At 51.7% G+C, this 109,500-nt stretch overlaps 2 protein-coding genes and 1 pseudogene across 5 annotated transcripts; all 3 read right to left on the reverse strand.

The window, feature by feature from the left end:
- Positions 1–4,837: 4,837 nt before the first annotated feature.
- On the reverse strand, positions 4,838–7,716 carry LOC128570226 (protein Wiz-like; annotated as a pseudogene).
- A 728-nt stretch (positions 7,717–8,444) lies between these two features.
- MYO15A (myosin XVA) lies at positions 8,445–74,477 on the reverse strand. The gene is made up of 63 exons (XM_053569178.1): positions 70,860–74,477; positions 68,834–68,916; positions 68,171–68,234; positions 67,236–67,345; positions 66,949–67,023; positions 66,672–66,762; positions 57,609–57,712; positions 57,432–57,495; positions 56,483–56,596; positions 55,553–55,714; positions 52,403–52,516; positions 51,600–51,658; positions 51,389–51,512; positions 50,129–50,224; positions 49,564–49,695; positions 48,870–48,995; positions 48,056–48,133; positions 46,987–47,135; positions 46,829–46,874; positions 46,522–46,646; positions 45,646–45,763; positions 44,832–45,007; positions 44,309–44,393; positions 43,313–43,394; positions 43,107–43,237; positions 42,595–42,690; positions 41,502–41,737; positions 39,916–40,097; positions 39,531–39,603; positions 39,156–39,347; positions 38,611–38,771; positions 38,409–38,503; positions 37,655–37,775; positions 37,408–37,475; positions 37,260–37,337; positions 36,904–37,084; positions 36,663–36,798; positions 36,235–36,328; positions 36,014–36,086; positions 33,634–33,752; positions 33,354–33,413; positions 32,856–32,931; positions 32,401–32,516; positions 32,201–32,319; positions 31,311–31,452; positions 30,580–30,691; positions 30,422–30,496; positions 29,756–29,934; positions 28,783–28,898; positions 28,446–28,518; positions 28,124–28,196; positions 27,800–27,873; positions 27,511–27,593; positions 26,080–26,210; positions 24,833–24,927; positions 24,508–24,585; positions 23,884–23,980; positions 21,860–22,020; positions 18,490–18,623; positions 15,007–15,140; positions 14,515–14,648; positions 12,521–12,661; positions 8,445–8,997 (listed from the first exon to the last, which is right to left on the reverse strand). Exons 1-63 carry the CDS (start codon positions 74,433–74,435, stop codon positions 8,896–8,898), a joined length of 10,494 nt encoding a protein of 3,497 aa, XP_053425153.1. The 5' UTR covers positions 74,436–74,477; the 3' UTR covers positions 8,445–8,895.
- A 7,616-nt stretch (positions 74,478–82,093) lies between these two features.
- On the reverse strand, positions 82,094–102,474 carry DRG2 (developmentally regulated GTP binding protein 2). 4 transcript variants are annotated; one of them, XM_053569180.1, is made up of 14 exons: positions 102,378–102,474; positions 100,275–100,809; positions 97,463–97,616; positions 96,715–96,875; positions 92,068–92,157; positions 91,347–91,407; positions 90,674–90,764; positions 89,970–90,042; positions 89,761–89,851; positions 88,829–88,926; positions 88,362–88,438; positions 86,786–86,874; positions 86,007–86,065; positions 82,094–82,811 (listed from the first exon to the last, which is right to left on the reverse strand). In XM_053569180.1, exons 3-14 carry the CDS (start codon positions 97,587–97,589, stop codon positions 82,725–82,727), a joined length of 1,104 nt encoding a protein of 367 aa, XP_053425155.1. In that variant the 5' UTR covers positions 97,590–97,616; positions 100,275–100,809; positions 102,378–102,474; the 3' UTR covers positions 82,094–82,724. The 4 variants fall into 4 exon arrangements, with proteins under 4 accessions (XP_053425155.1, XP_053425154.1, XP_053425156.1 ...); XM_053569179.1 differs by lacking the exon at positions 102,378–102,474 and adding an exon at positions 83,121–83,174 and having other exon boundaries at positions 100,275–100,524; XM_053569181.1 differs by lacking the exons at positions 97,463–97,616; positions 102,378–102,474 and adding an exon at positions 83,121–83,174 and having other exon boundaries at positions 100,275–100,490.
- Between the last annotated feature and the right edge of the window lie 7,026 nt (positions 102,475–109,500).

Here is a 109,500-nt window from a genome sequence, read left to right on the forward strand (position 1 = left end):
ATTTCTTTATTTTGTTTATTTTTTGAGACAGAGTGGGCCCTCAGTGGAGTGCGGTAATGTCACAGCTCACGGCAATCTCAAACTCCTGGGTTCAAGCGATCCTGCTGCCTCAGGCCCCAGAGAAGCCGGAACGACAGGCGCCCGCCACAACGCCGGGCTGGTTTTTCTATTTTTCTGTGGCCGCAGTCAGGCTGCCTGGGTTTGGATCTTAACTGGGCCTCATATTGGCTCTGTACCCTTGGGCAAGTTTTTTAACTCCTGTGAGCCTCAGTTTCCTCATATATACAACTCTGATAACAATATCCACCTCATTTAGGTTTTGGGGGTTTTTGTTTTCTTTTTGGAGACAGTCTCACTTTATCACTCAGTAGAGTGCTATGGCGTCATAGCTCACAGCAATCTCAAACTTCTGGGCTTATGCAATTTTCTTGCCTCAGCCTCCTGACTTACTGGGATTACAGGCTCCCGCCACAACACCCGGCTATTTTTAGAGACGGGGTCTCGCTCTGGCTCAGGCTGGCCTGGAACCTACGAGCTCAGGTGATCCACCCATATCGTCCTCCCAAGTGCTGGGATTACAGGTGTGAGCCACCGCGCTGGACCTCATTGAGGTGTTCTGAGGATTAAATGGATTAGTATGTACAGGGTCTAACACATAGTAAAAGCTTTTAAACAACTGTGTGTCCACCCCAAACATTCATTTTCATCACATGTTGGACATAATGATGACTACTTAGGAAGCACTTTCCCTAAAGCCTCTGTCAATGCTTCTTGTTTGCAAAGAAGAAAGCAGAGGCCCAAAGAGGGCAAGCAGACTAATCAACAAACAGAGGTGGAATTTGAACACAAGATTCTCTAGCTCCACAATCTGGGTCTTCAACCACCAAGCAAGATTCCCTTAAGAGGTTTCTGGTTCCTGGGCAGGAGGAGGCTGGGGGAATATATGGACACTGGAATCTGGCCAAGCACAGCCCCCCTCTCCTACATGGAGGCAGCAGTGATCATTTTGGTTACTTTTCAGTGCTCCCAGAGACCTGGTGCATCTTGCCATACCTGTCTGGGACCCCAAGCCTTCACGAGTTGACTGTCTTTAGGCTTCCATGCCACCCGGACATTTCTCCTCTTTTGTTGTCATCTTACATTAAGCTGGGGACCCTGGGGTCCAGTCCCCCCTGCTCTGGGTTTTCCCCTATTTGCCTGAAGTTCCTGTATTTCCAAATCTTGGCCCACATTGGGTCCTAGAGCAGTGGTTCTCAACCTTCCTAATGCCACGACCCTTTAATACAGTTGCTCATGTTGTGGTGACCCCCACACATGAGGAGCCGTGTCTCGGTTCTTAAGACCATCGGAAATAATGTGTTTTCTGATGGTCTTAGGCGACCCCTGTGAAAGGGGAAAGGGTCGTTCAACCCCCAGAGGGGTTGCGACCCATAGGTTGAGAACCACCGCCCTAGAGGGTCTGACTCTCCTGGCACCCATGACTTCCCACTGTCTGCCTCATGGGAATTGTTACCATCTCTTGGGAGGCCTCAGCCTCTCTGACTGCCACAGAGTCAACAAAGCTAATGCCTTATGTCCTAGGGTCTTGTAACCCAAAAGTCCTGATATGTGGTTACCCAAGGATGTGTAACAAACCACCCCAAACCTTGGACCTCAATCACTTATTTAGCTCACAAATTTACAGTCTGTCCACAGTTCAGCCAAAAAGGCTCCTCTCAGCCTCACATGCATCAGGTGGGGCGTTTTTTTTTTTTTTTTCAGTTTTTTGGGCAGGGCTGGGCTTGAACCTGCCACCTCCTACCCCTTTGAGCCACAGGTGCCACCCCCTTTGTTTTCTTTTGAGAGAGGGTCTCACTGTGTTGCCCAGGCTAGAGTGCCCTGGCGGCATCCTAGCTCACAGCAACCTCAAATTGCTGGGCTCAGGGGATCCTCCAGCTTCAGCCTCCCAGCTGGGAGTACAGGTGCCCACCACAACCCTCAGCTGATTTTTTTGTTTATAGTAGAGAGAGGGTCTCACACTTCTAAGCTAAAGGGATCCTCCTGCTTCGGCCTTCCTGAATGCTAGGATTACAGGCATGACCCACTGCATCCAGCCTCGGCTGGAGTTTCTTAACCAAGAGGAGTCACTTCTTCACACAGCAGCCCACCTGTTTTCATTCTTTGCCATATCATCCCTCCCTGTGCCTCATAGTTTAGCTTGACTGGGGAGGAGCTTTCAGTGCAAATGTAATTAGTGAGCCTAACACCCCCCCCACCCCCCACACACACACCCTGTGTATAACTGCACAGCGCTTTCAGAAGTGAGTTAGTGGAGGGAAGGCCTCAGGGCTGCCTGGCATTAGAGACCAGCGCACCCTGTCATACTGAACGAGGCGCCAGGACTGCAGGCAGACCCCCAGGGGTCAGCCAGGTGAACACCTCAAGCACAGCCCTTGCCCCAGTGGTAACTTGATTGATAATAACATACTCTTTCTGGCACCTTCCTTCCTCTGCTTCTGGGGAAAAGCCTACCCAAGGCAGTGGTGAAAACTGGCATTTGTATCAGGGGCTCTTTCTTGATCTTCCCCATCCAGGATTGTCTGATTGACCCCTCACCACCTGCCAGCTGGACCTCCCAAGTTAACTAATTTCTTCCCACCCTGCCACCATTATGCCAGTCTGAGCCAGAGCTTCCTTGCTGACACTGCAGCAGCCTACCCTCACTCTCCGCTCAGTGGTCACGGTAGCTTTTCCAGGTACAATCTGTGCAGGTTGTTCCACCCCCATGGGAAAACTTTTCTGGGATGAAATCCTATCTAGATCCTTAATGTGACCTGGAAATCCCTACCCAGTCTGCCCTTGCTGGCCTCTTCAGTCTCAGGGTTATCTTCATCACATGGCTAACTCTCACTCACAGGTCTTGTTAGTAATTATTTGACTATGACTAACTCCCAGTACCTGATATTTTCCTGTTACTCAATAGGTATTTAATAACTATTGAATGGTTAAATGAGTAAATAAATCCTTCCTCTGATATCAAGGATTCTGCAGTTATGCCCCCATCTATCCAATAAATATACCACTCCTAAGCCAAGTGCCTCCACCCCACAAAGCTCCCCAAAGCATCATTACTTTCCATCAACTTTTTTTGAGACAGTCTTATTTGTCACCCTCAGTAGAGTACTGTGGCATCACAGCTCACAGCAACCTCAAACTTTTAAGCTCAAGCGATTCTCTTGTCTCCACCTCCCAAGTACCTGGAACTACAGGCGACTGCCACAACACCAGCTATTTTTAGAGACGAGGTCTCACTCTGGCTCAGGCTAGTCTCTAATTTGTGAGCTCAGGCAATCCACCTGCTTTGGCTTCCCAGTGTGCTAGGCTTACAGGCATGAGCCACCACGCCTGGCCCCATAACAGGTATTTTTTAAATGCCTACTTCTGCTTTAGGCATCATCTTAGGCTCCAGAGGATACAGCAGAGAACACAATTTTCTCTGTTTGCAATACTAATACCCCTCCCTTCCATCTATCCTTAGCAAACTCCTGCTTGTCCTTCAAAACTCAATGCTAACAGTGGCACCTGTAGCTCAAGCGGCTAAGGCACCGGCCATATACACCAGAACTGGTGGGTTTGAATCCAGCCTGAGCCTGCCAAACAACAATGACAACTACAACCAAAAAATACCCGGGCATTGTGGCGAGTGCCTGTAGCCCCAGCTACTTGGGAGGCTTAGGCAAGAGAATCACTTAAGCCCAGGAGTTTGAGGTTGCTGTGAGCTGTGACGCCATGGCACTCTACCCAGGGTGATAGCTTGAAGCTCTGTCTCAAAATCAAACAAACAAACTCAATGCTAACATACCAGTCTCTGGGTAGCCCCTTTCTGATTTCTTCCTCTTAACACTACACCACTTTCTTTTTTTTTTTTTTCTTCCAGAAGATAAATTTAATCTAATTTATATACTTCTAGGTACATCGATAACCAAAATGTGGCCACCTAATGGCTCAAATCAACTCCTGGTTTCTAGCTGCCCCAGGATTGCAAAATAAAAAGATCCACGTTCCTTATTCTTTACACAAAATGCGTTTTTTAAAAAAGTGAGAGGTCTAGGGACCTATACATAGAAAGCAACAGTGAAAATGGAGAGGGAGGCAGGTGTGCAGGAGGAGAGTCCCACCCTCCACCCCACCCTCCCAGGGCCCTGGAGCCCCTGTGACATGGCAGGAGGCAGCTGTCAGCTCTTAGCTCTAGGAGCAGCCAAAAAGGCTTTCCATGGCATTGTGGCCTCAGTGTGGTGGTGGTGGGGGCTGTAGGCTGTAGTGGGCCCCACAGAGGGAGCATAGCTTCCCCTAAGCAAGCACCGTGGCATGACATGCTCATTCAACTCTGGAACTGGAGGCCTAGAGCGGATCCCGGTCTCATGAGGTGTGTGTCAAATGTATATGCATGTAAGAGGATATTCATGGGGATGAGAGGGATCCAAAACGGGGTTTTGGGGTCTTCGCAAATGACCACAGGTGGCAGACATGCCCTGCCTGGCTGCTAAACTCAGGGGAGTACTATCCTCCCCTGTGATCAGATTGGCTGCCACCAGAGATGTGGCTGCTGCCCGTGCCAGACCAGATAGTCTAGGGCTAAAGGAAGACACCCTGTGGCTCCAAAGTCCTTGGGCTGGGGGAAGGGTGTCCCCACTGTAGTGTGCCCGGCAGTTTGAGGTTTTGGCTTGCTCCTTTGGAAACGGAAAAGAAAAAGGGAGAAAAGGGAAGAGGACACAGAGGAGGAGGAGGAAAAAGAGAAAGATGAGGAAAAGGAGGAGAGACAGAGGTGGCACAAGAGGGGGTCTGGAATGCTTTTGTGTTAGGGAGCCTCTGCCGCTGCTGTCTGTACTTGTGGGGCCTGGGACTCCTCGGGCTGGGGGTCTGCTTTGGAGAAAGTCATCTCCAGGATGTGCCCCTGTAAGTGCTGCACCTACTCTTCCTGGATGGAGAGGGGGCCCTGGAATTCCACTTCCCAGAACCCGCATTTGAGGGTATAGATGTTGCCAACAAACTGGACAAGTGATGTCTGGGGGGGCTGGGGCACTAGGGAGGGAACCGGCCGGACAAAGGGCGGGAGTTGCCATACCTACTTTAGCTTCTGCTGCAGGTCATTAGCCTCCTCGCTGCCCCCACCACCTCCATCTGGAGTGCGGGCTTGACATGCTCAAATTTGTTAATGTTCTGCCGCTGGTGCTCCTCAGCCTTCACTGTGCCTGGGGAACTGGCTGTTAGAGGCCGCTCACCACTGTCAGCTGCCCGGCCAGGGCTCCCCCACCCTTCCCCCGGCACTGCAGCCACAATGGTCAGGCCCCTGGGTGCCAGCCCCAGGGGTGGCCACTTGTAGCCATCACAGCTATGGTCAGCACTGCGAAACTTCTTGGTGAAGGGGCGGCCACCCTGGATGTAGCTGTGATAAGCGTCCACCTTCTGTGGGCGGTGCTTGATCCACTCACTCAGAGTCCCCATGGGTGAGTGGTTGACGCAACATTCAGTCACACCAAATTGTCACAGGCGTGCCCGTGCATGACTGGCCAGGGCCTTGCAGTTTTCAAAGTAAAGGCCACACAGCTCACAGCAGGCTTCAGTGGAGGAGTGGGAAGTCTTCTCCTGGAGGGTCTTTGCCTTGAAGGGCAATTCAGACTGGATGTAGGTCTTCGCCTTGACCTCTGCTGGGAGGAGGTGGTCCTCCTGCAGAGGCCACTTGGCTGCCACCGAGCCCAGGTAGCCAGTAGCTGAGGGCTTGGACCCAGTGATGGGTGTCAGGCTGAGCTCTCGGGGAACCTGGGCTGGCCCCACTCCTGATTTGCCTGGTCGGACAACCAGGGGCAACAGCAGCAGTAGGGACTGCATGGGCCCAGGGGCCACTGTTTGGGGGCCGTCCTCAGCCAAGGCAGGGGTTGGGTCTCCAGAAGGTGGCTCCTTCTTGATGAGGCGTGGCTTGGACTTCTTCTTGAGGATCTCCCGTAGCTTGTGGATGGGAGAGCCATTGACGGACCACTCTGTCACACTCATCTGTCGCAGGTGGGAGCGAGCGTGGCTTGACAGACCTTGCAGTTCTCGAAGAACTCACCACAGAACTCACAGCGGATGTCGTGCACCAGCTCTGCCTGGGACGACAGATTCAAGGGTGTCATGTCTTCCCACGGCGCTCCCCAGGGACCCTCAGATGGGTGTGGCTCCCCATGAAGGGCCCCCGGCAGCATCTCCCGTTTGATCTCTACCTGCATTTGTTCAGGTTTCAGCTTCTTGGGCAGGGAGGGTGAGGCCAAGCCTGGGAACATCTTCTGGGCCACGGGAGGAGAGGCAGTTGCCTGGTGGCGGTGGCAACTTCTTGGCCAGGGGAGAGATGTGAAGGTCCAAGGGACTGCGGGCTTCCAGTGAGCTGCCAGGACATCCGCTGCCTATCACCTTGGCAGGTCTTTTGGGCTGGGCCCTGGTGTACTGGGGGGTCCACCAGACCGAGATTGGGTCCGTCTCTTCAGGATCTCCCGTAGCATGTCGATGGGCGAGCCATTCACATACCACTCAGTCACACCTATCTGCCGCAGTTGGGAGCATGCAAGGCTTGATAAGCCCTTGCGATTCTCAAAGAACTCGCCGCAGAACTCACAGCGGATGTCTCGTGCTGGCTCTGGGCCTGACGAGAGGTTGAGAGGAGGCGGTTCCACATCAGAGGACCAGAAAATGCCGGTGGCCGAGAGGTCCTGCTTCCCCCAGGGGCTGGCCATACCTGAGGCCTTCAGCTTGGCCTTCTTGGCTGGTGGTGTGGGGGAGGGTGGGAGCGAGGAGAGGCCCACAGAGGCGGGAGGAGGCCACCCCGGCTGGGCCAGGGCTCCATGCCTGCGTGGGAGACGGATCTGCATGCTGTCCTTCCTGATGAGCCTGTGGAGCACGTCTATGGGTGATCCCTTGGCGTCCGGGTCACTGACGCCCAGGTGGCACAGGTGGGCATGGGCATGGCTGGACAGGCCCTTTCGGGTCTCAAACCAGGCACCACACAGCTGGCAGTCCAGCTCTCTGCCCCTGTCACTATCTAAAGTGAGGTTTAGGGGCCCCTCGTCCTCAGACCGAGGCCACTGTGCCTTTGGGGAGGCCGGCCGAGAGCTCAGGGACAGCTGGGGGCTCTTGTCCTCAGGATTCTTGGGAGCCTGCCAAGGCCAGCGGTGCCTTGTTGAGGAGTGGAGAGCTTGGTGGGTGGGCCAGGCCCTTGGCCAAGTAGCCAGGAGGTGACTTTATGGCTTTGTTGACAGCTGGGGCATCCAGGGGTTTGGCCAGGTTGAGCAGGCCAGGCCGGGGAACCCCAGCAACCACCTCCTTCGCTGAGGTGGATTTCCTAGCCAGGCCTGGGGGCAGCCCAAGGTGCGTGTCAGGTAGGCCCTTCTGCTTCACAAACTTGTAGAGGTAGTCGATGGGAGTGCCACTGCTCTCTGACTCTGCCACTCCTAGCTGTTGTAGGTGGGACGGAGCGTGGCTAGACAATCCCTTGCGGGTCTCAAAGCAGGCACTACAGACCTAGCAGGTCGTCAGGCTCTAGGCCTTGAGGTCAGGCAGCTCCTGTTTGCTGCCATGAAGAACCTCTGCAGCCACTTTGCTGCTTAGCCCACTAGCCACCTGCTCCAGGGCCCCAGGGACAGGTAGGGTCTTCTTAGGAAGTGAGGGGGAGCCCAAGTCCATGGCCACCATTGCATTTTTCTCAGAACCTAGGCCCGGAGCAGATGCGGGCCTAGGTCCGGGCCCCTGCTCCGGCTTGGCCTTGGGCCCATCCCGAGGCAACAGCAGTGGCATCAGCGATGCGACAGAGGTCATGGGGCCTGGGCTCAGGAGGCCAGGTGGGGGCACCCCAGTGAGGCGCGCGGCCTTCTTTTTTTTTAGACAGAGTCTCATTATGTCACCCTTGGTAGAGTGCCATGGCGTCACAGGTCACAGCAACCTCAAACTCTTGGGCTTAAGCAATTCTCTTGCCTCAGCCTCCCAAGTAGCTGGGACTACAGGTGCCCACCACAATGCCCAGCTATTTTTTGTTGCAGTTGCCATTGTTGGTTAGCTGTCCCAGGCAGGGTTCGAACCCGTCACCCTCAGTGTATGTGGCTGACACCCTCACCACTGTGCTATGGGTGCTGAGCCAGCACTACACCACTTTCAAACCTTGTATAGACCATCAAAGTGATGAGGGCCTGTGATTGGGGTTACCCACGTGTGACGTTGGGAGCCAGAAACCTGCAGGGAGAGATAATGACAAGTGTCTCCCAGAAGCTCTGCTCATAGGCAGTGCTTCAGGGGACACCTGGAACTCCTGCCTTCTCCCTCAGGTTTGCCAACTACTTAGCAACTCCATAGAGCAAATGGATGCCAGGCACAGTTTTTTTTTTTATCAAGCATTCTTTGTAATCTTATTTCAGAGTAAATCAGACATCATTTTAGGCACACCTTTTATTTGCACAGAAATAACCAAGGGCCATAAATCCAGGTTAAGAGGCAGCACAAGCAGGGGCAACTCAGAAGTACATGTGGGGGCTGGGATGTAGAGCTGGAGCGGATTTGAACATCAGACTCTGAGTAAGCCAAATGCAGAGTCCAGTTCATCTAGATCACTGGTGTGGGCCTTCCCTCCCGTAGGTAGGAGTTGGAGACAGGGTCTGTAGTGATACATGGGACAGCCTTGGAAAGTTCCTCTTGCTATCTGACCCAAGTCTGGCATGCTGCCATTCCATCTTAACTCTGGATCAGTCTGCTTGGTTTGCTTCTCTTGCCTCCTCTTGGTCTCCCCCGAGGTTCTTGCCCTTTACAGGGGTCACTGGCCCAGAGAGGTTCAGTGATTCCCCTGAGGCTACACAGTGAGTCTTCTGAAAGAAGGCAGCTGGAGGGTGGAGGGCTGGGTTAGAGCAGGGTGATCTCACTGGGGGGCAGTGTGAGCTGCTTCTCACGGGCACTGAGCAGGTTCTCCACATGCACGGCCACCACTCGGCACAGCTCTAGACCCTGTAGACGACAGTGAGCGTCCACACCCCACCCAACACTTCCTCAGCTCTCACCTTGGGATGGGACATGCAGAAAAGAGATTGGGAGAGAAGCAGCAGAGACCATCATCCATGTAGTGGCCCTGGTCCCCACCCCACCATGGCCTGGAGGAGTTTGAGGAGCTGGAAGGCAGGAGGACAGGCTACTGTGGACTGGAATGTGTAACAAGAAGAGACCATGTGCATTTGGAGACTTTGCTGAACGTAACTGGGCTGGTCCCTTCACCTCTGTGAGCCCCAGTCCCTCCTTTGCAGGATCTCAATTTACCAGAGCCTGCTTCATAGATTAAAAAATTAGTCCAATCTGGCTCAGTACCTGTGGCTCAAGTGGCTAAGGCGCCAGCCACATACACCTGAGCTGCCGGGTTCAAATTCAACCTGGGGCCGCCAAACAACAATGATGGCTGCAACCAAAAAGATAGCCACCTGTTGTGGCGGATGCCTGTAGTCCCAGCTACTTGTGAGGCAGAGGCAGGAGAATCACTTGAGCCCAGGAGTTTGAGGTTGCTGTGAACTATGATGCCACAGCACTCTACCCAGGGCAACAGCTTGAGGCTCTGTCTCAAAAAAATAATAAAATAAATAAAATAAATTAGTCCAATCAATAATTGCTAACAGTGTCCAATGTGTGTTGCCATGGTTACCAGCTGGCATCCACAGCCCAAAATGGGCAGTAACCCAATCTCAGGGCTCCCAATTTGGGGGAGGGGACAGGGAAGACATCAGGGAATTGCAGAAAAATGATTTGTGAGTGTGGTTACCAGACCATGGCCAATGTGGGAACCCCAGGGATTTCCTGCTCCCAGAGGATAAAAGGCAGCAGTGCTTACCGAGCCTTAACTGTGTGCCAGACCTTGTCCTGAGAGCTTTATGTGTTTTACCATTTTTTCTTTCTTTCTTTTTTTTTTTTTGGTTGAAACAGGGTCTCTCACTTTCACTAGGGCTAGAGTGCAGTGTTTCAGGCCTTGCTAGGATTATCGCCCCATTTGACAGGTGTGAAAATTGAGGCTCCATGAGAAACAGGCATGCCTCAGGATCTCACACAGCCCATCAGAGGTAGACACGATGGAGACCCAGGTCTCTTGGCTGCAACATTGCTGCACTCAGATATCACCTGGAAGCCCTCCCTCATTATCTCCAAGACAGCTCAGGTTAACCCTGATCATGGTGTATTGGAGAGATCCTTTCATATCTGAGAGTTGGGGCTCTATGAGGGCCAGGGCTGAGGCATCTCAGTTACTTCAGTATCTCTACAGCTGCTACACAGAGATGCTCAATGCTTATGCATTGAATGAATGAATGAGCAAATGCATTTCCCCCCACATGTCCAGCCAGAAGCAAAGGCAGCAGCAGCAGCAGCAGCATAAAGAGGTGCTGTAAGGAAGGGGAGAAGCCAAATTGGCCCTCATCAATCCATCCATCCATCTACCCACCCACCCATGTGTGCAATAAATATGTACTGAGTATCTACAGCAGCAGTTCTCGACCTGTGGGTCATGACCCACAGGAACTGTATTAAAGGGCCACAGCATTAGGAAGGTTGAGAACCACTGATCCACAGTGTGGCAGGTACTGAGCTGTGACACAGCCCTGCCCTCTTGGAACTGGTACTCTGGTGGCCAAGACAGATGGTATGTAAATACACAAATAACTAAATTATTTGCAAGCCATAATGAGGGATATCAAGGCAAAGATTTACTAGGGAGAGTAGACTTCAAGAAAGAGGTCATATTTGTGCTGCAACCCAAATAAAGGGAGAGAGCCCTGTGATGAATAAGGAAAGAGCATTCTAGATAGAGGAACAGTGAGTGCAAAGTCCTTGGGGCAGAGAGGAGGAGGGCAAGCTCAGCAGAAGGGAGCTAGAAGAGGCCAGGATAGCTAGAGCCAGGGAGCAGAGGGGCCAAATAGGGTGCCCAGGGGGAGAGGCCTAGACTCAGCAACATTAGATAATCTGGGGGAGGAGGCACCAGAAGACGAGCCAAAGAAGGACCAGCCCAGCCGCTCCTATCCCCTCCTGGGGATAGGAGGCTACAATAGCATCACCGTAGCAGGGGTGACTTCTGGGAAGCAGGGTAAGCCTGGAGTTAGGAGGCATGGATCAGGGTGGGACTGGGAACCTGTACCCAAGTCACAGGTTCTCCAAGAGGCCATCAGGACTTTGTTCTGGTCCTGTCCCTCAGAGGCAGGGCTGGAGTGGTGGAATACCCTCTTTCTCATTTTGGGAAATCAACCCTTCCCAAGGCAGGCCCTATGATGATAGGTAGTGCTGGACACAGACTTTGAGGGGGATGCAGTGACCTGGAAAGGGCAGAGGTGTGATCCTCAGCCCTGACTCTGCCCCTTCTCTAGATCCCAATCCTATTACTTTTATTTTTTTTTTGAGACAGAGCCTCAAGCTGTCGCCCTGGGTAGAGTGCCATGGCATCACAGCTCACAGCAACCTCAAACTCCTGGGCTCAAGCAATTCTCCTGCCTCTGCCTCCCAAGTAGCTGGGACCACAGGCGCCTGCCACAACGCCCGGCTATTTTTTGGTTGCAGCCATCGTTGTTTGGCGGGCCTGGGCTGGATTCGAACCCGCCAGCTCAGGTGTATGTGGCTGGCGCCTTAGCCGCTTGAGCCACAGGCGCCGCCCCCAATTCTATTTCTTCAGTGGGGTGAAAACTTTGGTCCTGCCCTGCCCCTGGGGGACTATAAGACATATGAGACTAGGGGTCAACCCTGTCTTTTAAGTAATAGCCATAGTTGGGCAGCGCCTGTGGCTCAGTCGGTAAGGCGCTGGCCCCATATACCGAGGGTGGCGGGTTCAAACCCGGCCCCGGCTGAACTACAACCAAAAAATAGCTGGGCGTTGTGGTGGAAGCCTGTAGTCCCAGCTACTCGGGAGGCTGAGGCAAGAGAATCGCTTAAGCCCAGGAGTTGGAGGTTGCTGTGAGCTGTGTGATGCCATGGCATTCTACCGAGGGCCATAAAGTGAGACTCTGTCTCTACAAAAAAAAAAAAAAAAGTAATAGCCATAGTTGCTGCAGGCAGGAAAGTGTACAGGGCAGGTGGGTCTCAGTTTCCCCACACTCTGTCTCAGGGCCCACAGTTCAACTTCCACGGGTGATCTTCCTCAAACCTCCTATGTCCCTTCCTCTCACTAACTTTCTATGGTTCCCTAGTGCCCTCAAAAAGAACGCCCCAAATTCTTAGCTGGACCTTCAAAGAGCTCCATGACCTCCCCTCCTCTAGTCCTGTCTCCCCAGAACCCCATCTAACTCCTCACTATTGCAAACAACCCAAGTCCATTCCCATGTTCCCATTACCAAGCTGTTTTCCTGGAAGACCACCATAATGACTTATAGTTCTGTGCTGGTTGGGACCAGCTCTGTCCTGTGCACTGGACTAGATGTTCCTTGAGGCACAGCAGGGATCTGGAGTGCCCGGGAGCCAGGCCCAGGGAGGCACCTAGCAGGTGGAATGGGGAGGGAGGGGCCAGGCCCACCTGTTCCAGCTGCAGCTGCATGGTACGCTGGGTTGCCATGTCCCCCAGTGTGATCTCCACATAGGGGTAGCTAGAGTTGGCTGTGGGCCGCTGGGTCCGCGTTGACTGGATTTCCTTCAGGGGGAACTTCACCATCAGCTCCTAGGAGTGGGGGGGAGAGGGACTAGATAGGCTTGTGGGTGGGTATGGTCTTACCCCCCGGCACTTCCCCTGCAGATCGGTCCTATGGATCAAGTACCTACTCCCACGATGACTTTCTGTGTAACCTTGAGTAATCACTTTACCTCTCTGAAGCTCAGTTTCCTTACCTGTGAAAATGATTCAACAAATACAACGTACCCACAGTGTGCCAGGCACAGACCGAAATGTGCGGGATACAGAGACCTGGCACCCTGACTTTCCCATCAGAGCTGCTTCTTATGCACCTCTTTGTCCAGCCCACCAAGCAAACTCAGAACACATGGAGGGGAGGTCAGTGATGGACAGTTAATGCTAGAGAAAGAAACCCTCGACTGATGACCAGTGGATAGACACCTGGCTCCCTCGCCCCTGAGAAAGAAGCTGAACCTTCCTCCCGCTGCTCACACCAGCAGCTTGCTTGGTAACATGCCCTTTATTGGCTCCATACCTTCCCTGTCTCACTTTTTCACTCCAGCATTTCCTAGGATCAACTCCAAGTCAACCACTTGCCCTGGAATCCTTGTCTCAGAGTCTACTTCTGGGAACGGCAAGTAAGAAACAGGGTAACAGGTCTTATTTATTGTGGGTTGAATTTGGTCTCTCTCCCTATCAAGTTCACCCATTGAAGCCCTAACGGAGTACCTAAGAATGTGACTGTATTTGGAGACTGGACCTTTAAAAAAGTGAATAAGGCTGGACATGGTGGCTCATGCCTGTAATACTAGCACTCTGGGAGGCTGAGATGGATGGATTGCCTGAGCTCACAGGTTCAAGACCAGCCTGAGATAGAGTGAGACCTCATCTCTAAAAATAGCTGTGTGTTGTGTCAGGCACCTATAGTCCCAGCTACTCAGGAGGCTGAGGCAAGAGAATAGCTTGAGCCGAGGAGTTTGAGGCTGCTGTGAGCTATGGGTTCACAGCACTCTACTGAGGGCAACAAAGTGAGACTCTGTGTCAAAAAAATAAAATAAATAAGTGATTAAGTTAAAATGAGGCTACTGGGGAGGAACCTAATCCCACATGACAAGTGTCCTCATAGAGGAAATCTGGACACACAAAGAGACAAAGGGATGTGTACACAGAGGAAGGGCGATGTGAGGACACAGTGAGGAGACAAGTGTCTATAATCAAGGAAGAGACCAGACCTGCCGACACCTTGACCTTGAACTTTCAGACTCCAGAACTGTGAGGAATGAACTTCTGTTGTTCAAACCACTCAGTCTGTGGTATTTCATTATGGCAGCCCATGCAGACTTATATGTCATTTAAGTGCTCAGTGTGTGTTTTATTTCATTTCATCTTTACAATAGCCCCAGGGTTTTGTTTTTTTTTTTCTTTTGAAGAAGAAAGGTGACTACCACAACGCCTGGCTATTTTTTTTTTGTAGAGACAGAGTCTCACTTTTATGGCCCTCGGTAGAGTGCCATGGCATCACACGCCCTCCGTATATGGGGCCGGCACCTTACCGACTGAGCCACAGGCGCCGCCCTGGCTATTTTGTTGTTGTTGTTGTTGTTGTTGTAGTTGTCATTGTTGTTTGGCAAGCCTGAGCTGGGTTCGAACCCACCAGCCCTGGTGTATGTGGCCAGGGCCCTAGCCACTGAGCTACAGGCACTGAGCCTAGGGGGCTGGTTTTAACTGTTATCCCTGTCTTCCATGTGAGGAAGGTGAGGCTCAAGTAGGGGAAGAGACCTGCCCGAGCTCTCAGTAAAAGAGGAGCTGGGCTTCCAAAGCTAGAGATCTTGGCCCTTCAGAGGGGTGGAAGATCAGTGGACACAGGGTGGTGATGGCAGTGCTAGGCTGAGGCCACTCACATGGGTCTCAGTGCTGAGGAAGTTGAGTCCGTTGTGGTTGACAGCAAGAATGCACGGGGCTGGCACAGTAATGTTGCTGCAGCTTTGGATGAAGAAGAAGGAGGAGCCAAACATAGGGAAGGCACTGAGCAGGCCTGGGTGGGGAGAGAAAGCAATCGTCGTACAGGCAGGGCTCACTGAAGACAGACATGGCCTGAACTGCAGAGCCAGCCTGCAGCCCACATCTTCCTTGGCCCATATCCACTACAGAAGCCCTTGGTCTGGATCTCCTCTTGCTTCTTCCTCCGTGCCTGCTCACAGCTCTTCCCCCTCTGCCCAGGGCCACCTGAGGCTAGGGGCTATATCTGCATGAACATTTTAAAAAGGCATTCTCTCCAGGCAGGGGCTCAGCTTGGCTGGCACTGAAAATGCCTTTGTGTAACAAAAAAGGTGCCTCTGTTCCCATCCTCCAAGACCCCATCTTCAGCAGTCTCCCCAACTCCCAGCTCTCACCTAGAAACTGGGCCCGGGCCTGGTGGGGGCTGAGTGCCTGTGTCTGCTGCCGGTGCCCACTGACCAGGTTGATCCAGGTTGAGCCAGCTGTCATGTGGTAGAGCTGGGCCGGGATGTACTCCTGGACCTCCCTCCTGCATGCAGAGTGGAAGGTGAGCACACAGGCTCTCACAGAACAGACACTCTGCACCTCCCGGAAGACCAAATGCTGGCAAGTGTAAATGAGTTGAAGATGCAAAGGCTCACACAGTGCCTTGGCCTGAAGCAGGCACTGTCACCCTGGGGCTAGTACTATTAGGTTCCTGCTGGCAGGGAAGGTAATGGAGGCTCTGGGGAGTTCATTGATTAACATTCAGGTCACACAGTGACTTAAGTGAGTTGGGAGTAAGGGCAGGGGGGCAAGGTAGGCTCATCCTTAGGTCCTTAGTCCTTATAGCTCCTGTCTCCATGGAGTAGCCCAAACCAGAAGCACATGGGTGAGGGAAGTGTCAGGGCAGTCAAAGCATCTGTCACAGGGCTGGTCAGAGCAGGCAGAGGAACGCTGGACCTCCAGGCTGAGGCACCCCCATCAGTGCCATGCCCCCCTCCTTTCTGATACATGCTGGCTACCTCAGGCAGCCCCTCTTTGGGGACATCAGGAAATATCTATAGTAGTCCCAGCCCAGACACCTTGGGCTGCAGATGGGGGGAACAGGGAAGTAGGGAGGGGTTGGGAGAAAATCCAGGGGAACTCCCTTTTCCTGAGAGATTCTACCAGGTAATAGCTCTTCTCCTTTTTTTTCTTCTTTTGGCCAGGTCCGGGTTTGAACCCACCACCTCTGGTATATGGGGCCGGCGCCCTACTCCTTTGAGCCATAGGCGCCGCTCTAATAGCTCTTCTTTGCACTGCTGGGGTAAGAGCCTGTCATCTCGACCCAGCCTTCCTACCAGTGGCAGGCCAAACTTCAGTGAGCCCTATAACCTTTCTGGGACCCAATTTTCTCATCTGTAAAAGGGGAAATAAAGTGGGGAAGAACAGCTGAGATAATGTGTATGCAGAGTGCTTTGCAAAAAGAACTCAGTGAGTGTTTCTATCCCCGACTGGGATTAAACCTTTGCGTACTTCCTGCTCTTTTCACTCTAAATGATGACATAGAAGAGCATCCCCTCTTGAGCCTTTGCTGTGCTGCACAGTGTGGGTATCATCTTACTGCTGTTTGTATCAGGGCTTCTCCACGTGTGCTCAAGGGTCTAGGACAGTGTTTTTCTTTCTTTTTTTTTTTTTAGAGACAGAGTCTTACTTTATTGCCCTCGGTAGAGTGCCATGGCGTCACAGCTCACAAGAACCTCCAACTACTGGGCTTACGAGATTCTCTTGCCTCAGCCTCCCGAGTAGCTGGGACTACAGGTGCCTGCCAGAACGCCCGGCTAGTTTTTGTTGCAGTTTGGCTGGAGCCGGGCTCAAATCCACCACCCTCAGTAAACGGGGCTGGCGCCCTACCTATTGAGACACAGGCATGGCCCAAGGACAGTGTTTTTCAACCTTTTTTATCTGACACTTGAAACTATAGTTAAACTTTTGCAGGCGGCACCTGTAGCTCAGTCCGCAGTGCGCCAGCCACACACACACCTAGGGTGGCGGGTTCAAACCCGGCCCGGGCCCGCTAAGCAACAAGAAGCTGCAACCAAAAAATAGCTGGGCGTTGTGGTGGGCGCCTGTAGTCCCAGCTACTTGGGAGGCTGAGGCAAGAGAATCGCTTAAGTCCAAGAGTTTGAGGTTGCTGTGAACTGTGATGCTACTGCACTCTACCAAGGGTGACATAGTGAGACTGTCACACACACACACACAAAAAAAAAGTTTTGTGGCACATTTAAATTATGTGAGCAAAAAAAGAGTAAAAAAACACTGTGCTTTAAACTTCTTTCAAAAATAATTAATGATCTTTAAAAATTTTCACTGCACACCTAAGATCCTCTCATGGCACACTGGCTGAAAAATCACTGGTCTAGGAGGTCAAAACCATTTTCATAACAATGCTAAGAAGTTATTTGCTGTTTTCTCTCTCATTCTCTTATAAGTGTACAGTGGAATTTTCCAGAGGCTACATGACAGTGAGATGGTCATAGCCTGAGTACAGAGGCAGATCCTCTGTGAAGATAGATAATAAAGGACTTTGCGAAATGTAAAACAGCGCCACTCTTCTCATTAAGCTTTTTTGAAAATAGTTATTTTTCGGCCAGGCATGGTGGCTCACACCTGTAATCCTAGCACTCTGGGAGGCTGAGGTAGGTAGATTGCCTGAGCTCACAGTTTTGAGAGCAGCCTGAGCCAAAATGAGACCTCATCTCTAAAAATAGCTGGGTGTTGGGAGGCACCTGTGGCTCAGTGAGTAGAGCGCCGGCCCCATATGCCAAGGGTGGCAGGTTCAAACCCAGCCCCGGCCAAACTGCAACAAAAAGAAAAAATAGCCGGGCGTTGTGGCGGGCGCCTATAGTCCCAGCTGCTCGGGAGGCTGAGGCAAGAGAATCGTGTAAGCCCAAGAGTTAGAGGTTGCTGTGAGCCATGTGACGCCACGGCACTCTACCCAAGGGTGGTACAGTGAGACTCTGTCTCTACAAAAAAAAAAAAAAAATAGCTGGGTGTTGTGGCAGGCACCTGTAGTCCCAGCTACTTTGGGAGGCTGAAGCAAGAGAACTGCTTAAGCCCAAGAGTTTGAGTTTGCTGTGAGCTATGAGGCCACCCCACTCTTTTGAGGATGACAAAAACGGTGTCAGCTTGAGGCTCTGTTTCAAAACAAAACAACCAAGGTGTTTTCTTCTTTCTCAAAAAAGAAAACAAGAATAGTTATTTTTTATAAAGTTATTTAGCTTGACATGTAATAGGCTTATTCTCATTTTTAAATGAATAGATATTTAAAAATTTTTCTTAGCTTTAATTTTGAATAGTTAAACATATTAATAGATATAGCCCACATAAACAAAGGTTCTTTGGGGTCCTATGTTCAAGACTGTAAAAAGACCAAACATTTGGGAATGACTGACTTATACTATGTCCTCATATCTTTGAGGACATCAGTTTAAAGTCGTCCAGAACCTACAATTTACTTTGACAACTTCCCTGTTGTTGGATATTGAGGTTGCTTCCAATCTTTTGCCATTATATAGGCAACACTACAGTAAACATTTTTGTTGCTAAATCTTTCTGCATAGCTGTATGTATTTCCTGGATAGCAGGGAATGCATAGCCCGAAAGCTTTTTTATCATTACATTTGCTCTGGGCTAAAAATATTAGCCAGAAGCAACTTGCCATGAAAGGGAGGTGGGGTCCCAGTTTCTACAGTTAGTTGGAGGACTTCAACCCCTAGGCCAGGATAGTCCCTTCCCAGAAAGCCTTACTGATACGAGAAAGGAGCCTGAGCATGGCTAGCTCTGTGGAAGGTGGGAGTGGACTGAGGGCTGGGTTGTCTGTCCATTCCAACTAAGGCAGGTGGGCAGATGCTCACACACTGGGCAGGTAGAAGTGGTCCTTGGCGCGGTGCTGCAGTGCAGCCAGCTTGGACACCTGCTGTAGCTGCTGCTCGCTGGGCCGGCTGGCCGGCACACTGCTGAAGAAGCCCTTCAGGTAGTCAGGCAGGACCTGTGAGGAATAGTTGGGTGAGGTCCTGCCCATGCATACTCAGCATTCACCTGCAGGGAGCCTGGAGTCATGCAATTCTACTGATTCCAAACTCATCCTCTTCTGGGGTAGGATGGCCTGTCACTTTCCTGGGCTTTGGGGAACAAGGACAGAATAGGAAGGTGAGTTGTGAGGGCTGTGGCCTTGAAGCCCATGACAGAATCCCCATAGTGACCTTGCTGGTAGAAACAGCATCAGTGCTGCAGCGTGCACAAGTGTCCATCAGGCCCCCATTTCTCAAAACCAAACGTGCCCCAGCATCAACTGGTGGACTTGCCAAAACAGACTATGGGCTGTGTCCCCAGAGACTCTGACCCAGTTGATCTGGGGTGGGACTGGAGAATTTGCATCAAGTTTTTGCTAGTCCCTAAGTCTCACACTGATTAGCACAGTACTAGGGCTAGGCCTGTGTCCACAAAAGGTAAGCGACCACATTCTGTGTGTGGAACTGTTGAAGCTTTTGACACCAGTCCCACAAGAACACACCCTTTTTGTCAAAGTACTTCCACAAGTATTGTGGTGAGGAAAAACCCAGAATTTGCAAACTCTATGATCTTAGTGGACTTGCAAGTCTCAAAGGGGGATAACACATGGACAAAAGTGACAGTATTAGCAAAGCCCTGCTCAGGCCTGTGAGCAAGGGTCAGGCCAACGTTCAGAGAAGAAATCAGAAGGAAGGAGGAACTCAGAGAGGAATTCATGGAAGAGTGCTGTTCGGGAGCAGCCTTACTGGGGAGGACTCAGATTAGCAGATGCAGGAACAGTCCAGACAGAGCGACAACATGGGCAAAGGCCCAGGAATGAGGTAGTGAGGATGAGGTATTGTTGTGACTGCTCTGAAGAGACCAGGTAGGGGAGTGGAGACATCAGGGTTAGAAATGCCCATGGGGGCCTAGGTGTCATGGCTCACACTTGTAATCCCAGCAATTTGAGAGGCTGAGGTAGGAGGATCACTTCGCTCTAGTCCAGGAGTTTGAGGCTGCAGTGAGCTGATTGCACCACTACACTCCAGCCTGGGTAACAGTGAAATTTTTTCTTAAATTAAGAAAAGTTGAGCTCGGAGCCTGTGGCTCAAGCGGCTAGGCATGGTTCGAATCCAGCCCGGACGGCCAAACAACAATGACAGCTGCAACCAAAAAAAAAAAAAAAAAAAATAGCTGGGTATTGTGGCAGGTGCCTGTGGTCCTAGCTACTTGGGAGGTGGAGGCAGGAGAATCGCATCAGCCCAGAAGTTGGAGGTTGCTGTGAGCTGTGATGCTACAGCACTCTACCTAGGGCGACAGCTTGAGGCTCTGTCTCAAAAAAAAAGAAAAGAGAAGTTGGCTCGGCACCTGTGGCTCAAGCAGCTAAGGCTCCAGCCACATATTCCAGAGCTGGCAGGTTCGAATCCAGCCTGGACCTGCCAAACAACAATGACAATTGCAACCAAAAAATAGCCAGGTGTTGTGGTGGGCGCCTATGGTCCCAGCTACTTGTGAGGCTGAGGCAAGAGAATCGCTTAAGCCCAGGAGTTTGAGGTTGCTGTGAGCTGGGATGCAACGGCACTCTACCCAGGGCAACAGCTTGAGGCTCTGTTTCAAAAAAAAAAAGAAAATTTTTTTTCTGGGCAGCACCTTGGCTCAGTGAGTAGGGCGCCAGCCCCAAATACCGAGGGTGGTGGATTCAAACCCGGCCCTGGCCAAACTGCAAAAAAATAGCCAGGCATTGTGGCAGGCACCTGTAGTCCCAGCTACTCAGGAGGCTGAGGGAAGAGAATCGCCTAAACCCAGGAGCTGGAGGTTGCTGTGAGCTGTGATGTCATGGCACTCTACCGAGGGCGATAAAATGAGACTCTGTCTCTAAAAAAATAAATCGCTTGGGTTTAGGCGATTTTCTTGCCTCAGCCTCCCAAGTAGCTGGGACTACAGGTGCCTACTACAATGCCCAGCTATTTTTTTTGTTGCAGTTTGGCCAGAGCTGGGTTTGAACCCACCACCATTGGTATATGGGGTCGGCGCCCTGCTCACTGAGCCACAGGTGCCGCCCAAAAATTTTTTTCTTAAATGTCAAGGTATAATGGCTCATGACATCCCAGCATTTTAGGTGCACTTTGGGAAGCCAAAGTGGGAGGATCACTTGAGGCTAGGAATTTGAGACCCCATCTCTAAAAAAAAAAAATTTTTTTTTAATTAGCTGGGCATGGCTCAGTGCCTGTAGCACAGTGGTTATGGTGGCAGCCACATACACTGAGGGTGGTAGGTTCCAACCCAGCCCAGGCCAGCTAAACAACTGCAACAAAAAAATAGCTGGGCATTGTGGCGGGTGCCTGTAGTCCCAACTACTTGGGAGGCTGAGGCAAAAGAATTACTTAAGCCCAAGAATTTGAGGTTGCTATGAGCTGAGATGCCACAGCACTCTACTGAGGGTGATACAGTGAGACTCTGTTCCAAAAACAAAAACAAAAAAATTAGCTGGGCATGGTGAGGTGTGCCTGTAGGCCTCAGAGGTCCTCAAACTTTTTAAACAGGGGGCCAGTTCACTGTCCCTCAGACCGTTAGAGGGCCGGACTATAGTTTAAAAAAAAAAACTATGAACAAATCCTATGCACACTGCACATATCTTATTTTGAAGTAAAAAAACAAAATAGGAACAAATACAATCACACCACCTCATGTGGCCCGCGGGCCGCAGTTTGAGGACCCCTGCACGTCTAACTACTTGAAAGGAGGCGGGCGGTGCCTGTGGCTCAGTCGGTAGGGCGCCAGACCCATATAACAAGGGTGGCGGGTTCAAACCCGGCCCCGGCCAAACTGCAACCAAAAAATAGCCGGGTGTTGTGGCGGGCGCCTGTAGTCCCAACTACTCGGGAGGCTGAGGCAAGAGAATCGCTTAAGCCCAGGAGTTGGAGGTTGCTGTGAGCTGGGTGAGGCCATAGCACTCTACCGAGGGCCATAAAGTGAGACTGTCTCTACAAAAAAAAAAAAAAAAGAAAGGAGGCAGGAGGATCCCTTGAATCAGGGATTCAAGTCTTCAGTAAGCTGTGATCACACCACTGCACTCCAGCCTGGGTGAGAGTGAAACCCTGTCTCTTAAAAAAATAAAAAATTAAAATTAAACAAATACCTACAGGGTTTAACTCACGAAGGCCTCAAAGGTCAAGGTTGTGAAGTCTGACCTCATGGGCCCTGGGACACACAGAAGGCACCATCTGTACTGACCTGGTTGTAGTGCATGGTAACGTATAGCTCATTCTCAAACTTGAGTGGCTGATCCCAGAGCACACGCCGAAACCAGAGCATGTAGCTACCATCCACCTGCTCCATCTCTGAGGCCACGTCAAGGATATAGGTGCGGCGGCTAAGTGGACACACATGCTGGCCTACAGAGAGGAGGGAGGCAAAGCTAGATAAGGCATGCATGTGCACCTGTACAGAGCATGTGTGCAGACCCTTACCTGCCACCCAGGTGGGGCATCACCCTGGCTAAGGCCACCTCTCTGATCTGGGACACAGCATCTTTGTTAAAGGACAGAATATTTAGGGAATAGGATGCCCTGTGTTTTACTGAAATATTGATGACCACACATGAGAATAATTCCAATTCAAAGCTACAAGTAATGTCCTATTTTCCCCCAGGGAGGGGTGGGATGCTGAAGAAGGTAGCCTGTCCCCCAAGATCTGGGAAAGCACCCTGGGTGCTCTGAAAAGGCCCAAACCATTTCCAGAGAAGGCAGGGTACAAGGAGAACCACAGGCCTCCATCTATGAGACTCAGTGGGTGCCTTTCTGCAAACCTCCTGCAGGAGAGATCTCTTGCTAGGCATCTGGTGCCGGTGGGGAGGACTGGGGTCTGAATCCAGAAGGAGGCTCAAGTTCTTCCCTCTTGCACTGACACTTCTGGCACCTGTCCCATACCCACAGTAAAATATTACCAAAGAGGGAGTTTTGGAGTGGTATGTAGACTCCTGAGCCCAGACTTCCTGGGTTCAAATCCCCACCATCTATGACTGTGTCACTTAACTTCTATGGTAGGCTGAATAATTGCACCTCCAAAGACAACCAGGTAAGCCCCAGAACTTGTGAATATGTTACTTTCATGGCAAAAGGCACTTTGCAGATATGATTAAGTTAAGGATTATCTAGGTGCACCTAGTGTAAGCACAAGGGTCCTTACGGGAGGGAGGCAAGAGATCAAAGTCAGAGAAGGGGATGTGAGGCTGGAAGCAGAGGTTGGAGGAGAGAGAGATTTGAAGATTCTGTTGCTGGTTTTGGAGAGGAAGGAAGGGGCCATGAGCTGAGGAATGGGGACAACATCTAGAAACTGGAAAAGGCAAGAAAACAGATTCTCCCTGAGGAGAAGGAACACAGCCCTGAAGACACTCTCACTTTAGGATTCTGACTTCCAGAATTGTAACGTAATAAAATTTGTATTGTCTAAAGCGACTAAAGTTTGTGGTAATTTGTTATAGCAGCCGTAGGAAACCAGCAGTCTTTCTGGGGCTCAGTTTCTCTGTTTTTAAGGGTGGATGGTAGTAGACTCCCTTCACAGGGTTGTGGTAATTATAAGGGTTTATGGAATTAAATGATTTGAACTTTGCCTTTGACGCAGTATCTGTTCAATAAATGTTAGTTATTAGGACTGTTTTGTTACTGCCATTCCTTCCCCCAACATCTTAGCTGGACTTGGGCAGACAGGGTTGAGGACCCCCAGTTGAGGGCCGAGGCAGAGGTGGGAAGAGCTGGCTAGAGGTAGCTGGAGCTCACCAGCTGGTGGCAGGAAGCAAGCCCATGATCTAGAATGGGCAGGCAGCAGATGGAAGGGCTTCGGGTCCCAGGAACCCTCCAGAGAATGGCCTAGCGAGACCTCGAAGGGGCTCCCATGGCAACTTTTAGGGCATGAACAGCAGGAGTACATGTGTATTAATGAAAATCTTCCCATGATATAAGGTCCTCGAGGGAAGGGCCCATATCCTCCCACTGAGCAGGGCCTGAGAGGCAACAGGAGGAATCAAGAGAGGTCCTGGTCCACCACGAGCTCCCAGTCTGGCAGGCAAGGCTTATATAAAACAAATCAAGAAAGATAGATGAAGGGCTGGGGGCATTCAATACACAGAGGTCCTTCCATGTGGCGGCTGGGGGCTTCCTGTGAAAGTGGCACCTGATCTGAGCTTTAAAGTCTAGCTGGAGGCCAAAGGCACCGAGGTGGGAATGAGCCCAGCGTGCTTGGTCCTCCTGGCCACTCACCTCGATTGGTGACAACGAAGATAACATACTCATCAAAGGCCTCGGGCCGACTCAGAGCCATCTCAGCACAGATCTCCTGCACCACATCCAGGGCCACCTGGGGAGGAGGGTGAGGCTGTGCCAGCTGGGCCTGACCTTTGTCCTCCCAGCCCCACCTAGACCTGGGAGGCCAAGTGCGAAGTTCCTCAGCTCTCTTCACAGGATGCACTGGGCAATCTCAGAATTGGCCTCATGCGGGCGGCGCCTGTGGCTCAGCGGGTAGGGCGCCGGTCCCATATGCCGGAGGTGGCGGGTTCAAACCCAGCCCCGGCCAAATTAAAAAAAAAAAAAAAAAAAAAAAAAAAAGAATTGGCCTCATGCAGGGAAGGAACATGGCTTTTGGAGCCTGAAACTTGGGTTCAAATTCTGCCTTTGTCCTTTACTTGCAGTATGACCCTCAGCTGGGGGCTTAACCTCTCTGAGGTTCATTGTGCTCTTCTGAGAACTAAGTCCTCCCTTGTGAGGCTGTGGGAGAACCTGGGAAGAGTCAGCACACTTGGGGGCTCACCCACCCACCCACCCACGACCTAGAGACTAGGGTGTCTCTGCCCACCCAGCATCTGCCTGGAGACACCCCTCACTTACACTGCATGTTTTGATTTTGAGATGGCGTTCAAGGCCTCCAGGAAGAAGAAAAAGCTGCCTCTTAGAACTGCGGCCCGCCTGGGAATGGGTAGGTAGAGAGGGACAAGAGGTTGAGTCCGGAATATGGGATAGCCCTTATCCCCTGCCACAGGAGGCCCCAAGCCAAGGGGTCCCAGGCATGCATGTGCAGGCCCACACATGCCGCTGGACCTCACAGGGCATGTGTGCATGCCCCTGAGCAGTGCATGTGTGTCCAATAGCAGGGTCTCTGGGCAAGGCTTGTGTCTTCCATTCATTCTGACCCTCCACCCTTACCCACACTCACCAACATGGCCCGAAGCTCCATGCTGCTAGGGAGCTCCAGGCGGCCCCCGAAGCGCAAGGTTTTCTGCAAGTTCTGCTCACAAGCCCTGGCAATCCCTGCAGAAGCAGGGAGTCAAGGCCTTGTCCAAGGGAGGCAGTGTGAGAAAGGGGCTCCTCTTGCCACCAGGCATGAGTCCACTATATTCTCTCCACAACCTGGGGGGCAGGCACTTACTACCCTATTTGATAGTTGAGGAAACTGAGTTTAGAGAAGGGCAGTGACTTGTCTAAGGTCAAAAGCTGAAGTTTAAGAGCTGGTTTTGAACTTACATCCCATGTTAATAAAGGCCTTTTGTCTAGCCTACAGCCCTCTTGGCTACCCATCCCCTTGATGTGTTGATTGGGGCGCTCACCCCCAATAGGCTCTGGCTATAGTGATACAGCTCTGCCCTCGCCAGGTGGGACTGCTTGTCAACTGCCCTCCCTCACACCCAGGCCTCCCAAAGCAGAAGATCCCAGCATCAGTGCTCATTTCTTTGGTTTAAGCAATGCCCTCACCCTACCCTGGGGAGGAAGGTCAAAAGTTCTAGGGTACATTCTGAGGCCTTCATGTACCTGGAAGCCCTTCCCTAAGGAGCTGGATCTATTAATCTCTGGATCTGGGAATGTCTGTTAACTGAATTAAAGCAAATGCTTTTAGAGGCAGGGAATGTGGGGTCCTCCATCTCTGGGGCTGCCATAGGGATTACAGTGGGCTCTAGGTTCTTTCTTAGGGGGCCCCAGAAGTTGCTATGGAGATAAAGCTTCAGAGGCCTCTTCCTCCACACTATAAGGGGGAAAGGGCGAGACTCTGCCACTGGCATAGGGCCCACTCCTGCCCAGATCTACTTGAGACCCTTGCTGAGCCCCAATAGCCAGAGAAGCAGACCTCATTCCACTGCAGGTTCTGACCCTCCTCCTCCTCTCTGTCACGTGCCACATATGCCCACCTCTGGTCTCTGTTCCCGCTACTCAGTCTACCTGGAAATCCTTCCCCCTCAGGATAATACCTCCTCTAGGAAGCTTTCCCTGACCACCCCAACATCAGGTCAGACAACCTATTGTGCTAGCCTGTGGGACCTCCACAAATGTGTAGGGAGTAAATTAATACTAGTAAACATTGCCCAGCATCTGTGACCAGAATCTCTGGGTTTCCCCTCTTGCCTGCTACCAACCCAGTCCCCATGCTACAGGTGTGTAGTCCTAGGTCCCCATTCACTGTGCCCTTACCATGGAAGGGAAGGCCTGGGGTCCGGCTCACATGCTGGAGAAAGCGAGTGAGGTGTGGGTGGAGGACCTCAGAGCAGCTGTGGTAGGCAGTCACAATGTACAGCAGCCTCCAGCCTCGCTGGCAGCTGTCCCTGCAAGGATGTACATGGGGGCCACATCACAGGTGACCACAGCACCAGTGAGTGTGCCAGGAGTCTCCTGGGATTGGGCTGGAGGTTCCTAGCTTCCAGGCAGCTCTGTCCCAGCAGATGCTCCTGCTTGCCCAATGAGAGCAGGGCAGGTGAGCCCCAAAGCTATGAAAAAGTTCTATTCTGACTAGAAAGCAAGATGGGAGCTAGGGAAGGAAAGGGATGAAGCCCTGGACATTTTCCCCAGGTAGGGAATCTGCCTTGGAGGCTTCAGACAAAGGGGAACCTGCTGGGCCTGTGCAGAGAGTGTCATAGGTAAGGCCTGGCACTGGCAGGAGCAGGACATGCTGGGTGGCTCTAAATCCCAGGTAAATGGAGAACAATGAGGAGGTAGAGCAGGTGAGGACAGGAGGGTCAGCCCCATGGTAATCAGAACATCACAGACATCAGGCACCTACTATGTACTAGCCCTATAGGAGCGAAATACAGTAGGTAATTCATCTTTGCACTGCAGTGGGTCCCTGGGGACAGCATTTGAGCTTCCATTGGGAAACCACCCACCCCTCTCTGGATCCCTGTAGTTTGGAAGACATGAGAATCAGGTCTGGCCAATTAGAACACTGTAGCCCCCAACCAATAGTGATTGGCTTAGGGATGGGCATATGATTCAGGACTGGCCAATTAGAGTTCAGCCTTCTTCCGGTTATGGTGATTAATTTGGAGACAAACACATTGGTCTAACCAATCAGCACACATTGTTCTAACCAGTCAGCACTATGCATTCTCTATTCACTGTGGTTGGTTCAGAGTTGAGCATGTGACCAACTCAGGCCAATAAGCCTGGATTTGGGAATTTCCATGGCAGATATAGAAGAATCTTGCTTTCCCTAGGATTGCTGAGCTGCCCAGAGCTGCCACCTTTCCAGTCTGTGAGGAGGCTGCTTGAGAATGATACCAACACATAGGAAAGCAAACCGGGAGATGGAGAAGGTCTGCTTCTTCATGACACCCGGATCTAGCCATAAACTCACTGACTTCTCAGTTATATGAACCAGTAAGTTCTCTCTGGCTAAACCACTTGCAACCAAGAATCTGGACTTACATATTATCACTGCCATTTTACAGATGAGGAAACAAGCTCAAAGAACAGAAATGGTATGTCCCAGACCATGCAATTCCAAAAACATAGGCTCTGTCTATTGAGTGAGGAAGGAGCTGAAAGGAAGAGAATCCAGGAGGGAACTGGCCTCTCCTGGGGCATGGACACAGTAGGGGAGTGAGGGGTAAGGCCCAGTTCACTCACTGCTTAGAGCTGGTGTTGTCTGTGATCTGCTTCACAATTTGGCAGTAACACTCATCCCGCATAACCTCGTGGTCCTCACACAGCTGAGGGAGGACAGGCAGATCACATGCTAGACATGCCAGTGGCCATGGCACATAGCAGGTGAAGAACAGGGTGGGCACTTGGAGGCCTGCTGTCCCTTCCCCAGTGCTCTCCCCACAAATGGATGCATTCAACTTTGGTTGACAGAGGGGGAGAACAGAGTCCTGGAGCAGAAAAGGGAGCATCTGGGAAAGTCAGCTGGACTGACCTTCAGGAGGGTGCAAAGCACGTCCAGTTCACTTTGGCCTTTCTGTGGGGCATCCCCCATGAACCTCATCACAGCTGCAGGAAAGACCCATCCCACTTAGGCCCACCAACCCCCCAGCTGCCCGCCCAACCCAGAGGGCCCCAGGGCTGAGCCCCTCCCTGGAAACCTTGTCCATAGGCAGTGGGGGAGTTTCTATTCTCCTAATGGTGTCCTACATCTCAGTTCAAGGGAGGGGAAGAATCTGAGGACCAGAGAGGAGTAGGGACAAGCAGGGTCACACAGTGCCTAGGACCCTAGCTGCAGTCCCCCTCCACACACACACACCTAGGAACATGTCTGTGGCCATCTTGTTGAGGCCGCAGTCGCTGAGCTCGATGAGGGATTCCTGGAGCGGGATCTGTGAGGAGGGGAGCTGTGTCATGATGCAGGAGGGGCATGTTGGAAAAGAAGCAGGCCACTTATGTTTCAAGGGCATATGATGACGGGGGAACACTGGGGACAGATGATGCCCCTGAGAGGAATCCAGGCCCCTCAGGGTGCTGAGAGCTAGAGAGTCTCACTGAAGACAAGCCTGATGGCCCCAGGGGCCTGAAAGGGGACCCTTGCATCACCATTTTACCCAGGTAAACTGAAGCCCACTGGACACCTTAGTGAAACAAAGCATGTCCTCCAAGGTTCTGGATTCTCGACCCTCTTTGGATTTCAGCCTGAGGCCATCCCTGCAATAGGAGGTAGGAGCTACTGACCTATCTTGCCACTGAACCTTTGGCTACATCCTTTTCCTACATAGGAATATTCTTAACCCACCATTCCTGTCATTCTAACAGAAAGGACGGCCCACAGGGTCCAAGACTGAAGATGTGCCTTCTACCTGAGTGGGCTCTTATCCTCCCACTAGAATGGGGCCTCCCAGCCCAAACAGGTGGCAAGAAGGCCAGAAGAACCCTTCCAGTGTGGGGAACAGGAATGGGGCCCCCACTCACTGGGGTCTCCTCTGAGGGTCTCGGAAATACTTCTGGGCAAACTCCAGCATTGTGTATGGTGGGAATGCTGGAGCATCCTCCCCATGGTCAGCAGAGCAGGCTCTGACTGAGGGACCCTACAGGAGATGCCACAGCTCTAATCAAAGCCAACTCAGCCACAACCCCTCCCAGACTTGGCCCAGACTCTTTCAGGCTACCCACTGGGCCACCAAGCCACCTGGCCCTACCTCCTCATCCTTCAGCTTGCCCACAGCCTCCTTAGCTGTCTGGCTCCACCCCCTGACCCACATATCACACCCACCAGGTCAGTCCCTACCCTTGTTGGCTTCCCCAACTACCTTGTCACAGCCATTGTCCCTTGCCCCTCCTTTTTTTTTTTTTTTTTTGAGTCAGAGTCTCACTATGTCGCCCTCAGTAGAGTGCTGTGGCAGTAACCTCAAACACTTGGGCTTAAGTGATTCTCTTGCCTCAGCCTCCCAAGTAGCTGGGACTACAGGCGCCTACCACAACACCTGGCTATTTTTTTGTTGCAGTTGTCATTGTTGTTTAGCAGGCCTGGGCTAGGTTAGAAACTGCCAGCCCCAGTGTACATGGCCAGCGCCCTAACCACTGAGCTACCAGTGCTGAGCCACCTTGCGCCTCCTTTAGTTTGACCTGGCCGTCAAACTAACCTCCCCATCCATATCCACTCCACAAGTCCACCCTGGCCCAAACAGCCAGCCCCTGCTCCATGCCCGGCTGACTTTGCCTACTGGCAGCCCAGCTGGTCAGGCTCCATTGCCTTGGTCACCAGCTGACCCTCACCCTTACCTAGCCCATTTGGCCACATTTCCAGCCATTTCTGTGCACATTCCGTGGGTCATACTTGTGGCTCACTCCACCTGGTTCATCCTAGTCCAGGACTGGCCATACCCCTGGCCAGGTTTGCTCCCATCCCTGCCCCTCCTGCCTTCACTCCCCAAGCAGGTCTCACCTCTCTTCTGCGGCCCACCTCCCGTGCAGCAGCTGTAGAGGCCACAGCAGCAGCTACAGCAGCAGCCTGGCCAGGGCCTGGCTCAGCTGGCAGCTGGAGGAAGTCTGGGGCAGCAGCGGGCTGCACCAGCTCAGAAGGGAAGTGGCCCACACGCCCATGGATGGTCCCAAACCTCCAGCCTAGGGGGCAGGAGGTAAAGGGTCTGTAAAGGATCAGAAGCAAACAGGAGGGTCTTGTCTTGGAACTGAGAGGGCCCCCTTAGGGATACTCAGGTACCTCCTTAACCTCTCCCTGGAGCTCTGTGAGGGATGAGGAAACAGAGGCTCAGGGAAGAAAAGGGTCTCTCAGGGCCACAGGACCACATGGGAAGTGAAGCAGAAAGGCACAGCAGCATTTGCAGATGCTGAGGCATGTGGGGTCACAGAAAGATCTTGGTCACAAGCACGGAGACACCAAAGTCCACAGAGACCCCTCCACCACACATGCAGGCAGAGCAGAGGGTTGGGCTGGACAGCCAGCAGGCTGGACAGGCCGGCAGGGGCCTGAGAAGACCTGGCCAGCGCAGACCCCTTTCATGCTCTAAGAAATCTTTGCCATGCATCTGCAGTGTGAGTGCATAAAACTCAGATAAACCTGCTCGTGGTTCCCAGGGTTGGAGGTACCCACCGAAGTCAGGACCTCCAGGCCGCAGCTCCTCCAGGCACACGACCTTCTTGCGGACCACACAGCCAGCACTGTAGCCTGCAGACCAGGCCTGTCTCAGCATCCAGCAGGGACGGCCCCACTCCCACCCCCACCTCCAACACCACCCCTGCAGTGCTGACCCACTCGAGGGGGCTCCAGGGGCTGCAGGTGGATGATGTCCCCCTTGTGGAAGGCCAGCAGCGCCGGGTCCTCAGGCAGGAAGTTTCTCACAGCAACCACATAGTCTGAGTCCTGGGCCAGCCAGGGGTAAGGTGAGGGGCTGCACCTCCTCCTCAAGGCCTGGGGCCACCCCCGCTCGTCACATCCTCCCTGACTCCTCAGGGAAGCAGAGGGAAGGGCATTCTAGGGAGGAGGGACTGGAGACATGAGTCTGATGGATACAGACATTAGGGCACACCTGTGCTTTGCCCACTTAATCCCTCACCAGACTTTCCCATGAAAGCTCTCCCTGGGCCAGGTGCTGGGTCTGGGGCACACAGGTGACCTGCTCTAGGCCTACAACTGGCCCAGTGAGTGGGGGGCAGTGAAGGACACAGACCAAGATGCAGTGGGTGGGGCATGCAGCCAGAGAGCAGGGGCTGGGAGCAGGTACCATGCCACCTCACTGGGGGCACTAGGAAAGGTTCCTGTAGTAGGCAAAAGAAGGAAGGGACATTCTGGGTGGAAGGCACAGCCTGCGCATAGGCCTGAAGGCACACACATGTCTATGGACAGTCACTGCCATATGCACAGACACATTTCCCAAGCAGACGAGCTGGTTTGCATCTGGGGCAGGAGAGCCCTGTTCTTGGACCCTTGGCCCAAGAGAGAGCCAGGGAGGGAGTAGGGGACATCTGTGGGAGGTCCTGACCTTCTTCAGCTCCAGGATGAAGTCATCCACCAGGGTCTTGACCTGGTAAGCTCGGGCTGAGAAAAGGATAACCTTCTCACTGGCCAAGTTGAACTCCAGCATGTTCTGGGAGGGCATGGTCACAAACAGAATATCTGCAAAGCTGGAGGATGGGCAGGTGGCATTAGGTCAGGGCCGAGGCCAAAGGGATGCTCTTCCTCCACCTATTGTGCCACTTCTGTTTCTGCCCTGCCCTGTTTCCAAAGCCCCACCTCCCCCCATTATACCAGCTCTTAAGACCCAAGGAACTGCCTAATTACCCTCTCCAGCAGTGGTTTCAGTTCATTTCCAACCACCCTCTGGACTGGGACTCTAGCCTTTTCCTATCATTTACCCCCTGTCCAATCTCCCAGATTCTGCCCACACAAATTTCTCTTTTTCACCCATTGGTCAAATTCTCTCTACCTTTCAAAGAAAGAAGCTTTCACCCAGCCAGTGAGCAAGGCTCTTCCTGTCCTCATGTTATAAAGGACAAAAGGGACTTCAAGCAGGGGAGGGAGTCTGAGCACTCAGTAAAACAGCCAGAGAGCCATTTCCCTTCTCAGCTGCATCAGGGCGTGGTCATCTGCAGCACAGCCCCTGTGCATGGTGAGCTCTGCGAGGGCAGGGCTGTCATATATATGGTCCAAGAGGAGGACAGGGTAAAAAGGTCCCTAATTCAACCTCTTCCTGGCTGTGTGACCTGAGACAAGCAACTTCTCTGAGCCTCAGTTTCCCCAGCTCTAAAATGGGCTTGCTTAAAGGGTGTAGCTCAGAGCCTGACACATCACAGGTACTGGGTACATTGCTGTGGAAAGCCTAAGGGAATGCTGATACTCATCTTTCCTCTGGTCCCCCCACCTGCCAGCCACCTGTATGCACGCAGGACCCGCAGCTGCCCATAGGCCTGCTGGTCATCCTTGACCAACCGCAGGAGCTTGATGCCTGTGTGGGCTACAGCTAGGAGCTGCACACCAGTGCCCACACTACCCTGGGGGGATAAAAGTTTGTGAGGATCTTTTTACCTCATCACTGAGTCCCTTGGGCAAATGGGGGCTGTGGGGGCTCGCACCGTGGCAGGGAAGAGGCGGGAAAAATAGACCTCCCAGCTGTCTCGTGCAGTGCTGACCACTGCCCGCTTCACGCTCTCAGTTACCAGAGGTCGCTCTGTGTCCAGCTGGTTCTGGGCTAAAGGAGGCCAGGCCTGGTCAGGACCCTCTCTCCCTTCCCAACAGCCCACATCTTAGGGAGCTCATGGAGGGAGGCTGACACCAAGCAGGAAGGCATCTGGCCAGTGTCTATACTGGGAAACTGAACTCCAGAGACAGACAAGATGGCCAGGCCACAAAGTGGTATGTCAGGCATTGCCACCCCCAAACACCCAGTCCAGCCAGAACAGAGCAAGGAGGGGCCACGTCTGGGAACCAATAGGCTGAGCTCACTGGCCTCAGTCTCTGTCTGGGAAAAGTGCTGCTGGTGGTTCTGGCTGGCTGCCCCATGGATGTCCCTCCCCACCCACTGCAATACCAAACAGGGCCTTCATCCTGAGCCTCTCCTCCTCAGAGATGCGCAGGCAGGCCTCGGAGAGTGTGTCATGCAGGATCTGTGGGAATCAGCCATGAGCTGGGCAGCCCAGGGGACTGCCCCAGCCAGTAGCCCAGGCTGGGCTGCTGCTCCAGGACAAGTGGGGAAGTGGAAGGTCCCATTTTACAGCAGCGGGTCATCTGTGTAAATCAGGACTCTCTCCTTCCTCCTCAACTCCACAATTTAGGCAGCCCTGCCCAGGCCTATTTCTGATGTGACCTCTGGGCCCCGTCTAGCTCAAACTGTGACTCTGACTGGGTGGGACTGTGGGCTTCCTGACCCTGTCCATGAGAGTGGGCAATTCAGTAAGACAGTTTCCCACCCTCACGCCAGTCAAGGACCCTAAATCCCAAAATTCAGAAGCATAATTTGCAGATAGATAGTCTAGGTGGCCACATTGCCCTGCTGAGGACCTGGAGGCAAAAAGGGAAGAGGCCTCACCTGCCGGAACAGGAGGTCTAGCTGCACAGGGTGGCTGTAGCTGTCCTTGGGATAAAATACCTGTTGGGGTGGGGTTTTGGTGGGTACCCTTGGACCAAGCCTCAGCTTGCTTCACACCTGGCCACACCACTCAGATACAGCCCTGCTCCATTCATTCAGGGCCTCCAGAGTCTGCCTCTAGCTCCAGCCCTGCCCTGACTCTGTTCTACTGGGCCTGGCCCCAACTCCTGGATCCCGCTCTGCTCGCATTCAGTCCCTCCCCTGGCTCCATGCCTTGTACCTCTTTTCGCAGGAAGATCCGCCAAGGGGCATCCTGGTAGCCATAGAAGTTGGGGTTGTCAAGGTGGTGTAGCCGCGTCTGTACAGGTTTCTCTGGGGGCTCCAGCGACCTTGAAGGTGCTGGAGAGCATTGCGGGGGTGGGGAGGGGGCTTTCAACACAAAACAGAGGAAGCAGGGCATGTGGAAGAGACATACCTGCTCACACAGGTCACACCTGTACCATCCAGCCCTTCATTCAACGTTCATAGAGAGCCCCTATTGTATGCAAGGCCTTTGCTAAGGGCTGAGGATGTCCCAGTGAACAAGACAAATGTGGGTGGAACAGACCATTTAGAATCTCAGTGCCAGAGTTGAAGAGGTGGGAAATCAGGATGATTTAGAAGGGAGTCTGGGGGGCTGATCCTTCATTCCTGGTGATGTAGGCAGACCTCTCTGAGAAGGTAACACTTGAGCTAAGACTTGAAGGATAAGAAGAGACTAGACATGCAAAGATCTTTGGAAAGAGCATTCTAGGCAGATGCAACAGCAAGTGCAAAGGCCCTGAGGCAGGAGTGGGCTTTGTGTGCTCTCGGAAGAGAGAGGAACAAAGTGCCAAGGGGACTGTGGGAGATGAGACTAGGGAGGTGGATAGACCATATAGGTATCACAGACCACAGTGAGGAGTCTGGAGTTCACTGTAGGCCCATCAGAGGTTTCTGTCAGGGGTACATATAAGATGATCTATATCTTTTAAGATCACTGTGGCTGCCAAGAGACAGTGGGTATAAGTTAGGGCTCCAGAACCAAGAGGCCTGGTTTTATACCTCTGAGCTGGCACTTTTTAAAAATTAAATAATTTTTATTATTTTCCTGTATTTTTTTACTTTTATTTGTTTTTTTTTTTTTTTTTGTAGAGACAGAGTCTCACTTTATGGCCCCTGGTAGAGTGCCGTGGCCTCACACAGCTCACAGCAACCTCCAACTCCTGGGCTTAAGCAATTCTCTTGACTCACCCTCCCGAGTAGCTGGGACTACAGGCGCCCACCACAACGCCCGGCTATTTTTTTGGTTGCAGTTTGGCCGGGGCCGGGTTTGAACCCGCCACCCTCAGTATATGGGGCCGGCGCCTTACTGACTGAGCCACAGGTGCCGCCTCATGAACTAAAGTTTTTAAATTTTGATGAGGTCCATTTGATCAACTTTTCCTTTTATGCATCATGCTTTTTTTTTTTTGTAGAGACAAGAGTCTCACTTTATGGCCCTCGGTAGAGTGCCATGGCATCACACAGCTCACAGCAACCTCCAACTCCTGGGCTTAAGTGATTTGGTTTTTAATTTGCTATTTATTTACTTACATACATACAGAAATCATAGCTCACTTTTATCTCAAATTCCTGAGCTTAAGAGATCTTTGTACCTCAGACTCTTGAGTATCTGGACCTATAGGTATGCACCACCATACCCAGACAATTTTTTAATTTTTTGTAGAGATGTGGTCTCTCAAATTCCTCGGATCAAGTGATCCTGCCAAACTGCCAAGATTATAGGCCTGAGCCACCACACCTGGTCCTGGTCTAATCCTTTTATTTATTTATTTTTTTTTTTGTAGAGAGTCTCACTGTACCGCCCTCGGGTAGAGTGCCGTGGCATCACACGGCTCACAGCAATCTCTTCTTGGGCGTAGGCGATTCTCTTGCCTCAGCCTCCCAAGCAGCTGGGACTACAGGCGCCTGCCACAACGCCCGGCTATTTTTTTGTTGCAGTTTGGCCGGGGCTGGGTTTGAACCCGGCACCTTCGGCATATGGGGCCGGCGCCCTACTCACTGAGCCACAGGCGCCACCCGTAATCCTTTTTACTTTTATTTTTATTTTTGTAGAGACAGAGTCTCACTTTACCGCCTTTGGTAGAGTGCCATGAGTCACAGGACTCACAGCACCCTCTAGCTCTTGGGCTTCCACGATTCTCCTGCCTCAGCCTCCCAAGCAGCTGGGACTACAGGCACCTACCACAACACCCGGCTATTTTTTGGTTGCAGTTCAGCCGGGGCTGGGTTTGAACCTGCCACCCTCGGCATATGGGGCCGGCACCCTACTCACTGAGCCACAGGCGCCACCCATAATCCCTATGAGCTATATGACCTTGGGTAAGCCACTTAACCTCTATGTGCCTCCACTTTCCCACCTGTAACATGTAGGAACAAATAATACTATCTTGAACAGTTTTAATATGATAAAGAGGGTGGGTGGGCATGGCCTGGGATCTATTATTTAAGTGTTGGTCTTATAATTACACTTAATTACATGTACACATGGGCTCAGGGGCACTGAAACACACTGAGCCTTACCCATCTCACAGCCTCACTCACACATGGGCCAACCTACCCACTTGCCTCCTTCTCACCTGAAATGGGCTCTGTGGATAGCCTGGCTGCACTGGTCACTGGCTTCACCAGGGCCACAGCCTCTCTGGACACCTGTCCCACCCCAAAGAGAGTATTCAACGGGCAGCAGCAGGCCCTGGGGCAGGGCCATGGCATGCAGAGCTAGCTGGCTTCTGAGACTCCCCAGAGGCTCTTTCTGTCTCATTTCCCCCCTGAGCCTAGCCCTACCCCCTGCCCTCACCTTCGTGCCAGGCACTGCTGCCAGGTGAGCCATCTGTGTCTTCAGGATCATCAGGGCCTCCTCGTGGGGGTCTGGCCGCTTCAGGAACATCTTCCTGGGAGCCATTGGCATACCATGGTGGGGAGGCCACTGAGTCCCCCTTTTACCCTCCCACATTCCCACAGTAAGGAATTTCTTCCTTCATCTCCCATCACTATAAATGAGCATCTGGAGAGGAGCAGAGGCTGGCCTGAGTCTCACAGCCCAGCCCAGACAGCAGCAGTCTGGGCCTCCCTTCGCCCTAGTGCTCATCTGGATACCCCAGCATAAACACCACCACTCCTGCACAGAGGAGGGCATGGTGTATTTCAGCCTAGTGGGCAAGTGCACTGACGGTAGACACTTTGCCAGCTGTCAGGCTGGAGGGCTGGGATGAGGGCTGCACTGACCTGCGAGCCTCGGGCCGGCCTCCCCAGGACAACGGCTGCTGGTACTGCCTGACAATGTTCTTGATCTGCTGCGTGGGCTGTGGGAAGTGCTCTGAGTTGAGTGTCGAGTACCGGACCAGCTCTGGGGATGGTGAAGCTGTGGGTGAGGAGGGGCAGTTGGGGGTGGTTTGAGGCCACAGGGGACACAACCACAGCCCCAGTCCTGTCTGGGAAGCACCCTAGGCTGGGTTAGGACACTTACTGGTTTCTGCAGAAGCCCAGTCCTGAACTAGAACAGGAGCAGCCACAGGCTTGGTGGAGGGCGTGGGGGTCTTGGCCAACGGAGCTGGTGTAAAGGGCTTCGCGCTAGCACGCAGGAGCACAGGCTTGGCTGGGGGACCCATACCTACAGACTTCGGCAGTGCCTCTGGTGTTAGGGGCTTCTGCAGAAAGCAGGGCATGGGGTGGGCTGCCTGGGACATATCAGCCTGCTTTCAAGGACCTCTTCTCTGTCCAAGAGGGGCTCAGAGAGATACAAGGACACCCTGGAGCAGCATAGTTCTCCTTTTCACAGCTCATCTCTAGGCAACCTCCTCACCCAGGGTAGGCCAGGCTTACCTCTGTGGGCAAGGATCTCAGGGCAGGACTCAGGGGCTGCTGCTGGAGTGCCATGGCCTGCAGGGTCATTTGCCGGGCCTGCGGAGAGGTGATGGTAGTGAACAGGCAGGTCCCTTTCCTGAGCCCCACCAGTCCCTCCCTCACTTACCAGTAGCACGGCTTGTTTGTGGATGAAAGCTTGCTGCAGGGCCAACGTGGAGGCATCCAGGCCTGGGACTGAGGGGGTGGGAGAGAGCACAGGATATGGAGGAAAGTGGAATTCTCTACCATGCCCACCTGACCTCTCACCCCTACTATGCCTATGGCCACCTTCATTCTAGTACATGAAGGTGTCTGAGGACCTGAGTGGTCCTAGCTCTGCCCAACCCTGCAACTACCCTAGGGGAGGCACTGACTTGGCTTTGGCTTTGGCTCTGGGGGTCTCCTGGAAGTGTCTTCAGTACTGCTACTGCCTCTTCTGCCAGGTTGGCCTCCCCCCTTCATGCGGTAGGCAATGGCTGTTGGCGTCTCCAGGTCCTAGGAGCAGGTGGCTCGAGTGACTGCCTCAATGCCACATTCCCAAGGTTCTATGGCAACAGGCATCTGACACCAGCCACTTTTCCCATCCCCAGGGGGCCTCCCACTGGGCAAGTATCTGCTCTGTGCCCAGCCTTTACCATGTTCATCCAACCAGTCCCTACACAAGCAGAGTAGCTCCTAACCCATCCCCCTTCCACAGAGGAGTGAACCGAGGCTCCAAGAGGGGCTGTGCCCAGCTTAGAGCTGCACATCCTGCCAGGGGCCACAGAAGGTGCTGGAGAGGTTCCAGAGTAAGCAGGGGCACCTGAGGGGGTCTCATGAGATCTGGGACCAGAGACCGCAAGGAGTACAGTCAGTCACTCCCACCCAGATGGAAAGATCTCAGTGGCCCTGGGGGACTGGCACCCATCAGAGGTTATGACAGGGCCCTGCATGTCTAGCTGTGGGTCACTAGGAGCCACTCTCTCTGTAAGGAGACATCCACCCTTTTCCCAGCCCTCAGAAGAGATCCAGATCGGACACGCTGCCTGGCCCTGGTTGTGAGAGGCTCTATGTCATCATGTGCGTGTGTGTGATTAGGGCGGACATGCCCCATGCCTGCTGTCTGCAAATGCCCCACCCCATCCCTACCGCATCCCCGTAGGATAGCACAGGGCTGAAGAGGCTGTCCAGGTAGCAGTCCAGCCCCTTATGGGGCACGGCAGGCTGGTCAAGGCTATCAGAGTCTGGTAGGAGGTACAAAAATATCAAGTTCTTTTCTTCTGCTGATCTCTACCCCCCAATGACCCCCAAGGCTCTCTCCCCACCAGAGACAATGGCATTGCTAACTGACCTTGGTGAGTTGCTGTCCCTCTCTGGGCCTCAGTCTCCCCATCTGTACCATCATCATTGTGGCTGTAGTACCCATCAGAGTCAGGTATTTTGGGCATGTGCCCCTGGGGCTGGGGCCTAGTGGGCATGTCTTCATCCGAGTCCCAGTCATTCCCAAACACCCTGTGAGGAAGGGGAACAAGGAGCAGCTGACCCCCAGAGAGATCCACAGCCTTCTCAGAACTCCCCAAATTCTCCTCTGCACCTTGGAACCAAACAACTTTCTTCCTTTTTTTTATAGACTTTATTTTTTTTTTGCAGTTTTTGGCCAGGGCCAGGTTCGAACCTGCCACCTCTGGTACACGGGGCTGGCGCCCCACTCCTTAAGCCACAGGCGCCGCCCAACTTTCTTCCTTTTATAAGGCAGGATCTTCATGTGAGCTCCACCTCCTTAAAAGCCCTGAAGCTCAAGTTCAGAACTCAGCCTCTCCTGGCTGCTGGCAGGTGGGGGGGCACCCTCTGCCTGGGGGAGGTCATCATGTGAGGGGCACCCATACAGCTACCTACATTCTGGGGCCTCCCCTGCCAGTCACAGGCCCCTCTGCGCCCACGATGAAGTAGGACTTCTGTCGAGGAAAGTCTCTGAGCAGCTCCAGGTCCGACACCAGGTCCAGCACATAGTCATGGCCAGCAAGCTCTGCCCACTGGACACCATTCTTCATGGCCACTGTCCAGCCCCGCCAGCCATCTGCCAGCCCCCTAGTGACAGCACACAGGGGTGGAAATAAGGACAGAACCATTAGGCACTGCCTAGGCAGACCCTGGGATATAAGCTAGACCAGGATGGACCCTATGGGGCCTTGGGGGATTTTGCCTCCTGCCCGCCCTCCCTCCTTCCCAGGTATACCAGAGTGTGCTGGGCAGGGCATCCTAGGAGCCAACCTGTGCCTCAGAATGTCTCCAGCCACCTCTTCCCCTGTGCTCCAGGAGTGCACTGGGCAGGAGAACTGGTCACCTGGGGCACAGCAGTCCTGGGCTCAGTCTGGAGCATCTGCAGTCCAGCCTGGCTGTACTTCCCCTTCTCACATTTCCTGACTCTTGTCCTGCACCCATGTATCTGCATCATCACTGCCCTGGCTCCCACCCCCAGTCCAGGTCCAGCCCCCACATTGACTTCATGCAGAGCCACATCCAAGCAGGTCCTTCCCCAGCTCCAGAACCTCCTGTAGCTTCTGCCAAACCCAGGGCTTACTGGGCCGTGCTGACTCCAGCTGCCCCTCAGTGAGGTGGGAGGGACGACAACATGAGGATAGGGGAGGCAGCTTACCACTGAAGCAGCCCACGTCCAGCACCATGCTCGCCTTCTCATGGGTTGCTATCCACTCGAGCTGGGTCAGGGGGAAGGTGCGGGCAGCCCCCAGTCCCTGCTGTTGGGCCCGGCCCATGGCCTGCATGAGACGATGCTGACACACAGCCTGGAAGCCATTCTTACCATAATCAGACACAAACCTGGTGGGTTGGAGTCAGACTAGGATCAAGAGGGATCTGTTGCTGCAGAGGACAGGCAATTCTGAGACAAGTCTGAGAAAGGCCCAGCCTAGTCCAGAGATCTAAGGGGAAGCTGAAAAGGCCCCAGGCTAGTGCAGAAGGGTCCCCAGGTTATAGTCCAGAGCTGTGGGACAATGCTGAAGGGGTCCAGTCTAGCTCAGAGTTGTCAGGCTAACCAAAAAAAGATCTCTGGCTAGCCCAGGATTCCACAGCTAAACTGAAGTGTCCCAGCCTAGCCCAGAAGTATCTCAGGCCAGTACTGAGGTCCAAAGACAGGCCAAAGAGGCTCCAGCTTGTGGGAACAAAATGTCATTGACAAGGTTGAGTCTGCAGCTGGGTGTGGGCAATAAGCTGGATTTTGAAGGACTCTACCCTCACTGGGTGGTTATCTATCTCTCTGAGCCTCTCCACATTCTCATCTAGGGAAAGATGGCTGTGAGGGTTCAACTTGATTCAGACCCAACAAGCCTGAGCCCTGCTGTGAACAGGTGTTTCTCATACCTCCCTGTCCCCACCCCACTGCTGGGCCTAGCAGCAGCAGTGGTGCAAACCTACTGTGGCTACAGGAGGGAACCTAGGGCCATGCTGCTACAGTGGCCATGGGCTCACAAGACTAGCCCCACCTACTGCACGCTGGCCCCAGGGAGGCTCTGTATGCTTTGTGGCTCACAGCCCCTCTGTTATGTGGGTCCTGGTACCATGCTCAATTTGTTGGGGAGAAATAGGTTCCAGAGAAGGGCAGTGACTTGCCCCAGGCTACACAACAGACAAGTATCAGAGCTGGGATTCACACCCAAGGCCTGATGGGGCTCTTTCCCTTATAAATCATCCTCCCTACCCAGTAGGGTGACATCACTGTGATAATTATGGCCACATTACTTACTGTGAGTCCACGAGTTCTAAGCACTTCAACAAGTATTTACACATTTCAACCTACCCTATGAAGTCGATATTATTATCCCTATTTTATAGGTGAGGAAACTGAGGCCAAGAGCGGTTAAGTAACTTGCTCAAGGTCACATAGCTCATATGTGGCTGAGCTGGGATTTGAACCCAAACTGCTTAAGTCTGGTGTCCATGCTCCTCACCATCTCACTACACTCCCATGCAGCGAGAGATCAATGCTTTTTTCCAAATCCCCCACACCTTAGTCTTGCCCCCCTCTAAATTCAGGAAGTCCTTCATCTAGTCTGACCTGACTCCAACCCTCGGCAGTGGACCTGCCCTTCTTTTTTGCTCTGAGCCCTGGCCAGCCTTGGGCTTGAGCTTTGGGCACAAACTTCACTCCTGGCCTAGCCTTTAAGATCCCTCTCCACTGCCTGTGCCACCATCCCTCATGCCCCAGCCCTGCCCAGTCTCACTCACTTGAGTAGGTACTTGCTGAAGCGTGAGGAAGGTGCAAAGCCACTGAGGCAGGCGGCCAGCAGCAGCCAGCCCCGCTCAGCATTGTGGGCGTTGTGATTATGCCACACCTGGTTGGCCAGCTGGGCCAGGATCTCGTCCCGCAGTTCTGGCACTGCCAGTCCCTTTTGCACAATGTAGTTCCCAAAGACATTCTCTCGGGCACCATGCAGGTGGGGATCACCCATGAAACGCAGGATCTGCACCACAGACAGACTCTCCTGGGCTTCTCAGAAAGTTCTACCAGTTCTACCCTACATGTATCCCTCTAACATCCTTCCATGTGTCCCCTTGCCCGTATGAAAGCCTCTTATATATACAACATAACTGCCTTATTCTATGCCAAATAACCAGGCAGTTTGCTCCAACTATGGGAGAAGTCAAGACCCAAAATACATGCTGACTTTCTCTCCTTCTCATAAACCTTCTGTGGCCCCCATACAACCCCAGCTTGCTCTGCTGGCATCCAGCTGGTGCCTCACTTCCTGCTCTATCTAGGCCCCAGACGATTCACATCCCTCCCATAGAAGAGAGGCTCCTTGCCTCCCTAAGTCCCTTGGGATGAAACCTGCACTCTGTGTCTGCAATCAAGGCCCTGCTGACCACTCTCACCTTTGCTTTCTCAACTGTCTGTTCTAACCACCCAATTTCTTCTCCACCCTGCCTGCCTGGCAAATTCTCCTCCAACACAAAGGCACCCTTCTTCAGGAAGCCCTCTTTGACATTGCCTAGGGCTGAATTATGACCTTCTAGACCCCTTAGCCTTGGTGCTTCCCTCTGCCTTATTTGAAAGTTGCTGAAGAGAGAACCTAGGTCTCTTCTGGGTATCCCTTGGAGATTCCAGAAAGGCCCCCAGGCAGCCTTTCTGCCAGAAAGATGGCTGGGAGAAGAAAAGCCACCTGTCCCCAGACTGGAAGCCAGGTTCCCCCACTGCCATGGAAGTATCTTCTCCAAGGGAGAGGGTGGGGCTCCTGGGGTAGGCTTGGGGAGCCCCGGGAGAGCAGTGCTGGGGCCTCATGGCTATGAATTTGAAGGGGGGCTGGGGCAGACCCCATACCAGCTTAAAGATGCTCATGGCTTCTGCATGGTGCTCAGCTGGCAGCTGCGTGAGAGGCGCCCTCAGGGGCACTGTCAGCATCCCAAAGGCAGGTTCCTGGGGGCATGGGACAGGCACATGAGGAAACAGAGCCAAGACTGACAGGCACATCTAGATCCACTGTCCTGTCCCAGGTGGGCCTGTCCCCATTATATATGGATGGGGACATTGAGGTTAGTGAAGGGCCATAGTGGCCCTTAGTGAGTCAGTATTAGGAAAAGAATGAGTAGGAAATTAAGAGCAAGACTCCACCCGATGCTTGATTTCTGAAATGTTTCCAGACCAGTTGGTAGACAGTCCTGGAGTGCCTCCACTGCTATGTGGGTCCCTGGGAGTTATCCAGAGTCCCCATGACCCAGCAGCTGAAAGGCTCATACCCGACTCACAGGGCACAGCCAGGAGCTATGACAATGTCAGTTCTAACAAGTGAGGGCCCACTGGCCAGGATGCCTTGGGCCTGTGCCAGCCCTTACCTTGAAGTGACATCGGACAAACTTGGCCATGGGGAAGTTGTTGATGTCCAGGGGCAGTGTGACATGGTGCTCAGCCTGGAACCGGGGAGTCCGCACAGGGGCCACCCTGGGTGCCCAGTTCAGCCTGAGGCCTGCGCAGAGAGGTGGGCATGTGGAGTCTGCTCCATTGTCTGTCCGTGTCCAACCCCTGCCCCATGCTGACCTACCTGCCACTGCTTGCAAGAGCCCAGCCAGCTCAGCTGGCATTTCCAGATGCCCCACAGCTACCACCTCTCGCTTGCTCAGCTCCTGCAGGAACAGTGTATGGGGCAGAGACAGGCTTGCCACACTACTTGCTGGATTCCCTTCCTGACCCTGCTGCCACCTGGATCCCCTACACACCCCCAACTCTGGCTCCTGTAGTCATGCCTCCTCCATCTGGCCCCTCTGCTGACCCCTCAGCCACAGGAAGGCAAATGGTCAAGGTGGGCAGAAAAATGGCAGGCCCCAGATCCAGGTAGGTCAGGCCAGGTGGTACTGGTGACCGCACAAGAAGCAAGGGAGGCAGCCTGCCTGTCATCTGAAGATGACACTACAGATGGGAAGGGAGAGGTAGAGGTGTGGCCAGAGAATAGGGGATAGGAGAGAGAGCAAGAGAGAGGCAGAAATGAAAGGTGGAGGAAAGAAAACTTTGGGGAACAAGAGTGGTGCGGGAGAGTATCTGGGATGTGGCTGAGCACTGTGTGATGGGAAACACTCCTCTGTAGCTCCAGGAAACTTCAGGAAAGGCTACATAGTTCTTCAGTGCTCTGGGAATTGCATTTGTCTTTCTGGTGGTTTGTTCACATGACAGCAGGCCAAGACTAATGTGAAGGTAAGAACAAAACCGTATCCAGTGATGTTCGAGTCACCAAATTCTAATCATACCTAGTTCCTGAAGACCTCGCTATGAACCCAGCACTAGGCTGAATCCTTCCAATGCAATGTGTCACTTAACTTTCTCCACAATCCTAAGATGAAGAAATTGAGGCTAGAGAGTTCCTAATGTGACACAGCTAGTTGAATGGCAGAGGGTGGATTGGAACCTAAGAGCAATGAGGCCCCAAATCTCTTCTTGAGTGCTAAGTGCCTCCTCCCCTGCCCGCTGCTGCTCCTAGAGCATGATTCCTACATGAGTCCTGAGCCCTGCTGGGGACAGGTGTTCCTTGTAGTAGGACTTGTACCTTGAAGTAGCGTCGGCGGCTCACATACGTGTGTACCAGGGACCGGAACTTTACCAGACTTCTCCTCATCTGCTGATAGCGCTGCCTGGGGGTGGTGGTGGTTAGGGACTGGGGCCATGGGGTGACAGGGTGGCTAAGTGGTCAGGAATTCCTCTGCCAGCCTGGCCTAGGAGCCAGTTCCCATACTTCACTCAGTATGGGAAACTGAAGCTCAGAGAGGGGCAGTAGCTTGGTCATGGTAACATAGCCAATTAAGTCACAGAGCCTGGATTAAACCTGCCTGGACTATGTATTTCCTATCAGGTTATAGTCTCAGGGTCCATAAGATACAGGATGGGGCTCCTCAGCCAGATAGATTCCCACCCAGTAGTCACAAGGACCTGGGGGTGGGTGGCAAGGACATCCAAAAGCACCCTCAGCTTGCATGCTTTCAGGGACAAGAAGCCCATGACCTGAGGTCAGGCGTGGCCTGTCCCAAGCCTGCTGTGGGTCTCCAGGGAGGCCTACCTTCCCCAGGCCATACCTGGCAAGGTAGCCCCGGGCCCGGCTCTGCAGCAGAATGATCTTGTGGCGCAGAGAGCGGAAACGCCTTTGGATGAAGAAGCCTCGGAGGCAGCGCTGCAGTGTGAGAGCTGCTAGATTCAGGACGTGCTCTCGCATACTCTCCAGCAGCTGGTGGAGGTGTTCCTTAAGGAACAGCTGAGGACAGGACGCAAGCACTGAGGCAGGTAAGAGCCAGGAGACTGGACTAGAGGCCCCTCCCCTCTGGAAGCCCATGGAGACAGAATAGACAGGGCAGCTTCCAGGGGCGGGGCTGGAAGGATAGGCCAGGTTTGGAGAGGTGGACAAAAGGGTGGTGGTGAATTAGGGAGTGGGAAGTGCCTGAGCAAAGGTCAGGAGGTGAGATTAGCGTTCCATGTACTAAGCTCATCTGGACTGCTTCTGGGATAGTAGTCTTTAGCTTGGACATTTCCTTTTCTTTTTTTTGAGACAGAGTCTCACTTTCTCACCCTTGCTAGAGTGCTATGGCGTCATAGCTCACAGCAACCTCAAACTCTTGGGTCAAGTGATTCTCTTGCCTCAACCTCCCAAGTAGCTGAGACTACAGGCTCCTGCCACAATGCCCAGCTATTTTTAGAGATGGGGTCTCACTCTTGCTCAGGCTGGTCTTGAACTCGTGAGCTCAGGCAATCCACCTGTCTCTGCCTCCCAGAGTACTAGGATTACATGTGTGAGCCGCCACGCTGGCCTAGCTTGGACATTTCTGACTCAATAGGTTGCAGTTCTACAGCTCCTGAACTTGGGGTCTCCAAGGACTGGCTATGGGTGGGACTCACCTTGCTGACCCCAAGACGGTACATATTTGGCGTGACTGTGCACAGGCGACTCAGCACTGACACACACATGTCCCCATTAGCTGGCAGGTCATGCTTGAGGGCCACTAGACAGCGGTACCTATGGAGGCCCAAACTCAGTCTGGTGCTTTAAGATCTTCCCCAGGTACCTGCTAGACCATGGGGTCACCCTCCCACCCAGGGTCCTGGGTCTAGGAGGCTTAGTCCCAGTGGTGGCTCCATTCATATTGTCTTTAATGACTAAAAGGCATTCTATCCTCAAGACTATTTCTTTCTTTTTTTTTTTTTTTTTGTAGAGACAGAGTCTCACTTTATGGCCCTCGGTAGAGTGCCATGGCATCACACAGCTCACAGCAACCTCCAACCCCTGGGCTCAAGCGATTCTCTTGCCTCAGCCTCCCAAGCAGCTGGGACTACAGGCGCCCGCCACAACACCCAGCTATTTTTTGGTTGCAGTTCAGCTGGGGCCGGGTTTGAACCCGCCACCCTCGGTATATGGGGCCGGCGCCTTACCAACTGAGCCACAGGCACCGCCCTCCTCAAGACTATTTCTAGATGTCTGAAAATTGTTGTGAGAGATGATTTTAGTAGAACAAGATACTTTCCTGTCATCTGCTAGAAATCTGTCATAATAACTATTAAAATCACTCTTTGAAGTCAACTCATATAATCAAACTATATGATTTGTTAAGGCAAAACAATAAATATATCTACATGCTAATGTGATGGTCTTAAGTGGTTTACAGCCTGAGCAACTGTGCATGGCAAGCCCTGTGTTGCCTGGGTTATGTGTTCTTGGGGCTGCAGGGGTGGGGGGAAGAGGTATGTGAAGCCCAGGAGCTACCCTGACTGAGATACCTGTCAATGAATGCCTGGAAGGGCAGTCGCACGGGGAAGCCCTCCTTGCGGATCCGCACAGTCTCCAGCACCCCTGAATATCGTAACTGTGCCATCACCACATCTGGCTCAAAGAGACCTGGCTCCTGTGGGGATGCCCAGAGAGGGAGTCTGCATATTGGCCTGTCTCTGTGCAAAGGAAGCTATCAATGGTGAATAGCTGCTATGGTAGGCTGGGAAGATGGAGGAACAGGGAAGCCAAATCCCTTGCCCAAGGTTACACAGGGAGGAGTATTTGGCTGTCCCAGAGGTTTCAGCTCCTGTTTACCTTCTTGTGGTTGGGCTTCAGGCAACGCACGAACAAGGGGTTACACCTGGCAGTGACAGGAGGAGGGTAGTGTGAGGCCTCAGAAGAGGAAGGTGCTCACCTGCTGAGGGTCATAGGTGGGTTAAAGGTGAGGTTGGGTGAGCCGCCCCCACCCCCACCTCTCCATCTTTTCCACCAGATCCAGGAGCGACTGCTGGAACTTGGCGGCCACTGTGTGTGCCTTGTGGAGCCGGGTAACAGAGCTGCTCTTGCCCAGGCGCTGAGGGGCAGCCTGAGGGGCACAGCTGGAGAAGAGGTGTGCCACCACCTGGGCAGAGGTTTGCAGCAGGCCAGGTCAGGGCAGGGAAAACGGAGACAGAGACATAGGGGGCCAACAGACAGAAAGGAGAAGGGGAAGAGAGAGAACAAAAGGAGTCAAGTCTCTGGACTGGAAGGATCTGAAAACTAATTGGAATCACCCCCTCCACACCACCCCCTCCACACCACCCCCTGCCGCCCATTCTCTCTGCAAGCCTCAGTCCTGGCTTGTACATATCTCAAAACAGGGGGCTTAGCACCTTCCAAGGGAAGCCCATACTATAATTAGGCTTTTGTTTCCTTTAGTATGACAAATACACAGGTACCGACTGTGACATGTGCTTGGCCCAAGTGGTCTGTTATACACATGGTCATGAACTCTGACAATGACCTCATGAGGAGGGTACTGAGTTCAGATTAGGAAGCAGAGGGCCAGATAGGGGAGGTGATGTGACCAGGCTCTGTCATAGGGCCATCTGCTGGCCCATAGTGGGGCTGGGATTTGGGACCTTCCCCAAGGCCCCCCCACCATGGCAGGGCGGAGGTGGGGCAAGGAGGGCTCAGGTCTGGTAGAAGGGAACTCAGCTGGGTTGGGAAAACTGTCTGACAGGACACCAGTGAGGAGCCAGGGAATAGGGTGGGGCTAGGATTGGGGGAAAGTATCCAGGAAGGCTGGGTGGTACAGAGTTAGGGTTGGGAGCAGGGCCTGGGTCTGGCTACCTGGGCTGAGAGGAGTCAGAGGGCAGCCAGGGCTAGGGTATCTTTCCCATTTCCTGGACTGGTGGGAGAGAAGCCAGGTTTGGGCACAACCAAGGTAAGCAGGAACGTGGCTGGCCAAGACTAAAGGGAGCTGGGAGAAGGTAACTCCAAGGCCAAGTGGTGGGTAGGTTGCTGTGGGCAGGGCCAGACCCAGAGGCGAGGCTTGCTCACCCGCGTCCGGCTGCGCACGAACAGGTCCAGCACATCCTGGCGCACTTGGTCATGGTTCTTGTCCAGGAATTTGTGCACCTGAAAAGGAGGAACAGCTGGCATGTCCACAGCGCACCCCAGTGCACATCAGCTTGCTTGCTCCCGCCCCTCCCTCAGTTCTTCAGGGGGGTGGCGGTTAGAGTCTCATCCCCGGGGAATCCTGACACTGACACTCCAGCCCTCTGCCTATCCTAGGAGGGACTGGACCGTACCCCTGCTATAACTCCCTCTTGAGCTCCTCTTCCTGGGGGAGGAGGGCAATAGCCACGTCTTCATGTGACCAGTCTGGGTCTTGGCCCCACCTTCTGTGGAGGACATTGAGAAAAATGCCCCATGTGGGGACAGAGGCTTGCAATCCTAGCCTGAGACACCTCCAGGGCAGGAATGTGCGTTAGATAATAGTGATGAGGGTGACCACAGTGATACCACTTTTGATAATAGCTACTCTTGGTGGCTCCTGTGGCTCAAGGAGTAGGGCACCAGCCCCATATACCAGAGGTGGCGGGTTCAAACCCAGCCCCGACCAAAAACTAAAAAAAAAAAAAAAAAAAGATAATAGCTACTCTTATCACACTCACCCTGTGAGATGGACACTACTGCTATCCCCATTTTCCAGATGAGAAAACTGAGGCTCAGAGAGGTTAAGAGATTTGCCCAAGGTCACATAGCTGGAGAGCAGCAGAGCCAGACTGGAACCAAGTGTGAATATCTGGTTGTGCCCTCCAGCAGCTGGGGGAACTGTGGTTCTGGCAGCCATGCACCTCTCAGGGCTCACCTGGTAGGTGACCTTGCCTGCATAGTGCTTGATGGTGAACTCAGGCAGCGGCATCTTGGGTTTGGAGTAGAGTGGGTTGGCGCCGTGGTGGTAATGGCACTTCTGCAGGAATGTGTGGTCTGTGGCCTGGGGCCAAACAAGAGTCAGCAGGTGGGTAGGGGGCCTGGATACTCTGTTCCTGGCCTGGTGGCAAACTCTTCAGCCCTGACTGCTCCTCATTGGGCACTGGAGAGGAACAATTTACAGCTTCCCATAGCTGCCTTAGCCTTGAGAGGGAGAGAATCTCAGCCAGGAGCCAGAGGCCTACATGGACTCCAGCAGACAGGTATGGCTGATTCCATTCCCAGCCACCTCCCTCCCAGCCCAGCTGCCTTTGTGTGCCCTAGTCCCACTGCCGCCCCCGACCCTGTGTTTTGTAATCAGGATTTGAGGCTCAATCCCAAGGTTACCTTCTCCAAGAAGCCTCATGAGACTTCCCAGGCTGGTGTAGCCCCTCCTTTGGACGCCCACATCACCCTATCCATCCTCAATCACCCCAGGTTGTGAATGGCAGTTTAAATGTCCCAAATCCTCACACCCCCACCCTCTTGCCCCCAAAGCCAGAGCAGAGAGGAATGAAGGACTCAAGTTGGGAGGAGGGCACAGGCTCAGAAGTCTCAGTGACCTGACTAGGCTCATAAGTGCCTGTGCTCACCTGAGGAAAGCAGCACTGGTCATCAAGGATACGTAGGATGCCATAGGGCTTTAGTGAGATGAGGTTGATACAAGGCTGATTGTCTGCAAATGTGATCTCCCGCCAGTTGATCTGTTCACGGATATACTCCTCCTGCAGGCAGCAGGGGCTCAGCCTCCCACCCTGCCCCTAGCCCATTCACCCTGCCTCCCAGGGTGAATCCATCTGAAGGAGTCTGGCCAGGGGTACCTCTGCTTGCATACCTCCTAGAACAGGGAGCTCATCCCCTAACAGGGCAACATGATACATCTCAGGGCCTTCCTGCTCCTTCTGTGTGGGGCAGCACAGAGGAAGGCAAGAAGGACCTCTCTCCCAAGAGGACTTCTCTCTGGGCTCAGTATCCTGGCACTTTTCCCTCCAGAACACAGGCCTGTGTGTATGCTGGTCCTTTGCTTAGAATGCCTCTCCCTCCACTGTCTACTGACAACACCTTTAAAGTTAACCAGCACATTCTTGTCTGTCTTCAAGGGTGCCAAATGGCCAGTCAGGACAGGGATGGGACTGTTAATGGGGCCTGCACACACACCTGTTCCTCCTGGAAGACGATCTTGTTGAAAAGGTACTGAAGGTTCTCATTTGCGTAGTTGATACATAGCTGCTCAAAGCTGTTGAAGCTCAGATCCTGCCAGGGGGATGGCAAGGCTGGGCTGATCCCAACTGGGCCAGCAGCCCATCTGTCCCTAACTTGGGCCTCCTCTCCATGGCTGCAGCTTCAAAAGCTGGAGCCCAACCATAAACCTCCTACTTCAGAGCCCTCCTGCATACAGGACAGAGCCTGACAGCTTTTGTCCTGAAGCACAGGCAGTGGCAGAGGGCTCAGGCTCCTACCTATGTTCAAATCCTGGCTTTGCTGCTTTCTACCTAGGTGATCTTAAACAACTGCCCTGTGTCTCAGTTTCCCCATCTGTAAAGTAAAGGTACTGACAGAACCTGCCTCACATAGCACTCTGGGAGGCTGAGGCAGGTGGATTGCATGAGCTCAGGCTGAGCAAAATAGAAAAACTAGCCAGGCATAGTGCAGGTGTCTGTAGTCCCAGCTACCTAGGAGGCCGAGGCAAGAGGATTGCTCAAGCCCAGGAGTTTGAGGTTGCTGTGAGCTATGACACCATAGGGCACTCTACCCAGGGCAACAAAGTGAGACTCCGTCTCAAAAAAAAAGAAAAAAAAAAAAAAGAACCTCTTCCTTAGTTATCACAATGAAGTGAGTTAATAAAGTGCTTAGAATAGCACATGATACATAATGGCTGCCATGTGAGTGCTTGCGCCCAATCTCTCACCATTTCATTGTGCACTCACACAGCAGTCCCCCACAGATGAAGTCCCCTCCCTGCCATACCTCTCAGCCTTTGCATATGCTGTTCTTTCCACCCAGGATGGCTGTACTGTTCTTAGGAATGTCTCTTCCTGCTCCAGGAAGACTTCCCTGACCCCTGCCCTCCAGGATGAGGCTGCTTCTCTAACAGCTCTGATCATACGGGCTTGTCCAAGTCTGCACCCAGCCCTAGCCCCACCTGCAATCTCCTCAAGGGCAAGGCCCTAGTTTGGCTTTTTGAGGACCTGGCATTGCCCAGCGCTAGGCCTGGTCCTTGGGAGCCTTAGGGGGTACCTGTGGGTGAGTGAAGGAAATGGAAGGAGCCAGGGAGGTGGTGGTAAGGGAGAGATCTCTGAAGGGAGGATGGCACATGCTATAGGGAGACAGATGGACAGAAGGACAGCTGGCCACACCTGAGGGAGGTGAAGTCTCATTTTACATTCTCCCACCCCTTGCCCAGCCATGCAGCCCCACCTCGAAGCCATAGATATCCAGGATGGCGATGGAGAGCGTGTCCTGCTGTGGGGACACTAGTGAGTTGACCCTGGCAATAAGCCATCCAAATAGCAGTGCATACAAGACCTTGGCGATGGCGTCCCTGGAGCAGAGGTGATGCAAGGGTGAGTGGAAGACAATGGTAGGTGTGGAGATTTGGGGCTCCAGGCAGGGAGAGGCACGGCCTCACCTGGCATCCACGGCACTCTCCACGGTCAGGGGTGTGAAGATCTTCTCTCGCATTGTCTCCTGGGGAGGGACATGGCCCTAGAGTGACAGCAGGCTGGCCACTGCCTCCAGAAAGCCCCCAGAGAAATGGTGGTGGTGGGGGCAGGGGAATAGGGAAGGGAGACTGGAGATAGATGCTGGCTGTGGTTGGGGGCTGCTGGTCAAACAGGGTGACAGAGTCATAAGCAGAAACAACAATGCAATGAGATCAGCCCTGGGAAGCAAGGACAGGCTTTCTGCCGCTTTCTACCTAGGTGATCTTAAACAATTGCCCTGTGTCTCAGTTTCCCCATCTGTAAAGTAAAGGTACTGACAGAACCTGCCTCACATAGCACTCTGGGAGGCTGAGGCAGGTGGATTGCACGAGCTCAGGCTGAGCAAAATAGAAAAACTAGCCAGGCATAGTGCAGGTGTCTGTAGTCCCAGCTACTCAGGAGGCTGGGGGCTGTGACAGCCCAGAGTAGGCAGTGACCTAGTCAAGATCAGGGAAAGTTTCTTGGAGGAAGGGATACCTGCATTGGGTCTTGAAAGATGAGTAGGTGTGAAAAGGGGAAGAGGGAACAGCCTATGCAGAGCTTGGAGATAGGGATCCTATCAAATGCCTTTGACGTCTGAGGTTACTCCCCTTTGAGCCTGACCCAGACAATGGACAGGGACAGAGAAAGGAGGGGGAGGGGAGGGGACCACAAAGGATGGGGCACAAGACAGCTCTGTCCAGGCCCTTGTTGGAAGCTTGGTTAGACTGCTGGGTGTAGGCAGACTCACGGTCACTTTGAAAGTGATGGCCTTCTGCAGGCCCTCAGGGGAAATCTGAAGCAGCTCTGCCACAGCCTGGATCTCCCGGGCACTCACCACCGAGGCCACCTCCTGTGTGTCCGTCTATGCAAAATACAAACAGGAGTATGTTCAAAACTAGATAAGCTGGGTTTATAGTTCATAAAAAAATAGAAACAAGCTAGAATAGCCAGGAAAATTCTGAAAAAAGGATAGTGAAGGAGGTCTTATGGGATAATGAAAACATATTCTAAAGTTACAGTAATTAAAACAGTGTAGTCATAAACACACAGTGCATAAATAGAGTAACATAGCAAAACAGAAAGTCTGGAATTTGGCCAGGTGTAGTAGCTCACACCTGTAATCCTAGCACACTGGGAAGCCCAGGTCAGCAGATCTTTTGAGCTCAGGCATTCAAGACCAGCCTGAGGGCTTGGTGCCTGTATCTCAAGCAGCTGGGGTGCCAGCTACATACAGAAATGGTGGTTTTGAATCCAGCCTGGGCCTGCCAAACAGCAATGACAACTACAACCAAAAAATAGCCAGGCTACTTGGGAGTCTGAGGCAAGATTATTGCTTAATCCCAAGAGTTTGAGGTTGCTGTGAGCTGTGACACCACAGCACTCTACCAACAGTGACAAAGTAAGACTCCGTCTCAAAAAAAAAAAGTCTGGAATTAGAAATAAATGAATATAGGAGTTTGATACATGAGAAAGAGGTCTGTTTAAAATTCAAGCATTAGGACAATTGAGTAACTATCTGGAAAAAAAGAACTGAATTTCTCCTTTGAACATTAGCAGTGTAAATGAATTAAAGATTGATTTTTTTAGGCAGGTGTACTGGCTCACACCTGTACTCTGGGAAGCTGAGGTCAGAGAATCACTTGAGCTCAGGAGTTCAAGACCAGCCTGAGCAAGATCAAGACTCTCTATTTTCTAAAAATAGAAAAACTAGCTGGGTGTTATGGTGGGCTGAGGCCGAAGGATTGCTCGAACCCAGGAGTTTTAGTTTGCTGTGAGCTAGGCTGATGCCATGGCACTCTAGCCTGGGCAACAGAGTAAGACTCTCTCTCCCTCCCACAAAAAAAAAAAAAAAAAAATTTTATTTAAAAAATAAAAAAATATAAATTTTTTTGAGACAGAGTCTCAAACTGTCACCCTGGGTAGAGTGCTGTGGCGTCACAGCTCACACCAACCTCAAACTCTTGGGATTAAGCAATTCTCTTGCCTCAGCCTCTCAAGATATTTAATTAATTAATTAATTTATTTATTTTAGAGACAAGTTCTTGCTCTGTGGCCCATGATGGTGTGCAGTGCCGTAATCATAGCTCACAACAGCCTCAAAATCCTGGGCTTAAGTGATCCTCCCACCCCAGCCTCTTGAGTAACTGGATGCAGCACCACACCCAGCTAATTTTATTTTCATTATTATAGATGTGGGGTCTTGTGTTGCTCAGGCTGGTCTTGAACTCCTGATCTTCCTGCTCCAGTCACCCAAGTTGCTGGGATTGAAAGATTTAAATGTTTAAAAACATCCCACAAACCCACAAGAGATATTGAAAAAAACTACAGAAGAAGGCTATTATCATTTTAGAGAGATATATTTCTCTAAAAATGACAAAAAAGTTAAAAACGTATATAAGAAAAGATGAATAAACGAACTGCCTAAAAATAATTTTAAAACAATCTGCATGACAGTCAGGCGCCGTGGCTCATGCCTGTAATCCTAGCACTCTAGAAGGCCGAGGTGGGTGAATTGCCTGAGCTCACAGGTTCAAGACAAGCCTGAGCAAGTGTGAGACCCCATCTCTAAAAAAAATAGGCGGGCGTTGCGGTGGGAGCTGTAGTACCAGCTATTTGGAAGGCTGAAACAAGAGAATTGCTTGAGCCCAAGAGTTTAAGGTAGCTGTGAGCTATGATGCCATGGCACTCTACCGAGAGTGACAAAGTGATACTCCGTCTCAAAACAAAACAAAACAAAAACAATCTGAGGCAGCACCTGTAGCTCAGGCTGGCAGGTTCAAACCCAGCCCCGGCCAGCTAAAATCAACGACAACTGCAACAAAAAAAATAGCCAAGTGTTGTGGCAGGAACATGTTGCCTCAGCTACTTGGGAGTCTGAGGCAAGAGAATTGCTTAAGCCCAAGAGTTTGAGGTTGCTGTGAGCTGTGACATCACTGCACTCTACCCAGGGCGACATAGTGAGACTCTGTCTAAAAAACCCCCAAAAACAAAAAAACCAATCTGCATGAGAAAAAAAATCCCCAAAACTTGCAAACAAAGTTAAAACATAAATGACAAACTGGAAAATATATTTGCAATTCATATGAGAAGCAAAGGGCTGATATCCTTAACACATATAAGGATAGGCTCGCTGCTTATAGCTCAAGCGGCTAAGGCACCAGCCACATACACAGAGCTGGTGGGTTCGAATCCAGCCAGGGCCCCCCAAACAACAATGACGGCTATAACCAAAAAACAGTCAGGAGTTGTGGCAGGTGCCTGTCATCCCAGCTACTTGGGAGGCTGAGGCAAGAGAATTGCTTAAACCTAAGAGTTGGAGGTTGCTGTGAGCTGTGATGTCACAGCACTCTACCCAGGGTGACAGCTTGAGTCTCTGTCTCAAAAAACAAAACAAAAACATATATAAGGATATACATGTCTGTGGCTCACACCTATATCCCAGCACTGTGCTAGGCTGAGGTAGAAGGATTGCTTAAGCCCAGGAATTTGAGACAAACCTGGATGACACATCAAGACCCCATCTCTATAAAATATAAAAATAAAAATATTAATTGGGTATGGTGGCATGCACGTGTAGTCGCACCTACAACTAAGGTGGGAGGAAGCTCACTGGAGCCCAGGAATTTGAGACTGCAATGAGCTATGATCACACCACTGCATTCTACCCTAGGTGACAGACTGAGACCCTATCTCCAAAAACTTTTTTTATTAAAAAAATTAAAAAGCTCTCAAGTATTAATAACAAAAATATAAAAAACCTCAAGGAAAGAAGAAAGAACAAATGATAACATGCATTCTGTAACCAGAAGGGGAACTAGAGAAGGCTCTTATGCCTCTGAAAAGATGACCTCTCCTAAGGGTCCTGGGGGTCCCATGGCAGTCTGTGGTGTTCCCTCACCTCATACTTCTCAAAGTAGACATTGCCCAGGTGCAGGATGGATGCCAGGATGCGAAAGATGCTGTCCTGGTCCTCGCTGCTGAAGCCCAGCACCTCCATGGCGGCCAGGAGCCGGTGGAAGTCATCTACATCACTCTTCCCTGTGATCTCACAGTTTCCACCCTGGGTGAGGGAAAGGGCTAGGGCTCAGGGACCCTGGGTGAGGGTCCTGGGTTGGGAGCCTTCCAGGTCTCTACTCTACCTTGACTGGCAGTATGGCCCTCTTGAGTTTCACTCTGATAGCCCAGAGGCTGAGTGGGGCTGAGGACAGGTTTCGTGGATTCTATGTGAAGGTGTGTGTGGCCAGGGTGGACACCCATTAAACTTTCTGACAACCAGTAGTAACAATAACAAAAAGTGGCCAGTGTTCATTGAGCACATACTGCACGCTATACCCTGTGCTATGTTCTTTTTTGCAAGTATTTCCTTATCTAAGTCTCACTACATCCATGCATGGTGGTACTATGTTGTCCGCCTTTTCCAGATAAGGAAACAGGCACAAAGAGGGCACTTCTGGTAGCTCTAGGCTGGTTGGTTCTGTTCCAGGCTCTAGAGAAATAAAGAGTCAAGTAGGTCGGGTGGTGCCTGTGGCTCAAGGAGTAGGGTGCCAGTCCCATATGCCGGAGGTGGTGGGTTCAAACCCAGCCCCGGCCAAAAACCAAAAAAAAAAAAAAAAAAAGAGTCAAGTAGGTCTTCTCTCTCCCTGCTTTGGACCCTGAAGATCCTGTCCCCCCTCACTGTAATGAGACACCTTAAATCCAAATTTACCCTCTCTAAACCCCTATAACCTTTGCTGGCCATAAGGATACCACAATCAGCTCCCCAAACCCCACAAGGGTGATGGGGTGGGAGGACCAGGCCTGGGGGCCCTCGATACCTTCCAGCACTCACCTGGTTCAGGTAGTAGTATGTCTCTGCCTCCTGCAGGCTGAAGGCCTGTTGGAGTTGGGCAGGTAGCCCGGCCAGTAACTCGTAGAAGATGTGGTAATTCCTCTCATTTTTGGCCTGAAGAGTAGGGGGTGGGTATAGAGAAGGGAGCTGTTCACCTAGGTGACCCCAGATACACATGGATGCCCAGGCAATTATACACAGGGCCTGTAGATGAGACACAGCACCCTGGGATGGGCAAGCCTCCCAGCCTGGTGCCAGCTGAGGGTAAAGGCAGGAGTGAGGAAGCCCTGGTGTGATGGAGGGTGAAGAGGGCTCTGGTGGGGTTTCATTTTGTTTGGAGAAATAAGAGAGGTGTCTGTCTTCCCTTGTGTGCACTGGCCACACCCACCCACAAGCACGCACGCATAGGGATAGTCCAGACATGCATGCATGCGCCCTTCAGATGGCTGAGCACTTCCCGAGAGTGCCAGACTCTGTCCTAGAGCCTTGGGACACAGCTGAGAACAAAACAGACAGAAGCCCCTGATCTCACGTATCAGGCAGTGAAAAGTGCTTCAGAGAGAAATAAAGCAGTGGAGGGATGGGTGTTCTGCTGGGGTAGAAAGGGGCTGCCACTTTTAGGTGGCATAGCTTCCCTAAGCAGATGACTCTGCCAGGAAGACTTGGAGGAGGTGAGGGGTTTGGCTAAACAGGCATCTGGGAGATAAGTGCTCCTGAGAGAAGGAACGATAGATGCAAAGGCCCTGAGCAGGAGTGTGCATGGTGCATTTTGGGATAGGAGGCATCAACATGGCTATGGGGAGGGGAAGGGGCCAGGTCTCATATTGCACACATGCACCTGTTTGTTAACTCAGTATCTATCCAACCCCATCAGGCACCAGGCTATGAATGTCTGTACCACCCCAACCTTAGCCCAACATGCAGGCCTGACGGGGCAGGACAGGCCCACCTGAAACACAATCCTGGATTTCTCTAGCAGATACTGGGAGGTTATGGCACCAGAGATCACGCCCCTGGGTGGAAGACACAATCAGTTCACAGGTGGAGGTGTTGGCCCTAAGGAGCTGTAGTGGGGCATGGAAGACGCAGTGAGGCCTTTGGAAGGCCCATCCCCTGTCCCACTCACCCTTCCAGAAAGATCTCCATGAACTTCCCGAAGCGGCTGGAGTTGTCATTCCTGACGGTTTTGGCATTGCCGAAGGACTCCAACAGAGGTGTTGCCTCCAGGATCTGTTTCCCAGATGGGGATGTGGGAATTGAGGGGCTGTATAGGAGGCATGGCTGGGGGCACCCAGACTCAGGCTTCCTTAAGGAACCCGCTTTGTGAGGGGTGACTGGAGGTGGGTTCCATATAGAATCCTGGGGTCTCCCCTGTGCCCTCTAAAGTCCTCCGCCCCATGCTGCCCAACTCCTACACAGCAAACCCTGTGCTTCTCCCCTCCCAGTGCTCTGGTCCCCACAGTCCCTGCCCTCACATGACAGCCTCCGACCACAAGCCTACAGCTACACCCTGGTCAGAGCAGGCTTTTGGATGCCTCTTCCTGCCCATCTTTGCACCCATAAGAGCATGCATGCATATGCACATACGTGTGCATGAGAAAACACACATGCACAACAAGTACCTTTATCTTCAGGAGCACCAGGAGGGAGGAGGAGAGAGGAACAAGAAAAGAAGTGGGTCACCAGAATAACTGCCTCTTCCCCCAGGACACCAGGAACCTCAGACCATGGACGGACTGGACCCCTTTGAACCCCCAAAGCACAAACCCATGAGCCTCAGTGACTCCAGGTTTCTGGGCTTGGAGACTGGCCCCCAGGGTGTGGGAGTGTACTGGCTCTGCCTGCCAAGAGGCTCCTCTTCCCACCCGCATAGCCACTACTAGCCACTGGTCTCCCTGACCTTCTTGGTGCTACCCTCACCCTCCTTGGTGCTACCCTCACCTGCCTTGGTGTTGCAATGCAGCCACCAATGGGTCCTTTGAAAACCTGTATTAGTTCACTTTCCCACCTCACTTGGGCCCAGTCCTGGCCAGTCTCATCCCCTCCTCTTCTCCCGACCTTCTGCTGCCAGGCCCTCCTTGCTAGTCCCTCTACCCCCAGGCACACTCCCACCTCTGGGGATTTGCACCTGCCAGTCTGCTTGGAAGTTGCTACTCTCAGGCCCCTGTGTGGCTCCTCATCACTAACAGAGAGGCCTCCCCAGAGACTCTTCCCCTACAGCCCTCAACACTGTTGGTACACTCTCCCATTTCCTTGTCTCTTCCTTTTTTTTTTTTCTTTTTCTTCTTCTTTTTTAGAGACAGGGTCTTGCTCAGGCTGGAGCACAGTGGCATGATTATAGCTCATCATAACCTCCAGTGGCCTCAGGTGATCCTCCTGCCTTGGCCTCCTGAAGTGCTGAGTCTTCCTTGTCTGTTTTCTTGAGTATCATCTGACTCCCCCATAAAAAGTTAACCCCTATGGGCAGAAATCTGGTGTTTCTACACCCCTGAGTCCCCCACATCTACACAGAATGTGGTGCATAGTAGGCCTTAAAAAATCATCTAGTAAACAGATGAAAAGGGGAATAGCATTTCATGAACACTGTTGCTTAGGGGTGACCATAGCTGGTCACAGCTCCCACCTATACAGCACCTACTATATGCCAGACACATCACTCTGATTATAAATAACATCGTTGAAAATCCTATGAGGTAGGTATTAACATCACCCCTGTTCTACAAATTAGGAAACTGAGACAGAGAGGTGGGGGCTCTCTTTAGAGCCCATGAGTGTGGATAACAAGCAGCACTGTGACCAGCATGTACCTACTGTACATATGGCATTTTCTTCAGTGAAGGGAGGCCCAGTCAACAAAGAAATGATACCTATAATCTTTTCTTTTTTTTTTTTGCAGTTTTTGGCTGGGGCTGGGTTTGAACCCTCCAGCATATGGGGCTGGCGCCCTACCCCTTTGAGCCACAGGTGCCGCCATTTTTTTTTTTTGAGACAGAATCTCAAGCTGTCGCCCTGGGTAGAGTGCCATGGTGTCATAGCTCACAGCAACCTCAAACTCGGGCTCAAGTGATCCTCTTGCCTCAGTTTTTCTATTTTTAGTAGAGACAGGGTCTAGCTTTTGTTCAGGCTGGTCTCAAACTCATGAGCTCAAGCAATCCACCTGTCTCCGCCTCCCAGAGTGCTGGCATTACAGGCGTAAGCCACCATGATTACCCTTTTATTTATTTACTTATTTTGAAACAGAGTCTCACTTGATTACCCTCAGTAGAGTGCAGTGGAGTCATAGCTCACAGCAACCTCAAACTATTGGGCTCAAGTGATTCTCTGGTCTCAGCCTCCCGAGTAGCTGGGACTACAGGTGCCCTCCACAATGCCAGGCTACTTTTTATTTTTTAATTAAATTAAATTAAATTTATTTTTTTTTTTTTGAAGACAGAGCTGTTGCCCTGGGTAGAGTGCCATAGCATCATAGCTTGCAGCAACCTCCAACTCCTGGGTTTAAGCGATTATTTTGCCTCAGCCTTCCAAGTATCTGGGCTACAGGTGCCTGGCTATTTTTTGGTTGTAGTTGTCATTGTTGTTTGGCAGGCCTGGACTGGATTCAAACCCACCAATTCTGGTGTATGTGGCTGGCGCCTTAACCAGTGGTGCCTTAGCCAATTGCGCTACAGGAGCCAAGCCCTGGCTACTTTTAGAGATGGGGTCTCACTCTGCTCAGGCTGGTCTTGAACTCCTGAGCTCAAGTAATCCACCTGCCTCAGCCTCCCAGAGTGCTGGGATTACAGGCATGAGCCACCGTGCCTGGCCAATACCTGTAATCTTGCAGCACCAGTTCCCCCAATCCTTCACACCCACCGTCCCATTTAGTCCAGAAAATACTGTGCTCATTGTATAAGGGAGAAGACTGAGGCCCAGAGAGAGACCAGGGCTGGCACATGGTTGCTCACTGGGTCAGGTCTGCCTGGACTTTCCCCTGTACTCCCCCTTAGTCTGGGACCCCCATAACGGCAGTTGGGGGTGGGCTGGCTGCTTCTCTGTTCCTGGTGCCAGCAAAGGGCAAGAAAGGCATGAACATCTGAGGGGCAAAGCCTGTAGCCCAGGCCTCAACCAGTTAGAGCACAACATTCCCTCACTACATCATTGGTTCCAGTAAGGACACATGACCAAAACCTGTCCAATGAAAGGGAGCCCTGACACTTGTTCTGAAATGCTGTGAGGGTTAAAAGTATTCCTATGGCACCATCGCTGACTAATGGGAGGCAGCTTGAAGATAATGCCCATACGGAGGCAGGGGGAAGTGGAGCCAAGACAAGTGACATAAAGACTCCAGAGCCGGATGGAATTGGAAGACATTATTCTTAGTAAAGCATCACAAGAATGGAGAAGAATGAATCCTATGTACTCAATTTTGATATGAGGACAATTAATGACAATTAAGGTTACGGGGGGGGAGGAAAAGCAGAAAGAGGGATGGAGGGAGGGGGGTGGGGCCTTGGTGTGTGTCACACTTTATGGGGGCAAGACATGATTGCAAGAGGGACTTTGCCTAACGACTGCAATCAGTGTAACCTGGCTTATTGTACCCTCAATGAATCCCCAACAATTAAAAAAAAAAAAAAAAAAAAAGAGTCCAGAGCCAGCCACTCCTAAAACTGACCCTAGATCTGGACTGTCTGATTACATGAACAGGGCAGAGCTGTGGCTAGGAAAGGAGTCCCTGGGCATCACAGCTGACAGGCATGTCCTGACATCCACTGTGTGCCTGGCACAGAAACTTGCAGACCCTCCCCTCTCTCTCCTCTTCCCTTCTACTTTCTGGACTATAGTTACGTTTTGCCATTCGTATGAGTGTGCAGGTGGTTATATATTGATTTCATAGTAGTATTGAGTACACTGGATACTTTTTTTCCACTCTTGAGATACTTTACTAAGAAGAATATGTTCCAGCTCCATCCAGGTAAACAAAAAAGATGTGAAATCTCCATCTTTTTCATGGCTGCATAGTATTCCATGGTATACATATACCACAATTTGTTAATCCATTCACGGGTGATGGGCACTTGGGCTGTTTCCAAGTCTTGGCTATTATGAATTGGGCTGCAATAAACATTCTGTTGCAAATGTCTTTGTTGTAAAATAATTTTTGATCATCTGGGTATATACCTAGTAGAGGATCAAACAGTAGGTCTACTTTTAGTTCCTTGAGTGTTCTCCAAACTTCTTTCCAAAAAGGTCATATTAATTTGCATTCCCACCAGCAGTATAGAAGCGCTCCCTTCTCTCCACATCCATGCCAACATCTGTAGTTTTGGGATTTTGTGATGTGGGCTAATCTTTTTTTTTTTTTCTTTTTTTTTTTATTGTTGGGGATTCATTGAGGGTACAATAAGCCAGTTGATGTGGGCTAATCTTACTGGAGTTAGATGATATCTCAAAGTGGTTTTGATTTGCATTTCTCTGATGATTAAGGATGATGAACGTTTTTTCATGTGTTTGCAGGCCGTGCACTTGTCTTCATCAGAGAAGTTTCTGTTCAAGTCTCTTGCCCACATAGAAATGGGGTTATTTATTCTTTTTTTATTGATTAATTTGAGTTCTCTGTAGATTCTAGTTACCAGACCTTTGTCAGAAGCATAACCTGCAAAAATCTCCTCCCATTCTAAAGGCTGTCTGTTTGCTTTATTTACTGTGTGCTCTTGGCTGTGCAAAAGCTTTTTTAGTTTGATCAGATCCCAGTAATGTATTTTTGGTGTTGATTCAATTGCCCGGGGGGTCCTCCTCATAAAATATTCTCCCAGGCCAATTTCTTCAAGTGTTTTCCCTGCACTCTCTTCTAGTATTTTTATAGTTTCATGTCTTAAGTTTAAATCTTTTATCCCATGAGAATCAATTTTTGTTAATGGTGAAAGGTGGGGGTCCAGTTTCAGTTTTCTACAGGTTGCTAGCCAGTTCACCCAGCACCATTTGTTAAATAGGGAGTCTTTCCCCCGTTGAATATTTTTGAAAGGCTTGTTGAAGATCAAATGATGATAAGTAGCTGGGTTCATCTCTCGGTTCTCTATTCTGTTTCATAAATCTACCTCTTTGTCTTTGTGCCAGTACCACACTGTTTGGATCACTATAGATTTATAGTATAGCTTGAAGTCTGGTAATGTATTACCAGACTTATTTCTGAGTAATGTATTTGCTATTTGAGGTTTTTTCTTATTCCATATAAAACGAAGTACTATTTTTTCAAGTTCTTTAAAGTATGACAATGGTGCTTTAATAGGGATTGCATTAAATCTGTAGATTGCTTTGGGTAGTATGGACATTTTAACAATGTTGGTTCTTCCCAGCCATGAGCATGGTATGTTTTGTTAACATCTTCAGCTATTTCTTTTCTCAGAGTTTCATAGTTCTCTTTATAGAGATCTTTCATGTCCTTTGTTAGGTAAATTCCAAGATATTTCATCTTCTTTGGCACTACTGTAAAAGGAATAGAGTCCTTGACTATATTTTCAGCTTGACTATTGTTAGCATATGTAAAAGCTACTGACTTGTAAGTACTGATTTTGTATCCTGAGACGCTGCTGTATTCCTTGATCACTTTTAAGAGTTTTGAAGTTGAGTCCCTAGGATTTTCCAGGTATAGGATCATATCATCAGTGAAGAGTGAGAGTTTGATCTCCCCTGACCCTATTTGGATACTCTTGATCGCCTTCTCTTGCCTGATTGCAATGGCTAAGACTTCCATTACTATGTTGAATAGCAGTGGAGACAGTGGGCATCCTTGCCTTGTTCCTGATTTGAGTGGGAATGTTTTCAATTTTACACCATTCAACATGATATTGGTTGTGGGTTTGCTGTAGATGGCCTCTATCAGTTTAAGAAATGTCCCTTCTATGCCTATGTTTTTATACAGGCAAATGGAAACCAGAAAAAAGCAGGGGTTGCAATTTTAGTAGCAGATACAATTGGCTTTAAACCAACAAAGATAAAGAAAGATAAGGAAGGTCACTACATATTTGTCAAGGGAAACACCCAACATGAAGAGATTTCGATAATTAACATTTATGCACCCTATCAGAATGCTCAATTCATAAAGCAGACCCTAATGGATATGAACAACTTGATATCTTCCTGCACTGTAATAGTTGGAGATAACACCCCTTTGACAGTTTTGGATAGATCCTCCAAGAAGAAACTAAACAAAGAAATATTAGACTTAAACCTGACCCTAGAACAAATGGACTTTACAGACCTCTACAGAACATTTCACCCTAATAAAACTGAATATACATTATTCTCATCAGCCCACGGGTCATCCTTCAAAATAGACCAATAATATCCTAGGACACAAGTCTAACCTCAGCAAATTTAAAAGTGTAGAAATTATTCCTTGTATCTTCTCAGACCACCATGGAATAAAAGTTGAACTGAACAGCAACAGGAATCTTCTTACTCAAACAAAGTCATGGAAGCTAAATAATCTTAGGCTGAATGATAGCTGGGTCATGGACAAGATTAAGAAGGAAATCACCAAATTTTTGGAACAAAATGGTAAAGAAGACACAAATTATCAAAACCTGTGGGATACTGCAAAGGAAGTCCTAAGAGGGAAATTTATAGCACTGGAAGCCTTCGTCAAGAAAACAGAAAGAGAGGAAGCCAACAACTTAATGGATTACCTCAAGCAAATGGAAAAGGAAGAACATTGCAACCCCCAACCCAGCAGAAGAAAAGAAATAACCAAAATTAGGGCAGAGTTAAATGAAATTGAAACAAAAGAATCATTCAGAAGATCAACGAAATGAAAAGTTGGTTTTTTGAAAAGATTAACAAAATTGATAAACCTTTGGCCAATCTAACCAGAAATAGAAAAGTAAAATCTCTAATATCATCTATCAGAAATGATAAAAGAGAAGTAACAACAGATACTCCAGAAATTCAAAAAATCCTCAATGATTACTACAAAAATCTCTATTCCCAAAAATATGAAAATCTGAAGGAAATGGACCAATACCTGGGAAGCACGACACCTTCCTAGACTCCACCCAGAAAGAATTAGAAATCTTGAATAGACCTATATCAACCACTGAAATAGCATCAACAATACAAAATGTCCCCAAAAAGAGAAGTCCTGGTCCAGATGGCTTCACATCCAACGTCTATCAAACCTTTCAAGAGAACTACCCTGTTTCCCCGAAAATAAGTGTCTTATTTTAAGGTGTGCTCCCAAAGATGCGCTAGGTCTTATTTTCAGGGGACATCTTATCTTTCCTATGAGTAGGTCTTATTTTCAGAGGATGTCTTATTTTCGGGGAAACAGGGTAGTACCTACCTATATTATACAACGTTTTTCAAAGCATAGAAAAAGATGGAATACTTCCAAACACATTTTATGAAGCAAATATCACCCTGACACCCAAACCAGGAAAGGATCCAACAAAGAAAGAAAATTATAGACCAATATCATTAATGAATATCAACGCAAAAATATTCAATAAGATCTTAGCAAACAGAATTCAACAACACATCAAAAAAATTATATACCATGATCAAGTTGGTTTTATTCCAGGGTTACAGGGTTGGTTTAACATACAAAAATCTATAAATATAATACATCACATCAATAAAATAAAAAACAAAGACTATGCATTCTCTCAATTAACACAAAAAAAGCCTTTGATAATATCCAGCATCCTTTCATGATCAGAACACACACTGCCTATCTAGTCAGCACTTCAAGAAATCTTACCTGAAAGGTTTTGAAAACTGTGGCTGGAGCAAAGGGGTCATCTGGTTGGCCACCAGGGAAGCCAGGCTGGGATGGGAATGACTGGCTAGGCAAGGCAGGCATCAAGGAGGCTGGACCAGGCTGGACACCTCCTGACTATAAAGCCTGGGCTGATCCACTTCCCACTGAGGGCTGAGTAACCCTTCTGATGCCCTCAGGATCACCCTGCCATTGATGGGGATATGCAACTCTTTGTGGGCTTAGAGTCTGGGAGTCTTTGGTTTTGAGCCTGAGTTATTGGGCCAGCCCTTGCCTTCTGAGCTCCAAACTCACAGTACATCTGCCGTTTCCCTGCCATCTCTGAGTGGACATTGAGCAGATGCCTCTTCTGAACAAACCTGCCCTTCCACAGCCCAGCCACCTCCAAACTGCCTGTGGCTCAGGCTGAATGCCTAGATTGCCCTTGTGCTGTCCACTATCACACCTCAGCCAGGTCCTTCTGTAAGTTGCCGGCTGGCTTTGCCCTGCACCCAGCTCTCCCTTGCCTGAACTCCATGCTGCCACTTTGTCATCCTCTGAATGTCCCACACCTGCTCACTCTGCAGGGCCCTTGCATGTGTTTCTCCCCTCTATCCCAGCTGCCCTGAAAGACCTCTCCCTCACCTTCTCAGCACAGCTTCTCCTACCACTGTGCTTATAATGACAGGCCTCAACACTCCCCACCCTCCTCCTGACAGTCTCCTCCACAATGGACCACCCTTCCACATGCACGTAATCTGCTTTTGTGCACACAGTGTATATGCACACACATATTTTTCTCTCTGCTGCCACACTAGAGTGCGACCCCACAGGGTGTGAATGTGTGCCTGCCCGGGCTGCTGATGCTTCCTCCCCAGGGCCCATCCTGGGCCTACATACAGTAGGTTCTCAGCAAACTTTTATCCAGGGAATGGTTGAGGTCCTAATATTCTCAGGTTCAGAGGACTTAGCACTGATCTTGTCATCTAACCCCCAATTCTGCACAGGCCCTGGTTCAGTGTCCACCGACCCTCTACCCCTGGCATCTATTGCCTCTCCCACCCCAAACCCACACTCAGGCCTGTCCTGTCTCTTCACTGTCAGGGGCTTCACAGACTCTGGGTATGAGAATATGGTGGGCCAGGGGCTGTAACCAGGAACATGAGCCAGGCGGAAGCAATGGGATGACTCCCCTTGTCTATGTGGCTTCTATTCTGACTTGGCCTGAGCTGGAACCTGGAGCTGCCACAGAAACAGACAGGCAGGAACACACCCTCCCCAGGCAGAAGGGATGGCAGACAGAGCAGCCGAGGGCAAGCTCCCCTCTGGAACTTAGGCTCTCCATACTCCAAGTGGGGCAAAGTGCCTCCTGGGCACACGGGGTGTGCCCATCAAGTGGCAGTCAGCTGATGCCTCTGTAGATAGACAGAACATGCAATGGACAGACACGCTCACCTGCTGCACGGCCTCCCGCTTCTGGTTCATAGCAGCCAGGTAGCACAGAATCAGTTTTGTTGCCTCAGTTTTGCCGGAGCCGCTCTCCCCACTGACCAGGCAAAGGGGCAGAGTGAGCATCAATCTTTTACTGCCTCTTAATGCGAGGTTGGGGGTATCATGAAGCAAGAAGATGTGCGCGGCAGGCTAGTCCAAGGCTCCATAGTAGGTCTGGCTGGATGCAGACCTGCTGCCTGAGGTCCCCCCTTCTTCCCCTATATAACATAGGCTGGCTCACCTTATGATTATGCACTGGTTCTGTTTGGCATCAAGCATTTTGGTGAAGGCAAGATTTGCAATTGCAAAGAGGTGCCTGGGGAAGCAGGGCGCTAGGTGTCACTGGAGCTGGCCCCTGCCCCCATGCTCCCAAAGCTCCCAGGGGTTGGGTGGGGAGCATCTATGTCTAGCCATGCAGCCAGTCCCATCCACCTTTCACCCCCTCAGGGAAGTGCTCCTGCACACATCCTGGTCTGAGCCACAGTGGACACCAGGGCAGCATCCCACCCCAGTCCCAGAGACACTCACGGGGGGTTCTCTCCCAGGGCTCGCCCGCTGTACTGCTGGACCTGCTGCAGCCCATAGATTCCAAACATGCGGTATGGGTTCACTGACACCAGAATGCTGCCAATGTATGTCTGTTGGCAGACAGTGGCCTCAGCGCCATGGCTCCTCTGGTTCCTTCTGTGTCCCTCCTTCCCCTGCTCTAAGAGCCTGTATGCCCATTTCCTGCTCTGGGAGCCTAGATGCCTGTTTCCATCAAGATAGACCGGCTGCCTGACCTCAGCATTCCCACGAGGAGACCCTAACAGCTGGATGGCTGGATGAGTCAGGTGCTCTGACAGTGGACTTCAGGCACTGACCAGGCAGAGGCTAGGAGCAGCTTGCAACGAGCAACACCCCACAGCTGCGGTCCTCAGAGCAGCAGTGTGGGCTCCTGCCTACCTCATTTATTCACAGTGAGACTCAGGCTCCAGGGCCTTCTGCCTCCCTCCTGCCTAGAGCGGGGAGGAAGTTGAGGATCCTGAGGTGGCCAGAGCCCTTCTGGGTGTTCTGGCCTTCCACACTGTGGCTCTGGACCTCTGGCCCCTGTTCCGTCATTCTGCAACCCTGGGCTCTTTCCACCCCTCTGGCTGTCCCCATCCTAGGATCCACATCTACAGATTCTAGGACTCTAGAAGCTTTATCCAGTGAGTCCTGGTTAAGAGGACGTCACACATTTTTGGATTCCCTATCTCTAGGTCTCTGTCTCTGGCATCCACCATTCTAAGACTGTATTTTAAGACTTCAGATTTTAGAGTCCCAGGCCCTAGTATTCTATGTTGAAATGACAGAAACACCAGAGTTCACACCAGAGGCCAAGGTCTCAAGCCTAGCAGGAGAAATCTGTGCTTCCCACCCGGTCCCAAGAGTCAGCTGCCTTCCTGACCTGGACCCAAGGCAGGACCAGCCCCAGGCCTTACGTAGATGAGATTCTGTTCAAATCTGGTTTTGAGGTTAGACAGCACAGTGGTCTCCTGGAGGTCTCTGGAAGGGCATGGAGAGGGCTGTCAGTGCCCCCAGAGCTGGCATGGGTCCCTTCCCCACTCAGTGTAATGCCTTTGTCAGACAAGACGGAGTTCAAGTCTCGTTTCTGACACCAACCATCTGTGAGTCCTTGGGCAAGTTACTTCACCTCTCTGTGCCTCAGTTTCTTCATTTGTCCAGTGGGTATGACAATCATTGTGCCTACTTCACTGGGGGTTGGGGATGGCAGACTTGTAGGCTGAGTCACCATGACCAAATAATGATGCTGACCACCATAGCCCCACATTTAGGGCACCTGCAATGTGCCAGCACCATCACAACAGCCACCTTGCCCCCAACCTGATGGATGAGAAACTGAGGCAGAGAGGTTAAATGATTTGCCCCAGGGGTAGTGCTGGGATTTGAACCCACGTCTGTGTGACTTACAGAGAACATATTTGGTCTTTGTGACACCCATGACACCAACTTTGCAAACAGGGAAAATGAGGCTCTGCAAGTATTTCTGGGTGGTGAGGGGCACATGGTAGGAGGACGTGGTCTGGCTGGGAGTATAGCACCCCACAGTGAGTCTTGCTGACCCCACGGCCCTACCCACTCACTCCAGCTGTGTCATGTCCTCCACACCATCCTCCATGCACTGCTCACGGAACCGCACAGCCGGCAGGTTGCGGATGGAGTGCATCTGTGAAAGAGAAGGCAGAGTCTGCAGGCTGGAGAGCACCTCATGGCAGCCCTTGGCTTGGACACACCAGCCGGGTCCAAGGCCGGTGTCACTGGCTGGGTCAAGGCCAGGCTGGGTGGGTCCTACAGGCCTCCTTGCCACAGAACACTGCTGCCCATGGAAGCTAAGGGTGACCCTCACACACATGAACAGTATTCCCTAGAGCTCCCAGAAGACCCTACACATTGGCTCATGTGATAACTTGATGGACACTTGTGTCCTGGTACATGACACATCCATGAAGACAGATGGAGTGTATCAGCACCATACCCCAACACCTATCTCAGGGCAAATGTGTGTGTGTACACTTGCATATGGCCCCCCCCACAATGGCTGTGCAGCTCATACAACTGCCATGCACACTATGGGCTTTCGGGAGGCCTGTGGATATGCACACAGGCCTGTTAGGCCTGGCTGGAACACACAATCTCCACATATAGTTGCTATGTGCATGTGGGCAGATAGCAGGTGCCCTCCCTACACTGAGTGTCTTGAGACTGGAAATCCTAGTACTATCTTTGGGCTGCAGGGTCTCTGCTACATGCACACATACATGTGCACATCTGCACAGGGAAGACAAATTGTCCTGACACCCAGGGATGCCACGTCTGCTCAGACCTTGGTGAGCATGCACACTTGCTTTCTTCCTTTGGCTATGGTACACCCTCACAAACACCTTTAGGCACACAGATGTGCATGGGACCTGCATGACGCACATGTACATCTTCAGCCTTTCCCACCCTAGCTGCACCCCTCCATGAGCAGGCAAGGAAAGGGGACACCAGGAGCGAGCCCTGTGTGCCCACTGCTGAGCTGCTAAGTAGGGCACAGAGAGTATCACCCTTTCGGCCCTGGCCTCTGGCCCACCCATCTGCCCATGTGCTTCATTGGCAGCACACCCTGAATAATTCAGCCACTCACGTATTCCAGGGTGAGGAGGGCCCAGGCATCTTTACCCCTCACTGCTGGGCACCCCACGTCACGTTCCAGCAATGCTGCAGCCCACACAGCTCGGGGCACCCGCCGCCGAGGCCAGGGCCCCCCCAGCAGCCAGGCTGCCCCAGTCGCCATTGCTGGGGCCTGCTGGCTGCCTGCTCTGATGGGTACTGTCTGCAGAGGCTGAGAAGCACTCTGTGCCTTGCTTGCCCCGCCCACCCTGGCTGTCCCCAGGGAGGCTCCGGTGACCACCCCAGGATCAGGCTCGCATTCCGCCATGAGTATGGCAGCCAGGCGTGGGCCAGGTACCCCTCAGAAGGGCTGCCGGCCCTGTACCTCACAGGTGGCCCAGGCATACTGCTGGCCCAGCCCCTCATACACTTGTGTGACCTCTGGGCCTGTTTCTCCACTCTGTAATGAGGAGGCTGGAGCGTTGGGTCCTGAGGCCCCCACCCTTATCTACTCCAGAACCTCTCAGTCCAGAGGACTGCAAAGGGTGGCAACAGCCCTGAAAAGAGAGATGAGACCCCAATTTGGGAGAGGGTCAATAAGAGGCTGGAGGAACACCACAGATCTGGATGTGGGGGTAGGACAAGGTAGACAGAGAAACCCTAAAATTTTTCACTTGGCTTGGCCAAAATTTCTGAGGGGCATGTGGGGGCCAGATCCACCATCCAGATTGGACCAGGGTAGGGGTGCCCAAAGCCCAGGCTGGCACTGACAAAGATACCTTCCCCCACAGAACCCTATGTCTCTGTCCTGGGCCTGCCAGTGCTGGGCATCCCTATGTTCAACCTTCCAGAGGCTCTGAGAGGTCAAGGCCATTCTCCCCAACTTACAGATATGGAGACTTAAGGCCCAAGCAGGCAGTAAGCAGCTCGTTCACAGTTCTCCTCAGGCCATCTCTCCTGTCCTGCCTGTTCCTAAGCCAAACCCCCCAAGCTTCTCTCTGACCTGTGCCCCCGTACCTTGTTCTGCCAGCTTTTGGGGCCAATCTCTTCCCAGGGGCCCTTGAGGGACAAGCAGGAAGCTCTGGGACCCAGGCGGCAGGACTGAGAGTGGGTATGTACTCTTGGCCATGGTCGGTGGGCATTCACCAACAGCCAGAGGCAGGAACAGCGTAGACTCCAAGCTTGTGGCTCAGAATTAGGCTCAGGCTCCTGGGTTGGAGGGGCAGTGGGGTGCAGGGTGGAAGGCCCAACTTGCTGGAAGGAGCTCAGCTTCTGCACCAGAGGCATGACCACAGCAAAACGCCCAGGGCCTGCTTGGTGCTGCTCACCCTCCTTGGGCAGGGGCCCTAGGGCACCTGTGGGCGCCAAGGGGGCTGGGGCTCTGGGCAGTGTCCCCCAGCGGCGCCATGGCGGCCAGGTGGCTCTTGTCTGGTCACATGCTGCAAGTGGGTATGAGAGGCTGAGTCTTAAAGCCTTCTGCTCTGGAAGGACATCCTTGGAGGGTGTCTGGATAGGAGACTCTGGCTCTGCTGGTAACTGAGGGTCCCTGAGGATGGTCTCTTTTTCAGGCTTCTCAGGGCTAGGGCCAGTTGATTTGATGAGCTGTCCAGGTCCAGGGTCATGGTGTCTGCCCAAGAAGACACTGTTGTAGCCTACAGGTGAATCTTCAGGCTGAGGAGGTGGCACAGGGCCCACATACTGGAGGAAGGGGTTTTCGGGCACAGGGGATGGCCTGGAAAAGCCTCGGCGGCTGCCCACAGCCCCTAGCCAGGGAGAGGGTGGGCGCTGCGTGGGAGGTGCATCCACGTCCCAGCTGGTGGTCAGCTGGGGCACTGTCCAGGGCGTTTCCGAGTCCTCAGGTTCTCTCGGGCTTTCCCGGGGCTCCACGTGGGGAGCCGCAGCCCTCCAGGACCCGGTGCCGGGCTGGTGAAAGGGCGGGCGCACCCGTGGCTTCACGGCCCGGGTGGGCGGCTCGCTAAGGCGCCGCCAAGTGTGTGGGAGGTGCGAGGGCAGGTTGAGGGAGCGGCGCCGTAGGCTGTGACCTAGCAGAGGGGGTGGTGAGGAAGGCCGGGTAGAGCCTGGTCGGCCCAGGCGCCCAGAGGCTCGGTGGGGACCCGGGGGCTCCCGCAGTGAACGGGGGCGACAGGGCGGGGGCGGGAAGGGCGGCTGGAAGGGGCGGCCGCGGATGGACATCCGAGGGGACGGGGGCCCCAGGGGAGAGCGGTAGCCGGGGCCTGGCAGGCTCCTAAGCGAGGGCTGCGGAGAGGGCCGGGGAGACCAGGCCCTTCTCTGCGATGCCTGCGGGGAAGCCCAAGGGAAGCCGAGGCCGGTCCCTGGAGGACGAGAGACCCTGAAGGAAGGCCGGGGTCTGGGGAAGGCCAGGAGGTTGGGGGGCACCTCCGGGATCACAGAAGGGGGCTCCACGAAGGCCCACCAGCTCGCCTGGGGTACAGGGGGCACGTGAGCTGGGGCGGCCCAGGGCGGTGGGTGGCGGCGGAGAGAGCCATAGGGCGAGGTGGGCCGGGGCAGGCCTGAGAGGACCGGAGAGAAGGGCGGGGCGGGCGGAGGGCCGGAGCTGGGTGCCCGCGGGGGCGGGGGAGGGGGCGCGGGCGCGGGCGCGGGCGGGGAGACCAGCGCGCTCCAGTGGGCGAGAGCTCGAGCGCGGGCCCCTGGCGAGGGCGTGCGCGGGCGCGGGGATGGGCGGTGAGAGTTGTTATTGTTGAGAGCCCGCGCCTGGGCCCTCCTCAGCACGATGGGCGTGTTGGGCCGGTCGGGGTCCATGCCAGCTAGCTTGTAGCCGAAGCGTTTGTATGCCGCCTCCCTGACCACGGGGCCGCCCCTGCGGGCCTTCTGGCTGCCCCTGAGCCGGGGGATGGGCTGCTTTTCTGACAGCGTCTTTTTGAGGAACCGCGCCAGAGAGGTGGCCGGACGAGGCTGGGGGCGTCCAAACTCCGGGCGGAAGCCTAGGCCCCGGTGGGCACCGAAGGCAGACAGGGCGCGCTGGAGGTTGCGCTGGCGCGGCGTAAGGAAGCCCCAGAAAGGGTGGCCATAGGGCCCTGGGGGCATATCCTCCTCTTCCTCCTCCTCATCTGCATCCCCCAAGGGTAGTGGAATGTCCAGCGATGGTGGAAGGGGCACCTCCAACTTCTCTTTCCCAAATAGCTTCACCTGGGGCCGTGGGAAGAGGCGGAACTTGCGGATGAGGGACAGCTTGGACCTGGCAGGCTTGTCCATGCCTTGCTGCTCAAAGAAGGCGGAGCTGGGCAGGCGGAAGGACGTACTCTGCCGCTCCCCACCGGCCTCCTCTGGCTCCTCCAGCTCCTCCAGCTCCACGATATCATCCATGGGGTGGGCATATGGGTTGTGGAGTGATGGGATGGGTGGCGGCACCCAGGGGTACCCAAAGGCCGACTCCTCCGGGTAGAGATAGGGTAAATCGGGAGGGTAGATGGCCTCATCCCCACTGCCATAAATGCCTTCGGCATAGGGGGCAGGGTAGGGATCGAAGTACGGTACATCGTAGGGCATGTCGTATGGGAGGTCATAGGATCGGTACGGTGTGCCATAGGGCGCATAGGGGTCCAGGGGGTAGCTGTAGGGGTACGCCTCGCCCTCATAGCGGTCGTAGTAGCTGTAAGGAGAAGAGTACCCTGAGGGGGGCGCGTATGGCGGCTCATAGTCATCGTAGCCGTAGGTGTACCCCGGGTAGAAGGAGCCCTCGTAGTAGTCAGGGTGGTAGTACTTGTAGGGGTCCTCTGGCGGGTACACATAGTAGTGGCCCCCGTGGGGCGGCCAGGCTGAACTGTAGGGGCCATAGTCTGCTAGGTATGGCTCCTGCTCCTCGTAGTGGTAGAGTGACTGCTGGTCGTAGTAGTCGTCGCCCTCTCGGTGGTAGTCGTAGTACTCGCCCAGGTCTTGGAAGCCCTCAAGCCCATATAGTGACTTACGGGAGCCGGAGTGCCGGAATGGGGCCTCGTCCTCAAAGGGCAGGAAGCCCACGGGATCTCCCGAGGAGTAGATGCTGCGGCTGCGGGGGAACCTCCGCAAAGGGCCTTCATGCCGCAGGATCTGGGCACCAGAAGGGAAGGGCAGCTTGCGGGAGCCAGAGCGCTGGAGCCAGGCGTCCAGCGTGGCCTGCTCACTGCCTGACTCCTCAGCCTTTTTGAGGAGGAACTTCTTGGTAAGCCAGTTGATAGCCGTGGACGCCTTGCTAAGTGACTGGGCACGTGGCCGCAGGCGCCCGTAGCCTCGACGGCCTGGGAAGCGGATCACCATGAAAGATGGCTTCTTGCCTTTCATGGCCCGCTTTTTCTTGCCCACACGCATCTGAGTCATGAGCTTTGATGTGGACTTGAGGACAGTGCAGGCCTTCTTTTTGCGTTTGGTCTTCTGGGGGCCAGTATGGAGGCCCCAGAAAAAAGCTGATGCACTCCGGAACTGGCCCTTTTTGGAGATCTTAGGTGTCCGGTCACGAAAGCCCATGAATAGCCGAGATGTTCCCTTCAGGCTCCGCTTGGGTTTCTCTGGCTCCAGGGCCTTCTTCCCCTTCTTCCCTTTCTTGGCTTTCTTCTCCTCATCTTCCTCCTTCGCCATGGTGGCCACCTGTTTCCCACCAGCCTAAGGCCAGGATCACAGGTTTGGGGACTAGGAGACTGAGGACCTGCTTGATCTCCTGCGTGCAGCTGGACACACAGTCTCCTTGGGCTCAGAACAGCAGCAACTGGCCAGAGTGGTGTGACGAGGGCTGGGCCAGGATTCTGGGAGGGTGGATCCATAATTCATTTCCTCTAGAGCCGCCTTGGGTTTCACTCTGAGCAGTGGTGGAAAGTGGGTGGGTGTTGTGTACTGGGATGGAGGAAGCCTGTGAGGCCTGTGCTGAGGAAGACATCTTGGCCTTAGAGTCACTGTGATGACAACTGTGCTGATCCTGGTCAGGACCTCCTGTGCCTCAGCTGGCACAACCCCTGAAGGGAGCCCTTGGGCCACTGTGACTTGACAGAGGAAGGCACTGAGCCCTAGAGATGGGACACTGTCTGCCCTAAACCACCCAGCACAACTTGTACTGGGCCAGAAGTGGAAATTGGTCTTTTGAACCCAGGGTGGGATGGCTGAAGCCCACCATGTCACCTTGGAGGAAAACCCTGGACCCTCCAGATCCTGAGCTAGAGAGGAGGGAATGGGGAGGGCAGGTGCCCAGGGCTGAGGTCAGTGTAATGGGATCTGGCCAGCTCTTGGGAGGTGAATAATACATGGGAAGAGCCAGGCTGCTGGCTCAGAAGGCAGGACAAGATGGGGGTGTCTCAGCAGAACTTCAGCAGGGCCTTGTGAGGCTTTACTGGAGAGTAGGCCTGGCTCTGATCCCTAGCTCTGCCATGGACTGGCCTGTGTGGTCTCAGTAATGTCTCTGCTCTCCCTGGGCCTCGGTTTTCTCATCTGTAGAATGGGAGTGACAGGCTGTGCTCTGTCTCCTTCATGAGGGGGAAGCAAAACCGGATGGAGCTGCTGGATGGTAGAGAGGCTGGAAATGCCTGCTGGTGGCTCCTGTCTGCAGTCCCTGCCTCCCCTACCTCTCCTCCTTGTTTTTGCCCTGGCTGAGTTGGCTGTGGCTGTGTGGCCCCTGCCCTCCCAGGTGCACCAGATTGCTTCAGGTTGGGCACTTGACCCAAGGCCATGTGCCCACTGTCTGGTTAACTAGTCTGCCTCACTTTTGGGAATCTTCACTAAGGGAGGTAGAGGGCAGGGGAGAACTTGGGGTGGGGGTGGTAGCCCTGGGCCCAAAGCCTCGAAACTGGCTGTCCTCCCTGTCTTCTTCTGTCTTCTCCCTCTGGCCAAGGCTCAGTACATGCAAGGGCCAGGGTGTCTTCAGACAGATCAATAATTCACATCAGGCTCCCCACTCCCTACGCTGCAGTTTAGGCTTTGGGTCCCAGAGCTAATTCTATGCTTGTTGAAGGTTTAACATAGGAGACAAAAGAGCAGCAAGGTTCTGCCCTGATTCTGCTACTTGACAACTCTGTACCCTCAGGTGAGGGGCTTCATAGCCTCAGCTTGTTCAGCTGTGGAATGGGGACAGAGAGAGGCTTCCTAGGCCAGTGGTGAGGAGCCAGGAGGGGAATGCGCAGCAGGCTAGGTCTCCTTCTCCATTCGCCTCTCCTCTGTTCATATCCTCTGCTCCTCCACTTTCCTTCTCCCCAAGATTTGCTGAGAACTAGTCAGTGCCCAGCCACTGAGAAGGGCTGTTCCAGGGAGCTGGTGGATCCTGCTTCAGGCTGTCAGTGGAAATAGGAGCAATTAGGTGGCCCCTGGGCCTACCTAGCACGGGGTGAGCAGGAAATGGGCCTCTTGCAGTGCAGGATTTTGAGGGAACAGCCATTCTCCCTGTCACCTCCTAGGCTGTGCACTCTCCCTCCTCTTTCTTGGGCTGTGCCTGCTGCCCACTTGAGGGAGCCCTGAGGTGGCAACACTTGTCCCACCTCCTGGATCCCAGAGTGAGGCCCTGCCAGGTGGGTGGCACAGTGATCTCACAGAATTCTGAGGACAGGTTTATGAGGTAGGAACTGCTGTTGTTTCCATTCTCCGGAGAAGGAAAGTTAGGTAAAGGAACTTGCTAGAGGTCACCTGGATTGGGAAAGCAGAAGCCAGATCTGGCTAGGTCCAGATCTACCTTTCTCACTAACCTTTCTGCTTGCTGAGCTCCTGGTGTTTGGTCCATCACCCAAGAGGGGAGCAGCTTAGGATGCTGGGCAGAGGTGGGGTTTAACTGTGCAGATCCCAAAGCCTGTTCCTGCTGGGAGCTTGGCAGGTGGAGTGACCCAGCCAGGCCCCTGAGGTGGTTGTCCCTCATGTGCTGCATCCCTGCTTGGGGACCCCACCTGGAATCCTAAGTCAGCCTGGCCCCTGACCCCATCCCTGCAGGTCCTCTAGCCATCATTTACCCATTCAGAAGTCTCCGTGAGACATACTGTGGGCCAGGGGTTGTCTAAGCCGCTATAACTGAAACAGACAAAAATCCTGCCCCAGGGAGTTGGCATACGGAAGGGGCTGTGGTTAGTCAATAAGCAAGGAAAGTGAGCAACATAGATGATGGTCAGATGGTGATAAGTGCTGTGGATGGAAAGAAAGCCAGGAAGGAGGTCCAGGTGCAGTGGCTCACACCTGTAATCCCAGCACTCTGGGAGGCTGAGGTGGGTGGCTTGCTTGAGGAGTTCAAGATGAGCCTGAGCAAGAGTGAGACCGTATCATCGCTACTTAAATTAGAAAAGCTAGCTGGGCATGGCGGGCATCTGTAGTCCCAGCTACTCAGGAAGCCCAGGAATTTCAGGTTGCTGTGAGCTAGGTTGTCACTGCACTCTACGCTGTGGCAAGAATAAAAAAAAAAGAAAGCCAAGATGGACAGCAAGAAGTGGGAGCATGTGACACAGAACAGTCAGGGAAGGCACCGCTGGGCAGGGGTCATGGGGCCAAAACCTGCAGGAAGTGAGAGAGGGAGGACTGTGGGTAGTGCCTGGTACTGAGGGGTGGACTAGTGGCCAGAAGGCAGTTGGGGCTCCGCTGGGTGGTGAGCTCAGACGTTGAGGGCACACATGTGGGGCCTTATGGATTATGGTGGGTACTTGGCCTTGATAGCTACCAAGGCTGTGAGAGTTTTGGAAGAGAAGTGATGGAATTTGACCTCAAGTCTTCATGGGAGCCTTTGGGCTGTGGGAGGTCTGCCTGCAGGGATGAGGGCAAAGGCAGGGAGACCATTGCGGAGGCTTCCTTGGGGGTCCAGGCTGCGCACAGCAGAGGTAGGGAAGAGTAGTAGGAAGCTGAGGATATGTGGCAGGTAGAGCTGACAGGATTTGTGGAGGTGGCTGTTAGCAGTGGCTCCCAGATTTCCTTATGGAATAGCAGGGAGGATAGAGAGGCTGTCATTGGCTGAGGTGAGGAAGTCTATGAGCAGAGGAGGCTGAGGAGGTAGGACCCAGAAGCCAGCTCTAGATGTGTGAGTGTCAGATGTCCACTGGGTACTTCCAGGGAGCTGTCAGGGGGCCATTGTAGAGATCAGGGCTGGTGACATCAGCTGGGGAATTATTGGCATCTAGATGGCATTGAAGCCACAGTTCTAGAGGATGACATCAGGGAATGGGTACAGAGGAAAGAGAGGCCAAGGAACAAGCTCCAGGGCTGCACTGCTCTGGGGTCAAGGAGGTGGTGAGTGACCACCATAAAACCAGTGGAGGAGGTGGCGGAGAGCCAGGAGGGGGTGGGGCCCTGAGGCTGTGGAGGAAGGCAGAGGATTTGGGAAGGGTGGGCACCTGGGCCAGTGAGTTGAAGATAGGGAGCTGCCCACTTGAGGCAGCACCTTAGAGGTCCAGGGTAATCACAATGAGGGTGGTCCCAGGGAAGTAATGGGGGTGAGGGAGGTTACACATGAAGGGAGAGGTTTTGAGAAGAACAAGACTGTGGTAGTTACAGGGTTGGTCTACCTGTGGGCACACTGAAGCCACTGCAGTGTGCACTTTAGCAGGTAAATTGTATATGGTATGGATTATATCTTGATTTTTGAAAATGAGGGATTTTGAAATTTACCACTGGGAATCTACCCTATCCATTCTTTGTGCATGTAGGGGTTGTGGTACACGCAGAGCCACACATTGCTGCCGTGGATCACAATATGTTCCAGGACAGAGCACCACATGGCTGCAGCAGAAAAGGTGAGCAATCTCTGTGTACCATTCGGGAGTGCTTGCTCAGGTCTGCTAGTACAGGAAGCAGGATGCAGGACAGCCTGTTGTCTACAATGTGTACCGAGGCCTGCCTTTCTTTAGGAAATGTGTGTGTGTGTGTATGTGTGTGTGTGTAGGGGTAAGAATATAAGTTTGTATTTGATTTTATTTACATATAAAGATGTGACAATTAAGTTCACAAACTCATCCTAGAAAAAGTGCTACATACCTCATCGCTGACTATCACTACAATTACCTTCAAGGTACTCCCCTTAGGGGGCTATGCACCAACCCCAGCACCTAGTCCACCCTTCAAAGAAATTTTGGAACTCTTTTTCTGGTATGGCTATCACAGCTGTTAATCATATGGCATGCAAAAATACGCAAGAACAATAAGGAGCACCACTCAGCAAGACACTGCCACATGTTGACACAAACACAGCTGTGAGACATTGATACACTGAGGTTATGAAACTTTACCCAGTTGTTTGTACAGTGCTTGCCACATACACAGTGGCAAGTTTGCTAATTTGTCAGGCATCATTCCAGAAAAAGGGGAGAAGTGGGACAGGGCTTGCCCTTCAGGCACAAGGACCTCTTTCAGAGCCACACCCCTGCCTGCCCCAAGTTGGAGGTCTTTGCATGGAGTTTGTCCAGGAGAAAGGATGAGAAGGTGACCCTGAGAAGAGATCTGAAGGATGAGAGGAGGCCAATCATGGAAGAGGGAACAGTGTCCAAAGAAGATGGAAGAGCATGTGCAAAGGCTAAGTGGTAGGAAGAGCTTAAAGGAAAGTCCTATATCTGGAGCATGTGATGAGGGGCACATGGAATGAGAAATGCCTGGGATGGCAGGCAGTAACCAGCCTCAGGAGGTGGTAGAGGCTGGGATGGGACTTCAGCCACCATCCTTAACATAGTGGGGAGCCACAGCAAGGTTAAAGTAGTGCTGTGAACGGATTTGCATTTTGAAAATAATGAAAACTAACCCACACTGCCAGTGTTATTATGTGCCAGACTTGGTGCTGAACAATTTTCTGGAATATCAAATTGCGTCTCACATATGCAAGACAGAAACTTCTTGACATTTTATAGATTAAGGGCCCATCTTAGAAAGGTTAGATTGCTCAGCCGAGAGCCCACAGCTAGAAAGTGACATGGCCTATGTTCAAAACCACTAGGCCACACAGAACTCAACTCTCACCACAACACTCTGTAGTGGGCACAGTTATTCTCCCCATTTCACAGATGAGGAAACAGCCCAGACAGGTTATGCCAGTTGCCTGAGATCACACAGCCTCGGGCCACTGTGTGGAGAGGGATGGGGAGGAGGCAGCAGGAGGGACTGGACTGTGAGGAAGCACAGTGGCCACATTCAGGATGAGGTGATGAGACTGGCCTAGTGAGGGATGGGGCTGGGGTGAGGGTAGAATCAGGTGGAATTGGGGTTGGCCTGGTGCGCTGGATGTTAAGGGGAGTCGCCTCCAAAGTGAGGCAGGGCATGTGGGAATGACACGTTTGGCCTAGCACATGGCAGCTTTGGGCAGCTGTGGGACAGTCAAGGAGGCAATCTGGACCCAGGACTAGAGCTCAGCGGGACAGCATCCAGCAGGTTGACTGGGATGGGGTGAGCTGTCAGGAAGAGAGACAGAGTGGGAAGAAGAAAGACCTATTCTGGCTTTCTTGCCAAAGGGAAGTTTAGAAGTAAGGAACTTTGGGAGAGGAAGGGGCATGGAGAATGGATGGATGCATATGATGTGGGACACATGATGAAAGTTTGTTCCCTCAGCTCCTCTGCACACCTGAGTCTTCTAAAGCTGCAGGCTGGGCCATCCCTGGGACGTCACAGAGATACCAGGTTCAGCTTGGGACTGAGCAGCCCTGCTGTCTAGGGACAGGCCGGAGTAAAGGTGCAGGCCCTCTTGTGATCACCAGGCAGGGTGAGTTATGGGAGAAGGGTGGTTGACAGGATTGGGACCCAAGCCTGGGGTTTACCCCAGTGGGGTGGGTCAGGGACCTTTGGAGTTCTTAGGAGGCCTCCCTAGCCCCAAGGCACTGTGAGTTGCCAAGCCAATGACCTGGGCACGCACAGCTGCACAGTTCCTCTCCTCACACACAGGTAGGCAGTACGATCATAGTGACCACCAATCTAGAAAGCTCAGGACGCAGCAGAGACACAGACTGCCTGATTCAAGGATATAGGCCTAGCCTGTAAACAAGCCTGCCCTGGTAAGGTGCGTGTATGACCCAGGGGCTGAGCTTCTGACCCAAGCCTTCACTATCTGAGGACCCCAAGACCCCAGACACACCTCCCACCCTTTCCTAGCCAACTTGGGGGGCAGAATAGACCTGGATCCAATCTAAAGTGTGGACTTGGCCAGACACTCTGGAACTTAGAGCCTGCCCTACCTTTCCCCAGGCCCGTAGGTTGGGGAATAAGAACAGCTATGTTGCAGGCAGAAACCCTCACTTAGGACCTCATGGGCAGCTGGGGAAGGGCTGAGGTAATCCACCAAACACAAATCTGTCTTGATGCCCTCATCACTAGGAGGATACTGCGTGGGCATCATCATGCTATCTCATAGGTGGAGAGAATGAGGCTCAGAGAGGAGCCTCACAGTGAGATAGGCGAAGATCCCAGCTCTGCTGCCACTCCTGCAACATTGGGGAGGGCAGTGGCAGACCCCAAGGTCCTAGGACTAGGGTCTCCTTACCTGGGTCCCTTGGCCTGCTCCCCGCCTGCATACCGCCTAATGGGGGTCCTGTGGCTGGCCCCAGGAGCACGGCTGGCTCAGCAGAGCAGATCAGTGTTGTGGAGAATGGAGGCCCAGCCCACCACGCTGACCACCTGGGGCTCCATGTATATTTAATGATGTCTATTATTCCTGTTTTGTCTTGGGAAAGGAGTGAGCAGCTGACAGGGAAGCCAGGCACATTCTGAGAGCTGGGCAGTTGACTTGTTCCACACTCCAGCCTGGTCTGAGGCTTCCCAGGGGAGTTTTCTGCCCCTCCTGGCAACCTCACAGTACTTGCTGCTTCTACCTCCAAAAGTGTACCTCTTCCAGGAAGCCTTCCTTGCCATTTGAGGTCTTAAATTACAGCTCTGCACACACAAGCTGTGTAGCTTGCACCAAGTCTCATCCCATGGAGAGCAGGCTGTTGGAGGGTGGCCAGGATAGCCCTCTGCATACAGTGGGCACTCAGCAAGCACTTGCTGACTCCTTCACTCCTGGCCTGAGGACACAAGAAATGCAGCCAGCTACCGAGCTCTCACAGGGCAGCCTCCCTGCCACCCCCAGGGGCTCTCACAAGGGCCTCCTGGGAATGCTGCCCATCCTGGCAGCCAGACCCCTCCAGATGGCTGTCTGGGCCTGTAGTCCTGCCTAACTTCCTGGGAAGAGCCCATTCCAGCTTGGGTGAGAACCCCTGTATTCCCCTTGCTACCCCAGGCTAGTTACTTAGACCGCCAGGCTCATCACATGTGCCCCCTAACCTGGCAACAAAGTTCAGTATGTTTATAAAATGTCCCTCAGCCTGAATAGGAACCATTTTTAATCCTTTATTTCAGAAAGAAGAGCTGGGAGCTTAGAGAGAAAATAACAGACACTCAGAAATCCCCACCCTAGGTGTTTAGAGCCCCAAGTCCTGGGGTTTTGTCCTGGGCCAAGTCTGCCCTGGGAGGAAGGGTAGGGGGAGGCACTTTAAGACACCACTCAGGCTGTGGAGGGTGTGAGCTGATTCCCACTGTGGGACAGTCCTTTGCATGTGGGAGGTGATGCTGGCAGGAGCCGAGGGAGCAGGCACCCTGGCAGTATCCACGCATCCAGGGACCCGGGCAGTGCCCAACCCAGCACTGAGCGTGTCCGTGTTTGGCCCCAATTGGGAGGCGGCTAGGTAACCTGCCCCCTCAGTGTCCAAAGGGGTTGGGGGTCTACAGGCAGGCCAGGACTCCAAACTCAGAGCCCCCAGTAGAGGGATTAGCTTTGGAAATCCCCCCCACTTCACCCCTCTGCCCCCAACACATTTCATTGGCTACTGAAGAAACTCTGGGAACAGCAGAGACTTCCTGGGGTGTATGGATTTGCATTTTTCCTGTTTGGGCATTTGTGTATCCCAGTGGGTCTGACTACCCAGGGAGATGAGGCTGATGGGTAGGAGGTCTGGTGGAAGCCATTAGTTATTTCTTCACGATCTGGATGACATCTTCATGCTCCATGGTGTGGGTCAGGCCCACCCGCTGTGGGCTGTACTTGGTGCTGGTGCCCTGGGCAAGGAATGGGGAGAGAGGGGTCATGTCAGCCTGGACTGGCCAAGGCCAAGGGGGATGTCACTGCAGGAAGACGGATTTGTGAACATCAGGGGCCCCAGATAGGAGGACATTCCCAGTGGAGACCATCCTTGACTCAGAGGTGGGGTAGGCTCATGTCCAGCCAGGGTCAGCATCCACACTCCATGGAACAGGAAAGGCACAGACACACCAGTCCCCACAGAGACACTGTGCAGAGTGTGAATGCCTTGTTGTATGTGTTGTGTTGGTTCCAACCCCCTGCCCACCTCCTACCCAGAGACTCACCCACACTAGGGCGTACTTGAACTGGCTGGCGAGAGACCGGTGGATGCGGTGGCACTGGGAGACACGGGAGTGTCAGACAGGAAGATGAGGCTTCACCCAACCCCATCCTTTGCTTGGCCACGCCCCCAAAGCTCAGGGGATGTGCCAAGAAGCAACAGTTCCCATTGCAGGTGCTTAAACAATCCAGGCCTTGAGTCAAGAAATGATACATGTTTGATTCTCATGTCATGGCCTAGTCCTAGCTGCGAGTGGTTCCCATTCCTACACCTGCCCAAGAGCTTGCAGCCATGGTCTGGAATGTTCCCACAGCCATCAAAGAAAAGTTGAAGACTAGGCTGTTAGCAGCCCTCCACCTGTCTCACCTGGACAGATGTTCCTTCAAAATGGGATAGAATGACAGCTTGGAGTCAACACTGTTTGGTCATTGTCTCAGCCCTCCTGGCCCCAGCTGTGGCACATCACTCCCACCCCTATCCTCACCCCCTTGGCAGCCTATAGCTGTCAGCACTCCTGGGCAGCGAGGGAGATCAGAGACATCCCCGTGCTCTCAGGAACCCAGAAGTAGACCCTGATGGGGTGAGCCAGCTATTGCCCCAAGAATGTGTACCCCTCATTGCCATGGCAGTGGGGCAGGCAGGGAGATGACTATCATGCTTCAAGAACATTTCCCCGATACATAAGGGGAATTTTGTTGTCCTCTGGCCTATAAATGGGTTTTATGTTTTACTTGGGTTGCTCATTCCTAAAAAATAAAAATTAAACCCACTGGCAGAGTTTAAAATGCATGGGCGGCACCTGTGGCTCAAAGGGTTAGGGCACCAGCCCCATATGCTGGAGGTGGCGGGTTCAAGCCCCGCCCCAGCCAAAAACTGCAAAAAAAAAATAAATAAATAAAATGCAGGGTCATATAGTCACTGGATTATTTTGAGACCCTGAGAACTCTAGGAGCACCAGGTGCCTCCCAACAGTCCTGGGGGTCAATAACTCCAGACGAGGGAACTGAGGCATGGGATGGGGGAGCCAGGTCTGGCTGGCTTACTGTCTACCTGCTTCACCTACTGCGAGTCTCCGTTGTTGGCATCCAGGTTGTAATATACTCCCTGGGCAGGGCAGGCCTTTTAACTACAGCTTGTAGTACCTGGAACAACTGAGTGTCCCAGTGATAGGCACTTAGGGAGAGTGAGCTTAGAGGTGACAATGAAATGAGCAGAGCTCTGAGGGACACCTTCACCTCTCCTCACTCTCAGGCCTATTGCCTGTTGCCTCTGCCCTGTATCCCTCCTTTGCTCCTGCTTCTGGGGTTTTGCATCTATATCCCTGCTGCCCACAGCACCCTGCTCCTGGGGTCTCCCGCTCTTCTTCTCAGGCATGGCTGAAGCCCCACAGCCTCTCAGCAAGCAGCTGAGGGCCTCAGGAGGGCCGAAACTGGCCCAGGAGGCATGAGTAGGCACCTGTTGGGAGATACACCACCTCGGTTCTGAAACGGGCCTGGCAACAGAGCCTCCAACATGGGGCTCCCTGTGAGTGACTAAAGGAATTTGGGTAAGCTCAAGTCTCCCTGGCTCCTGCCTGGTTTGCTAATTTTTTTTTTTGCAATTTTTGGCCGAGGCTGGGTTTGAACCCACCACCTCGGCATATGGGGCCAGCGCCCTACTCCTTTGAGCCACAGGCGCCACCCTGGTGTGCTAACTTTTAAGCCCAGACTCTAAGGAAGATGTGATGGTCTGGGCTCATTTATATCAGCATGTTAAGGTCAGTACACAGAGGCCCCAGGCTGGGCTTGCTGAATGAGTGCATGAGACCAGATTGCAGGCCCACCCACCACTGTCCTTCTAAGGGGCTGCAGGGATGGCTGGATGTCACAGCATCCCTTGCCTTCATGATACAGATCCTGAGAAAAACTGAGCTCAAGGAAAATAACACCTAAGAAAAAAGTCCAGGCAGATGGCTGTGTGACCTAAAATACTGCCCTAGGCTCTGGGCCATCACCTGCTCCTGCAGGATCATGTCTGGGTGACAGAGTTATAGATGGGGAAACTTACCTTCCTACTTCCCAAGCCTAGAGCCTGTGGGCCTATGCACACCTGCTCCCCTGCCTGGGGTACTTCCTATCCCAACTCTTCACTGCCAGATCCCCCCTTGTTCTACAAGCCAACTTGGGTCAGTTCCAAGCTGTCTTACTCCACCTACCTCTGTGTAGACCTGGACCCACACCATACCCCACCCATATGTGTGACTTTGAGTTTGGGTGCCTGGCATCTGCTGACCCCAAAGGACCCAGTTCTGGTGGAAAATGGAGCTATTTTGTTCAGTGTTGCTGCTCGATAAACCTGTGTTGAGGGCAGGAAACACCTGAAGTCATCCTGGGTTAGGGGCAGGATGTGAGGGCAGACCAGACTTGAGTTGAGTGGGGACCATGGGAGGTGGCAACTCTGAACCCTAGCCAGTTCTGTCATGGGGGAGGGGGAGAGGGCCTGGGGGCCTCTCCCAGACTCCCAGCTCCAGCCCCATTGGGAGAAGAGCAATTCAGAAAGGTACCAGGGCAGATGCTCACTTTGACCTGAACACTAAGATACAGTGGCCTGAGGAGCCTGCAGCCCTGGAAGCAGGGTGCCAGGACCAGTGCTTATGCTATCTACCCAATGCCAGGCAGCATGCTAAGTGCCTTCTATATTGGACCTCACTCAGTGTGGCTTAGCATTCCAGGGAGGTAAGCAGCACCACCCCATCCACAGGAGAGGGATAGAAGTTCCACACACAGCCAGCCCCCGGCTGCCTAACTCCAGAGTCAGCTTCAGGTCCCTGGCTGGAAGTGCCCCAGGCAGAACGGAGCCCCCAGAGCCTGCAGAGCTCCCACTCCTTGTCTGCTAGGCCCAGTCAACTCACCACGTGCTCCACAGAGGCTCCTTTCCGGAGGATGATGGCATCCGTGAAGTCCGGCCTCTCTGTAGGGGAGACGGGGTCAGCGTGTCAGCTGCACGTCATGGCCCTGCTGCTCTGTGACTCCTTCCCAGGGGAAGAGCTGGCTGCAAAAGCCCTGTTGGTCTCCCAAGCCTGGGTCTAACCACCCCCATGCTATGTAGCACACCTCAGGATAGATCCCTGTGCTGTCTTCTATGACCTTGAACTTAACACAGAGAATCAAAGTCCAGAATTCACACTGCCTGCCACCTATCCGCCATGGCAGCCCTCACAAAGCAGCTGGAACATCTGAATGGGCTAGGGAGCAAATGGCTGCTGGCGTCTGGTCGGGGGAAGCTACAGCTCTCTCCTTGCTGATAAGGTCATGGTTGATACAAACTGCCTAAATTCAGCTGCTGGGTCCCTGGGATGAGAGTGTATATGCTATGGGGTGGGGACACAGGATTTAGCTGCCTAAAGCTCCTGCCCATGAGGGTGACGTCAGGAAGGGTAGTGACTGCTATAGTCAGGGAGGACTCCAGCAGCCTTAGACCCTGCCCTTCCAGACCCCCCAGGGACCAATAGACCCCAAATTTGGCATCCTCTGCCCTATGGGCTCAGGCTGGCTGGAGAGCAGTGCCTACTCTGAGCTAGGAAAGCGCTGAATGGTTGAGACAAGCCAGGCCGGGTTGGCGCCATAGCCCCTGGTGTGGGTGAGGCTCAGCTTGTTTCTTGGGCCACAAGCCACCCAACTCATGACTTACGTCCTCTCTTCTTGGTGTAGATGCAGGTCAAGGCCAAGTATTCCCAAAGCATCTCCAGCAGGTAGTCCAGGTTTAGCTTCATGCCACAGCTGCAGGGAGGAAGGCAGTTGGTCAGGCAGGGGCCCCAGTAGGCTTGGAGCTCAGCTGGTAATGACAACCTCCATTGTCCAACACAGGCACCAAGGCCAGGGTGGCTCCTCTGGTGCCCGTGGGGAAATAGCCTGTTATTCTGATGGGCTGCTTGATGTCAGCTGCCTCTGGTCAGCAAACATGGCCCCACCCAACAGAGCTCAGCATCTCTCCTGGGGACCAGCTCAGCTATGCTCTGAGAGGCCCAAGGCACCTGTGATTTACTTGAAACTGCTGTGGGGAGACTGGCCAGAGGCCATGATGGATCATGGTCAGAGGCTGGGAACTCTGATATCCAAAGGTCACCGCTCCTGAAGAGAGAGGGCCTGCCAAGGAGCCCAGGGCAGCAGCAGGTAGTAATAGACCCAGACCCAGGGTGCACCCTGGCTGGACTTTGTGCTGCAGTGTGACCCCGAGTGGGACCTTTGTGGAGCTGTTGTAAGAAGCAGGTAAAGGTGTGGCATGTAGCCTTTATAAATATGCTCATACTTACTGAGGACGGGTATGTCCTCAGGCAGCCCCTGAAGGGCCTAGATCCAACAGCAGAAGAGAAGCTGAGATTGTCCCATAGAGGGACCCTGCACTTAGCAGTGGTTGCAAGACCCACAAAATATCTGTGCTTGGCCAGGATCCTTGCCCACCCCCCATCCTATAAGCCTCTCTGTGAAGCTGCAGAGTGCCTGGCTGGGGCCAGGAAGCCAGCCAAGTGTGGCATATGCATGGTTCATCCCAGAAGAACCCCTGTCAGGTGGCGGTGGGTGGACTGTGCCCACCAGAGAACTCAAGTTCCCTTTTCCCTCTGAGTTGTGGTCAGACAGAAGCCATCCCTTCCAGAGCACCAGGAGAGGTAGGTTCACATCTGGGGCTTCACTACTAAGCCTCTTAACCATTCAAGCCGGGTGATGAAATCTGTTTTCTTTCCTTTTCTTTTTTTTTGTAGAGACAGAGTTTCACTTTATCGCCCAAGGTAGAGTGCCATGGCGTCACAGCTCACAGCAACCGCCAACTCCTGGGCTTAGGTGATTCCCTTGTCTCAACCTCCTAAGTAGCTGGGACTACAGGTGCCCACCACAACACCCAGCTATTTTTTTGTTGCAGTTTGGCCGGGGCTGGGTTTGAACCTGCTACCATTGGTATATGGGGCCGGCGCCCTGCCCACTGAGCCATAGGTGCTGCCCCTTTCTCTGTTTTAACTAGAGCCCACCAGACACCATCCCACCTTGACCATGCCAACCCAGGGTTAGATGGGCCAATGCCACCAGCTGCTATAAGGAGGAGACCCTTCGTCTTGTGAACAAAGTACTCTGCCCCGGGAAGGAGACCCTGGCCCCGTGCTGGCCGTGTGCTGATGGAGGCTTTACCCAACTTCTCCTGTGGCCAAGGTGGTTGGGAGGCCTAACCTTTGGTTCAGAGCCCAGAAGTGGGACAGCAGAGAAGCTGTCCTTACCTGATGACCACACTGTTAGGTTTTCGGGCCAGGCGGTCTACTTCTTCCATGGAGATCTGGTCGATTTTGTTATAAACCTGAGATTGAAAAGGTGGAGGTGGATAGTGGGGAAAGAAGGGGCAAAGTGGTCCAGGGAAGAGTCCTCAATGGGCCTACCTGCCCACAGTCCCTCCTTGGCTCACCAAGGCATGTGGAGCCCAGCCTTCTTCCCCTTGCTGCCTTAGGGCAGTCAGTCCCCCAGAGGGAGAGGCTGGGGTAGAAGCCTGGTCTCCAGCTCTCCATGTCTGCAAGACTCAAGCAGCTACCAATGCAGGGGGGAGGAACAGGAGAATCTCAGGCTCTTTCTGCACCTCTCAGAAGCCTGCCTGATGTGGGGTGCAGAGGCCCTCAGCTGTCTGCATCCTGGGAGCTCCAGGGCCAGGACTCCAAATCCCCCAGAGTCCTCCTCAGGCGCTGGTGCCACTTACATACAGGCAGGGCATGTACACCCGGTTGCCCACGATCACATCGATGAATTCATCCGGGGAACAGTCTTCTCGGAAGAGCACTTCTGCATTGAAGATCTCTGGGTGGATTCTAGTTAAGGGGGAACCTGTGTGCTAGCAGCCCTTGTGCCCACTCAGTGGAGGGACCCAAAGAGCTGAGCAAGAAATATGTTGGCTGACCACCAAGATCGTGCTTGTGAGGTTTTACAAGATCGTAAAGCTTGGGGAGCCCTCTCATTTTCCAATCCCCAAAGGAACCACAATACATAAAGGTTTCAATCAACAAACTGCTTAAATATTCACTGTCAGGCAAGGAACAAAATGTACCTGCTAATGTACCTCAGTGGAACCCAGATTTCAGTGCCAGGAGCATGGCTTTAAAGCTGGTCTAACCCAGCCTCTCCCAGCATAAGCCTCCCCTCTGGGGAGCCCTCTTGCCTCTGCTTGCACACCTGTAGCAATGTGGGGCTCACCACCTGGCTAGGCAGCCTGCCCTACCACGGGGTAGGTCTGACTCTGAGAGTTTGCCCAGCCAGCCACCAATGACACTAGAGCCTCCCACTTGCCCTGGGCTTCTCCAGGGCAGGACCTCCTTGTCCTGAGATGCTACTCAGGACATCCTCTCTTCCTGCTGTCACCTGACCACCACAGTGCCTAGTACTCAGTGAGGAGCCAGGAAGCCAGTGCTAAGCTGGTGGCTGCAGCCCCAGCAGTAGCACCGCAAGCATGCAGGCAGGAGACAGCAGCTGTCTCATGTCTATGGGGCTGGATCTTTCCTGGAGGTTGCTCAGAGGGTTGGGGGAGGGGTGTCTCTAGGTGTGATCTGCTGTCACTCCGGGTCATGAAGCCTCCTGACTTAGTTAGCCACTCTGCCAGCCATGGTTGCCCCCCACCTCTCTTTGGAGGAAGGATACTATATTCATGCAGGATGAGCTGCACCAGCTTTTCCGAACACTGGGTCAGTGTGACCGTTGAGTTAAAGGAGATGCCACCACCTTTCTTAGGCTGAAGGAGAGAAGGAAAGGGAGAGTGTGGACCAAGGGACAGCAGCAAAGATCCTACAGCCTCAGGCAAGTGCAGTCCCAAACCAGCTGCACCCTAGGTCACAGTCCAGAAGCCTCACCTTGAAGTAGATGTTGGGCTTGTGCTTGTTGAGGCGGATGCCCACGGACTCCAGCTCTTTCTCCAGAAGGGATCTAGGGAGAGCACCCATGAGCCCTCATAGGCTGGCCACAGAGGCCACTTCTATGTGACACAGGAAGCCCCTGCCTACCCACATAGAGACCCCAGCAACCCAGGGAACATTTCTTCCCAACACCCCAGAGCTGCAGAGGAGCTTCCAAACTCCTGTCACCATTGATGGGAGACTGTTCTGATTTGTAGTCAGTGTGCCCAGGCAAATGGCACGAGCCTGTGAGATAACCACATGAGGATGCTCCTCTGGTCCCAAGGAGCCCTCACTGGCCTGCTCCTGCAGAGGCAGGCCTGGTGTGCCTCCCGCCGGTGGGTGTGGGATGGACAATGTTTCTGCTGCTTAGGGCTGCTGGAAGGTTCTGGGCAGTGACAGGGCACATAGGCCTCTGTAGGCAGGAGGTGGAGTCAGAGCCAGGCCATATTCCTTGGTCCTCAGCTCCAAGACACCTGTGCTGGCTGGACACAGGCTCAAACAGAGGCCATCCTAGACTGGGTCTCACTGGACTTAGTCTGTGGACAGTCCTGCTACTACTCCCATGTATAAGAGGGGCAAGCACCCCACAGATCACTCACCATGAACTAAGAGACACACTGGCCCTCCCCAGATATATGAACTTGCCCCACCCCACAGACCTCTGCACCTCTCCCTTGGTGGCATCCAGCATCATGATGACAACATCAGCTGTGCGTGCCACAGCAATCACCTGCCGGCCACGGCCTTTCCCTGGACAGGTGGAAGGAATGCAGTTATACCTTGGCAAGGCACAGTGACATAGGCAGTACCTGTGTGTCCCCTACCTGGCCTGGGGCACCCTGGACTCTTATCCTTTACAGACCCAACATGCCTCTGCCATGCGCCATCAGTCTCCCCCAACCTGACGTCCTTGTCAAGTCTCTTCAATCCATACGCTGTTTTACTTATCAAGACTTATTTTAGAAAGAACTTCAACGTCACTTCCACAGTGGAGTAATAGGATAGTAATGGCTGTCTTGCCCTCCCTGTACTGTGTGGCAGACCCCAGGTTATGTGTGTAAACATTTCCTCACTCAACCCTGAAATCTATGCTGTAAATTCAGTATTATCATGCCCATTCTACAGATGAGGAAACTGAGGCTTGGCTTAGAGATAGTCAATCATTTGACCAGGACCACAAAGCTTGTGTGGCGCCAGCATTTAAACTTGAGCCTGTCCCTTCTAGAAAACAGGTAACAGAAACAAGGATTCATGGTGATCTCCTCAACAGCCACACACAATACAGTAACAGAGTCCCTCCCTGTTCCCTACCCTCCTGTCCTTGTTTCCCACCTTGGGCTGCACCTTCAATGATTCCAGGAAGGTCCAGGAGCTGGATATTGGCGCCTTTATACTAGGATGCAGAAGAGATACATGATAAAGGAGTAGGAGTCAGTGCTGGGAAGGGCCTACCTGAACCTTGGCCCTGCTCATGTGCTCAGGGGCTGAGGGAAACCTAGGTGCCAATCCATAGCCAAATCTGAGCCCACAGCCACCTGAGCCTGGTAAAGACAACAGCCTATGAGCTAAGCAGCTACCTGGCGAGGGCTTTTGAGATTTCCCAGTCCCACAACACTCATCACTGAGGGTGACAGCTCTTCACAAATAAATTGCTTCCCTGTGGGAGACTCAAGACCACAGTATTCACATTGCCCAAGGAAAACACAGCCCAAGCCTCTGAAGCTTCATAGGAGACAGAAGGATCCAGCCAACCAATGATTAGTGACCAGAACTGGGGTGGGGGCAGAGAGTGGAACACAAAGGGGCACCAGGCTGAGTTGCCATATGCAGGGCCTGACCTCCTGATTCCAGGCCCTGCCTGGCATCTCTGGGATCCCAGCAGCCAAGAGCCTCAGAAGTGACAGTGCTGGAAGGCAGAGCTGCTTGGCTCAAAGCCTACCCTCCTGCAGGGACGTTCAGCCCCCCCACGTTCAGCCTCCCACCCCCCCAACACACCTAAGAGCAAACACAAGCACACACCCTTTCTCCTTCTGTACCCAGCACACTCACTTACTTCAATGACCCCAGGAATACACGTCAGAGTGGTGAACTCATAGGATGCAGCTTCACTGGCTGTAGAGGTCATCAGACTCAAGAAGGTGGACTAGGAGAAAAAGGAGGTCATTGCACTGAGGAGTCTCATCCAGCCTTCCAGGAGAATCCCATGGAAATGGGTGCCCGCAGGGTACAGGCACCCTGGATGCGTGTGAGAACTGCCTCCTCTGGGAGAGTTGCCGCTGGCCCTGCCCAGGATGGGTCAGGCACCAGAGGGCTTCTCCTGCCTCAGCCTCCTAAGTAGATGGGATGACAGGCATGCACCACCATGCCCAGCTAATTAAAAAAATGTTTTTGTAGAGACAGAGTTTTGGTGAGTTGCCCAGACTGCTCTCAAACTCCTGACTTCAAATGGTCTTCCTGCCTTGGCCTCTCAAAGCACTGGGATTACAGTCATGAGCCACCATGCTCAACTTAATTTCTCACATAAATCATGAGCCTTTCCCTAGCACTCCAGAGCCTCCTGGCCCCAGAGAACTTGAAGCAGGCAGCAGCCCCAGAGCATTAGTGCAACCAGTACCCAGATGTGCTCCTCACCCAAAAAGGGTGAGAGGTGTCAGGAGACAAGTGACCTTCTGCTCTGAGCAGAGACATCCCAGCAGCTTGTAGGAGAGAAGTGTTGTGGGCAATCAGGGGGGATGTGAGAACCTGGATGTGACCACTAAGGCCACCGTTCACTGTGGGTGGGATTCAGAGACCTGGTTTTGGATCCCACCTCTGCTGGGGGAACCTGGCACTGGGCAAGAAACTCTATCCTCTAAGCTTCAGGGTCCTCACATGCAAAATGGGCAACAGCCCAATCCCTACCTTGCAGGACTATGCCAGGAATTAAAAAGATAAGACCCAGTGTGCCCTTCACTGGGAATATGGTCACATCTCAGCAATGACTGCTATGGTCAAGAGGGTCTGCCAAGCAGCGGCAGAACCATGAGGGAAGAAGCCCAGCCCTGCACCTCCCACCCCATCCTAATCAGCAGGACCCCAGGAAGCAGACACGTGAGACTCTGAGATGCAACAGGGCCAGTGCTACCTAGACCTTTCTTCCTTGCTGCTGACAGGCAGGCTGGGGCATATCTCCCTCACACACCCTCAGATCTGAGCTCAGAATGGAGCATGTGACAGAAACACACAGAGTCCTCAATCCAGAAACCCTCAGCCTTGGGGACCTCCTGCAAACTTGAGGATCAATGAAAACCTGGTGGTTTGATGCTGAGACACCAAACAAGCAATCAACCTTGGGGACACCCTGTGATCCGGTCTGGCCTCCTAGATAAGAAACCTGGGCCATCCCATGGTGGGAAAGCCCATATTCCCAACAGGAAAGGTGAAATCTGCCACGGGGCTCAGACCCCAAGGGGCATGAACTTGGTTAACTACAGAGGTTTCTATCAATTAATTTCTCTCTCTCATTCTCCGATACACATACTAATTACATAGGCATAGGGTAAAACCAAGAAAACACAACACCTCCCCACTAGCAACAGGCAGTCAAGAAATGGTAGCTGTTACCAACTTCCTTTATGCCTGACCCAGAGTAATGGGCTCATGACACATCCTTTTAACTGAACTGACTTAACTGACTTAGAAGCTGCTCCTCAGTATCTGACCCAAGTGGCCTGGCCATTGCTCACTTGGCCTACATTCCAACAGCTTCTCCACTGGCCTCCTTGCTTCCAACTTGCCCTGCTTTAGCTTCTGTTAAAAAGTCAGCACCCTTGGCTCGGCACCTGTACTCAGTGGTTAGGGCACGAGCCACATACACCAGAGCTGGCAGGTTCGAATCCAGCTCAGGCCTGCCAAACAACAATGACAACTAGAACCAAAAAATAGCCAGGCATTGTGGCGGGTGCCCATAGTCACAGCTGCTTGGGAGGCTGAGGCAAGAGAATCATTTGAGTCCAAGAGTTTGAGGTTGCTGTGAGCTATGACACCATGGCACTCTACCAAGGGCAACATAGTGAAACTCTGTCTCAAATAAAATAAAAAATAAAAAAGTCAGCACCCAAATCATGGTTTCTAATGCCATTCTCTAATAAAAGGAACCAGGGCTCTTTGGAGAAATGGCTGATTCTAGGCCAAGTCAGGAAACACAAGAAGAGCTTTAAGTATCTTGCAGAGTCAGAAAGCGAGGAAGCGTTGTAATAACACAATAATGGGATATGTCCAAGAAGCCAACTGAAACAGCTCCAGAGCTAAAACAATCTGAGCAAGAAAAGAACATGGGGCTCGGTGCCCGTAGCACAGTGGTTACGGTGCCAGCCACATATACCAAGGAAGCCAGGTTTGAACCCGGCCCAGACCAGCTGAACGACAATGACAACTGCAACAACAACAAAAAAATAGCTGGGCATTGTGGCAGGCGCCTGTAGTCCCAGCTACCTGGGAGGCTGAGGCAAGAGAATTTCTTAAGCCCAAAGAGTTTGAGGTTGCTGTGAGCTGTGATGCCACAATACTGTCTGGAGGGTGCCATAGTGAGACTGTCTCAAAAAAGAAAAAAGAAAAGGACATGGTATGGTATCAGACTCCAAAGTATAAATACCCACCAGTATGTATTGATATCAATAAATAACTGAATAAAGCAAGTGAATGGGAGAAAAAGACAACTCTCTCATGCAGAATTCCCGACAATTTAAGTAGACACACCCACCTCAAACATGTGGAGGTATGACTCCACACCATTGAGTGTGGGCTGCCCATAGTGACTTCCCTCCCAAGAGGACAGCATGCTAAGGGCAGGAAACCTGATGCCACCTCCTTAGCCAGGAGGTCAAGGGCAACAGCAATTCTGGTAAGTCATGTTCATAGCATATACCTTTACTATGTGATAAAAACTTTGCCTCTGTGGTTTTCCTCTCTAAATCATAACCCCACTCTAACCATAAGAAAAACATCTGACAAACTCCAATTGAGGGACTTTACACAAAATACCTGATCAGTACTTTTCAAAACTGTCAAGGTCATCAGATGAAGGCATGTCTAAGAACAGTCTAGAAGAGCCTAAGGAGACATAACAACTGAATGTGACATGGGGTCCCAGGGCAGAAAAAGGAGAGTAGGGAAAAACTATCTGAATAAAGTATGAGCTGGAGTTTAATAACAACAGATCACTGGGCAGTGAGGGGAGGCCTATAATTCCAATACTTTGGGAAGCCAAGGTGGGAGGATCGCTTGAGGCCAGGAGTTGAAGACCAGCCTGACAACATAGCAAGATGCTATCTCTACAAAAAAATTTAAAAATTAGCCAGGCCCCTGATGGTGCATTCCTGTAGTCCCAGCTACATGGGAGGCTGAGGTAGGAAGATCACTTGAGCCCAGGAATTTGAGGTTATAGTGAGCTATGATGATGCCACTGCACTCCAGCCTGGGCCACAGAGTGAGACCTTGTCTCAAAAAGAAGAAAAACAAAAAATAAAACGGGGCATGGGTATATGGGAACTCTGCACTATCTTTGCAATTTTTCTGTAAATTTAAGACTACTCTAGGCTCAGCGCCTGTAGCTCAAGCAGCTAAGGCACCAGCCACACACCTGAGCTGGCGGGGTTCGAATCCAGCCCGGCCCGCCAAACAACAATGACGGCTGCAACCATAAAATAGCCGGGCATTGTGGCAGGCGCCTATTGTCCCAGCTACTTGGGAGGCTGAGGCAGGAGAATCGCTTGAACCCAGGAGTTGGAGGTTGTTGTGAGCTGTGATGCCACAGCACTCTACCTAGGGCGACAGCTTGAGGCTCTGTCTCAAAAAAAAAAAAAAAAATGACTACTCTAAAATAAGTTTATTTTTTAAAAATCAATCAGATTATGTCTCTTTTCTGCTCAAAACCCTACAATGACGCTCATCTTACTTTCCACACACAGAAGGTAAATGAATATGGATTTTACATTACACTGAGCAGCTTTTCAGAAGAAACCTTCCAGAAAACTGCAGCAGCCTCCACTTCAATTTTTACTCCAAGCCAAAGTCCTTCAAGCGGCCCACAGAGCACTGCCCCCTACTGCTCTCCCTGCTCACTCAGACCAGCTCCCCTGGTGCCCTGGACACACGAAGACAGAGCCCACTGCTCCTCTGTCTGGAATGTTTTCACACAAGACTCTGCAAGCTCCCTCATTTCTTTATTATTTTTTTTTCTTTTTTTTTTGTTTTATTTTGCTCCCTCATTTCTTTCAGACCTCTGCTCAAGTATTTGCACACCAGAAAAGAAAAGCCTTCCCAGTCCCTAATGTAAGTAGCAGGATCCCTACCCCCACCACATGGCAGCACTCCCCTTACCATGTGACACACCTATTTCTGTTTACTATCCCTTCTTTCTGAGAATGAGAGCTCCACATGGGCAGGGAGAGAACCCTGTCTGGTGCCTGGCACTATGTGTGGTACACAGCATATACTCCATGAACGTTTGTGTGTGATGCCTGAATTGGAAGACTGAGTGGCATTGTCTCTGCTGCTCTATGTTATTAGCATGACAAATGTGTAGGCCCCTACCCTGGGGAAGGCCAGGTCTTCTGTCCCTGGAGCTAAACAGAAAGGCGGTGAGGGGAGGCACAGATGGTCATTTTTGGGAGATGACCTCCTGTCTTCCCCTACAAGGCCCACATGGACCATCACTGACCTTACCCACAGAGGGAAATCCAATCAGTGCCACACGGGCATCGCCTGACTTCATGACATCGAAGCCTTCCCCTTTGGATGAGGCAGATTTGGATGGTTCCAGGAGCTGGGCCCGATACTTGGCAAGTTTTGCTTTCAGCAGGCCCAGATGGTACTCAGTGGCTGAAGGATATAAAACAAGACAGAAGGTAAATGTCCAAGGTCTCCAAGCTCAGTAGGTCAGATAGGGCCCACACATGATCAAGTGCTAGCTGGGAACATAAGAACCAGATGCGATCATTGTCAGGCGACAGGAAAGAAAAGAACCACTCCTCTGCTTAAAAGGCCCATTAGCTTCTCACTTCATTTAGAATAAAATCTAGTCTCCTTGTTGAGCCCTTATCACCCTATGTCAGTAGTTCTCAACAAGGGAACACTACTCCCTGGGGGCATTCTGGAAATTTTGGGGGATATTTTATGTTCACTCCGATGGTGAAGTCTTCACTAGCAGCTATTGGGCAGGGGCCAGGGAAACCAGCTGCCCTACAAGAGGAGTCAGTCCTGCACAGCCAAGAACTGACTTATCATGTTCTAAACAAACCCAGAGGAAAAAGCGGAGTTAGGGCCTCCAGGGTCTAGCACATGGCTCTATTCACATAGGAACACAGGGCATTTCTTACAACATTAACATACACCGAAATTCCTAGGAGTGCAACTTCTGGGCACATAAAAGGGAGCCTTTATTTGAAACTTTACCTTGAGCTACTCACCATTCCAGGATACCAGGCTGTCACAGCAGTGCCTCTTGCAGGATATCTGAGTGGCCAATACAACACACCTGCACTGGTGCATCATGCCCACCACATCCTTAGTGATTTCACCCAGAGGTGTGAGCATCTTACTGCTTCATTACAACTTCATTACCTTTTGGCAGTACCCCCAGCATTTATATATTGCAATAAACACTATTTCCTTTATAAATTACTTTCCTTTTTTACCTCCTTTATATTATTTTTAAGACATTACATTTAATTTTTTCAAATTCCATGGGCACATAGTTATATTATTTCATTTCAGAACAATAACAGGGATATTACAAAATCTGCTATAAATGGGGGTTGTGGTTAAGACTGAAAATCAGGACCCCAATGTCCTGGCCCCTGGCTACTTCCACACATCTCCTACCACTCTCCCTCATCCACTACCTTTTAGACACGGGGCTTCCCCCCCCTCAGAACATGTTGACCTCACTCCTGCCTCAGGACCATTGCTATTCCCTCCAATTCAACCAGATCCTCCCCAAACTGGTTCCTTCTCACCAGTAGAAGTGCAGTTCAAAAAACACCACTTCAAAGGGGCCTCCCCTACCCAGCCTTTTTGGGCAGTGTCATGTACAGTCTGAAAGTTTATGTTAGAATCCTACCCTGCCTTTATTTGCCATTTTACTATGGAAAAGTTACTTAATCCTCTTGTGCATCAGTTTCTTAATCTACAAAATAGGGGTGTTAACAGTAATAACTACTTCATCAAATTTAAGGCTTAGAGAAAGCACTAGGAACACTGCTTAGCACATAGTAAGCACCCAGTAAAAGTCGGCTATTATTACCTATGCTAAGCCTCACCCCTCTGCCTCACGATTGCATTTACTCAATAAACAGCCCCTTATCACTTTTTGAAACTATTTTGTTTCTTTACTTCTCTGACTTTAAGACGTCAGGAACTGGGACTGTTGTAGTTGTATTCCCAGATTGTGGCACAGGGCCTGGGTGCTCAGGAAATACCTTAGCAAGTGAATGAGTGAAATGATGGTGGTGAGAAAATCAAGGATGGATTCAGAAATAGTCAGGGTCATACAGCCCTTCCTGTCATCCTAGCTCATAAAATTCTGAGCACCTCTGAGGAAGGACTAGGTCTTAATCACCCTTTTATCCCTTTCATTCACTACTACCAAAGCGGTAGCATCTCTAGCCTCCTTTTGGCCTCCCTACTATTTTCTTTTGATTCTTATAGATAGTATTCCACACAGCAACCAGAGGGAACTTTTTTTTTTTTGGCCGGGGCTGGGTTTGAACCCACCACCTCCGGCATATGGGACCGGCGCCCTACCCCTTGAGCCACAGGCGCCGCCCAGAGGGAACTTTTAAAACAAATCAGATGAGCCTCTCCTCTGTTTAATACCCTCCACTAGCTCCCACTGCCCTAGAACACAACTCAGCATCTTTCTCTCCCATGACTTGTAAGGCTCTCCATGACTTATTATTCTCTCCCATTATTCTGCACCCCAGCATTAGACCCATTGATCCCTAAACACATTAAGTTTGGTCCTGGCTCAGGGTCTTTGCACTAGCTGTTCCTTCTGCCAGGAATAGTCTCCTAGATTTCTGCCTGGCTAGTTCCTTCTTCTCATTCATGTCTCAGCTCAAATGCCTCATCTTATGGTGGTCTTCTCTATCTCCCACCTACTAGACTCTGGTGCCCTCCCCGCCAACACTCTGCTGCTACACTGCTTTAGTTTGTATTCACAGCATTTAATTATTGGGTGAAAGTATCTTACTTATTTGGTTACTAGTTTGCTGACTGTTGACTAGAAGGTCAGATCTAGGGCAGGGATGTACCTGTCTGTCTTTACACAGTAAAGACTCAGGATGGATTTAAAGAATGAATGAATCATAGAAGCCCCCCAATTCCTCACTATTCAGACCTAAATGGAGCTAAGGGAGGGCAGACACTAAGAACAGCCACCTAGCATTTATTGTTTCCCATTCCTGCAAGCCTAAACCTTACAGCACCGGCCAATTGCCTCTTAGTTCACACACCCTCTGCTGATCTAGATTGTTCTTACTGTGGCCACCACACCATGCTCACTCCTATGACTTTGCTTGAGCAGTGCCTCCCACCTGAAATGCCTTCCAATGACCAGCTCAAGTTCACTTCCTCTTGGTGTCACCATTCTTCTCACCTGTCTTCTTTGAGTTCCTCCAGTTCTTACAATCTGACATCCAGATTTGATGCTTCACTGGGTGCATCACTGTGTACCTAGGGGTGTTTACTTTAAATACCGAGTGCACACCACATGCCCAGTGCTTTGCAAATGCCATCTAATTTAATTTAGCTGAGGACACTGACGCTCCAAGAGGTGAAGTGACTTTGCAGGGTTTCACAGCAGGTACTTGGTGGAAATGGGATTCAAACCCAGGCCTTGCAGACTCCAGAGTCCTGTTTTGCTCCTGGCTGCGGAGTGAGGCTGTTTCGGAGAGGTCTCCTTCTGCACTTCCCCAACACAAGAGGCCACCAATACGAACTCCCTGGGCCTGACCATCAGAATCCTGAGGTTTGAACCCCGTCCCGCCTCTCCTTGGGTTAGATGCTTGCTCTGTGACCCGGGATTTCTCTAATTGGTCCCTGGTACTCGCTCCATCCCTCCCGACCCTGTCCCGGCACACTGGGAGGCCTTAGCACTTGTCTGGCACTTTTCCGCGGCTCTGAGCCTGTCTCAGCTCTACCACTTAAGTTGTTTCCCCATTTTCCAGACAGGTAAACTGAGGAGAGCAGAATGGAAGGCCCTGCCGGGCCGGCTCTCACCCTTGTTCTTCTGCGTCCGAGCAATCTCCTTCTCGATCTCTGAGATCTTTTCCAAGATCCCCATGGCAGCGGCAGAGCTGGGGGCGCCGACTGTAACGGCGGCGGCACCGGGAATTCCGGGTGTGACCGCGGCAGCAAAGCAGCTTGCGGCCGGAAGCCAAGGAGAACAGTGTCCTTGCGGGCGCCCGGTGCTCCGGGATTCAGCGTCCGGGCGAGCGACGTCGAGCGCAGTGCCAGACACTATCGGTTCCGCCCCTGGGGCCGCCCAGGCCTGGCCGGGACCGGCCCGGGACACGCGGAGCGGGGGCTAAGACCGGCAGGCGTCTCCCGGGGAAGAGCCCTAACTGCGGGCCCGGTGCGCAGCTGACTTTGACAGCGTTAGGAAACTGACCGGAAAGCCTGGCGGCTCTTACTTTTGTATAGAAGTTAAAAGAGATTCCCCATTAGCCTGTTAGCACTGCTGGCTGTTAGATGCCTCCCGGCACGATGCAGTAGACGGCGTCTCCCAGGTGGGGTCTTGCCCAAAACACTGTGCCTGAGTTGAGACATGAGGAAGCATCAGATGTTGAAAGTAAAACACTTCATAGACAAGTGGCCCAAGCACTACAAAATTGTCGATGACTGGGAAGAAATAGGCAGGGGGGATTGTTCTAGATTAAACAATGAAATACGTGTGTGACTTGCCTGGATTTTGGCTGAAAAATTGAAAAAGACATTTTCAATTTGGGGGCCTGGTGGTGCCTGTTTTAGTTTCAGCAACTCCAGAGACCGGTGGGAGGATGCTGAAGGAATTGGAGGCTGAGTTACAATGGTGCCACTGCACTCTAGCCTTTGCTACATACCCAGACCCCATATGTAAAACAAACGAACATACTGAGAACAATTGGGGGAAATTTTGACTATGATTGGATAGTGAATATTACAGAGGTATTGCTAATTTTCTTGGGTGTGATTATGATGGAGAATGTCCTTATTCCTGGCAGATGCACATGCAGTATTTAGGGTTTGTCTTAGTCTGCTTGAGCTGTCATAGTTTTGATGGCTTAAACAACAAATATTTATTTATTTGAGATAGAGTCCTGGCTCTGTTGTCCAGGCTAAAGTGTTCTGGCATCATCATAGCTCGTAGCAACTTCAAATTCCTAGGTGTAAGCAATCTTCCTGCCTCAGTCTCCTAAGTAGTGGGGACTACAGGCACCTGCCACAATGCAAGGCTAATTTTTTCTATTTTTAGTAGAGATGGGGTCTCACTTTGCTCAGGCTGGTCTCAAACTCCTGAGCTCAAGTAATCCACCTGCCTCGGCCTCCCAGAGTGCTGGGATTACAGGCGTGAGCCACCACATCCGGCCTACAACTTCTCTGTATATTTTTAATAAAAAATTGGGGAAAGGGAACAGATCCTTAGAAATCATATTACCCAAGTTCAAATTCCAGGTTCATAACTTCGTGAGCTTAGTTCAGTTTCTTAGCCTGAGCCTGTTCCTACATCCTAAAAATAGAGACAATGTAGTTGGTATAAAAATGAAATAAGATAATGGCTGTAGAGCACCTGGCATATAGTTTATTTTCTTATAAGTTCTCTTTGAATGCCAGAGCCATTGGAAGTCATTTCTCATCTGAGTCTCACATCCCTCCTCAGATCCAACTTTTATTTATTAAGAACCTACTATGTACTAGGCTATGGACTATGTAGGAGCTTGTGCAAACTTTGAACTTGCCACTCCTCTGCATCTTACAAACTGAGGTTGTAAGCTATGGAGAATGACTGGTCCAGTGCTCAACTATTCAATGGCAAGGCTGAGATGTCAACCCAGAGCTTTCAGGTCCAGTGACCCCAAGTGATAGACTGTAGGTAAAATATATATGTATATTGTTTATGTAAGGTTTATAGAAGATGATAGAGGGGAGAACAATTTGGGAACTGGAGAGGTTTGTGAAGATGTGGAGGCCTAAAGAGCCTGGCCCAGGAGTGGGTCTCTTAAGTCCCCTCTGCCTCCAACTTCTACATGATGTGGCTCTCAGGCCCTCCTTCACTGCCCACAGAGGTACATTCACTTCCAGTTAACAGCTGGGGAAATGGAAGAGGTTCGGAAAATGACTTACCTTCCAAGAGTTCTGGCATCTGTGCCATTGTATTTTATCTGCTTCTGTGACAATCCTTGTGGGCCTTGGTTTCTTCACAAGTCATATGGAATTGTGCCTATGTCAAGGATCCCAAGAGATGATGACTGCATATCAAGCTTTCTCTAGGCAACTAGCTCTGCTGCTCGCCAGGCCTGGGTCCTCCAAACCCAAACCTGGGAGGCTTACTATGAGCCTTGCTGTTCATGCCACCCAAGGAACCCTAGAAATAGTTTCTGTGTTTCTGGAGAGGCTGCTACTGGAACTATAGAAATATATGATTTGTGAATCAAGAGACACTCTCAACAGAGTAAAAGGTGACCCACAGAATGGGCAAAAATATTTGTAAAAACAACCCAATTAAAAAATGGCAAAAGACTTGAACAGGTATTTCTCCAAAGAAGTTACACACAGGGAGTTAATGCTTAATGGGCATAGAGTTTACACTTAATGGGCACAGAGTTAATGCTTGATAGGCATAGAGTTTAAGTGTAGGATGATGAAAATCTTCTGGAGACGGAGGGTGGTGATGGTTGCACAATATGAACATACTCACTGCCACTTAAAAATGGTTAAAATGAGCCAGGTGTGGTGGCTCATGCCTATAATCCTAACACTCTGGGAGGCTGAGGCAGGAGGGTTCCTTGAGTTCAGGAGTTCGAGACCAGCCTGAGCAAAAATGGGACTCTAAAAATAGAAAAATTAGCTAGGCATTGTGCCGAGAGGCTGAGGCAGGAAGATCACTTGAGCCCAGAAGTTTGAGGTTGGGCTGTGAGCTAGCTGACACTAAGGCATTCTACCCTAGGCAACAGAGTGAGACTCTGTCAAAAAAAAAATTAATTTTGATTTTCAATCCAGCTCTTAAATTGCCATCCAGACATACTGGTGGAAAATTCAGTCTCAGTCTTGGCTGGGTCTTCCTCTCCGGACAAACTCAGTATGTCTTGCAGATGTCATCCATCCTAATGGACAAATAAGCTGCTCTGCTCCCTGGGCAGTGGCTGGGTGGAGTGGGGTGAGGGTGTGACTGGCTGTGGAGGTATCCCAGCTGGGAAACTCCTTATGCGCACACGTGCTGTAGCAGAACCTCTTTAGGAAGGGGTGGCCGTTAGTTAAGCCAGTGCTGAAATACCCGGAGCCTGGGCATCCACCAGAAGTCATGGGCTACCGTGTTGGGGCAGGCCATGGGGAAGCACGTACCTGTGATGAAAATGTCCACTTTGGCCTGGGGTGTTTTCTTGAAGTTGAGTCTGGTCCAGGGAAGGAGCATTTTAATAATACTTGGGCACACTTCAGTGAGTCTGCAGAAAATTTAGACATCTGGAGTTGGGGAGAGTAAGTGGGGCTGTTTGTGTTTTCAAACTGAGCCATGCTTCTGTGATGAGTTAACATCTGACGGCTTTATATCAAGCTTTTGAACTGAAATCTGAGGTATGACCAGATGGTGTCTTCATTCTTTTTTTTTTGAGACAGCGCCTCAAGCTGTCGCCCTGGGTAGAGTGCAATGGCATCACAGCACACAGCAACCTCCAACTCCTGGGCTTAAGCAATTCTCTTGCCTCAGCCTCCGAAGTAGCTGGGACCACAGGTGCCCGGCACAATGATGGGCTATTTTTTGATTGCAGTTCTCATTGTTGTTTGGCAGGCCCAGGCTGGATTCAAACACGCCAGCTCTGATGTATGTGGCTGGCACCTTAGCCGCTTGAGCTACAGGTTCCGAGCCTCTTTTTTTTAAGAAATTTTAATCTTAAAAAAAAAAATTTTTTTTGGGCGGTGCCTGTGGCTCAGTGAGTAGGGCGCCCGCCCCATATGCTGAGGGTGGCAGGTTCAAACCCAGCCCCGGCCAAACTGCAACAAAGAAAATAGCCGGGTGTTGTGGCGGGGGCCTGTAGTCCCAGCTGCTCGGGAGGCTGAGGCAAGAGAATTGCGTAAGCCCAAGAGTTAGAGGTTGCTGTGAGCCGTGTGACGCCACGGCACTCTACCCGAGGGCGGTACAGTGAGACTCTGTCTCTACAAAAAAAAAAAATTTTTTTTTAAGAGACGGGGTCTAGCTATGTTGCCCAGGCTGGAGTGCAGTGACTATTCACAGGCTCGATCCCACTACTGATCAGCACAGGAGTTTTGACCTGCTCTGTTTCCGACCTGAGCCGGTTCACCCTTCCTTAGGCCACCTGGTATCTCACCTCTAACCCCCTCCCCAGCTCCCGGGAGGTCACCATATTGAGGCCGAACTTAGTGCAGATACCTGATCAGCATAGCACACTACAGCCCAGAAGTCCTGGACTCTAGTGACCCTCCTGTGTCAGCCTCCCCAGGAGCTGGGACTACAGGTGCGTGTCTGACTGTGTCTGCATTCTACAGGAAGCTGCATTATCTCTGCTGCTTCTCTTGCCTTCTCTCCTAAATGTACTCTGATTCCTTTTTGTCCCACCCTTCCAGGAAGGCCACTCTCAAGGTCAAAAGTGACCTAAGCATTTATCCACACGAAGGTAAAAACAGCATCGGGTGACAAGGTTGATGCCTCCTTCTCCTGAAAGCACCGCCTCACAGGGCTTCTAGAACACCTCTTGCCTTCTATCCCATTGGCGGTTCCTCCTCTTGTCTATGAGCTTTTAATGTTCAAGGGTCTCAGAGCTTCATTCTTAGCATCTCCTTTGTCTACACTCACCCCCTCGGAGCTTTCATCCCATCTTACAGTTTTAAACACCCCATCTGACAGGGCCCACATTTTTATCTCTAGTCCAGACTTTTCTCATTAATTTCTCCTGAATTCCTATATTCATCGCCACTTATCTGAGACTTAATATGTCCAAAGCAGAACTGTTCTTCACTTCAGACCTGTTCCAGCCAGTTTTTTCTCTCAGAGACAGATCTGTTTACCACATCTAGTTCCTTCTCTTCTGCGTGCCCAGCTGGGCCATTTCCCAGCCCCTCTGTAGTTGGGTGTGGCCTTATGAATGGCCAGAAAGCCATCATAGTGCACCACCACCAGGAGCCTATAAGACTCTCATCTGGGGGGCTTCCTTAGTCACTCACATTTTCTTCACCTGGAGAGCTTTAAGATCATCAGCAGGTTGTAAAAGAGCTGCCCCCTTGTGCTGCCTGCCATAAGAACATTAGACTGACTCCTAGTGATTTTCATGTGCAGTGTGTTTGGGAAGCAAGGCGTGGAGCTGGAGGCGCTGGGGAGCAACTATGGAGAGGAATGAGGATTAACACATTGAGAAATGAAGCAAGCTGAAAAACCAGAAGGGAAAAAAAATGGCTAAGGCCGGGCGTAGTCGCTCACGCCTGTAATCCTATCACTTTGGGAGGCCGAGGAGGGTGGATTGCCTGAGCTCACAGGTTTGAGACCACCCTGAGCTAGAGGGAGACCCTGCCTCTAAAAATAGCCAGGCACTGTGGCCAGCACCTGTAGTCCCAGCTACGTGGGAGGCTGAGGCAAGAAAATCACTAGAGCTCAAGAGTTGGAGGTTGCTGTGAACTATGATGCCAGGGCATTCTACCGAGGGTGACAAAGTAAAACTCCGTCTAAAAAAAAAAAAAAAAAGGCAAAAATAAACATGAATTCAGCACACGCTTCTATATAAATGAAAAGCATTATGTGCTTTTCCTGCTATGTACAAGTAGGGAGTTTGTAATCTCTAGGGTTTAGATATTTTGGAAGAAAAATCTGGAGGGAATTTTCTGAAGCTGCAATGCCCTTTTTAGTCCTCTGCCCCTTACTGTCAAGCCAGCTGCCTATTTCATTACTGAGCCATCTTAATGCTGCCCCCTCTCAGGTACAGCTCGGGTCGTTTTGTCCTGTTTTGCAGTTGGTTTCACACTTAACCTACACAATTTCCACAGTTTCTGCTGTTCCTATGGATGGTCGAAAAGCAAAGCAAACTGCAGGTTAAAAATTGGGCTCTAAGAATTGAGATATTAAAGCTGGTTTTGCTGGCTGTTTTAGACCATTCATTCCTTGAAGGCAGGGAGCACATTTTGTCATCCCCAGTACCTAAAATGATACAGTGTATACAGCTGCAGCCAGTATTTTAATACAAGCAAGAATAACTTTTTAATTGTGTGTTGCCTTTTTACAACTTACTGAGTGCTTTTGGGAGGATCTCCCTGAATCCTGAACAATTCTTCTTCCCACTTGCCAGGTGAGAGAACTTGAGTGCAGAGAGGTTAGTACCTAGAGGTAGATAGGGGTACTCAGGAATCCTCCAGCTTTTCTGCTCTGTGAAACAAACAGAGTGGTGTTTTAAATCATATGCATCCAGCACCATCAACAGTCTGTTACCTTCCTGACACCATGTCTCATGGGAGAAAAGTTAATAGTTTAGATAATATGAGATCAGACAATACTTTACACACAGAGGGGAATTTGGCCTTGCCATTGGTGTAAATTCCCCGAGCATTTCAACTTGCTTAAAATCTAGACCTCTTCAACACTTTAGACATTTCCTTGAAAACAAATTTTTCCAGCTATGGTCCTTGGTGCTGCCTAGGGAGGAGGTACCTGAAACCTAACAGGATGGTTTGTCAGAATCAAGTGACATGGCTGAGTTAGGGCCACTGTGTGTGAGAGGCATCTTCTCTGAGGACCACAGTCATCGCAAGAATAGCCCAACCACATTGCCTGTTCCAACACCAGACCGCCAAGCAGGCAAGTGAATATATAGCTCCATCTGTGCTTTTTCCATGTTAAATAAAAGTATAAACTCTTCACACATGCCAAAAATGCTTCCATATTTCTGAAGAAATACCAAAATGAACAAAAGTAAGCTCAAATAGAAGTGCTAAGTGGCTAAAAACAAGTGGCTGAAAACATCCAGAATGGAAAGGGGCAACCAGACAACTGAAGCAGGTCCCCAAGACACAGCTTTAACCCGCACCTGACCCACAAAGGTCTCTGGCCAGTTCTGGGAGCTCCACTGCCTGGGACTAGAAAAGACTGGTTTCTTCTAATGCAATTGCTTAATTTAATAGAACAAGATCTTGTTCATTATTCCTTGCCGCTTAAATGTTAAGTTCCATGAGAGACAGTTTACCAGAACTCAACAGGTGCTCCATCTCTGTATATGTCAGATAAAAGAATGTCTCTGAGATCTTTTTTTTTTGAAACAGTCTCACTTTGTCACCCTTGGTAGAGCCATGGTGTCACAGCTCACAGAAACCTCAAACTCTTGGACTTAAGTGATTCTCTTACCTCTGCCTCCCAAGCAGCTGGGACTACAGGGACCCGCCACAATGCTGGGCTATTTTTACAGACAAGGTCTCACTCTGGCTCAGGTTGGTCTTGAACTCGTGAGCTCAGGCGATCCGCCAGCCTTGGGCTCCCAGAGTGCTAGGATTACAGGCGCGAGCCACTGCCCAGCCTGGGATCTCACTCTTAAGTATACTGTTAGCACTGAGAGTAAGATATTCCCCTAATAAGGAAGTACCTTATTTATTTTTTTTTGTAGAGACAGAGTCTCACTTTACTGCCCTTGGTAGAGTGCTATGGCATCACACGGCTCACAGCAACCTCCAGCTCTTGGGCTTACGTGATTCTCTTGCCTCAGCCTCCTGAGCAGCTGGGACTACAGGCGCCCGCCACAATGCCCGGCTATTTTTTTGTTGCAGTTTTTGGCCGGGGCTGGGTTTGAACCCGCCACCCTTGGTATATGGGGCCAGCGCCCTACTCACTGAGCCACAGGAGCGGCTCAAAGTACCTAATTTTTATAAAATTAAATTTTATCTAACAAAAACTAATTTAACAAATATATTTTAAGCAATTAATGGGATATTCATATGTTTTATTTTCCTACTATGTCCCAAAAGTTGCCCCTAAAGTTGTCATACATAGGGAAAATGAAAAATTGTAGCTAAATGTACTTTTATTTATGAAATATTCATTACAAAATTTTACAAAATATTTATAAAATAGTCCATATGTGCTGTTACCTCTTTGTCAAATTCTGAGACGAAATATCAAATGAACAAAAGTAAGCTCAAATAGATGAAACACCAAAATGAACAAAAGCAAGCTCAAATAGAAGTGCTAAGTGGCTAAAAACAAGTGGCTCAGCCATGTCACTTGATTCTGACAAACTTTATTCTGAGTATAAAATTACTCTTAGCTACAATTTCCCATTTTCCCTATGTGTGGTGGCTTTAAGGACACCTATAGATTTCCTATGTTAAAATATCTTTTCATTCCTAAAATCAATCCTCTTTGATTATGCTGGATCATTTTTTTTTTTTTTTTGAGACAGAGCCTCAAGCTATCGCCCTGGGTGGAGTGCCGTGGTGTCTCAGATCATGGCAACCTCCAACTCCTGGGCTTAAGCGATTCTCCTGCCTCGGCTTCCCAAGTAGCTGGGACTACAGGCGCCCACCACAATGCCAGGCTATTTTTTGGTTGCAGCCGTTGTTGTTTGGCAGACCTGGGCTGGATTCGAACCCGCCAGCTTAGGTGTATGTGGCTGGCGCCTTAGCTGCTTGAGCCACAGGCACCAAGCCTATGCTGAATCATTTTTAATGTACTATGTATTAAATATAATTTGCTACTATTTTACTTAGATTTTTTTCTCAAACAGGATCTTGCTCTTGTCACCCAGGCTAGAGGGCAAGGGCATCATCATAGCTCACAGCAACCTCGAACTCCTGAGCTCGGGTGATCCTCCTGTAGCTGCAAATAAGGATCCACACCATTACACCTGGCTAACTTTTCTTATTTTTTGTAGAGATGGGGTCTTGCTAAGTTGCTCAGGCTAGTCTTTAACTCATGGCCTCAAGTAATTCTCCTGCCTTGGCCTCCTAAAGAGCTGGGATTTCAGGTGTAAGCCACCATGCCTGGCTTTAGTTAGAATTTTCATATCAACATTCAAAAGTGAGATTGGTTGATATTTTTAACTTTTTTTACTTCTTGTTAGATTATACCTATTTTTTATTTTTTGAGGCAGAGTCTCACTATGTTGCCCTCAGTAGAGTGCAATGGCATCACAGCTCACAGCAACCTGAAACTCTTGGGTTTAAGTGATTGTCTTGCCTCAGCCTCCCAAGTAGCTGGGACTACAGGTACCTGCCACAACACCTGGCTATTTTTTGATGCAGTTGTCATTGTTGTTTAGTT

This window comes from Nycticebus coucang, chromosome 18 (genome assembly GCF_027406575.1).
Source record: "Nycticebus coucang isolate mNycCou1 chromosome 18, mNycCou1.pri, whole genome shotgun sequence".
NCBI classification, from domain to species: domain Eukaryota; kingdom Metazoa; phylum Chordata; class Mammalia; order Primates; family Lorisidae; genus Nycticebus; species Nycticebus coucang.

Bases quoted from the DNA above. Each gene is read 5' to 3' on its own strand.
- MYO15A (XM_053569178.1), bottom strand. From the start codon at position 74,435: ATGGCGAAGGAGGAAGATGAGGAGAAGAAAGCCAAGAAAGGGAAGAAG. The intron at 57,713-66,671 runs GTGAGCGTGTCT...TCTGGGAAACAG, and splicing joins AGCGGGAGGCCGTGCAGCAG to ATCCTGGAGGCAACACCTCT. The intron at 50,225-51,388 runs GTGGGGCTGCAT...TCCCCCTGGCAG, and splicing joins TGGATATCTATGGCTTCGAG to GATCTGAGCTTCAACAGCTT.
- DRG2 (XM_053569179.1), bottom strand. From the start codon at position 97,589: ATGCTCACACCTCTGGGTGAAATCACTAAGGATGTGGTGGGCATGATG. The intron at 92,158-96,714 runs GTCAGTGATGGT...TTTTTCTCCTAG, and splicing joins GATTTCCCTCTGTGGGTAAG to TCCACCTTCTTGAGTCTGAT. The intron at 88,439-88,828 runs GTAAGTGGCACC...TTTCAATCTCAG, and splicing joins TGTACATGCCCTGCCTGTAT to GTTTATAACAAAATCGACCA.